This window comes from Sus scrofa, chromosome 12 (assembly GCF_000003025.6).
Source record: "Sus scrofa isolate TJ Tabasco breed Duroc chromosome 12, Sscrofa11.1, whole genome shotgun sequence".
NCBI classification, from domain to species: domain Eukaryota; kingdom Metazoa; phylum Chordata; class Mammalia; order Artiodactyla; family Suidae; genus Sus; species Sus scrofa.
In genome coordinates this window covers 14,615,405-14,743,476 of record NC_010454.4, presented here as the reverse complement: position 1 = coordinate 14,743,476, position 128,072 = coordinate 14,615,405, and the positions used below count along the sequence as shown (strand labels likewise).

Genomic DNA, 128,072 nt, shown 5'->3' with positions numbered 1-128,072 from the left:
GGAAGCAGGGGTGGAGGGGTATGTAACAGAATCTATAAATAAGACCTTGACTTCTAGCTGTCAGATGCACGGGGCTGATTAGGGCTGGTTATCTGTGACCTTGCCAGGGGCCAGGTTTGATCTCGGTCTGTCTGCTAAAGAGCAAGTGTGATGCTGTGGAGAGAGGAAGGAAGAAAACTCCTCCTGGGATGCTAAAAAGATATAATTAAAACCATAATTTACACTTTTCAGGCTTTGGAAGCATCATCCGGCTGCCTGCCACAGGCACGCACAGATAAGGCGGCTTGAGGCATCCTATGACTTATCTCGGGAAAGCAAAAAGGAGCTGGGGGTACTGGGAGGGGAGAAGGCAGGAAGGGAAGAGGATGGGAGCTGAAGTTAAGACAACTTGGGGGCAGGGAGGGTTTGGGAGGATTCACAGCCCGGAGGTCCACGGCGAGAACTAGTTCTGTGGGCTCACGCAGCATCAGGAACTTTCTTAATCAGTTGCCACAGACTGTAAGCTCTGGGAGGGCAGAGGTTTTTGTTTGTTATTCAATGCATCCAGATGGCTGGTGCATGCGTTGAATAAATGAATTTTTTTTTTTTTTTTTTTTTTTTGCTTTTTTCAGGGCTACACCTGCAGCATATGGAAGTTCCCAGGCTAGGGGTCGAACTGGAGCAACGCTGGATCCTTAACCCACTGAACGAGGCCAGGATCGAGCCTGCATCTTCTGGGATGCCGGTCAGGTTTCCCCTGAGCCACAATGGGAATGACTAATAAATGAATTTTATTTTATTTTATTTTATTTTGCTTTTTAAGGCTGCAACCAGAGCATATGGAGGTTCCCAAGCTAGGAGTCCAATCGGAGATGTAGCTGCTGGCCTACGCCACAGCCTCAGCAATGCAGAATCCGAGCCGCGCCTGAGATCTACACCACAGCTAATGGCAATGCTGGTTCCTTAACCCACTGAGCGAGGCCAGGGATTGCATTTTCATCTTCATGGATGCTAGTCAGGTTCGTTTACCACTGAGCCATGATGGGAACTCCGATGAATATTTTTAAATCAGAAGATTTGACTTCCATATCTAACCAAGACAGAATAACAGGGAACAACCTGAAGCAACTTAAAAACTGGACAAGATATATGAAAAAATGATTTCAAGATACGGGACATCTGGAGTTCCCATAGTGGTGCAGGAGAAACGAAACTGACTAGGAACCTGGCCTTGCTCAGTGGGTTAAGGATCTGGTGTTGCCCTGAGCCGTGGTGTAGGTCACAGACACAGCTTGGATCTGGCGTTGCAGTGGCTGTGGCGTAGGCCGGCAGCTGTAGCTCCAATTGGACCCCTAGCCTGGGAACCTCCGTATGCCGCAAGTGTGGCCCTAAAAAGTACGGGAAAAAAAAAAAAAAAGACATTGCACATCAGGCAACAGAGAGTCGTGGTCCTTAAGGAATGAGATTCCAAAGAACGGAGCCCCGCAAAAGTGCCCCAGGTAACTGCCTGGAGAGTTTGCAGGTCATGGCGTGGGCAGGGGATCCAGAGGGAGCTTGAATCTAGGCCCCCTGAACTGAGATGGAGTTGGGCCGCTGGGGCAGCTATTTTTGCAGGGCAGGGACCTGGAAAAGAGGGTTTCAGAATAAAAGAGAATTCCAGAAATCTATACAGGGTCTCACTGAAGTCATCAGCTGAGTATTTTTTTTTATTATTTTATTTTTTAATTTTTTTTTTGCTTTTTGGGGCCCCACCCGTGGCATATGGAGGTTCCCAGGCTAGGGGTCCAATCGGAGGTACAGCTGCCAGCCTATACCACAGCAATGCAGGATCCAAGCTGTGTCTGCAACCTACACCACAGCTCACTGCAACGCTGGATCCTTAGCCCACTGATAGAGGCCAGGGATCGAACCTGCAATCTTGTGGTTCCTAGTTGGATTCGTTTCTGCTGCACCACAACGGGAACTCCTTAAATTGTTGTATTTTTTTTTCCAACTTTTTTTTCCCTTTCTTTTTTTGGCATGACCCCATGGCATATGGATTTCCTGGGCCAGGAATTGAGTACTTTAACCCACCATGCCAGTGGGCGATCAAGCCTGCATCCTAAAGCTGCAGGGCTGCCTGCTGCCAATCCCCTTGTGCCACAGTGGGAACTCCTCGGCTGAGTACCCAACAGCACAGACTTGTGAGGAAACTAACAGAAGCCAGAGAAAGAACCACTTGAAAGGAACAAAAAGAACAGTCCTTGGAGCTCATACAGGAGGACCAGGAACAGTCCTGTATTCCTGTAAGTCAGAGTGGAAAACCTTGTCATTCTTTTTTGGGGTTATTTTTTGTTTGTTTGTTTGTTTTTCCGCACAACAGGCAGGAAGATGAAACACTGTTCCCATCCTGCCTCACAAAGCTTAGTAGCTAGCCTTGAAAGGATCCCACTGTTCCCAAACGACTTGACTGCACCCCAGAAAAAGCGCAAAAACCTCTACGGGGAATACAAAACTGCCCAGCCACGCAGTGAGGTAACATTCATAACGACTGCCTAACATTCAAGGGCGAGAAAGCACATAGTTACTGGGACAGGGTACCTTTAATCCAGAGAATTGCTACTGAGGGAGTTCCCTTCATGGCTCAGTGGTTAACGATCCCGACGAGGATCCATGAGGATGCGGCTTCGATCCCTGGCCTCGCTCAGTCCGTTAAGGATCCGGCGTTGCTGTGGCTGTGGTGTAGGCAGGCAACTCCAGCTCCGATTCGACCCCTAGCCTGGAAACTTCCATATGCTGCTGGGTTGCCTGGGCCAGAGCTGGTCACGTGGTTGCTGGGCAAGAAGGACACTCCTTTGTGGGGTGCAGGTGAGTCAGTGTGTTGGACAGAGAACCATGGGATTGGGGTTGGGACTGGCAAACAGGAACCTCCCAGTGAGGTGCAGTTGGGTTGAAGGTGGAAAACCACTGTGGGGACCTATGAGATTCACTGAGAATTCATACATGAGGGAGCTTCTACAACTTAATGGAAAGCTTTCAATGGGATGCTGCTAAAATTTGATGGGGATGAGTCCTGGATGTGGCCCATGGGCCATGGCAGCCCGGCCGTAAAAGCAAGAAGCCAATGGAAGTACATTGGAATGAGGGAGAAGCCCGGCTACTGCCTGTGTCTCTCTAGCGCCCTCTCCTGACAAAGCTTAACACTGCTCCAGCTACAAAGGAGAAACACTTTAAGGGTCCAGCTCAATTATCTCAGAGCAGGTGATGAAAACAGATTTGGAGCCAAGAGGGAACAAATTGGTAACTGATACAGTCAGTATAGTCCAATCAGAGCTATAGCTGCTGGCCTACACCACAGCCACAGCAATGCCAGATCTGAGCCACATCTTCAACCTACACCACAGCTCATGGCAACAGCGGATCCTTAACCCACTGAGCGAGGCCACGGATCAAACTGGCACCCTCATGGATCCTAGTCAGGTTTTATTACTGCTGAGTCACAAAGGGAACTCCCTATTGATTTTTTTTCTCCTCATTATGGGTCATATTTTTTGCCCCTTTGCATGTTGAAAATTTTTGATTAGATATCAGATCATGACTGTATCAGAAGGGGAGGGGGAAGAAACAAAACCACGGCAGTCATCTCCTTGCCTCCCCGGACTTCCCCAGTGCAGAAGCTGGGGACTTTTTCATAAAGGGACTGAGTGTACCTATTTTAGGCTTGTGGGCCATATGGCTTTTATTACAGCTATTCAACTGCAACCCCAGACACTGTGTAACAAATGGGCAGGTCTGTGTTCCAATGGATCTTTATTTCTAAAAATAGCTAGCCCGTGGTCTATTGTTTGCTGACCCCTCCCCAAGTTGCATCCAGTGAGAGTCCTCACTGCTCATCCAGCACCCCCAAGTCTCAGAAGGGTTGCCAGAGCCTGCCCCAGGGCACCCCATCCCGCCTCTCTCCTTCTAACTTATTCTTCTCCCAGCTCTCATTCCCCAGGGCCTTGGAGGATGGTTGGCAGATAAATGGATTTATTTAGCCATTGGGATGTGCTGAGAAATGTCCCCTCAGAAGATACATACATTCGAATCCCTGAAACCTGTGCTTGGATGTTCCTTCTACGCAAGAAGTATCCTTGTGGATGTGAAGAAGTTAAGGACCTTGACATGGAAGTTTATCCTGGTGGGTCCCCAAGACACTCAGAAGTGTCCTTATAAAATAGAAACAGAGGGAGACTTGACAGGCAGAGGAGAAGACGTTAGGAAGACAAAGCCGCCAGCCCTGGAATGATGCAGCCGAGGGCGAGGGCAAGGGCATGCCGGGGCGTTCGGAGCTCCGAGGTCTGGTCCCATTCTGCCCTCTGTACTGGGTGATCCCAGGCCAGTCCCGGCCTTTGGTTTCCTTGCCAGTAAAATTTCCAAACTGAGGTAGGAGGAAATGCTGCAAATGCCATTAAGCTTCAGGGAAACGCTGATGAGAACATTCAGCACCCATGTGCTATTATTACCTTTGGGGGTGGGGTGAGGGGGCTCACAGGCGCTCTCAGAGTCTACCCCTGGCAGCCACCCAGCTCTGAGTTTTAGGAATAACGAGAATGATAAGAGCAAGAGCTAACCTTTACCGCACGCCTGCGATGTGCCAGATGCTGTGCTAAGCGTTTTATGTGCCTCCTCCAGAGACAGGTAGAAGGTGTGACCTCCAGCAAATGACTTAATCTCCCTAAGCATCAGTATCCTCACCTCCAAAATGGTACTGCCTTGGCCTGTCCCTCTTTACTCCTTTTTTTTTTTGGCCACACCTGTGGCATGCAGAAGTTCCCAGGCCAGGGATCGAACGCGCCATGACAGCGGTGACCCACGCCATAGCAGTGACACTTGCTGGATCCTTAACCCGCTAGGCCACCAGGGAACTCCACCATGTCTTTATAATGAATGGTGGCCTCAGAAGGGGATGTGCTGCTGTCTCCCAGTGTGAAAACAGCCAAGTGCCCCAGGCATCCACGAAACAGGCGGCACTCCCACACCCACCCTTGCCTGTGGAACTGCAGAATCTTTCTTTGGTGACAGCACTTAAACGCCTGCATCCATGGTAATTTTCAGGCGAGAGCTGAGCAACTTGTGTTCCCATCTAAAATTTATTCTTCCTTCTTTTGTTATTATAGGCTGGGGAAAAAGACATAATAAAAACCCTCTGAGTCTGGCAAAGAAACCCAACATGCAACGCGGTTTGAAACCGGGAGTAATCATTGTGTCTACAACTCTAAAATAAATAAATCAAGGAGTAGCTTTAGAGCCAGTTTTAAATCAGCCGGGAGGGTCTGAGTTAAGAAACATTTCGTTGTTTTTCCTCTATAAATTGCTGCTCTGCCTGGACTTCCTGTCCTGGTTAAAATCCCCATCAACTCCCAGACCCGCTGGTCCTAGACCCAGGGGTGCCCTCAAGATTCCTCCCCTTCTCACTCCATCCAGCTCCAGAGATGTCCTGCCTCTTGCAGCCACACGGTGTGTTCATTAATCCCCTGTCTCCAGGCCTGAACTTGGCCAAGCACCTAACAAGCCAAGGGCTCTTCCTTTTTTTTTTTGTCTTTTTGGGGCTGCACCTGTGGCATATGGAGGGTCCCAGGATAGGGGTTGAATCAGAGCTATAGCTGCCGGCCTACACCACAGCCAGATGCCAGCTGCATCCACAACCTATGATCCACGGTTGGCAGCAATGTTGGATCCTTTAACCCACTGATAGAGGCCAGGGATGGAACCCGTGTCCTCATGGATACTAGTTGGGTTCTTAACCCAATGAGCCAAAATGGGAACTCCCTCAAGGGATCTTTCTGAAACGCAGATGTAAAGATTATAAAGGTGACGCTGAATTACTCAGAACCTACTGGGCGTCTCCCATTTGCTGGTGTTTTTTCATTTAACTCCCAAAGCCTACAAGGTGTTTTTGTTTGTTCGTTTGTTTTTTTAAGGGCCACATCCGAGGTATATGGAGGTTCCCAGGCTAGGGGTCTAATTGGAGCTATAGCCACCGGCATACACCACAGCTCACAGCAACACCAGATCCTTAACCCACAGAGCAAGGCCAGGGATCAAACCCACAATCTCATGATTCCTAGTCGAATTCATTTCCACTGTGCCACAATGGGAACGCCAACAATGTGGTTTTTTATTAGTCCTGCTTTACTAATCAGGCAATTTGCTTACGTAACTTGGTTAAGATCCCTGAGCTGGTAAACAGTGGACCTGGGATTTGAGCCCAGGTCTGTGGACTCCTGAGTGTGTGCTCTTTCCATTTCCCTGCTTTCTCTCAACAACTTCCAACTGACCACAGCTGAGTTTCCCCAACTATGCCCAGGGGACATCATTGTGTAAGACAGAATAAGAAGTTATCTTTAGGAGTTCCGGTCGTGGCGCAGCGGAAACGAATCCGATTAGGAACCATGAGGTTGTGGGTTTGATCCCTGGCCTCACTCAGTGGGTTAAGGATCCAGCGTTGCCATAAGCTGTGGTGTAGGTCACAGACGAGGCTTGGATCTGGCGTTGCTGTGGCTCTGGCGTAGGCCGGTAGCTACAGCTCCAATTAGACCCCTAGCCTGGGAACCTCCACATGCCACGGGTGTGGCCCTAAAAGGAGAAAAGACAAAAAAAAAAAAAAGAAATTATCTTTAAAACAACAACAGCAATAAAGTGTGTGTGTAGAGGAGGTGGCAGGTCTTCCTTTGGTTAAGTGAAATTAATTTGGGGCATGCTCCCTCGGCTTCCCAGTCCTGGAGAACCCCTGGCATATTAGTATATTAAAGGCTTTGCATGTGTCCTGCAATGAAAGAAAGAAACCGGCCCATTTTAACAAGTATCTTGCCCTGGAACCCCTCTGCGCTGAGTACCCATCACGGTGTGGAGGAGCCCTGGGGTTCCTTGGCACACAGCCTGGGAACCACTGGCCTTCCCGCTCAGGTCACACAAGCGCCTGGGCTGGGCCTACCTGCCTCTCCAGTTTCACCTCCTCTTAGGCCCTGTGTCAACCTTCTGCTCACATCTCCTCAAACATTCATAGAGTGCCTATGCATCTGTGCCTTTGCATGCGCTGTTCCCTCCTAGGCTTCTAACCAGAGCTGATTATTGCTCTATTGCACCAGCCCTGTACCCAGCACTCACCTCTGGTACGTTTCTCTAATGAACATTTGTTCCTCCGTGGCTGTCTCCCGCAGAAGGCTATGAACATCTCGAAAAGGAGCCTGAGCTTGATTTCAGAATTAACACCAAGCACAAGTCCTGGTACACAAGTGGTGTTTGCCACTGAGCTTCCTATTGTCTTCTCGTCTATTTTCTTAATACGCTTTTCTGGTTACAAAAGTAATTTGTGCCCACTGAGTAAAAAATATATACATTGTATATATGACATATATGTAAAGAAGAAATACCCATAATCCTACGGGGATCAGGCGAGGGATTCTCAGACAGGCATTAGCATAAGAATGACCAGCCTGAGCTTGTTAAAGAGATGCTCAGACTGCTTCAGGGCCACAGGCTTCTGCCCCGGGGTGTGTGTGCACATGCGTGTGTGCATGCGCTGGTGTTTCATAAACTTCCAGTTGAGCCTAAAACCTGTCCCTCATCAAGGGTCGCTGCTCAGGTGATTTCCACTCTTTTTGTGCTATGAACTAGGTGGTGATGAACGTCTTTGTACGTAAATCTTGTCTATGGGTCTGTTTGTTGCTTTAGGATAGATTCCTAACCATTGAATGATTGAGCCAAAGGACAGGAAGGTTTTTAAGGCTTAAAAACCTTCGAGGAGTTCCCGTCGTGGCGCAGTGGTTAACGAATCTGACTAGGAACCATGAGGTTGCGGGTTCGATTCCTGGCCTCGCTCAGTGGGTTGAGGATCTGGCGTTGCTGTGAACTGTGGTGTAGGTCGCAGAAGCGACTCGGATCCCTCGTTGCTGTGGCTCTAGCGTAGGCCGGCATCTACAGCTCCGATTCGACCCCTAGCCTGGGAACCTCCATATGCCACGGGAGTGGCCCTAGAAAAGGCAAAAAGACAAAAAAAAAAAAAAAACCCCAAACCCAAAAAAACCCCCCTTCGATTTCCAGAAAGATCTTGCCGCATCCTTCTCCCACCAACAGCCTGTGAGGGCTCTTGTCTCGCCACACCCCCATAATTACGGCCACTTTGGACAAGAAAGAATACGAGAATAGTTGCTATTAAATGTGAAAGAAAAATTGCCTAGCTGGGTGGTTTTGTAAGAGGGACATTTAGCAAGCTTTTGATGCATAATTACTGTTTAATCAAGCCTGGGAATGCACAGAATCATTATTTTCTTTTTGTGCAGGCTTGGTGATTTTGCCAACGAACGCTGTGTGCACTCATCAATTCATCCGTTTTCTCAGGCTGATGGCGCTTGTGTGTTTTCCTGGAAGAGCTTCAGTCTCTCTCCCTCTCTTTCTCCTTTTGCTGAGATATGTAGACTTTAGTTTCTTCCTTCCCAGAGACTCAGCTAACAGGCAGGTCTCCTTGCCTGCAAAAAAAAAAAAAAAGAAGAAAAATGGAAAAGGCCACAGCTCCCTCCGCTATGCTCAAGGAGCAGAGGGTCTCTGCCATCTACAGTGCAGTAGGAAAGAAAAGTGTCCAGGAGGAGGGAACTGCCCAAGACCAAGTCCAAAGGCGGGCAATAGCCGGGCAATAGCCAGTCAAATGTTAATTGTTTTCTGACTTGGTTCTCCGGCTAGAAAGCTTACCTGGAGGATACTCACACATGTGCCTGAGGCTATTTGCAAGGACTTTCCCAGCTGTTTATCAGGGGGGGGAAAAACCCATTAATGAGCAACTGGTTAAATAAGTGAAGGTCCCTAAATATTATGGGATACCAGGCTGTTGCACCAGGCGATTAAAAATAATGAGGCAAAAAGACAACGAGGCAAACCTGTATAGATAGCAGGAAAATATCTACTGTTAAATGAAAACAGCAGACAGAAGAAAAATAGGTTCAGAATGATTTCATTTATGTGAAAGGAAACAATTTATTCAACCGACATTTAAAAAGGAGCTATTATGTGCCCGGTGCTGTCGATAAACTGGCAAAACCACCCAAACCTTGTCCCTCATGGAATGTGCATAAATAACTAGGGCTCATCACTAAATACAAACAAGCCTGGGAGGAATTGTTCACCCTGCTTATTTCTAGGCAGGTGCACTGAAGCAGGGAAATGGCCTTAAGAAGCGTTTTCATATTTGACTTTCCATCTTTCTATATTGTTAGGATGGATACTGCCACAAATGCACATCGTGTTTGTCATTTAAAGTAATACAGAATGAAGAGGTGAAATAGAGGGGAAATGCAGAAATGGAGCCCATGACTCAGCCAAGGCTGGAGACAAAGGTCTGAACCGATTTTCTACTACTGCTCCTTGGACACCATCCCTTCAGCGTCCCACCCACACCGAGGTTTGGTCTTTAATCTCTCCAGCAAAATCAGCAGGAGAAAGAGAGAGAACCAGAGGAGGGGAAGAGTCAAGGTTCCTCCAGCTGTCACCACTTGATGCACAGGTCCTAGGTCTCCTTAAGTAGTTCCTTGTGACTTCAAATGTCACTGATGATAACTCTTTTTCATTCTGCAAAATTTCGAGCCTTAGAAAAGTTACAAGAAATAGTACAATGAACACTTGTATATTCTTCACCTAGATTCCCTAGCTGTTAATATTTTGCTCACGTGCTTTTTTTCTCTCTCTCTCTATAGTATTAATTTTCATCTTTGATGAATTGTTTGAAATTTAGGTACAGACATCATGACGCTTTATTCCTAATACTAGGAACGAGGACATCCTGCATAATCATGGTATATTATCACACTTGGGAAATTGATCATGGATGCTCTCCTAGTCTGATAGACATTCTACATGCAAATGTCTCCAACTGGCCCAATGTTGTCCATTAATAGCTCCTTCTTTTTTTGCTGCACCCACGGCATGCAGAAATTCCCACGCCAGAGACTGAACCCGTGCCACAGTAGTGACCGAGCCACAGCAGTGACAATGCCATCTCCTTAACCTGCTGAGTCACTAGGGAACTTCAAAACTACAATTACTTTCCATATGATACCTGAATTCTCCGCTGGATCCTTGTCCTAGAGATGTAATTTTCCATATCACCACTAGATGGCACTCTAGACAGTCCTTGTCCTTCAACAGCCCTTGTAAAAGGGCAATTTAAGGATTGTTTCAACAATAGGAGTCTTATTGTAAAGCACATGCTATTTAAAATACCTGTATATTGGGAGGAGGGATAAATCTACTATATAAAAATAGATAACCAACAAGTGTCTACTGTAAGTCACAGGGAACTATGCTTACCTTGTAATAACCTAGATTCTTACATTCTTCTGACATTCTTAATGGAAAGAATCTAAAAAAGAATCTAATATGTATCCGAATCACTTGGCTGTCCACCTGAAATTAACACCACATTGTAAATCAACTATATTTCAATAACAAGTAAAATAAAATAAAATCTCTATATGTTTATAAAAGTGGTGTCCTTTCAGGTGTGTCTTCCCATACATGATTTTTTTTCTTTTAGAGCCACACCTGTGGCATATGGAGGTTCCTAGGCTAGGGGTCGAATTCGAGCTATAGCTGCCAGCCTACAACACAGCCACAGCAATGTTGGATCCTTAACCCAATGTGTGAGGCCAGGGATCGAACCTGCATCCTCATGGATACTGGTCAGATTCGTTTCCGCTGAGCCACGATGGGAACTCCCCATATATAAGTCATAATTACCAGGGGAGGAGTTCCCGTTGTGGCACATCGGAAACAAATCCGACTAGGAACCATGAGGTTGTGGGTTCAATCCCTGGTCTCCCTCAGTGGGTTAAGGATCTGGTGTTGCTGCGGCTCTGGTGTAGGCTGGTGGCTACAGCTCTGATTAGACTCCTAGCCTGGGAAGGTCCATACGCTGCGGGTGTGGCCCTAAAAAGGACAAAAAGACAAAATAATAATAATAATAATAATTACTAGGGGATATTGTTCATGAGGATTCTGATTCAGTGGAACTGAAGGAGGTCCTAAGATTCTGCATCTCTAACAAGCTGCAGGGTGGTGGGTGGTTGGGATGCGGCTGGTTTGGGGGAACAGGAAGGAGCAGGGCTTAGAACAAGCATAGGAAAGAACCTATCTATTTACAATTAGACAACTTTTCTTTTTCTACCAGAATCTGCAATGCAGCTGTTCTCACCTCCTGCTCCCTCCTTCCCTCTCCCAAAGCCCTGTGGCGTCCTTGCTTCTGCAGCACAGGGCCGTTGCTCTAGCTCATCTCTCTGTCTGGAATCTCTTCCCCAGATGTCCTGCTTGGCTAACTTCATGCCTTTCCCCAAATCTCACTTCTGACCGAGACTCGCCCGACCACCCTGTTGAATATGGCCCCTCCCCGCCCTGCTTCCAGTCCTTTCCTCTCAACCCCACTGACTCTTTCCATAGTCCTCGCCACCCTGCACACACCATAGATAGGCTTGTTATATGAATCCCTTATTTCTGTCTCTCCCTGCTCAAATCCAAATTCCATGCGTGGAGGGATCTTTGTCTCTCTTCTTCTCCAATGTGCCCCAAGCACCTAGAACAGTATCTGGCACATAGTAGGTTCACACACACACTCACAATTTGTGCACCTCGGTGGAACTTCAAGGTGATGGAATCCAATCCCTTTATATGGTGGGCGAAGAAATGATACAGAAATGGCCAAGGCCCCCCGGACTATAGGTAGAATATCTTGCTTCGTCTAAATGAATATAACTTAAAAGCAGGACTTGTTTCTATCTGTTAAATTTTAAGCTATCATTTTGATTTTTATAATTTGTGTTAGGCCATTCCCCAAAAGGATCTGAAGCAGCTGACAAGATGAAATGTGATATAACACGGAGCAGCTAGGAATTAAAATGCAAGCGATACCATCTAGAGGAAGAGGGAGCTGACATTAACAGGCCCTTGACAGTAGTTAATTACCCTAATGGGGAATAGAATTTGGCTCGGAACGCTTTGGCAGCCGAGTTAAACGGGAAGCACGTGGGGCTGCAGAATGTTCGTTGTCTGTCCTAAGAAAGCCTGAGCACCGGGCAGGGACGCACTTCCAGGAGGAGTTGAGTACAAACACGGAACTCTGGGTGACATCCATTGAGCCCCCAACTGGCTAATGTTTACAAAAAACCCAAAGTCATTGTTGAAGAATGCGATCCTTTCATCTGGGCAGACTAAACATAACATGAAATCACCTGAGCGCACTATGGTTCAAGGGAATTCTTGTCTGATGCTCTACCTGAAAATACGGATGAGAGCTTAGAAAAATCTAGAAGACAACGTAGATAAACCTGTCAAGGAACGTTGTTTACAAATATCTGCTATCTCAGATCTTAGACAAACACTGAGTCACAGGCAATTCGTGGGTTGCATTTTCATATGTTCCATATTTATCGAGTTTCTAGCTGTAAGTGTAATTCTCTAACAAAACATTAGAAATCAACTACACTCCAATATGAAATGAAAATTAAATGTAATTCTCGTTCCTTTATCCCTAGACAGCCCCCTGCCCCACCCCCCAAGCTCAGCTAGACCGAGGGCAGAAAGAACAGGAGGGGAAGTCATGTCTGTTTCTTTTTTTCTTTTTTCTTTTTTTGCTTTTGAGGGCCACACCCATGGCACATGAAGTTTCCCAGGCTAGGGGTTGAATCCGAGCTACAGCTGCTGGTCTATACCACAGCCACAGCAACATGGAATCCGAGCCTTGTCTGCAAACTACACCACAGCTTGGGGCAAGACCAAATGTTTAACCTGCTGAGCAAGGCCAGGGATAGAACCTGCAACCTCATGGTTCCTAGTCGGATTCGTTTCTGCTGTGCCACCACAGGAACTCCTCGTCTAGTTCTTCAAATTGCCTAAAGTATTTGCTAGGGTGTATTCTGTATCCGAAAGAGAGAGACGGCACATCCAGCAAAGTCACCTCTTCTGGCCACTGGGAATTATCCTTCATGATTAAGCAGGGATTATTGCTGTATTTTCTGCAGATGCTTTTTTAAAAAAACGGTTCTTTTACAAAGTCTCTGAATATCCTGTGACTACTAGCCAATTTATTTTAATAAATGATGATACATTTTTCTTATACACCTCTTTAAAAAAATATGTAAGGATTTCCCAAGGCATTTTATTCTGCCCGATGCAATTAAAATTGCTTAGGAGTTCCCTTGTGGTTTGGTGGGTTAAGGATCTAGCATAGTCGCTGCAGTGGCTCAGATCACTGCTGTGGTGTGGTTTTGACTCCTGGACTGGGAATTTTTATATGCTGCAGGTGCAGCCAAAAAAACTACTTTTTTCATTTTTATTGATGAAATACAACACAGAATTTGTTGGGTATTATTTCATGTGCTTTTTGGTCATTTGCATATCTTTTTTGGAAGTATCTATTCATGTTCTTTGCCAATTTTAGTATTGGGTGATTTTAGGAGTTCTCTATATAGTCTAGATATGAATCCCTTATCAGATATATGATTTTCAAATATTTTAAGATATTTATCAAGGCATTTTTTTCAGTCTAGTTAACTGTGGCCATGTCTTCAAGGGAGCCCCACTGAGTCCTCTTCTGCCCATCACAGACGTATCACACATGGAATGTTCTTTCTCCACCCAGCATTGGTTCTGCCACACCGACAGCCCTTGGCTGTGAGAGGGCCCAGGGCTTGAGCTGGCAGTAGGTCAATGTTGGCCGCCTGGTGCTGGATTCTATTCCAATCAAACCCTGGGCTTTTGCTGGGATGGCCTGGATTCCACTGCTTCAACTACCTGCATCAGCTGTTTCCATCTTGGAAGAAGAGACCAGATTGGGTTTGCCAATGGGCCAGCTGTGTGCAGAGTGTGGTGGGGAGGGCTGCCATCCTTGAGGACTGGGAGGCCTCTAACCAGCTTTTGGTCTGTGCTGGTCATTGGTGGGCTCCTGTTTCTTCAAGGTGGCTGCCTAGAGAGGCATCTTCCACAAGCCATGGAACATGCAGAGTGCTGCACAAACCCACGGCTCATTGTTTGTTGAATAAATGCTGATAAGCAAAGGTGACGTGTTGGGCCGTTTGGAATCATGCTGCCTTGATGTTCACTTTTTGATTTAAACATCACATCCCCATATGCCAACACCTCCCACAAAACAGAGAGAAGCACCTGTGTTGGTCTTGGCACAGATCTGTTCAAGGGCAGGGCCGGGGCATTTTTGTCCTCTGCTGTGCGTTGCACGTGTTTGTGGGTGTGCATGCGTGTGTGGGCGAGCACAGGCATGCGTGTGTGTTCACGCATATGTCTACTTATGTTTGCTCATGCACCAGGGGCTGGACAGTCACATCAACTCAAGACAGTACCTGGGACCCGACAGCAGACCAGTGAGTCCCAACCTGTTCAAGGATAAGGAAGGATTCTTCTTCAACAAAACAAATTGCAAGAGTTCGTGTCATGGTTCAGTGGGTTAAGAACCCGACTAGTATCTATGAGGATGTGGGTTCGGTCCTTTGCCTTGATCAGTGGTTAAGGATCCAGCATTGCCATGAGCTGCAGTGTAGGTCACAGATATGGCTCAGATCTGGCATTGCTATTGCTGTGGTGCAGGTCAGCAGTTGCAGTTCCAATTCAACCTCTAGCCCGAGAACTTTCATATGCTGCAAGTGAGGCCCTGAAAAGCAAAAAAAAAAAAAAAAAAAATTGTAAAGACTCACACATTAACTTAATCGTCTTCTCTGCATGTGTAAGTTGACCAAAAATACATCCCCATGCATCTGAAGACTTTTTGCAAGGATTCCCAAGCTCTCCAGATCTGGGGAGCCCCTTCCCAAGTAGCCCTTTAACACTGGAAAGGGAGAACTCCTGTGAACATCTGACATTCTAGCAACTTTTCTCCCAAACAAGCATGACTGAAAAATGTGAGCAAAGCATCCCAAGCCCCAGAGACCACATCTGCCTGGTTCTCTGATGCATCTTCTGAACCTAGCATAGGATCAACACCTTAACAGGTACTGAAAAAGTACTTCTAGCAAAGATATCCGATGAGATGAGGCCCCTGAGTGGCTGGCGAATCTCTCTGGTCTTGCACACCAGTCAGTTCAAAGCTCTGCGTTGAAGGCCTGACTTATCAACCTCAACCTGGTTGTGCAACACACCTCACGTTTCTTTATTATCATTCAAGGAAATAGAATCTGTTCCTGGGCTCCCATTCTGCCAGCTGTTGAGAAGTTTAATGGTGGCCTCCACGGGCAAATCCCTTCTCTCCCTATTGCTGCTGAAGAAGCTGGAAGGATCCTGTGGTTCCTGGAAAACAGCGGAAGGAAAGGGATTCTGGTCGTGGTCTCTGCTTGAGCTCCCCATAACTCAGGCGCCCAAGGTCCCTAGCAGATAGGTAGCTCCCCAGGCTCCCTGTCACATGAGATGCGAGGGGGTCTCTGCCGAGGCTGCAAGCCCCGGGCCTCGTAGCCAGTCTCCCTGGATGACCTGTGCTGTCAGACATGTCCCTGAGGGCCCAGCCTCCTTGGTGGGAGCAGCTCATTCTTCCCAGTTTGGGGGACCCTCCTTTGCCGGCTGCTCCACGTCCGCCACTCCCCCACCACAAGCTTCCTCAGGTCTCAGGCTGGACCTCCTAGGGTTGTGCAGGGTGGCAGGGGCCCAAGGACCCCACAGGGAACTAAGTACAAACGGCACCTTGGTGACTGGCTGTGCCACAGGGGCTGCTGAAGGACCGCCTGCCTCTTATCTAACTCTTCCGGGTTGTTCCTTTCTTTTTTTTTTTTTTTTTGCTTTTTATGGCTGCACCTTTGGCATATGGTGGTTCCCCAGGATAGGGGTCCGATCTGAGCTACAGCTGCCGGCCTACACCAGAGCCACAGCATCTCAGGATCCGAGCCGAGTCTGCAACCTACACCACAGCTCACGGCAACACCGGATCCTTAACCCGCTGAGCAAGGCCAGGGATTGAACCCTTGATCTCATGGTTCCTAGTCGGATTCGTTAACCACCACACCATGACGGGAACTCCAGGCACATGTACTTTTAATTAAGGGCTGGTAGTGTGACAGCATCTAGAGATGTGTCAGATCCTGGCTCATGGCTTGTCCTTACTTTGGAAGGCACCAAAACCCACTCTTTTTCCTTTTTCTAGAACTCAATCCTAGGCTCCTTCAAAGCCTCAGCGTGGGAAGTCTCCTCGATCTGCAAATTCTGGCCCAAACAACCCAGGCCCTGAGGAGAGGAGTGCTGGTTGTACAAGAAACTAATGGAATAGTTTTTGGCACTAAACCAGACCCTCCTGTGCCAAGAGGTTCCAGGAAAACTAGCTCATCCCAGGACTGGGAGGAAGTAAGGCAGCAACTAGGGACTTTTTTTTCCTAATGAATCCAATAAATCCTTGGAAAAATAATCCACCAAAGGTCAGATATAGATAGAAAACATGTTTGTGGGCTTTGGGAAGCATTTTTTTTTTCCTAAAGAGAGAGAAAAATAGAAAATATTCTATGTATTGGCTCTCAAAATAAAGAATGAGGAATATAAAACATATAAGAAATATATAAACTTCAGTTCTGTATTACGGCCAATTGTGGAGCGGGGAGAAAAGGCAAAGGCAAACCGGAGGAGGAAAAGTAGAGAGAGAGCAAGCAGGGAAAGGATGAGAGAAGCGGGAAGGAGGACTTCGAAATTCAGAGACGAATTCCAGGATGTGTGACATCTCCAAGGTCATGGAGTTAACCAGTAGCCCAACTCCTATTCAACGTGCCTTTTGCTTTTCTTTAAGTTTTTTTTTTTTTTTGTCTTTTTAGGGCTGTGCCTGTGACATATGGAGGTTCCCAGGCTAGGGGTTGAATTGGCACTGTAGCCGCCAGCCTACACCACAGCCACAGCCACGGCTAGATTCCAGTCGTATCTGCACCTACACCATAGCTCATGGCAACGCCAGATTCTTAACCCACTGAGGGAGGCCAAGGATTGAACCTGCATCTTCATGGATGCTAGTCAGATTCGTTTCCACTGAGCCACAACGGGAAAATTCTCCTTTAAGAGTTTTATTTATCTCCAGCATCTTTCACCCTTTCTGAACATGGAGCTAATTTTTCTATGCTATTGTCAAAGCTCACCTTGAAATAAAGATTCATTTCCCGTTGGATTATGAAATGTGTATGAAGGGATGATTCACGCTTTAGAAGGACATTGGACTCTGAAGCCTTTCAAAACACTTATTGCCTCTTCCTTTGGCATAAACAGTCTAATGATTTATTCCTTTTGAGAGATGAGGGTTCTCTTTTTAACACTGATATCGCCATTTATGTCTTTATTCTCAGCAATTTTTTTCAAGGCACACCAGGTCCCACTTGGGACATTGGACTTAAAACTGTCCGTGAAGTATGCTCTTTGATGAGAAATGGGTTGACCACGCTTTCTGGGTTGTCAACTGACATCGGGTCATGTGGAGGACCCATGCCTTTTTAACGATTTCACAGTTCCTAACACTTTCTTGGATCACGTCTCTGAGAAACTGATAAAAGCTAGGGACTCTCCCAGGATATCACGTACTTGCACAGCCACACGCACCCACTCTCGGGGGAGGGGGGTTCACAGACACCGAGCCCGACAGACCCCAGCTATGGAGACTGTCCATAGCTGGGGTCTGTCCATAGCTGAGCAGCCTGCTGGGCATTCGCCTCCCCCCAGGTCGCTGTCCTACGTGAGCCTCATGGTGGTACGTAAGCAAGGGCCGGACTGATCTACAGCAGAGGCTGCCCGTCCAACATGCTAATGACACTGCTGGAGAGGCTCTCTATTTTTTTGGTCCACTTGGGGCCACACCCACGGCATATGGAGGTTCCCAGGGTAGGGGTCGAATCAGAGCTATAGCTGCCGACCTACACCACAGCCACAGCAATGCCAGATCCAAGCCACGTCTGCGACCTACACCAAGCTCACAGCAACGCCAGATCCTTAACCCACCGAGCGAGGCCAGGGATTGAACCCGAAACCTCATGTTTCCTAGTCAGATTTGTTTCCGCTGCGCCACGACGGGAACTCCCCTCCCCTCACCCTTAGGTCATTGGTTAGACTCACCTTCCTCTTGGACATTTCCGCTGATCCCTCAAAATCCGTGCTAGGAGCCCCTTCTCTGGGCCCTCATTTGCTTTGAATGTCTCCATCACCGCCTTTGTCCCACTCTTGGAACTGGCTCTCTGCTCACCTGTGTCTCCACTGGATTGTACCGGAGAGCAGAGGCCATATGACTCACCAGCGTCCTATTCCCAACCTTGCCAGGAACACAGGGCGTGATGGATGGATACAAGCTTGAGCAAATACATGAATAGCTGGCTGGTTCAATGCAGGGCTGCTCACCTTGGCACTGCGGGCATTTGGGACCGGATATTTTGTCATGGGGGCCTGTCCTCTCCATGGTTGGATACTTAGCAGCATCCCTGGCTTCTGGCCCCATCCCCACCCCCACCCAACTGTGACCCCTAAAAATGTCTGCAGACACTGCCCAGTGACCCCTGGAAGGCAAAATCGCCATGATACAAAACCACTGCTTGAATGAATGAATGTTGACCTTGGGGTCACTTTGCCCATCTTGAGTCCAGGTCAGGGAGTGAGCGATCCGTTCATCAGCTCCTGCCGATGGAGCACTCAGTATGTGCTTGTCAAAGGGGCGGCTGAACTATGGCAGATCCTTAGATGAGGGGGAAAACATTCCACTGGGCCTTTTCTAAGTGGTCTGTTCTTTAAGGATCTATGACACTGTGAGGACACATGAGGGAGCTCTAACAAGCTCCATGGCCAAGGTCCTTCCTCTTGGTCAGGGTGACAGGCCGCTCTGGTGACGTGATGAGCTCAGGCTTAGCCCCTCGCTTATGCCATTGGGTTAGGACCGCAGAACCAGGATCCTGGGTCACAGGGATTTTTAGCCATGAAATCTACGGTAACAGATCCTTGTGTCCGTGTGTTCCTCAGACATTCGGACTGAGGGGGAGAGTGTGAAAGGCCCACTCGTACGTCGGTCATAAACAGGGTGACAGGGTCTTCCCAGCTTCCATGGAAACGGCCGTGCTCTGGTGGCAGCAAGGGACTGAGGGACTGACACAGGGGCTCTGGGACTCCCCGAATCATCAGCACATGGACTCTCAGGTTTGGAGGTTGTTAGAGATGGTCTAATCCTTTGTCTCTGCCCTGATTCCATGGCCCTGAAAACGGCGAAGTCGTACAGCGTCTTTGTGATACAACATTGAGTGTGTGCGTCCCTAGCTTCCATCATATTTCGAAAGGAATCGAAATCCTCCAAATGCTAAGAACCTGTCATCTAACCTCCTCATTTCAGAGATGAAGAATCTGCAGCTCAGGGGTTAAGAGGTTCCCTCACGTTTCTGTAGCTGCAAGCTGGCAGAGCCAGGACACACACTCAGATCTCTCTCTGCCTCAGGCCCAACGGGTGGGGCAGTGAGGTCTGGTCTGAGACCACAGGGGAAGGGGTCTTGAGCCTTCAAGGGCTGGAGGGTGCTTTGCCAGTGGGATTCCCAGATAAAATGTAAGATGCCTAGTTAAATTTGAATTTCAGATAAATGAATACTTTTACAGTATAAGTATGTCCCAAACATTTTTTTTTTTTTTTTTTTTTTAGGGCCTCCGGTGCGGCATATGGAGGTTCCCAGCCTAGAGGTCAAATCGGAGCTGCAGCTGCCGGCCTACACCACAGCCACTGCAACACCAGATCTGAGCTGTGCCTGCAGCTTACACCACAGCTCCACAGCAACGCCGGATCCTTAACCCACTGAGCAAGGCCAGGGATTGAACCTGCGTCCTCATGGATACTAGTCAGGCCCGTTTCCACTGAGCCACAATGGGAACTCCCTACATGGGGCATACTTATACTCAAATGTTATTTGTTGTTTATCTGGAATTCAAATTTAAATGGGCATCCCGGGTTTTAGTTTAGTTTTTTTTTTAACTTTTTTTTTCCGCTCAATCTGACAACAGCATAGCAGTCGTCAGCTGGGAAGCAAACACTGAAGCACCTGCCGATGGATATTAATGACTCAGACCACCTGTGACTTGAGGGAAGGCCCCAGAGGCCCTGGCCTGTGTGAGATGAGACCTGCTTGTTTCTGCGACTTCCGATGATCTGAGGGGTCCCTGGGCACTACAGATATTCCATCTGTGTGGGGCTCTCAGAAGATGACATCTCACAGGTCTGTGAAGAGTAAAGATCAAATTTATTTAATACAGCACCCTGCCGGGTCCCTGCGACTGTGTCGCTGAGGAGGACAGGGGAAGTGATTTCGGTTAGGTGTGCTCACTGGGGCGATCCCACTGCAGCCCACCGTCCATCCACTCAAGACACCATCAGAAACGTCGGAAGATCTCGGGAGACCATTCCTTTAGCAAGGAATACATTTTTAAAAATTAGTAAGAAAAATATGCATTTCCTTTTTCTATTAAAAAAAGTATTTGCTGTAGGCTACCATCTTCCCATCCTTCAGCCGTCAGCAGGTAGAGAAAGAGAAAGAAAGGGGAGAGAAAAACAGCTTAAGAACATCTGTGCTTCGTCCAACTTCATTTTCAATTTGGTGCATCGCCCAGAAGGAGCCTTGTCTTCAAGTCGGCATCTCAAAGGGGTTGTGCCCGAGCAGCTCTGTTTTCGCATTTGTGGCAGGCGAGGTCACAGAGGGGACAGGGTGCAGCTGTCAAGTCCATGCCCGGTACTTCCAAGAAACAAGGACTGCCCAGAACCACAGACCTCAGAAGGACCACAGGCAAAGAGAAAAGCTAGCCCCTATGCCAGGCCATTCGCTAGAAGTGATTGACTACAAATCAGATACTGGTTTCCGTGTATCAGGGTACTTGGAAAAGTTCTTTATCTCTGTACAAGACAAAATATTCAAGTTTCAAAGTGTCCCAATGGCCAGTTTACTCTGAACCTCCGGCAGCTGCTCTCCACTCCCAGGGATGCTCCAATGCGGTGGGAGGCGGGCCGGGTGGGAAATTAACCAGCCCCACCGTTCTCTCTTTATACCCAGCATAAATGTAGCTAAGATGGATTGAAGAAGTGGTGACTTGGCCTGAGGAACTGCTACATTCAGTGGGAGCAGGGCAGGTTCATAAATAAGTGCGCAAAACTCTTGGAACACAAGGACTGTCCGCTCTTCTCAGAATGCGGTGTCCTCCCGGAGAGGAGCGTCTGCTCTGCGGTCCTAAGTCCCATCAAGGGAGCCTTCCGTTCTCTGCGGTGACAAGAAACAAGACACACTATGGTCACACCCTTCAGGATGGAAGCCTGGCCCAAGGGGACAGATATGCAAAGAGCAGAGAGCACGTCACAAAGGAACTGCAGAGCCCACACTCATCTCTCTTCTTTCCACATTTGCTGTGTAGCGCCTGCAGCCTCTGTTTCCCACGGACACACTGCACATTGCGCTGGCAACCCATTTCATCAGGCACCCGCTGCGCACTCCAGAGGAAGGCTAGTAACCTTAAGAGGGACCTGGTTCCTTGCTCCAGCTCTGCCTCCAACATGAGGTGAACCCTTTCGAGGTCTGTTTTTAAATTTTAAAAATGAAGGACTGGGGAGTTCCTGTCGTGGCTCAGTGGTTAACGAACCCAGCTAGCGTCCATGAGGATGTGGGTTCAATCCCTGGCCTCGCTCAGTGGGTTAAGGATCCGGCATGACCACAAGCTGCCGTATAGGTTGCAGACGAGGCTCGGATCCCACGTTGCCATGGCTATGGTGTTGCTAGCCGGGCAGTGAGGTGGGTGGATTTTGATGAATGGATGCAGCAAGGAGGCTAGAGTGGAGCATGCTGGGAAATACTGGCGTAGAGGGGCCCTGGGCAAGAGTGAGTCCCAAAGAGCAGGCAGCATCTGAGTCCAGGGCTCTGGGCCCTCTGTGAGCACATGGCACCCCGCTGCACGTGGGACTCTGGGAAGTCAGAGCAGGAGAAGTCGAGGGGATAATCAGGTCTGGGGACCCCATGGCCGGGCTGTCTGTCTCCCTGAGGGCTGGCTGAGATGGAGTCCCTGTATTGATCTGGTCCTGCCGGGTCTGAGAAGCCTCTCGGAAGAGGATGAAAGCCCGTGGGGCGCCAGCTGGAAGGCCAAGGCTCCGTTCCTCGTTTGCCAGGAGAGACCCAGGCCAGCAGGCCAAGAGAGCTGTGTCTGCTCCAGGAGCTGGAGGCCTGCCAGTCCTGGCAGCTACCCTGACTCCATTTCCTCTGCTCTGCAGGCCCCAGACCAAGTCCTTCCCCATTCACCTCCGCTCCCCTCTTCCCGGGAAGGGAGTGCTCGGCAAGTGGCCGCAGGACCAGCTGCCCACATGGGACGGGCTGGGCACGGTCATTGGCGATCCGGGGGTTTTGAAATAAAGGCGAACACGTTCACATCCAAGGCCTGTGCTTAAATCAGAAGCCAGCTGTCGGCCAAGAACGCTCCCCACTTCTGGCCGGAACGTGGTATGGACACTCTCAAAGGTCATTTTGCTTCTAACACTCCTGGGGTCTCTACTTCCTGGCGTCTAGAATGGGCCGCTTCTCAGCACTCCCAGTGAACCAGATCTGTGCTGGGTGCTCACTGAACCCTTACAGCAACCAAGTGAGAGGGTTTTTTCCCCTCCAGTTTGCAGATGAGGAACCCAGGCCCCCGAGAGGTTAGGAAATCTGCCCAAAGTGGCTCGAATAACAAAGAGCCATGAGGGAAAAGTCGGGTTTTAAGGTGGGGCTCTGCTTCCTCAGTCAAAGCTGGCTTGGGGGTGAAGCCTGCGCCTTGGGTCAGCAACACCTACATTCCCCTCACGTGACCAGGGCGTTTCAGGGCCAAGCGAGGTAAATTCCCCATCCACACCCTATGCTGCCAGAGCGTTTGAGGAAAAGAACTTTAGATTAAAGACTAGCTTTTCTACGCTGGTTCGCAGGTGGAAGTATCTCGCACATGTGTGTCTCATTTAACCCTTAAGACGCTCTTTAGTCAGTAGCTCTGACTATTTCTGTTGTCATGGCCACCTCCATTTTGCAGATGGGGACGCTTGGCTGGAGAACTGGAATTCATGCCTCAGTCCCTCAACCCCAGCGCAGGGCCTTTCCCATCACCGTCCAGCTGCCTGCTGGCGCCCCAGAAGGAGGAAGGTGAGTTGTAAGCCGGGACTGCCTTTTTTTTAGTAAGAAGGTAAGCTCTCTCCAAGATCCTGAGAGCCACGCAGGTCCAGGTTCATCCCTTTAAGGACAGCGTGTTCTCGTTCACGTTATCTGTCTGCCTGGGCCACAAACACGATTTATAAACAAGGCAAAAATGGCAGAGGAAAAATGAAGTCAGAAAGTGCCATTGAAGCAAGTCAAACAAAATACTAAATTAGTATTTGGCTAAGTGGCTATCTCATTGTTAAGATATTTCCTCCAATATGTTTTCAGAAGCAATGGCCATTAAACAACTGAGAATGATCGCCAGGTTTGATTTCAGGAAGGAAATCCCCTCCCATTTCCCTGCTGGGCAATTCAATTAATTTTCTCCTGACCCTCACCCGCAGATTATTAGCGAGACTATACCTGCTTCTTTCACAAACAAAATGCATTCACTTAAAGGTTCAAAATTCCTTTCCCAACGGCTGGGAACCCCTGCGCTCCCCTCAAAAGGCTTTATTATGTGGGGGAGCAGGACCCGCCATGGGTGAGCTCTCAGGAACATCCTGGGAGCAATCTCCTGGGGAAAGAGACAGTTCTGTCTGTGCTAGAGCTCAGAGCGTTTGTCCAGAGAGACCGATGGGAGAGGAGACAAAGTCAAGTCGATCCCGTAGGTCCAGCAGACCTGCCTTGGGTGGACCCAGCCCAGCGTGCTGTGGCGGGGGAACATCTCTTTATCTGGGTTCCACAAGGCCCATGGAACAAGGTTCTCAATCGTCACTCTTTCAAGGCCAAAGGCTGGAACAGTAACGTCACTTCTTGGAGGGAGTCTCATGCTGTGGACTGGCCAGGGACATCTGGACACCTAGGTTTCTTCCCTTTTTTTTTTTTTAAGGTCACAGCTGCGGCATATGGAAGTTCCCAGGCTAGGGGTCGAATCAGAGCTACAGCTGCCTGCCTACACCACAGCCATAGCAACTCAGAATCTGAGCTGCTCTGTGACCTACACCCCAGTAACACCAGAGCCTTAACCCACTGAACGGAGCCAGGGTCAAACCTACATCCTCATGGATACTAGTTGGGTGACTGCTGAGCTGCAATGGGAACTCCCAAATCTAGGTTTCTAGTTCTGGCTCTGCTGTTAGCAAGCCGGGTGACCCTGGGCAAGCTGTTCTGCCAATTCAGACCTCAGTTTTCTCACCTATAAATTGGGCCCCCAGTCCTTCCCATGCAATAGCATCTGCCTTCAGGAATCTGGGTGGGCCTAGGCTAGAAAAAGACATTCGCTTCATTCCTCTTTTCCTCAAATTGATAGGCTTCCTCCATAAAAAGAATGTCAGCGGCATCCTGCCTGTCAAAGGCATAATGAGCTCTCTGTTTCACAAGAATTCAGACTTGGGCAAAACAAAGGAAGCCTGGGGGCCCACTGGAAGGGCTACCAGCAATCCTGCTCAAAGCTCTTCCCAGACCTTAAAGAGGTGGTTCCAGAGACAAACTTCTGGTTTCTTAAGATGCTAGCTGCTCAGTTAGTTAACTCCTGCAGGGCTGGGCTGCTCATAAAAAGGTCAGGAGCAGGAAGATGGGGAGGTTGCAAACAAAACTCTTTTTTTTTTTTTCACATTTACATAATTTTATGACAGTGTATTGTTATAATCGTTCTGTTTTGTTATTAGCTACTGCTGTTAATCTCTTAGTATGCTTAATTTTAAAAGTTTTTTTATTATACTGACTTACAATGTTCTGTCAAGTTCTGCTGTACAGCAAAGTAACTTGGCTACGCATAGACGTACATTCTTTTTTTCACATGATCCTCCATCATGTTGCATCACAAGTGACCAGACATACTTCCTTGGGCTCTATATACAGCAGAATGGTCTTTGCAAAACTTGAATCTGGACCTCTGCCCTTCTTTTCCTCATCCCCATCAGCCAAGGGGCAGCTTCCTAAGTCCTCTCCTCCCTACAGAATGAAACCTCATCAGAGGTGATGGAGCCCGTCACAAGCAAGCCCCGATTTCTTTCCCCTGTCACCGTCACCCTTGTCTGCTCCTATTCTGAGCTGCCGGGAACTGCTCCATCCCTCACGCCTCTGCCCTGCTGATCTCTCTACCTGGATGCTGTGCTGCTGTACGGGCTCATTCTAAATGACCCCTCCTTGGCGAAGAGACAGCTAACCAGGCAGAAGGAAGTGCCCCGCTGTTTCCAGGGTCTCGGAGGAGCTGTTATCACTTTGCTTTCTCATCCATGATCGGAAATCTGATTCCCTCACAGGGTCAAAGACCTTGAGCGCCCCCTGCAACAGAGGGTCTTGTGTGCGAGGGTACCTGTCGGATGCTTCACTTCTCCAGGCCTCCCCGGCCCCCCCTCCCCCACCCCCCCATCTGCCTCGCTTTCCAAGGACCTAGACCCTGGAGGAAAGAGGGACTTTGCGAGCCTGGAGCTGAGTACCCTGGACTCCCGATCCAGTGTGGGGTTTCCAGGCTCTCCCTTCACACGCGGGCTGAGCGGTCATGATGGAGACAGTGGGAGAGAATCTCAAGATCGCAACTGGCCTGGACACCTGGCTAACCTGAGGACCAGGCTAGTCAGAGGAGCCGGGGCTCCTGGTCTAAAAGAGATGGTGGAATTGGTGGGGCTGCGGAACCGGGGTGAGTCTGAAAATATTTCACTGTTCGATGGAGTATTTTTTTAAAATAATGCATAGGAAATGTGTACTTACAGAATATCTGTTTTCCACTAAATCTGCAAAACAAAAGAAATCATGGAGGTGAGCAATACCAAGAGCACATGTTAGGCTTCTCTACCCCAACGTCTTGGCAGGGGGTGTGGATCAGTCTGAACAGAAGGGAAGGAGGGAGGGGGTGGTGGTGCAGGAGATGCCAGACCCTCAAGCTCACTGGGTACTCTCCCAGTACGACTCCTTTACCCACAGACAGCTGCCCCGGGGCCCTGTAGCTCCACATGACAAACGTATAAAATCCCTGGCAGTTTGACATTTGACTTTTTTTGTGTGTGTCTTTTTAGGGCCGTGCCTGAGGCACATGTTGGTTCCCAGGCTAGGGGTCCAATCGGAGCTATAGCTGCTGGCCTACGCCACAGCCTCAGCAACACCAGATCTGAGCTGCGTCTTCGACCTACACCACAGCTCACGGCAATACCGGATCCTGAACCCACTCAGTGAGGCCAGGGATCGAACCCGCAACCTCATGGTTCATAGTCGGATTCATTTCCGCTGTGCCACGGGAACTCCGACATTTGACGCTTTAAACCGTTTGTGAAAAGAATGAATAGCGCATGTTATTTTGGGAAAAAAAACAAAAACCAAAAAACAAAACCCTGAGAACTACAGAAACATAGAAAGCAGGTAAATATTAACTCTGGTTCCACTGTTGACTAAAATGTCTTCCAGTCATTTTCCACTAAGTGTAGGGGGCTTCTTGGGGGGGGGTAGTTATAATTATAGTCTGCCATTTTATAGTCTTTCTTTTTCACGTAATGTGAAACATATATATATATGTTTTAGCTGCACCCATGGCACATAGAACTTCCTGGGCCAGGGATTGAACCTCTGCCACAGTGGCAACCCCTAGCTGCTGCAGTGACAACACTGGATCCTTAACCTGCTGAGCCACATGGCAACTCCAGACATAATGTGATTTTATAAACATTTCCTGGTACCTTCTTTGTTTTGGAGTTTTTTTGTTTGTTTTTTTCCTGGTACCTTCTTAAACATAATGTTCTGGTGGCTGTGTAACCATCATTCCAGGGATACGCAGTTATTTACTTAACCAGTTCCTTACTTTTAAAAATTTAGGTTCTTTCCAAGGTTTTGCTATTGTAAATAATGCTGCCAGGATCCTCTTTGGGAATAAAGCTATTTCCATACTTCCTATCGGTTTGTCTCTTCCCAGGAGTTGGGGAGTGGGGTCAGTGGAGAAGGCAGAAACAGGGCCAATGCCCTTGGCACCTGTGGTCCAGGTGCTGCCTGAAGAACGGGCCGCCACATCCCTTTCCCCCGGGGAGCCTCGTCTCAGCTACCCAGAGACCACACTGTCCCCAGGCTGGAGCCCACACTGGGACTGGCCGCCCTGCCAGAAGGCGATGCCAAGCATGCCCGGAAGAGGGTGAGAAAGACCAATGAGAAGAGGGGACACTGCGTTGAAGGTGAGCGACCCACCTGCATTGGTTAGAGATGGTTTTCACTGCAAGAGGCAAGAGGGGGATGATCTGCCCTTTGCACAGGACCCGGCCTCGCTAACTAACGGCAGAGTTTCTGAAGGGGGAGTGGCCTGTGTATCGGGGCTGATTCCCCAAATGGCCCATATGGACAAGGCTCTGAGCACAGAAGCCTGGGGAAGGCCTGGGAGGAGGTGCGGCCATTCTTGAAGGGGAGGGAGAGCACCAGCACCCCCCCTCCCCACAGCCACTCCTCAGTCTTCCTCGAGAGAGGCCACCCAAGGGGCCCCAGTTTCCACGCCCGCCCCCCGTCCAAGCTCTAACCCGGTCCCTTCTGAATCTTGGGCAGTCTCAGGGCCCAACTGTCACAACGGGAGTCACAACCTTCTGTTTCTTTCTCTAACTTAAAAATATCCTGTTTCCACCAGTCCACTTCCCCCTCAAACCCTGTCTTATCACAGCCCCATTGTGCGTCTCCTCCAGAGGGAACAGGGCCAGAAGTTCCTAAGGGGCCCCCTTCTGTCCTGGCTGAGCCAGAGGCAGGCGTCAAAGGCCAAATGGATGAATCAGCCCGACCAAGAAATTGAGCCATTGTGTAAACTTCCACACATTGAGTGAGGCCGTGGGCAGCACCCCACCCCCCAACCCAAATCTGACCTGGGAGGACCCAAAGGATCCCATGCTTCCCGCTCCCCTAAAGTCCCGAGGGGCTCTGGAGTCAGACAAAGAGGACAAGAGCCTCAAGCTGCACTTCCTAAAGCAGCCCAGACACCCAATACGAAAACTGGAGCGCGCTGATAACACTGATTGAGGACCCAGTTCTGCACGCTTGTTGTCCTGTTGCTTCGCGGTACTAGAGTCTGGTGGGTAACACCCCGTTTTTTCCGTGGAGCAGGTTTTATCCGCCTGCACTCTGAGGTTGGAGACGCCCCCTGCGGGCCGGGCCTGCTCTGGGCCTCAGAGGACTGGTTGGGATGGGCCCTCGAGTGCTCCAGAGTGGACATGGCCTGGGGGCCCTCTGTTCTTCAGTCCCTTCTCCATGATTAGCCGCTCTTGGCACACGGCATTTCTGCTCCTTTAAGAAGCATCCTGGAAGTCTGAATTCCAGGCAAAGTGGAAGCAGAAGAGGGAGGCTGAGTGAGGCAGGAGGGTCCTGTCTAGCCGGAAAGACACAGGTTAGTGTCTGCAGCAGGACTCGGCATCTCTTCCCAGAGCCATCAGCCCTCAAGTGGGATGTGCCCAGGACACCTCCAAGGTGGCCGCAGGGCCTCTAGAGAGGAAATCCAGCTTTCGTCTTAGAGGAGTCACAGGAAGTGAGGTCCTCCAAACCAGAGTTTCTTGTTGCTGGTGCCACTGACATTCTGGGCTGGAAAATCCTTTGTCATGGGGCCTGTCCTGTGCATTGTAAGATGTTCAGCAGCATCCCGGGCCCTCCAAATTATGACAATGAAAAATGTCCCCAGATGTTGCCAAATGTCCCTGCGTTGAGAACCACTGCTCTCGGCTGTGAAAATCTTATCCCAGACCTGAGTTCTTTCATGCGGAAGAACTCGACGGCATTGCTCATTAATTATAATATATCGCTTTGCCCTTCTGTCTTAAAAACTGCTGTAAATAGATATGTCCACAAGCTATGCTTTGGATGAACTGCAAAGCATCTTATAAAGTACTTTGAGGATAAGCTGGAGCGCTGCAAAACCGTCAAGGGTGGAATCAGAGTAAAGATCCACATTGCTGGCTAGCCAGGCATTCCAGTTCACACAGGCTGAGAGAACTGAAGACACCACGGGTTACCACGCATTTACGGAGAGGCTCTCTCCCCAGCTACAGTTTATCTCTTTTAGTTCCTGTCACTAGGAGGACAAGGAGGAGGAAAAGAAAATCAAAACTTCCCTTGGCTTAGTCCACACCAGTCAGAGGAGGAAGAGGTGGGGGTGGCTTTTGAACCCCAGGGCGGCTCTTAACCCAGAGCACCAGGCTATGAACAAACCCTGGGAAAATGCCTCCGTCTAAACCAGGAGAACTCAGCTAAGTAACAGATTATCCCGCAGAAGGTCTGAGACCACGGGGATGGGAGTGAACTGATTCTAGTCAGGCGCTGAGAGAAGAGTACCAGGCCGTAAGCTGGACTGCTTTCCTTCCATGCTCCGCTTCTTAGGAGCAGCTACATGACTGATAAATAAGGGACATAAAAACAGACCCATTTTTCCATTTCTGGTCGGCCAAATCATTAACTGGGACTAAAGCTTCTATTGCTGACTGGGGTTTGCAAATCCTAACCTCATGCAAACAACTGAAAAGGGAATAAGAACTTTAAAAAACTTTACGTGTGAGGTTCCCTCTGTGACGCAACAGGACGGGTGCCATGGGTCTCAGCTGGGACTCGGATCTGATCCCTGGCCCAGGAATTCCATCTGCAGCAGGGCAGCCAAAAAAGAAAAACCAAACCAACCCTCAAGTGCTAAACTTGTGGATCTAAAAGATGAGGAAATTATCAGCTTTTTCTCCATTTCCCTAAGAAAGCTGAAACTTAATGAGAGGCCATATCTCATTGTGTACCCATTCTGGCTATGTCCTGGGCCTCAACTCTCTTTTCCTTAGGCCAAGCTCAATTTGGTCTTTCTCTGATCGTCCTTGTAGTTCAGAGAAGCCCTCTTCTTTTCTCCCTAATAAGCAGGGAATATGCAGCAAAAACAAACAAACAAACAAAAGAAAACAGATTATGGCTGGAAAGCAAAAATGCTCCAAGTTGGAAATTTCCCTGCCTTGGACTAAGAGTTAATTGCTGAGACAAGATGATGTTAGCTCAGCTGTGTGTCAGCAAAAGAGTAGGTTCCAAATAGCCCAGCAGACATGCGGGGCGTGGCCAAGACCCCGCTAGAGACAAAGAGTGGGCATGATGCCGCCCTCCTTCGCATTTTACAGAGCCCACCTGCCCACCTCAGCCCTTATCCCCTCAAGGGCCAGGCACACCGCCCAGCAGCACTGAGATGGTGGCCCTGCAGCACCTCCTCAGAAGCCGAGGGCATGTCAACTGAGAATTAATGAGAAACCTCGTGCCCAAGAGAAGTGAGGGGTGGGGCCAAGTCTTATAACCTGATAGGGGTGGTGCTGAGACCAAACCAAACCCCAGTCTCTTACTTAGGATGTGTTCCATTAGGTTTGCAGTACAAAGACCCATCCAGGCTGGCCTCTGACCGACATGAATGCAAAAGAAATGCAGGAAGACGGCCCCCGAGACCCAGGACTTAGTTCAGATTAGAAGGGCAAACTTGGAGTCAAGGGGGGTGGGTAAAGGATTAGGACTGGTTCCCAGCGACCTGGGGAGTGACTCTTAGAAGTGACTGAGGGCATGCCCCCCGCTCCCCCACCAAGATGTTCAGGGCCAGGTCTGGAGTGACCAAGGCAAATGACCATTTCCAAACACCAGGACACTGAGCCTCTCTGAATGTTATGCCTGGAAGGTAACTTAAGATCATTCATTCAACCACCCGACTTGACAGATGAAAAAAGCTGAGTATTCTCAAATTCACAGAAATACAACACAGAGTGGTGCTGGCTGGGGGCTGGGAGGAATGGGGAAGTAACACAATGGGCTCGGAGGATCAGTTGGAAAAGACGAAAAGGTTCTGCAGATGGATGGTGGGATGGTTGTACGGCAATGCGAATGTACTTAGTGTCCCTGCAAGGTACACTTAAAAAGGGTGAAAATGGCAAGTGCTATGCATATTTTACCGTAGTTTAAAAAAAAAAAAAAAGCTAAGCGTAGAGCCTAAAGCCAAAGTTGCAAAGAACTGGTGCCTGCCGTGGCCTGCAAGATCCCCAACACTCTCCAGGGCCCTGGTCCTACCCAGAGCCCCGCCCTGGGGCTGCTTCTTGGAGGCAGGCCTGCCCGATGCCCTTTTGCTTATCTAGACGAGCAGTTTTCCTCTGTATCACTCAGGGGAAAAAGGGGGTCTAAGAGCCAGAACTACGCCCTGTGAGCCATTTCCCAAAATAGCCAGCCCTGAAGTGTGGCTGGTGGGAAGATGGTGGGGAACGGAGACATGATGGTGGGGAAGAATAAAAAACTAAGAAGGAAAGGTCAGATAAGACCCAGCTCTGCACTCAGCCTGTTCACTGATGGGGCCGGAGACCCAGCCCCACAAGGGCCTTTTTTATGGTGGTCACACCCTCCCCTCAACACACACACACACACACACACACACACAGAGCATTCCTGGGCAATCTCTGCCGGCCAACCCGCCAGGATTGCTGGGGAGGAAGACTCTGCCCCTTCAAACAAGAAGCGGAGCAGAACTCAGAGTGGTACAGTCACAAAGCAACCCAGAGCATCTAGAAAGTGGTTCTAAAAGTGTATCCCCTGACCAGCAGCTGCAGCAGCATGCGGGAATCTGTCAGAACTGCAAATTCTCAGCCCACCCCAGATACAGTTACTCCAGAGGGGGTGCCGAATGATCTGGATTTTAACAGTCCTGGAGAACCCTGGTCTAGATTAGAGCCCGTGCCCCTCACTTCACGGAGATGACAGGTCCTGAGAGGCTCCATGACTCGCCCAGACCTTACCAGGCAGTCACCCAACTTCTAAAGTAGACAGAGTTGAACTGGGCTGGTGACAAAGTGGAAACCAATGGCAGCACAGAGAGGAAACATGAGGCTTGTGATGAGCAGCGCTCCGAAGCCGGCTGCCTGCACTCGCTCCCTGCTCCGCCACCACTGGCCTTGGGACCAGGACAAACTATTTCACCTCTGAGCCCCATTGCCCATATGCAAAGCAAGAGTAATGATAGAGCTTCCATCAACCCGATGATGTTTCTGTGGACTAAGTGAGTGTCTGACAGAGGAAAAGAGAAAGGGACGAGGAGTCACCAAGGCTGCAGCCTCCTCCCCTTGGGCAGCAGCGGAGTGGGAAACTCAGGAACAGGAACTCCCTTGGTACCCAGGACGCTGGCTACTGCAGCAGCGATGTGGTTTTGGCTACAAGACCCAGGGCTTGCTCTGCCCACAACACCCGGGCAGGGGCCAGCTGCCAGGTTAGCGACCAGACTGTAGAGAGACCCAAGCACAAGTGACCCCTGATGGCCCAGGAAACGCCGTGGGAGTGTCCCCGTCTGGGAGCCTGGAGGAGCTCTAGGCTTGCCCGGGGCCAGGCTCTGAACTCCAGGGCGCAAGTTCCTCATGGGGGTTTTAGTGAAATGTATGGCTTGCTTGGGGTAACTGGCACCATCTCCCCTGATGCCATCTCACCTTCTCTCAGTCAATCTCATTGCCAGTGAACAGTTAAAGAAATTGAGTCTCAGAGGGGTTAGGCATCTTGGCTAAAGTCACACAGCTGGGAAGAGGCAGCACCTGGAGGAGGCTCAGAGGTTCCCAGCAAGACAGGGCCCTTTGCCACCTCGAATCCCTACTGGGTTGGGTTCTATGTTGCCTACGGTCTGTTCCAGGTGGAGGCCAGAGGGAGCAGTCAGGCTCCAGGAGCCAGGAACTAAGGCTCAGGCATCTAGAAGCAGCTTGGAGACCCTGAGAACTGACTTGAACAGCTGCCCTAAAGCAGAGCAGAAACCCAGAGTGTACCTCTCGAAACATGCCACTTTGGGTTATTTTGAGCTAGAGGCAAATGAGAACCAGTGGGGGCAGGAGGAAGCCTTCTGGGCGCTTCCCTGACCCACTCCACTGAGTGCTCTCACTGCTTTTTTCTGGTTCATCCATCCTTGGTCAGGCGAATTTGCAGGCCCCGAACACCAGTCCTCTGAAATCCACACTGGCTGTGGACATCCCCACCTGCATGGGGCCTCCAGGACTGGCCTCAGGTGACCGCAGACCCCAGGCCTCCTTACGGCCGGGGTCCCCTGTGGCCTCCACACTCACACTCCACCAGTTTCCCTTGTCTCAAACCAAAGGCAGCCCAGTTCACTGATCAGGGCCATGGAATCCAGCTCCCGGGTGGGCCAGTTCTCGGAAGCTAACCCTAACCTGGGGCAAATGCTTTGAAGCTCTCTATGCCTCAGCATTCTCACCTGAAAAATGGGATTTATTGCGGCAGATTGAAAGAGATCACAGAATACAGACCATTTAGCACAAACAGTAAGGGCTTAATAAATGTGAGGTTTTGCCTAACCAAAGCAACTGAAAGAGAGCCACCTCAGGGACATGAGGATAGCAAAGGGGGGCATCTTAATGCAATTGCCTAAGAGGACCAACCTTGAACCCTATCTGAACTTTAGCTTTCTGTTGCACTGAAGGACAGAGAAAGTCTGTTTCCAATTTTGTGTTTTGCTAGCTCTGAATATATTAAGAATCAAAATGAGATACTGAAGCCAAAAACTCCCCAGGAAACGGTTTTCAAAAATCATTCGGTCAGGGTCAAGTCTCCCATGGGGCTGAGTTTCTGCTACTCGCGAAAATGTCACTTTAAAAAAGATTAATTGGAAGTTCCTGTCGTGGATCAGTGGTTAACGAATCCCACTAGGAACCATGAGGTTGTGGGTTCAATCCCTGACCTCGCTCAGTGGGTTAAGGATCTGGTATTGCCATGAGCTGTGGTGTAGGTCGCAGACACGGCTCAGATCCCACATTGCTGTGGCTGTGGTGTAGGCCGGCGGCAACAGCTCCAATTAGATCCCTAGCCTGGGAACCTCCATATGCTGCAGGAGCAACCCTAGAAATGGCAAAAAGACCAAAAAAAACAAAAAACAAAACAAAACAAAAAGATTAATTAATGGAAGGATGATTTCTCTTTCAGATAACAAGTAAAGCAGGCTCCTCGAGTAAGACAGTGCTTCTCAAATATTGAAGCATCTGAAATATGTGGGAACTTGTTGGAGTTCAGATCCTGGAGATTCTGACTGTGGGTCTGGGGTGGGCCTGAGACCCTTGCAGCCCGTCTGTGGACCACCCTTGGGGTAGCCGGGCTTTACGGAAGTTTCCCAGCCTGTTTTAATTCATTCTCTTTCAAAGAGATCCCTTAAATAGGGGTCTGCTGTACAGAGCAAGATAGCTACATAGTGACTGTTTTCCCCAGAGTATTTATGTTTTGGGGGTTGTGACTTATTTTCAGAATTTAAAAGCAGTCTTTGTGTGAAAACAGACTCGTAGATACAAAGAACAAACTGTTGGTGCCAGAAGGGAGAGGTGGGGGATGGGCAAAATAGCTGTAGAGACTCAGGAGGTACAAACATCCAGTTATACGAATGTAAGTCACAGAGGAGTTCTCTTGCGGTTCAGTGGGTTAAGGATCTGGCATTGTCACTGCAGCAGCTTGGGTTGCCGCTGTGGCGTGGGTTCAATCCCTGGCCGGAGACTTTCTACATGCTGGGGGTGTGCCCCCCCCCAAAAGTCATGGGGATGTAATATGCAGCATAAGGAATATGGCCAATAAAAATGTAATAACTTTGTATGGAGACAGATGGCTACTAAGACTTAATGGTTATAATTTCATAATGTATGCAGATATCAAATTGTTTTGCAGTACACCTAAAACTAACATAATATTGTACGTCACCTAGATTTCAATAAAAAATAAATAATTACACAAAAAAATGTGACTGCTGGGAGCTGCCTCAGTCCCTGGGGGAAGCGCTTCATGAGGAAGCAGTGGAGATGCGGCATGAAGTGGGGTCTGGGCAGCAGATCCATACCCACCCCACCCTCAAAGTCGGCATGTTCTCGGAGAGGCTGAAGCTGCTGAAGGTCTTGAGAGCATCTTCAGACCTTCAGGAGCCCCAGTGCAGCAGGGCCCGTGTGGGGAGCAGCCGAGACCCCCTGGCTGGCACCTGGGAACAGGTGGGTCCACGCTGCTCCTCTCAGGGTCATAAGTGCCGGAAGTGCTGCTGAGCATCTTGTGAGCACACAGTGGTACCAGGACACGCTCCAGTCCACCTGGCTGTTGGGTGTGAATGTATGAGGTTCTATTTGCCTGGCATGCAGCTGGCACTCAGTAAGTGTTCACTGACTAAATAAATAGTACATATAACCTGTGGCCACTTTTTAAGGATTGGGGGGTATAGAGTCAGCAACTCTGGTACAACTCTGCCACCCCATTTGGCCACCGTGGCTCCTTCTTTTCCTGGCCCACTCCCAAGACCCCATGGGGGAGGTGCCCTGCCCCAACCCGAGACTGGGGGAGTTAGGGACCCTCACTTACCAGGGTCAGCTTTCCGGATTTCACTGTACACCGTCTCCGTGCCCTTTGTTCCCAGACCTGGAAAGGGACCAAGCACAGGTCAACACCTGTCTCCAGGCATCAGGTCAGTCCACTGCTGAAGCAGGAGAATGTCAGAGGCTCCCAAGGCAAGGCTGCACCTCCCCCGCCCCCTACGAGTGCCCATCTCCAGGAGCCCCTGGAGTCCCTGCCACCACTAAGCCTGGGCCATTTCCCAGCTTTAGAAGATCCTGGTCTAACCAGTGTCACTCTCAGCTTGGAAGTACGAGGCTCACAGGCCAGTGTGGGAACCTTGGACCTAGAGGGCCCAGGTAGAGGTATCCCCAGCACAGACCTGCAGCATCCAGCTCGGTGACCCCATCCCTCTTTCTCTGCATTCTCGGGGCCAGCTGCTCTGCCAGCCCCCCTCTGGAGATGGGGCTACGGCCTCCCAATCACCCCAGGTCTGTTGTTAGAGCCAGGGCATCACATGTGACTCTAAGGATCAGCTGGATTGAGACCCACTGACAAATTTTTTTTTTTTTTTTTTTGGTCTTTTTAGGGCCATACCTGTGGCATATGGAAGTTCCCAGGCTAGGGGTCAAATCAGAGCTGTAGCTGCCAGCCTATACCAAGCCACATCTAAGACCTTTACCATAGCTCATGGCAATGCAGGATCTTTAACCCACTGAGCAAGGCCAGGAATCTAACCCGAGTCCTCATGGATACTAGTCAGATTTGTTGCCACTGAGGAACTCCCCGCTTACAAATCTAGACAGCAGGGCTAGCAGATTTGAAATGCCAACACCAGGGCCTCATGCGGCTGCTAAATGAATTGGTTCAGGGTGGGCCCTGGCGTTGGTGTTTAAGAGCTTCCCAGGGGATCTAATCTGCAGACAGGGTTGTGACCTTCTGGTCTGCTTTCTGAACAGCAGATGAGATAACTTAGTGTGTAGATTACACCCAGAAGACACTCAAGGGTTTGGGAGACAGAGGCCCTGTATAGCTATCTGTGTGAGCTGACGTACGTGTACAGGTTGTGTGTAGACACAGGCACACACACACTCATAGAAAGTCTACATGCATCGTACACACACCCTCACAATGGAACCCATCACTTCCGTCTCGCCCGCACAAAGGATCAGGAAAACATACTGTACAAAGGTGCCTGATGCTGCGTGGCCAGCACTCTCCCTCTACAGATTGGGAAACGGAACTCCAGACTGGGTGATGCTTTCTGCCCCCACGGTCAGTGCCACGTGGACACTGCCTTCCTTGGTGGCAGATGGCCGGGGCATGTTCATGGACTCTGACTGCACCGAGTTACCCTTGATTCACCACAGTCCAGGGAAGCCCCCATCTCTCACACCCTGACCCAGGACGCACTCCTCCGCAGCCTGCACAGTCCTTTGCCTTTGCCCCATTCCTCCTCCTCCTCCAATCCTCAGGACAAGCTTTGCTCTGGCACTTGGGTGCACACACTACACACACCCTCACACGCTCCCCCTTCCCTGTTCTCCAGGCAGTCACGTGGATTCCCATAGCACTCTGGGGACATGTGCCCATGACACATTGACACTATTTGTACCCACGACTGTCTCCCCTGGAGGACCCCAAACTCCTCCAGGGCAGTGCCTTGGTCTTATGCTCCTCTGGATCTCAGACCTCGCACAGCTACCTGGAGGCACCTGTGAAGGTTTGATGGGACAGTGAAGACCAGAGTCAGTGTCCTTGCAGTTGTCTCTGTCTCCGACCTTTGACTTTCGGGGAGGTCTTGTCATGATCAGTCGGATCCCTGAGGTTTTATTTTTTATTTTTTTGTCTTTTTCTGTCTTTTTAGGGCCGCACCCACGGCATATGGAGGTTCCCAGGTTAAGGGTCGAATCGGAGCTATAGCTGCCGGTCTATACCACAGCCATAGCAATGCAGTATCCGAGCCACATCTGCGACCTGTATCACAGTTCAGGGCAACGCCAGACCCTTAACCCACTGAGCGAGGCCAGGGATCAAACCCTCAACTTCATGGTTCCCAGCCGATTCGTTTCCGCTGCGCCATGAGGGGAACTCCTGATCCCTGAGGTTTTAGATCTTAGGATTAAAGTCACAGTCAGGGAGTTCCCGTTGTGGCTCAGCGGTAACGAACCTGACTAGTATCCATAAAATGAAATAATGAAATAAGTAAATCATGGTCATTCATCACACAGTAAACGATGGTGGTTCCTGTGTCATGACCTGAATGCCAGGAGAGGGCTTGAATGGCAGTTTGGATCCTGACAGCTGACCCTGAGGTATCTGAGGTGCCAGGACCTCGCAGTGGGAGTGGCATGGTAGCCACTCCCCAGGGCACCAACTAGGAGTTGGTACCTAGCAGAGTGGCTGAGGTACCAGACCTTTCTATATGAGGACAGCAGAGATACTCACACCACTCTCCACTCTCCCTCAGTGGCACCAGATCTGGGGGTGTGGAGGGAAGTTCCAGTGAGCCCCATCTTTGCTGAGGGATTCGCCACATACACAGGGGACTCTGCTCAATGTCAAGTCACTCATTCAACAAGATCCTAATACCTACTGTGTTCTGGGCCCCATGGAAGAGGAAAAGGTGGGGCAGCCGGTAGGCAAAAAAAGGGGCGTGATAAACGTTCTAGGACACTGGGCACCCTACCAGCTCATCCTCTGATCCAGCCCCACGGCAGGTAAGGAATGGAGCGAGGGCTGGGCAGTCAAGTCTGGGAACCCTGGTAACTCCACCGCCCCCAGGGGTGGCCACTGGACCTCTCTGCTCATCTTGGGTACGCTGTGACACCCACTCAATTCCCTCTCACTTCATAACTGCCTATCAGCCAGGGCAGCAGGGCGGTTTCACTTCTTGGTTGAGCTGCTAATTTTGCCGCAGCGCCGCGGTTCCCCCAGCCCCGCCCCGCCCCGCCCTCTCGGCCCCGCCCCGCCTGGCCCTGGGGCGGGGTTTGCAGCGCCTCGCCCGCTCCCCTCCTCCCGCCGCAGCGGGGCTGCAGCTGCCTGCTAATGACAAAACCAGGCCCAAGGGCTGTTTGTCTCTGCTGTCAGGGATGTTTCCGGATGGGCTTTATTTTGGCTTCTGTTTTTCTCTGTTAACAGAGGAAGAGATGGTTCCAACGTCACGGGGTTTTCCCAGCAATTAGTTTCAGCGCAAACATGCGGCAAACTGCGATTTAACGAGTTCCTTCCCACCCCTCCTCCAACCCCAAGTGACTACTTGGTCAGCTGCCAGCCAGGGTTGGAGCTGGACGCGGTCCTCCATTCCTTCCTCCGTCCCATCTGTAGAGGAGGGAGGCTTTGAGGACAGGGAACTGGGTTGGCCAAGACCAGGTCACGTTTACTCACCACTGGCCTTGAACCCATAGAGTCTTTGCCTCACCTAGCAATGCGCCACTCCCACCCAAGAGAAAGCAAGGGAAGCCTCCTGGGCCAGGCTCCCTTCCCCCTGCTGTCCCTGAGCTGCCAAAGAGGCTAGGCCCAGAAAACAACTTGAGTCCTCTAGAAACTCTTCACTTCCATGCAAATGACTTTCATCCTGGCTCTGCTGAGGCCTCCGCAGCCCACTGGGCACCTTGGTTGGTGCAAAGTGGTGAGAGGTGACCCTGCAGCTGCACAGATTGGCAAGGAAAACATCTCTGCTTCACCCGGACCCAGGGGTTCTCTTTTCCCTTCAACACCTCCCCACCTTCAAGCAAGAAAAAGAAAAACCAGACACTGCTTTGGTGGAAACGTCCCCCAAATAATGGATATGGACGCCTTTCCAAGGACAAAATCCTGCTTTTTTTTTTTTTCATCTTTTTGCCTTTTCTAGGGCTGCTTCTGTGGCATATGGAGGTTCCCAGGCTAGGGGTGGAATCGGACCTGTAGCCACTGGCCTACACCAGAGCCACAGCAATGTGGGATCCGAGCCACGTCTGTGACCTACACCACAGCTCACGGCAACGCCGGATCCTTAACCCACTGAGTAAGGCCAGGGATCAAACCTGCAACCTCATGGTTCCTAGTCGGATTCGTTAACCAACTGGGCCACGATGGGAACTCCAAAACCCTGTTTCTGTGTTCCTGCTTCAGTTTCCTTCAATCCAAAGCCTTCCAGGCTTCATGCACAGCCCTCATTATTCCCCTTGCCTCTGGTCCGGCTGGTGGCAGAGTAAGGGTGGGGCCTGACCCTCTGGGACGGGTATCAGAACCTCCAGGCCAGAGGCCGGGGCGATTGCTGTGGCTTGAGCGCTCAGTGGGGTGTGGAGGACAGCAGGATTTTCCACATACATACAGCCCCGCTCTCTTATTGTGGTTCTCCTTTCCTTCCAAGCCTGAAGCCCCCTTAAGAGGAAGTAAGCTGTTTCCCACAGGTTGGAGCCCACGATGCAGTGACAGAGGGGCTCAGGCTGGACCTGGGAAGGCTGGCATGGAGGCCCCCCAGTCCCCTTGGCCACCCCTCACCCAGACTCGGTTCTGAGCACCAGACCCCTGCGCTGTCTCCTCTTGGATTCAACCCAGTTGAACCCCATGAGCCTGTTTCTCCCAATCACAACACCAGGACCATCTGTGCTGTTCGTTGTTCAGCCAAGAAAGTGTAGTGATTCTGTCTCCCCGATCCTGGCCGTGACTTTTTCATCCAGGGCTGCAGTCTGTCTCTAAAACATATCCAGAACCCACCCACTGTACTTTGGATCCATCCTCATCCCCCTTGCCTGGTTTCCTTTTTTGTTCCTTTCTATCCATCCTCCACATCGCCACAAGGATCGTTTTTAAAGAAGGAAGTTGGAACCAGTCACCTCGCTGTTGAAAGGCTCCCAAAGGCCCCCAGTCTACTGAGAGTAGAAACAGAGAGAACCTCAGTGGCCCCGCAGGCCTTGGCGCTCGCCCCGCCCTCCCCGCCCTCCCAGCTTCATCTGCCTCTGCACCCTCTCGCTCCCTCTGCATCCTTTAAGGATCTGAAAGAGTCATACAAGGATCTTTTAAGGTCTCCTTTCAGATCCTTAAATAAGCTGAGCTCCAGGCCACCTCCCACTGCCCTGAGCTCTTCCTGGGTCCTCGTAGCCCTCCCCTTTCTTGGAGGGGTCCCCTTCCTTTGTGCCCTTTAGGTCCCAGTTCAAATGCCACCCCCTCAGACAGGCCTCCTGGAACCACCATTCCTGCTGACTCATCACACCCAGTCTTCTTGCGAGCTCTGACTCTAATCTGACCCTATCTGCTGTTGGTTTCTTGTTCTCCTAACTCACTCAGAGGCTACACCTCCATGAGTGGGGACCACATTCGTATCTTTGCTGCTTGCACTGGGGCTGGTCCATCATGGGCCCTTAATTTGTTAACCCAACAAGTGAATCACTTTACCGTGAAATAAAAAGGAGAATTTCAGGCCAGCCGTGGCCCCAACCCTCCTTGGTCCAGCCTAGACTTGGAACTGGGACGCCCTGAGTAGTGGTGCAAATTGGGCCATGCTGACTGCAGGGTCTGGGCACCTGACTGTCTTGTGCAGCACCCAGCCCCAGGGATCACAGGGGACGGCCCTGCCTGGAAGGTTCTACACACACACCTGTGGGCATGGTACCTGGAAGGGAAGAAGGAAGGAACCCCAAACTTCCAGATCATGGATCCAGAGGTGACCAGAGAACGCCATCACCATGTGGCTCTGGCTCAGGCTCACAGGCCTGCCAAAGCTGAGGGGAGGCAGGCTGGCCTTAGCCTCATGGGGAAGGGGGATGCATGGCCACAGCACTAACCACTAATGAGCTTCCTAGCAGGGCAGGAAGTCTCTGGTGGCTGCTTCCTTTGTGTGGCCTCTCGGGGAGCGAAGGAGGCTTAGGAGGATAGGCATGGTTTTTGTGGGGCCCAAAGCCACTGCGATTGATATTCGAGGGCCCACTGTGGGCTGGCGCCCCCCCCCCCCCCCCCCCAGTCAGTTTCCCCAGCACAGGACCAGAGCTCACATCTCCAGGTCAGCCTGCCCCTGAGAGACATGCACACATAAAAACAAAACCCGAAGCCTAACAATGGTGCCCCTGTTTACATGGAGAGGCATTTTCTGTTTTCAAAAGCCTTTGGTCTCTTTAAATAGCCAAGCCCTTCCCCGCTTCAAATGTGCATTTCATTTATGCAAACTCAGTCTTCAAGCAACTTTTTAAGAAAGGTGCTTGGATGGGGGCAAGGAGGGTACTTCTGGAAGCTGGAAACACACCCAAACACCCAGGGGTGAGGCTGCCTGCAAAGTCTCTCAACAAACCCATTACTTTTTTTTTTTTCCCTTTTTTAACTTTTTTTTTTTGGCTGCACCTGCCACAGTAAGGATCCTTAACCCACTGAGCCAGGAGGGAACTCGAACAAACCATTTCTTAGCACTCGGTTACTGCTCAATACCACATAATGATGAAATTTTAGACCTCCAAGCCTGGAGGGGGAAGGGTCAATGCTCCTGCCTTAAGGCATGTCCAGCCCATCTGCCTGCCACCACCTCCTTTCTGAGCCACGAGGGTGACCAGACTTGTCCCTGGGCCACAGCACAGCACACCCCAGCATCGACACCCCGGCTGACAATAAAACATGGGGAATCTCGAGTGATGGTTGTTACCTCGGTGAGGCTCAGGGGAGGTCACTTCCACTTCCGTGTACTCCACGTCCAAGGTCAGAGGCTCTGCTCAAAAAAATCATAGCACCCTGCCATTAGACAGAATCTCCTGGGGGGGCCTCAGACCACACTAGCGATTTCCATTCAGGTGATCAAAGTGTTCGGTGTTTTAAGGGGGAAGCCGGACACAGGCTTCACTCCATTCTAAGTGGATGAGAAAACGCCAGCTGCTCTCCCCGGGATGGGGAAGGACCCGCCACAGCTCAGGTCCCGCTGTTTCTGCCGTGGGAGGATGCGTAAAGCTCAGAAGATACAGAAACAGCCAGCATCAGCCACAGGTAACTCTAGAGGCCTTCTCCACGGCCACAGGCATAGAATGCTTTCTCCAAGATGGACAGGATCTCAGGAAGTGGGGAACGGGGTCCCCAGCTTAAAACGGCTTTGAGAGTATGTATAGAAAATCAAGTTACCCCCAAAATGGAACCTGATTCAGAATGGGCCACTGCATAAGGTGGGAGGCCCTTCCTCGCTTGGCTGGTAGAGGCACAGGTGTTTTTAATACAGCATCACTGCAACTCCTCACGTTGTGCATATTAAATGACGCAATGCTGTATGTCAATTATAACTCAATAAAGCCGGCAAAAAAACGGTTAAGGAGGTGGGGAGAAGTACACAGAGTACTTTACAAGTAGCGAAAGTGTGTGGGTGCCCCCACCCCACCCTGCTTTAGGGCTGCACCTGCAGCACATGGGAGGTTCCCAGGCTAGGGGGAATCGGAGCTACAGTTGCCGCCTACACCACAGCTCATAGCAACGCCAACACTTAACTTGCTAAGCAAGGCCAGGGATGGAACCCACATCCTCATGGTTACTAGTCAGGTTTGTTACCGCTGAGCCACAACAGGAACTCTTCTCTTTTTATAAAGGATGATGGGTTAATGAATTGCTACTGTTTATATTTTACATGTAAAATTATTTTGTATCTACCAAATGTTTAACAAAAATGAAAAATACACTCCAAAAAATAAAATAGCTCTGCTGCTTATATTTAAGACAAGTAACAAAGACACTAGAGAGCATCTTTGGAGAAAGCAATAGCCACCTCTGTTTAAGAGAGGTGAGGACTTGGACTGCAGTGCAGCGGAAGTGAATTCGACTAGTATCCACGAGGCTGTGGCCTCGCTCAGTGGGTTGGGGATCCGGGGGGTTTGCTGGGAGCTGTGGTGTAGGCCGGCAGCTGTAGCTCTGATTGGACTCCAAGCCTGGGAACTTCCACATGCCTTGGGTGCGGCCCTAAAAATCAGCCAAAAAAAAAAAGAGGTGAGGAACTATCCACAGGTCTTAAGAGCTCTAGTTCTTCTCCTAGGGGTCTTTTATAGAAAAGTAAAGGTTTCTAATTAAAAAATTAATTAGATAATTACCTTTGTTTTCATTTAATGGTTTCATTGCATGGTTTCCAACATCTTCATTGTAACCTAGTTGAAAAATAAAGAGTGACAATGAAACTCCTAGTTTCCTACATAAATTAAAAAAAATTCGGTGCCACTAACAAAAGGAGCCAAGGCTTATTTCTTCAGTGTAGCTGACAACCAGCAGTGTATCTGGGCTCTGAATTCCCACCTGGTGCCCCTGGGCCACCTCCCACTCACTGCCTGGTCTCTTTTTCTAAAACCAGTGGAATGTCCACCACCACCACACGGGAGGGATATATCTGTTTATGAACTGTCCAAAATTCAGAATTGTTCACCAGAAGCAAGTTCAGAAGAAATTAAGCTTAATTCAAGAAAGGATGAGCCAGTGACCACAAATACGAAGGATACTAATGAACTAACCCTCTCCATCTGGAGAACTGGATCATGAGAACCTGGTTTAAATACTGGAGGATGTCCAGGCTGCTTCCTCAGCGGGCATGGGCAAACATTTTGAAATCTTTTATTTATTTTTAAATCAGGTCGTTCTTCATTTAAAAACATTCTTATGAATGTTAAAAATACTATTCCTGAAGCATACATGGTTTTCCATTCCATTATGTATTTACGAATGACTATGGTGATTGCTAACATATATTTACAAACTGAAATAATCCATGCAGAGAAAATATAATAAGAATTGGAGTGTTTCTTGCATTTTGGAAATGTGGGGAGAAATTCTATTTTAATATGTCTCTATCAGCATTTAATTTAAAGCACTGTATTTCTGTACTTACGTATTACAAATCACTAACAGAACCCACCTTATACCACAAAGAGGTATATTCCCAGAGCACTGGATTACTTTTTGCTAACTATTAACCAGATTTTCTGAATGTAGCCTCTTAAATGATATATTTGCTCTTTCCTCTTTATGGACACATTACTTTTATCATGACAAATGTTTTGTTTCACTTTTTTAAAAGTTGATGTTTCACTACTATAGGAATTGCTCATTTCTCAAGACATTTCCTCAAGAATGCCCTGTAAAAGGCGTATCCTAAAAATTCCTTATTGTGGGGGACCCTGATACAGAATTAGCAAAGAGTATCGGTGTTCGAATCCCTTCCTTATTTTGGGGACCCTGATACAGAATTAGAAAAGATATCGGTGTTCGATTCCCAAACCCTCTGTGGGACAGAACTCTTTGTGTGATGTAATCATGGCCCCCTCTGGGAAACAGCCAGCATCCCTGCTAAAAGGCTTGAACAATTTTCTCACAGACCTAATGGGATTAACAACTACTGGGCATGGCTCCCCACCCTACTCGCTGACTCTCAGGCTTGCGATAAATGTCACAAGCAGGTGTTTCCTTACTGGATGACTCTTCTTTTTTTTTAATGCCTCTACCAACAGTGACATCTTTTGTTGTTGTTGTTGTTGTTGTTGTTGCTATTTCTCAGGCCGCTCCCGCGGCATATGGAGGTTCCCAGGCTAGGGGTCAAATCGGAGCTGTAGCCACCGGCCTACGCCAGAGCCACAGCAACGCGGGATCCGAGCCACGTCTGCAACCTACACCACAGCTCACGGCAACGCCGTGTGGTGTAACCCACTGAGCAAGGGCAGGGACCGAACCCGCAACCTCATGGTTCCTAGTCGGATTCGTTAACCACTGCGCCACGACGGGAACTCCAACAGTGACATCTTTACATTGCTTTCCCATTGTGGCAAGTTGGAAATGAAACTGCCTTGTGTTTGCAATAATTAATTCCATCAGAGGAGATATTTTTCCAGTGCCTTCATGAGACAGTTGGTCTCCCTCACCAATGGAGAATGATTCCCCTTGGGCAGTGTCCAGTGTTTGATGATAACCCACAATGGATGTCCATGGCATTATAATTACTCTCCACCCTTTTTCATTCCTCGGGATATTTAGAAGGGGGTGAAAGCAGGGCACAATGTTCTGACTTTCTTCTTAACTTTTTGTTTTGCTAATGACCTCACCAGCCAACAACTGATAAGATTAAATGCCTTTGCTTGAAGAGTTTCCCTTCCACACTCAGCCCACCACCCACAGATTCTGCGGCTCAGAGGGATAGGAGAGTGTGTAGCAAGTTGGGAAAAATAAATCTTAGCAATTGCACAAAAACCATGACAGTACCATAGTGTCTGTTGGCTTCAGTATTGGGATCTGACAATGTCTTCTCATTGTTGGAGTTCAGAAGTGGTGCTGCTGGCCTTCAATTGAAATTTAAAAAGGAAAAAGAAATAACATTTGTTTTGGCTCCAACTTCAAACCAACCAAATAATCAAGGAAAGAGCGTGAGAAAACCAGGAAGAGTTTTCTGAAGTGAGGAAAATTTTACTCTCTCATTTGGAGCTAATGCTTTTTTCAGGTCTGTGATATTTGACAAAACCCTTTTGCTGTTGAAATACGTGTCAGGGAGAAAGGGTGTACGAACAAGCAGGGTCTTTTATCAGGTGAGTCCCATGTCAAGAAGGAATTCCTCATCTGGGCTACTGTTTCTCTCAGGAACAGAGCGATAGTTTCCATATTTGGGGCTTTGATTTGATTTGATTTTTTTAGGGCTGCACCTGCAGCACATGGAGTTTCCCAGGCTAGGGGTCAAATCAGCGCTACAGCTGCCGGCCTACACCACAGCCACAGCCACACCAGATCTGAGCTGTGTTTATGACCTACACCGCAGCTCACGGCAATGCCAGGATTGCCGACCCACTGAGCAAGGCCAGGGATTGAACCCAAATCCTCATTGGTACTATAGTCGGATTTGTTTCTGCTGCGCCACAATGGGAATTCCACATTTTGGGATTTTAGATTTCAAGAACAGTAAAAGTAGTACAACTCCTTTTTTTTTTTTTTTTTTTTTTTTTTGGCAACTCTATTTTGCCAAGTAAGTAGAAATTTTTTAAATTCCATCTACTACCATTATAATTTCAGAAAGAAAACTGTAGAAAGGACATGACCTCAGAATAAAGCCATTCCTTCCCATGAAGAACAACTGGCAACCTTCCACTGACACACACACACACACACACACACACACACACACACACATACACACACTGCTCAAACCCAAGGGCCTTCTTTTTCAGAGTTTGCCAAGAGCCACTGAAAACTTCCTCATGACAGGAACCTCCCCAAACGAGTCTATGCACGCGCACAGGATGGCTGCCTCTCTTCCAAGCACACTGACCTGCACATCTCCACGGGCATCTGCTTGGCTTTAAGAGACAAAGAGAAGAACCAAAGTCAGTATAAAGAGCCCACATCCGTATCAGACAGGAACGCCCTTCCCAACCATATTGGACTTTTTTGAAGACTGAATACTCATAAAAAGAGAGAACAGAAAGCCAAATATAGTCTCATTAAAAAAAGAAAGAAAGAAAGAAAGAAAGAAAGAAAGAAAACAAAGTAAACAAAGCAGATCTTTCTTGGTAGATTTCACATCATTTACCCTGAAATATGACATTTTGACTGTTTAGCCAGGAGCAATGTTCCTTTGACGAAAACAGACAGTAGAGGAACCAGATTAGCCAGATAAATGTGCAACGACTCTTTGCTTCCAGACCATCCCCCAAAGTAAAGGCTAAATGAATCCCTGTGCTTTTCATTCCAAACTGGCCTGAGACCAAGGGCAGACACAGCCTCAGGACAGGGTTTGACCCTGAGCCTGTTTTCCTAGGCTCCAGGGAAAAACCCCTCCTTATCCTCTCTGCTCCCTCCCAGGCAGTAGCACAAGGGGACCCAATAGGACCCACCTGATCCCACGAAAAATTTTTGCAGACTTTACTGGTGCTGTGCCCTTTTCCTGGAGTCTGGCTTAGCAGACTTGATTCCTGAGGGTCAGTGGGTAGTCCTGGCTTCCCCTCTATGCATGGCTAACCTCAAGCCCAGGGTGGAAATCATGGCACAATCACAGATTCACAGGGAAGCATTCGGCATGTCGGGGGGTCTCCACTCATGCCCACGTCTACCAGCCTAAGACTGTGTGGCCAGGTCCACACAAGGGGCTATGTTTGACCTCATGTAGATGCAACTGCCCCCCAAATTCATCTTTTCCGGGGTGCCCAACCAGGAAAGCAATCACTGTCACTTTAGCCTAGTTCAATCCAGGGGCAGTAAAAGCTCCGCACCCACCAAAGCCAAAATCTTTGGTTGTCAAGGTGACACTCCAGGAGGAAAACAGCTGCCATCAGTCACATCTCTTTGGCTTCCACCAGACCAGAGCACTAGCCCCCCATGAGGCTGAAGCCCCTCACATCCTTGGCTGGTTCCCTGGCAAGGGAGCCTGGCAGAATGGAATGAAAAGACTGTGCTCACCCTTGGATTTCTTGAGAAAATAGAATCTGGCCCCAAGTAACAAGACGGCAATGATCACTGCGATGACAACCACTGCGATGAGTCCTTTCTTCCAGGGGGCAAGATAGACTGGAAATGAAAAAAAAAAAATTTCAAATATGTAGGTTTTTCCTCCACCGCAAGAAATAATGTCCACGTTAAGCAACAAATAAGACTGATCTTTACATCCTTATAACCAGTGTCTTATACTGAGCACCTGCCTCGGAGGGACTCTGATCACAGTTGGTGCCGAAATGGCTGCTTCTGCTACGAAGACAGTCCGTGATGGTCTGGAAGGACTGTAGGACTGAAGCAGATGCTGGCTGGGGTGCTCTGTTTGCCCCTCCTACTTCTCTGTAAGCAACCCCCCACCACATAGATGGGCTCCTCTAACCGCGTCTGTTCTGCATGACCCCATCCTCTTGAGCATAAATGGTCCATGGGTGGACATTGGACCCCGGAAGGGCCACTTGGTGTCTTTCCACTAAGAATTTGTAATTAGGATTGTGAGAAATACTTCTAATTCCTTAGAGTAATCAACTCCTCTCTTTCTCTCTTTCTCTCTTTCTTTCTTTCTTGTCTTTTTGCCTTTTCTAGGGCTGCTCCCACAGCATATGGAGGTTCCCAGGCTAGGGGTCTAATCGGAGCTGTAGCAACAGCCTACACCAGGGCCACAGCAATGGCAATGCTGCGACTTACATCACAGCTCACGGCAATGCCAGATCCTTAACCCACTGAGCAAGGCCAGGGATGGAACCCGCAACCTCATGGTTCCTCCACCAGACCAGAGCAGACTTTACTGGTGCTGTGCCCTTTTCCTGGAGTCTGGCTTAGCAGACTTGATTCCTGAGGGTCAGTGGGTAGTCCTGGCTTCCCCTCTATGCATGGCTAACCTCAAGCCCAGGGTGGAAATCATGGCACAATCACAGATTCACGGGGAAGCATTCGGCATGTGGGGGGGTCTCCACTCATGCCCACGTCTACCAGCGTAAGACGTGGAGCCACGGAGCCACGACGAGAACTCCCAGTGTTCTGTCAATTTTCTACTGTATAGCAAGGGGACCCAGTCACATATCATGTATACATTCTTCCTCTTTTATACTTAATTTGAGTGGGTTTTGTTACCTGCAACCAAAGAGCCTGGAGGATACAGTTTCCTCAGTAAGATGTGCCAAACTCCCACCCACTTCCTCTTACAAACAGTGTGCTTTCTGGCCCTTGGAGCTCACACTACGTTTCACCATTGAGACCGAGACTCACCTCTGACTGCCAGTATATTGCTTTGGAGGAAGTTTTTGGAAGGGGTGGCTCTGTTGGAGGCCAGGCAATAATACTGTCCCTCCTGATCCTTGCTAGCCTTTGGCTTGTGCCAAATGGCCTGGGTGTCATTCAAGGTGACTTGGTGGAAGGGCTTGTTCTCCTTTTCTTTGTAAAACTTGTACGTGATGGGGCCAGATCCTTCTTTCACGGAGCATTGAAGCACAATGGCCTGCCCAGACTCCACCTCCTCGCTCAGGAGAATAGAGAGCTTGACTTCCTCCACTGGGGCTGAAAAGCAGGAAAGGGATTAGCTCTGAGAAAAGAGGTGGGGAAGAGAAGGACCATGACACAGCCACTGGTCAAGGCCAGCCTTCTGTGACTGATCCAGAACTGGACCGTGCCCCTTTTCAAATCACTCCTGGCATCTCACATTCTTTCCAGTTCTTCTCCCGATTAGCCCAGAAGGGCAGCAATGGACACCTCCTGTCCTCACATGTTGATAAGACACGAGATGCTAGGGACGCCTCCCTTCACCTACCACCTCAAGTATTACTGGCCACCTGACTATATGATTAACTTATGTTCTCTTGGGGTCTGTTCTGGGTGAGTTTGGATATGTGAGTGTGTGGGGGTGTGTAAGGGGGAGGGAGGGAGAGAGAGAGAGAGTGTGTGTGATTTCTTTCCCTCTGCTTACAAAGATACATGGCATGTCCAGATCTTACGAGCAAGTAACCTTGATGCCCTGCCTTCTCTCGCTATTGTCCTGTTTTTCTCTTTCTTGTTAGCCTTGAAATCTGACTTCTATCCTTCTGCTTCTGAAGCTGCACTATATCTCTGGTTTTGAAGAAACTCAAAGGTCATCGGACTCCCCAGCTAACTCATCCCTGCAGATAAATCCATGGTGGATGTTCTTCCAGCTTTCGCAGCCTTGGCCTCCCTATCATAATCATTCTCACCTATTACTCAGTCTTTCCCTTTTTTTGGCCATGTCCCTGGCATGTGGAAGTTCCTGGGCCAGGGATCGAACCTCTGCCATAGCAGAGACCTGAGCTGCTGCAGTGACAACGCTGGATCCTTAACCTGCTGAGCCACTAGGGAACTCCACCAGCCTTTTCTTTTGAACTCAGCTTTCTCTGGGCTTCTGTGAAGTCTTACAACTCTGATTCTCTTACCTCCTCACCTGCCACTCCCTCTTTATTCACCAATTTTTCTTCCTTTTGCCCTTTACCTGGGGACTTTCCACAAAATTCGTCCTCAGTTCTCCGTCTCCGCTCTCCCCTTTGGTGATCTCCCCTACATTGGTTAAACAGCTCTAGTCCAGATTACTCCCCTGAATTCCGAGTCTTGAATTTCATTTGGGCATTTCCAGCAAGAAGCCCTGCCAGCCTCTCATTCCCAGCAGAGCCAAGCCGAACTCATCTTCCTCCTATAGCCCCTTTCGCTCCACGTCCAACCACCAAAATTCTGCTTGTAGACTGTCTTCCCAAGGATGTTCCTACTAGTATGAGAGTGAACTGATCAGCAGACTGGCATCTGACTTGTGAGTCACCCTCATGAGTGTAGAGGGGGCCAGACCATGGACTTGCTGACCCAGCGAAAGGGAGCACGGAGCCTGGGATGGGATGATGGGGGTCAACCCCAAGGGCAGCCTCCTGGAGGTGCAGCTGGACCTGACGGCCCCTCTTCTTGTGAAGCACAAGGGGGTGGTGGCAAGCCAGGCTCAGGAGCCAGACTGCCTGGCCTCAATTCCCAGCCCAAATGCCCACCAGCTCTTTATCTTAAGCCCTAGTTGCCTCATCATAAAATAAGGATGATATTAATATGGATCTGATGTGGCTACTGTAAGTATGAATGGGAGTAATTTACTAAAATACTTCACATGGGGGTGGATGGACAGAGCTCAGTAAATATTAGCCATTAATGTTGACCCAGTATAAAACAACAGTTTCACGTGGGCTCCTACACTAGCTTCTTAAGGTCTTGTAAGGCTTGGAGTCTCCACTCCATTTTTTTTTTCTTTTTCACCTTTTTTTAAAAAAATTTTTTTAAGTGAGAATTGCAACTATTTATTTATTATTTATTTGCACTTGTTTGTTTGTTTTGCTTTTTAGGGCCACACCCACAGCATATGGAGGTTCCCAGCATAGGTGTCTAATCGAAGCTACAGCTGCTGGCCTATGCCACAGCCACAGCAACGCCAGATCGAGCTGCATCTGCAACCTACACCACTGCTCATAGCACGCCAGATCCTTAACCCACTGAGCAAGGCCAGGGATGGAACCCGCAACCTCATGGTTCCAGTCGGATTCGCTCCGGCTGTGCCACGACGGGAACTCCCCCCACTCCTTCTAACTGACAGGACTCCCAGGTTAATCTTGCCAAGACCGCATTCTCGGCATATCCTCTTTCCCACTTCTGGCTCTTCACTGCACACAGGACAAAGCCCCGACTCCTGACGGGCAATTGAAGCCCTTCACAGTTAGGCTCAGCCACTCTTCCTGTTTATGGCCGCTGACTCTTCATCCCCAGCCTTTGTGTCCAGCCATTTGATGTAGCCACAGCCTTTTGAACTGCTCCATGGAGCCTTTTGCTCATATATTTGACTAGGCTGGGGACCATCTCTAGCCCTCTCTGCCCAGCCATTGTCGAGCCTTGGCTTTTAGCCAGCTCCTCCCACTCAGCCTAGATGTGGCATCATTCATGCCCTAAATTCCTGTCACCATCACCGTACGGAGGGTTCAGGCGACAATCATGTGTTGCCTAGTAACACTTTTCCTATGTTTCTTTGCACTGTTATTCAAATATATCAAAACGTTCCTTCACTATTTAATCAGGAGATCCTGTGTTTCTCATTATATCATTGAAAACAAAGAATATGTCTTCTTTTTTGGAACGCCCTATAGCATGAGCTGCTTAATATATATTGGTGTTAATTTGAAAAATATTGTTCCTCTTAGACTGTACATTAATAGTAGGAGGAATTGTTATCCACCTCAAGATATCCACATGGGGGAGTTCCCATTGTGGCGCAGCAGAAATGAATCCGACTAGGAACCATGAGGTTGCAGGTTCGATCCCTGGCCTTGCTCAGTGGGTTAAGGATCCGGTGCTGCCATGAGCTGTGGTGTAGGTCGCAGCTGCGGCTTGGATCTGGTGTTGCTGTGGCTGTGGCGGAGGCCGGCAGCTGTAGCTCCAACAGACCCCTAGCCTGGGAACCTCCATATGCTGCAGGTGCGGCCCTAGAAAAGATGAAAAAAAAAAAAGATATCCACACGGCACATATAGATAAGCAGCTATTAAACAAAAAGCGGGGAGAGATGTAAACTGACTCTACTTCAATTTAAAAAAAAGAAAAGAGGAGCGGGAGGAAGAGGAAGCTTTATTTAAGCTCTTTACAACAAGATGCAGAACATCTCAGAGACACAAGTAATGGTACTCGTAAGGTCTTCTGAGAGGCACCAGACAGAGGCTGAGGAAAACTCTCGAACCCAAGGCAATGGTAGCTTTCTCTTGAGGGTGAGAGTCCCAGTGAATATTAGCCTGAGGCTCTGATGGCTGGGGGCTCCACACGTGAACAGAATTTGCCCCGCCAAGGGTTCATGGTAGAGCAGAACTCTGGTCTATAATTCTCAGAGGTGGTTGTCAGTTCTTCTAAAACGAAGCAAATGCTAAGGGAGACTCAAAGCACAACTTTGGTGCTTCCTGAAGTTGGGACACTTTACTCTTACATTTTAGCAGCTCACTTGAAAGGTTCTGAAAATGACGACACTGACCACACCAATAACTGGCCTCATGTACTTGGGCCAGGGTCCTGCGTGGCCACGTGTCATGTTTACGGACTTTGCATAAGTACCACCCGCTTCTCTTGTCCACTCCAAACCTTTGAACATGCGAACTAAAGCCCCAGTCCTACATGAATTCTTCCCACAGGCCAGGGACTTACCTATCACCTTGACCCGCAGAACTTTGCTGGGCATGCCGGCGTGGGAATGGCAATTATCGGCGATGCACTGGTATTCCACGTCTTTGGTTGGGTTATCTTTGAATACCGCGGGCTCGTTTGAGCTCACGTTCTGACTCGCCAGAAGGTCACTTCCTTTTAAAAGTTGGTAGGAAATGGGCGAGGTTCCGTTTATGGATTGACAACTGACTTCTATGGTCTGTCCTTTTATCACCTCAGACCCGGAGTCATGAAAGATACTGGGCTTGGAAAGCATTTCTAGAACGACAGAGAGAGAGAAACAATCTGAGGCAAAACATTCAGCCCAAGGGGTTCCTCCTCCAAACTCCGGGCTTGGCTTCCTCCGTCATTCCTGTAATTTAAAACGTCTGCCTGTCTCATCTACCTTTACAGGTTCTTTAAGATTCTTGAGGAGGGAAAGGGAGAGAGAATAATATGAACGAAAAAGGATGACACAAATTCAAGAAAAACATTACATCCCCCTAATATATGTTTGTATGTTCACATATCTAACACGCGCACGCACACACACACACACATTCATGGAGTCTTTCTGTACTGAGAAAAGACACAAGAAAAACATTTAAAAATATAACATGTACCCAAACAAAATATATTTTAAAACCAACCCTCAGTGCCTCAGCCTCTCCTGATAGTAAATTTCATGCTTCAGAAATAGGAGTTATTGGGAGTTCCCGTCGTGGCTCAGTGGTTAACGAACCCAATTAGGAACCATGAGGTTGCAGGTTCTATCCCTGGCCTTGCTCAGTGGGTTAAGGATCTGGCGTTGCTGTGAGCTGGGGTGTAGGTTGCAGACATGGCTTCGATCCCGAGTTGCTGTGGCTGTGGCGTAGGCCAGCGGCTATAGCTCCAATTTGACCCCTCGCCTGGGAACCTCCATATGCCGAGGGAGCGGCCCAAGAAATGGCAAAAAGACCAAAAAAAAAAAAAAAAAAAAAGAAATAGGAATTATACTATCTTTTTTTTTTTTTTTTCTTTTTGGCTGCCCTTCAGCATATGGAAGTTCCCCAGGCAGGGATCAGATCTGTGCTGCAGCTGGATCCTTTAACCCACTGTGCTGGGCTGGGGATTGAACCTGCATCCTGTCACAGCAGAGACACCGCTGATCCCATTGCATCACTGCAGGAACCCCTGGGTCATCATCTAGAAATCACTCATTTATAGAGCTTATAAAATAAAAAACCTCCTCCCAAGAACTATCACAACAGAAGAATTAAAATGGGAGTTCCCCACTGTGGCTCAGTGGGTTAAGGATCCAGCATTGTCACTGCTGTGGCTTGGGTTCGACCCCTGGCCCAGGAACTTACATATGCCCTGGATGGCAAAAAACCCCAAACCCGACCCAACCAAAACAAAACCAAAAACAAACCCCAGAACTTGGATCTTAAAGTTTAGCGTTGACTAAGCAGGGTTTCCTCCCTGACCCTCTGGGTGGGTGTCTGTCTGAGCTGCCAGAATCCTCCCGATTCAGAGGCCACACCATGTGCCCCATAACAAAGCCATGACATTTGGCTTGTGTTGCCTCTGTCCTGTATTCCAAGCGGAGACACCCACTTGCTGCTGTTCAGTCTCTTGTTTTCACTTTTCTTTTTCTCCTGAGTTCTTACCCTGTCTCAGTCCAAACTGCCTTTGGACTGGAGAGGGTGGCGGCTGGCGACACATTCCCTTTCTCCCACTCAATCCCGAGACTCTCCGAGCCAGAGGGGAGGCACTCACCACACACAGCTATCTGGACCTCATTGCTTCTCTTGACCACCTTGCCGATGCCTGCAACACAGGTGTATGTCCCGCTGTCCCGCTCTGAGGCTACCTTGGTGAGATTTTGATCCTGCAACATCATCATGCCTCCCTTCTGGATGGTGAAGTTGGCTTCTGGAGGTGCTCCTGGGATGGAGCACCACAGTCTCAGGCTTTCACCCTGGTCCAGGCGTGTGGCGGAAGATTTCAGCTTTGGCCTGGAAAATAGCTCTGAAGAAAAAAAAGAAAAGTGAGGGGGAATGGGGTGAGAGGTTTCTGGGTTCTGGGCCCCAAAGCCCCTTTACGGAGAGGCCTTTGGCCTAGCTGCTCATGGCAGAACCAGTTCCCAACTTCCTGCAAAAAGCTTTCCTTTGCTTCTCATGTACCTAACAATTGAAGAGCCAGGGTTCGTTCTCTGCCTGGGATTCCCATGGCAGGTTTGCCTCCCTCGTTAATCCAATTTCTTCACAGATATGGATTAGAAAAATTTCGCCAACTTGTAATGCAAGCAAGTAATGATTCAGGCATTCACTCATTTAGTCATCCACTCACTCCTTTCATTCCAGAAGTATTTGCTTCAGTCTATCTCTGTGCTTAGCAGAGGAGGGAGACAGCAGTGGAAAAGAAACAGTCTTTAATTACCCTCTAGAAGGGTTTAAGTCTAGAGGGGATTCAGGTAGTGTTTGCAGTAGAGCCCATAGAGGTAACCTTGAACCCAGGCTCGAAGAATCAGGAAAGAAGCCTTGGAGGTCGTTATTCAGGCAATGAGGGAAAGTGGCACAGGGCGGGGGCAGCCTACGGAAGGCCTGGCAGGAGGTTCAAGCACCTGAACGTTCAGGGGTTCCTTTCGTGGTGCAGCGGAAATGAATCTGACTAGGAACCACAAGGTTGAGGGTTTGATCCCTGGCCTTGCTCAGTGGGTTGAGGATCCGGTGTTGCTGTGCACTGTGGTGTAGGTCGCAGACACAGCTGGGATCCCACGTTGCTGTGGCTATGGTCTAGGCCAGCAGCTGTAGCTCCGATTTGACCCCTAGCCTGGGAACCTCCATGTGCCACGTGTGCGGCTCTAAAAAGGAAAAAAAATTAAAAAACAAACAACAACAACAAAAAAACTAAATTGCTAGCAGGATCCGACCTGGTGTAGACCAGCTGGATCCATCACATGCCAGTCACCCAGCTGGGTCATTGGCAGCCTACCTATGACACTGGGGATTGTCCCTGTGACCATATACTCAATGCTTAACACGGGGGAGGCTTTCAGTAAACGAGTGAATCCATGATGAATGAATGAACACTTTCATTGGGGAACCAAAAGTGCTGATTCTCTCTGTCCTCTGAAACACCGTCGTCCAATGCTCATCCATCCACCCAGGAAATATGTACTGAATTCCTACTAAGTGCAGACACCTGTGCTCCAGGTGTTAAGGATATAGCCCTGGATAAAAGAGATAATGCCCCTGCCCTTATCGGCTTACTTTTTTTTGTGTGTGGTTCTATTTCTGGATTTTTTTTTTTTTATTTCCCCACTGTACAGCAAGAGGGTCAGGTTATCCTTACATGTATACATTACAATCACATTTTTTCCCCCACCCTTTGTTCTGTTATCGGCTTACTTTTGAGGGCCGCATACAGACAATACACAGGAGGAGGTAGAGTACGTTTTTTTGTGATAAGTGCTGTGTTGAAAAGTAAAGCCAGGTAAAGGAGGAAGGCGTTCAAGGGAACTTGCAAGTACGAGGGCTTGGAAATCTAACAGGCTCTGGGGGTGACTCTTGCTCTGCCACTTGGTAACCCTGCAATTGTTGGGTTCTTCTCAGCTTCAGTTTCCACATCCCTAAAACCAGATTCATAATACCTACGTTCTTACAGAGTTGAGTTTGAAATGAAAATGTATGTAAACCAGGCATATAGTGTTCCACAAAGAGGATCTATTACTATGATTTTTGAGTTTAGTAATGCTTTCTTTCTTTCTTTCTTTTTTTTTTTTTTTTTGTCTTGTCTTTTTAGGGCCGCATCTGTGGCATATGGATGTTCCCAGGCTAGGGGTCCAATTGGAACTGTAGCCGCTGGCCTCCACCAGAGCCACAGCGACTTGGGATCCACACCGCGTCTGTGACCTACACCACAGCTCACGGCAACGCTGGATCCTTAACCCACTGAGTGAGGCCAGGGGTGGAACCTGCATCCTCATGGATCCTAGGCGGGTTCACTAACCACTGAGCCACGATGGGAACTCCTAGTAATGCTTTCTCACTCCTGACCCTGCCATGGGGCCCGAAATGGGATGGAGGGATCCGGACAGTACTTGGCACAGAGGAAAGAGAACTGTGACATAATAACAGAAACATCAGATAACCATCACTGAGGGCTTACTCTGTATGAGGCTCTTTGTGGCACAGTGATGCCATTCAGCCCCTGTGACAGTCCTACAGTGGTGTCATTACCCCCATCTCAGAGTTGTGACAAGGAGAGGGTCAGTAACTCACCCAAGGTCACTGAGTGGCCAGGCTGGCCACTGAGGCCACAGCCTGCACCTGCTACCACCACAGCTAACTGCTTACTTGCTCTGCACTGACTTTTCCCCACGAGCGCCCCAGCCCGGCCCAGGCACATCCCTTCAGGCCAACAGGAGCAGAAGTATCTCTCAGCTCTCACTGCCCACCCGGGATTGCAGCACAGCGGCTTCTGCAGCCCGCCGTAGGCCGACACCCTCCAGCGGCAGCCTCACCTGTTATGTTGACCATGATGCTGCTGACTTTGGAAATGCGGCTGGCTTCCACTTTGCACGTGTAGTTGCTGTTGTGCTCCACCGTGGCCATCACTGAGTACACGGCCTCGCTGCCGTTCCTGCTGTGCGCCACGATCTCCTTGTCCTTCTGGATTATGATTTCCGGGAATGACTGGGCCTGGTGTGTCACTTGAATGGTGCACTTGATGAGGAGCTGATCCCCTTCTATGATCACTCCCTTGGGGCTGATGTGGAACTTGGGATTAGAGAAGGATTCTACGGGAAGAGGACAAGCTGGTTGGACTCAGGTTCAGACCTGCGGGAGGGAAAAAGCACGTCCTCCCGCTTTCTCTTCTTTTGGATGTCAACCAGTTTTTCCTTATTAATTAAAAAGACTCAACCTTCCCTCTCAAAAACCTTCATGGGCGGCTCCAAGGCTCCCCCCTCTTCTTGCTCACTCTTGCATCCTCGGCCTTCTTTTTAACTTCAATGCTCTCTTTCTTGAGCTTCCCAAAGACCAAACCATCTTCCCTAGACCTTCTTCAAATGACCTCAGAAATAATCACAGCAGTCGAAACAGACTCTTTCCCTGCCACACATCAAGGATTTTCTAGGTAATTCTCACACCGTTCCATGGACTCTCTGGCATTTCAGCCTAGATATTCTATAGCTTTCCAGAGTGCAGCTTCATGGAAATGCATATTTAAATGATCACATGCCTCCCAAAGTGATTTCTAGTCTATTCTATCTCTTTTTAAAAAATACTGGTTATGGGAGTTCCTGTTGTGGCTCACCAGGTTAAGAATCTGACTAGTATCTGTGAGGACACAGGTTCGATCCCTGGTCTTGCTCAGTGGGTTAAGGATCCGGCGTTGCTGTGACCTGTGCTGTAGGCCGGCAGCCACAGCTCTGATTTGACCCCTAGCCTGGGAACGTCCATAGGCTGTGGGTGCTTTAAAAAGCAAACAAAACAAAACGAAATAACTGGTTATAATTGACTAAACTGATTTCATGATTCACGTGGTTTGAAAAACCGTTTTAATAAAATATGGGCCAGATATCAGGGTGTGGATCTTCAGCGGATGTGAGGGAAGTAGGGCTAGGCCTTTGTGCTTGCCAAAAAAACAGCAGAGCGTATGAGAGTATATACACAAATTACAATCATGTAAAATACAGATAAGGACATTAAAAAATGTCAAAGTGAATATAGAGTGATACAATATTTAATATTCTTTTTAAACTGTAAATCACTTAAATTCACAATAAAAAATTATCATTTTTTTAAAAAGTCTGTTTTCCTGCGTAAAGGTCATAAAAAAGAAAGGGCATCTTTTAGGATACTCTGGGGTACCTTAATAACTAAAGGTTTTTTTTCTTTTTTTTCAGATTTTTAAAAAGATTTTTATCATGAAAGTTTTTTCTGACACCCCAACTTACTTCAGATGCACCAGAGCTCTAATGTAGGAAAAAAAATTAACCCATGGTAAGAGAAAACACAGGTGAATTTTTCCTTTAATAATCTTGGAGAGGAGTTCCCATTGTGGCACAGCAAAAATGAATCCAGCTGGGAACCATGAGGTTGCGGGTTCGATCCCTAGCCTGGTTCAGTGGGTTAAGAATCTGGCATTGCCGTGAGCTGTGGTGTAGGTCGCAGACATGGCTTGGATCCAGAGTAGCTGTGGCTGTGGCCAGCATCTGTAGCTCCGATTAGACCCTTAGCCTGGGAACCTCCATGTGCTGCAGGTGCAGCCCTAAAAAGCAAAAATAAATAATAATAATAATAGCAATCTTGGAGTGTGGAGGAACTTTAAATGCGAATCACAAAACTGGATACCATAAGGGAAAAGATGCGTAAATTTGATTAAAGCTTAAAAGCTTCTCTCTTTTTTTGTCTTTTGTGGCCTACACCACAGCTACAGCAATGCCAGAGCCGCCTCTGCGATCTACACCACAACTCACGGTGACGCCAGATCCTTAACCCACTGAGCGAGGCCAGGGGCCCAACCTGCGTCCTCACGGTTACTGGTCAGATTCGTTTTTGCTCATCCATGACGGGAACTCCCTAAAAGCTTCTTCATGGAAATAAAAAAATAAAGACAAATGACAAACTGGGTAAAAATATTTGCAGAGTACCTGACAGAGCTAATTCCTTTAATTTATAAAGGGCTCAAATAAATCAACCAGAGTGGTAAATATGGAAAGGTGTATATATGGACAGGCAGTTCATACGGGGGGAACTGTAATAGACTGATAATCATAAAAAGCATATTCAACCTCACTAAAGGCCAAAGAAATACAAATCACAACAATATGTATTGTGCCTCAATTGGACTGTCAAAAATAACAAAACACGGATACTATTCTGGGTTGGTAAGGATGTGGGAAAAGAACACTTTTTTGATGGACATGTTCATCCATTTGTTTTGTTTTTGTTTTTTGTCTTTTTGCCATTGCTTGGGCCGTTCCCGCGGCATATGGAGGTTCCCAGGCTAGGGGTTGAATCAGAGCTATAGCTGCCAGCCTACACCACAGCTACAGCAACGCAGGATCCGAGCTGCGTCTGTGACCTACACCACAGCTCACGGCAACACCGGATCCTTAGCCCACTGAGCAAGGCCAAGGACCGAACCTCAACCTCGTGGCTAGTCGGATTCGTTAACCACTGAGCCACAACGGGAACTCCATGTTCATCCATTTGGAAGAGCACTTTAGCAATATCTATCAATACTGAAAATGCACAGAACATTTGAATCAATAATTTGATCCCATAAATAATAATAAAATACTTGCCAAAGTACACAAGTTATAAGTACAAGTATGTTTGTTGTGAGATTGTCTTAACTGAAAATATTGTGGAAATACCTGGATGTCCATTAATGGAAAAGGAAGCAAATATGTTACAGCACATCCTTATAACAGGATTCCGCTAAAATGCTACAGATCTCTATTTCTCGATATGGACAAAAGTCCAAATATGTTATGGTTGTTAAGAAAAAGGTAGAATGTCTGACAGGTCCTATTTTTTTTTTTTTTTTGTAAAAAACGAGGAAAATCAAGCAAAAATTATGTGTGTACTCGATGAGTTAGCAAAACAAGTCTAGAAGACCACACAGGGTTTTCTCTGAGTAGCAGTGCTAGGAAGGATTATCACCTTACATAGAATCATATTTTCGGAAAATTTAACACACACCATGTATTATAGGAAGAAAAATACTGGAGTTTCCGTTGTGATTCAGTGGGTTAAGAACTGGAGTAGTATCCATGAGGATGTGGGTTTGATCCCTGGCCCTGCTCAGTGGGTTAAGGATTCATCATTGCTGTGGCTGTGGTGCAGGCTGGCAGCTGTAGCTCCTATTCAACCCCTAGTCTGGAAACTTCCATATGCAACAACTGTGGCCCTAAAAAAGAAGAAGAAAAGTATCATATACACATAAAAACACTATGTAGTAAATATATTACATACACATAATACATAGTATTATATATACACAATGGGCAGAGGTAAAGTAACTGGGTCATTTATGACAAGGTTTAAGGCTCCTGTCCGGAACACAGTTCAGGCTCTCTGCATTAGAGTGCCCCTTTCCCCTGACTCTGCCTGAGTGCTTCCCCCTCAGGTCACTGGGAGCTGCTGGCTGGCGGTCCTGGAGCTCTGAGCTCTCTTTGTCCTGGACACTCACAGCCAGGCTCCCCTCAGCTACTGCCTCTCTCCTGACAGCACTTCTCAGGTCATCTCATTTGTTTCCTATTTGTCCAATGTCTTAGTGATGGGGGGTGGGTAGAAGAGGGGAGTCCCTCATCAAATGTGGGAGACAGAGGCTGAGGACCTGGCCCCCCTTCCCTCTGGATCCTCCAGATCCTACTTCCTGGTGTCTGATCTGCAGAGGCTTTTTTTTTTTTTTTTTTTTTTTTTTTTTTTTAGGGGCTGCACTCGTGGCATATGGAAGTTCCCAGGCTAGTGCTGAAACAGAGATGCAGCTGCCATCCTACACCACGACTCAGAGCAACACAGGATCCTTAACCCACTGAGTCCGGCCAGGTATCAAACCCGAGACCTCATGGATAGCAGTCGGGGTCTTAACCAGCTGAGCCACAATGGGAACTCCCCCAACAGGCTTAAAGCCCTGGTTTCCAAACTGCAGACCACACAGGCATCATTTCAATGAGTCGAGGCCAGTGTTTTCAAAAACTAAAATAGAGTTCCCTTGTGGCTCAGTGGGTTAAGGTTCTGATTGTCACTGCTGTGGCTCTGGGTTACAGCCGTGGTGCAAGTCCCATCCCTAGCCCCAGGACCTTCCACATGCCACAAGCTCAGCCAAACAAACTGAAATAGAACAGAAAGGAAAAGAGCTGTGTCACAGTCAAAACGTCTGAAAAACATAAAGTGATTAAGAATGGTCTTGAGACAGCAGCCCAGCCAGAAGGCCCCAGACCCTTTCCAATTCTAGGCTCTTTCTCCCCAAACCAAACCAACAAACCAGAAAGAATGATTAAAAAGGAGAATAGGACTCTGACCCCTCACGGTGACCAGGTCACTCCTGACGGAATCAGAGATCTCCACGCGGGTCCCAAATATGACATTAGCTTGACAGGAGAATAATATAACACGGTCTTGTTCCTCGACTGTGAACTCCAGCGTCACAGAATTCTGGTTGTTAGCAGTTTTTTCTCTTCTTTGCTTGACGTCTCTTACATTTAGTTCGAATTTTTCAATTATGAAATGTACTGGAGGTTTTTCCTCTGGGACAGAACAAGTGACCTTCACGACTCCACCTTCGATCACCTCCTTCTTGTCCAGTGTCACCCTGGGATTGGACACTCCTTTGGGGAAGAAACAGTCCATTAGTATGTTTGTTCTATGGCATGAGCCTCCCTCGGGTGAGTCACGGCGGTTGCCCCAAACGAGGCTCCTTTGATTTATTCCTGGAACTTCGGTGCTACCACCGGGTAATTATCGAGCATGTATGTGCCCAGCACTGAGGCAGGTACTTTGGAAAACATCAAATAGGTTTAAGATGCAGTTGGTGCTTTCAACGTTTAATTCGATAAATTAAAACAAAACAGCTGGTATTTATTGGTATTACTGTGATTGTTGTTACAATTATTGAATGCCAACCACAAGCTAAGATGGACTTTATTTTTTATTTATATATATATATTTTTTTGGTAGTTTCCATGGAATGGGGAAGTTCTGGGCTGCCACAGCAGTGGCCTGAGCCACAGCAGTGACAACAACAGATCCTTAACTGCTAGGCCGCCAGGGAACTCCAGGATTGACTTTTTTTCTTTTTTTTTAATTTTTGCTTTTTAGCGCTGCACCTGCTGCATGTGCAAGTTCCCAGGCTAGGGGTCGAATCAGATCTGCAGCTGCTGGCCTACGCCACAGCCACAGCAACACCAGATCTGAGCCTCATCTGCAACCTACACCACAGCTCATAGCAACACCAGATACTTAACCCACGGAGCGAGGCCAGGGATCAACCTGTGTCCTCATGGATACTCGTTGGGTTCTTAACCTGCTGAGCCACAACAGGAACTCCCAGGATTGACTTTATATCCATGAACCCATTTTGTAATTCTCATAACAAGCCTCTTGGGTGGGCATGAAAGAGAAATTTATGTCCATTTTACAGATGAAGAAGGTGAGAGGTTCGAGGCTCATCCAAAAGCTCATAGCTGTCAAGCCCCAGAGCTGAGATTCAACTCCAGGTCTGTCTGACTTTGGCGCTAGAAGGTATGGGGTTGTGGGAAAGGAGGGATGCGTGGCCTCCCCGTTCAAAAAAGGAAGCTGAAAATAACCTAGCATTTAGGTGTGTCACAGAGACAGTGAGTGACAGAGCAGTCAGGAAAGGAGGAGGCCTTCTTTGCCTGGGGATCAGAGAACGTTCTGGAAAGGAACAGGGCCTGGGAGGAATCTTGGAAGAGAGCCGTTATTCGGGCAGATGAAGTGGGATGCGGGCCAAGGACAGGCATTTCACCCTAAACCTTCCTCTTCCTGGATGTGTCACCTTACCCAGTCACTTATGACACATCAATGTCTTTTTTCTCTTTTTTTGACCCACCCAGGTCAGAGGCAGAGGGCTTCCTCTTGGGAAGCTGTATTCTCACCACCACCATTACTTCTGGTGGCAGCTCTTAGTGAAGGCATGCCCCTGCTTCACACCAGCTCCCCAAGGGAAGGGATCCTGTCTTACTCATGGCTGGGTCCTCCGCCTGGCTCAGAGTGGGGACTTGATTAACGAAGGAAGGAGCTGCCTTTTGTCCATCTCAAAGACCTGGCATAATAATCCAGAGTTAGAGAGGGCAGCTTTGCAGTCAGGAGACCGTAGTTCTAACCCGGGCGTTGACTTTGATGTGTCCGTGCCACTCAACCTGGCTGAGCCTCAGCGTCCACACCCGTAAATGGGAGGAAGCATGTTTATTTCCCAGTGCTATTGCTGGTCTAAAATGAAATACACAAAGCACTTAGAACCGTTTGTCTCACGAGGACCTGGTAGGTGGTAGCTCTTATTACTGGAAGTAACACAGTAGGAATCACTGTACTGATCACTAGAGTGAGCTCAAAAAAATGCAGAAATGGAGTTCCCGCTGTGGCACAATGGGATTGGTGGAGTCTTGGGTGCGCTGGGATGAGGAGGGAAGGATTGATCCTTGGCCCCGCACGGTGTGTCAGGGATCTGGTGTTGCCGCAACCAGGTCATGACGGCGGCTGAGTTCTGATCCCTGGCCTGAGAACTCCAAATGCCCAAAAAAATGAAAAAAAAAAGCAAAAATGTCAGTTATGGCAACAGCTGTCAAGGAAGCACAGAGCTGAATTCACTACCTGGATCCATTAAATCATTCGAATCTGCCAGCACATTTCAACATACATTTCCCAAACCCTTAGCCTGCCAATCTTTCCTCATCACTAATGTAAGTGCTCTGATCTGTAGGCTCCTCCCCTGTCCTCAGTGGCGATGGAGAAGGGCTGGTCAGCATCCCTGTGGCTGTTGCCCATGGCGACACAAAGGATGTGCACAGGACACCCAGGGAGGAACTGGCCTGGAAGATGATGCTGTTATGGTCTCCTGTGCGAGCCTCAAAGTCCAATGGGAAGGTGGTCAGAGCTTGTATACTTCTGAAAGGGAAATGCCCCCAAACACTTGCCCACTGTCTCTTCCTGCTGGTTTGTGGAAAGGATTAATGTTTTCTAAGGACAGCCTGGCTGAGCACCTCACATATGACAGGCCATTCATTTATCCAATATTCGGTCACTAAGAAGGTGTCATCGTCTACCCATTTAATCCTCCAAACAAGCAACCTTCAAGGGTATGCAATTATCTTTAGAGACAGGAATGAAACCCTGTCTTTAAAGGTCGGGAATTTGACCAAGAGGTCCTCCGCTGGGATAGCAACCTCTTTCTCAGCCTCTGCTCTCTCTCTTATGCTACACCCCTTTTCTAGGCCCTGTGCTCCACATCGATATCAAGCAAACCCCCACACGACCTTCTATACCTGGACCCAGTGTCACTTCTCCCAGGAAGCCATCCCTAACTTCTCTAGGCAGGATTGTTTCTTCCCACCGCTGGGCTCCCAGGGCACGTGGATCACGTGACTACTGGACCACAATAATTTGTTTAAAGGTCTCTCCTCCCCACAGGACTGTGACTGCCTCCAGAGCTAGGACATGCCTGATGCATTCGTGTCTAGGACCTACTTTTTTCCTGACTTGCAGCCTTGGGACATGCTTCTTGAGGGAGTAAATCAATGAATGGATGGATGGATGGATGGATGGATGAATGGACGGATGGACAGAACTCCACGACCCAAATTTCCCTCAATGACATTTCTGTTTCTCCATCCTTCTATTTCAACTTGTTTTTCCAACTGTTTAGTTTATTCTGCAGTTATTTTTTGAGTGCCTATGAGCCACATTATTTTGTTTGAGATACAAAAACAGACAAAACACCATCTCTTTCCTCAGGACCTCAGGGTCCAGAAGCGCAGACCAATGTGTGAGAAAGTTGAAGTAGGGAGTGAGACAGTAACTGCCACTTATTTTAAACTTGTTATGTGCTGGAAATAACCCCAGGCTCTTTACCAACACAGTATCTTTTAATACTCTCTGTAACTCCCTGAGCTGGGGATTATTATTATTTTCATTTCATGATGAGCATTTTACTTTATTTCCTTTTTATTATTATTTTTTCTTTTTCAGCCACACCTACAGCATATAGAAGTTCCCAGGCCGGGGATCAAATCTGAGCTGCAGCTGCAATCTACGCCATGGCTGTGGCAATGCCAGACCCTTAACCCACTGCACCAGAGTGGGAACTCCTCGATGAGCATTTTAAAGTTTAAGAGAGGTTAAGGGCTTTGTCCAGATTGGAATCTTGGCAGAGTGACTATAGAATCTAATGTCAACACTCAGCCCCATGGCCTTTCTATCAATACTGGGGAGAGCAGAGGATGAATAAGAGGTGTAAGGACCCAGACCCTGGGGGAGATCAATTTTGTTTGGGAAAGTGTCTGAAAAGAGATCACGGGGTTGAGTGCGGAAGGAGAAGACGGTTCATGGGGAGATGAGGTGAAGCACGGAATTCCAGGGAGAGGGAACAGCATGTGCAAAGGCACGAAAGTGAGGAATAGCCGGGCATACTGGGAGCATGTCTAATGCCGCATTTTCAGGTTAGGAAAGTGTCAGGCAGGTGAGTGAGAAGGTGGGTCCAAGGCTCCTACTGTTGCCACTGCAGGGGTCAGTGCTCCATCTGCTGGAGCAGGTTCAATCCCAGGGTCTCACCTTCCACGACCACCTTGTACTCCGCAGTCGTCTTCTCCTTGTTGTTCAGAATCACAGTGCATTTGTATCTCCCTGAGTTATAGACCCGGGCTTCGGAAATGAAATAACTTTCTGTGTTCTTCGTGGAGGAGACGTTGTGAAACAGCACGTCATCCTTATAGAACAGCACCTGGTGCTGAGGCTTGACACTCGAGGTGGTGCTGACATCCACGATGCACTGCAGCGTGAGGTTCTCCCCATTATGCACCTCCTGCCCGGGCAGCATCTCCATGTGGATGCTGTTAATGGTGAAAGCTAGATGCCAAGAGAAGGAGAGCAGACACACGGATTATCTCAGAGACCCCATCACCAAGTCAGACTGGTATTGCCACACCCTATGCAAGACAGTGTCCCTCGGTCCCAGGTGAGCCACGACCGTGCATGGTGGGTCAAGCCTGAGGCAGTTGGTGCTAAGCTGCTCATTTTCCCACCATGACATGGAGGTAGCCTTTGGAGTGTTAACATGTGGCTTGCATCCCATGTTGCTGTGGCTGTGGCGTAGGCCGGCAGCTTACAGCTCTGATTCGACCCCTAGCCTGGAAACCTCCAGATGCTGTGGGTGCAGCCCTAAAAAGACAAAACAAATAAATAAAAGAAAGAAAGAAAGAAAGAAAATGGGGTTGTTTCAAGATTTACAGAAGAGGAGCAGGATAGCACCCAGTGCACACAGAAATTGCTTAATAAACAACAGCTACCACTGTTCTCAAATTGAAAGGTGGTGCCTAGGAAATTTCGTCCTCCACTGCCCCCCTCAACCAAATTAGCACAGTCTCAGCTGATGTTTTCTATGTGATGAACTGAAAAGCCTCACCAGATGGGTGAGAACTTGAAACCACTTTTTCTTTTTTAGGGCCACACCCACAGCACATGGAGGTTCCCAGGCTAGGGGTCGAATCAGATCTGCAGCTGCTGGCCTACGCCACAGCCACAGCAACACCAGATCTGAGCCTCATCTGCAACCTACACCACAGCTCATGGCAATGCCGGATCCTTAACCCACTGAGCGAGGCCAGGGATTGAACCTGCCTCCTAGTTGGATTCGTTTCCACTGTGTCATGAAGGGAACTCCTGCTTTGTTTTGTTTTTTTTAATTAACCTCCTCTTGCCCTTTTTTTTTTTTTTTTGGCTTTGCCCATGGTATGTGGAAGTTCCTGGGCCAGGAACTTGGGCCACAGCAGCAATCCAAGTTGCCAAGTTGCTGCAGCAACAATGCCAGATCCTTAACCTGCTCTGCCACAAGATAATTCCTTGCTTCCCTTTTTGCTTTGACTTTGAAGAAGTATAAACCCTAAATTTCACCTCTAGCAACCTTTGGGATGTATTTTTTGGTGTGCTAAAAGAACCCCGGTTTTGTCTGCCTTTATTTTCCACTCACTCTTATTTCCTCTGGTATTTTGTCCTATTGAATAATAATACATAATTTTTATAACTGGTCCCAAATCACTTTACAAACAAATGCAGCTACTGGCAAAAAAATCTTTCCCAGTTTTTTCATAAATCAAATCTTTTTGCGATAACTTGGATTGAACTTGTCCATAACACATCTCAGGCTTTAAAATGAATACAACAGTCCATCCCTGTGGCTTTTTTTCTGAGCAATTAGTTCAACAACAAAATAAAAACGCATCTGATTAGTCATGAGAAGAAACAAGGTGAGTATATAAATTGAAGTTATTTCTTGCAGTATTATTCTTCAGAACTTCCTTTTATGTCTTTCTCTATTCCTTATTTTCTCCTGGTTTGAGGGACCTGCTGGGTGAGCTCTCAGAACAGAAGTTTCTCTGAACCATGTTTAATTTCCCATCAGTTAATACGTTCCCTTCCCAGGTAGGAACAGGCAGGTCTCCCTGCCCCTTTACTACTTCCTCCTTCATTTTAAGCCATGCTGTTTAGGAGAGTGATTCTTTTTTTTTTTTTCCCCCAGGGCCACAGGTGCCACATATGGAGGTTCCCAGGCTAGGGGTGGAATCGGCATAACAGCTGTCGGCCTACGCCACAGCCACAGCAATGCCAGATCTGAGCTGAGTCTGAGAGCTACGCCACAGCTCACGACAACACCAGATCCTTAACCCACGGAGCGAGGCCAGGGATAGAACCCATGTCCTCATGAATACTAGTTGGGTTTGTTAACACTGAGCCACGACGGAACTCCTAGTACAGTGATTCTATCAGGAGATCGTAGAGAGCAGAAGGTAGGTGCAGAGCCAGACTCACACTGCCCACAGTCCCATCTCTGCTCACAAACTGTGTGGCTTTTGGTAAGTTACTGAGCTTCTCTGAGCCTCAGTTTCTTTATCCATACAATGGACATAATGATAGCAAGCGCAAATGAGAATCTGAGTTTTAGTCCCTGAAGCATGAATTAATTCCTGCACAGATGGGAGTTTCCGTGGTAGAGCAGCAGAAACAGTATCCATGAGGATGCAGGTTTGATCCCTGGCCTTGCTCAGTGGGTTAAGGATCTGGCATTACCATGATCTGTGGTGTAGGCCACAGACTCGGCTTGGATCTGGTGTTGCTGTGGCTGTGTCTGTGGCTGGGGGCTACAGTTCTGATTGGACCCTTAGCCTAGAAACCTCCACATGCCGTGGGTGTGGCCCTAAAAAAACAAAAAAAGAAAAGAAATCCCTGCACAGATGAAGTGTTTGCAGAATGTTAGCTAGATTCTGTCAGTCACAAGTATAAAACCAACTCTTGAGTCTCGAGGTCTCTAAAGCTTTTTGTGGGGGGAGGGGGAACACCCATGGCATGAAGAAGTTCTCAGGCCAGGGATCAAACCTGCACCACAGCAGTGACAACGCCAGATCTGTAACTCGCTAAGCCATCAAGGAACTCATCTAAAGCTCTTCCCCCCACCCGTCTTTTTCGTCTTTTCTAGGGCCACACCCTTGGCATATGGAGGTTCCCAGGCTAGGGGTCGAATCGGAGCTGTAGCCACGGGCCTATGCCAGAGCCACAGCAACACGGGATACAAGCTGCATCTTACACCACAGCTCATGGCAACGCCGGATCCTTAACCCACTGAGCAAGGCCAGGGATCGAACCTGCAGCCTCATGGTTCCTAGTCAGATTCGTTAACCACTGCGCCACTTGGGAACTCCCTAAAGCTCTTTTTTGAATCCATTTTTCTAGTGATTTTTTTCAGAAGAAAATTTCTCTCTCTTTTTTTTTTTCAATTTTTCAGGTGAATTATAACAACTTCTCTAGGCCCCTGGTGTTGGTCATCCCACCGTATCAGACTGCTTTAACTGTCATCATCCTGAATGAAACGCACACCTGGGACTGGTACTTAACCCCTCCAGGTACCACTTCTCCCCCGATAAAGTAGAAACGCTAATACTTGCCTTCCCTAGTATTTCAGCCTTGAGTGACGACTGAAGCAAGGTGCCCGAGAGCATGAAGGGAGACAGTCTGAATCGCCCAGTGCCTGGGTCCTGACTGACATCCCCTTCCCCCGTCCTTAGCCCCATTTGTTCGGTAGACATTTAAGGGGGCTTCTCCGTGCCAGGCACTGCACCCCATACCGGGGATGCAGAGAAGGAGGGACTGGCAGAGTTTCGGCCTACCTGGAGCCCACGGCCTGCATTTCCCAATTCCTCCCTTATCCAGGCCTTCCAGCGTCAGCGCCAGCCCTGCCTGGGGCTCCTACTGGCCAGTCCTACTTCATTTCCTTTTGGTAGGAGCTCGACCACTATTTAACAATTTTAAAGCAAACGTGGCTGAAGTTCTGGGTTGCGGTTTTGTAGAGAGGATGCTATTCACTAACACAAGGCCCTTCTGCTACCTTGTTTTTCTAAGCAACCCTAACACACATCTGCTTAATAAATTAACCTAACTGTCTCACTGATGGGAACCTCCTACTTCCACTGCAGGAGACATGGAAGAATAAAGGCAGGCAGGACAGAAGGGGGAAAAGCATTTTAAGGTGCAGATCCCAACTCTTCAACTTAACCTCACTGACTTGATGCAACAGAAGAGCAGCATAGATGTTATCGCCAAGACCATCACCTCCACCACAACCCTTACAGTATCCAGCCTTCGAGGTGGCCCCCATGAGCCTCGTCTTCTGATATCATGGCCACATGTGGTTGCCTCCCACAGCAGGCCGGGGTTTGGCTAATGAGCAACAGTACTGCAGAAGGGCTAGTAGGTCACTTTTGAAACTAGTCTATAAAAGACACTGGAACTTTCATCTTGGCCATTCTTTCCTCTTCTGGGATCACTCACTCTGGATAAAGCCAGCTGCCGTGTCATGAGCTTCCCCTTGGGGAGGGCCACATGGCGAGGAAGAGCCTCCAGTGTGGGCTTACAAGCAGATCCCCCTTGGAGTTCCCTTGTGGCACAGTGGGTTAAGGATCTGGAGTTGTCACTGCAGCAGCTCAGGTTGCTGCTAGGGCATGGGTTCGATGCCTATTCAGGGAACTTCCACATGCTGCAGGCATGCCCAATAAAGGGAAAAACAGAAAAGAGAGAGCAGGTCCCCCAGATAACTGTAACCTGACCAACACTTTTTCTGCGGTCTCCTGACAAAACCTGAGTCAGAGCCATTCAACTAAGCCATCCCAGGTTCCTGACCCTCAGAACTTGTGTGAGATAATACATTGTTACCCTAAGCCACTAAATTTTGGGATAATTTGTTAAGCAGCAATAGATAACAAATACACCACCCCACCAATCTTCAAAAATCTCTACCTGATTAATAAACTTTCCAGGGACAGCCAACCTGGATTATTGCGGGTAGGTCTCACAATAGAGTGAGTATTATAGTCTGGCCTCCTGGAGGTTCACAGATGGGTGTTAGGGGGCCCATGAAGCACTTCTCTTTTTTTTTATTTTTTATTTTTTGCTTTTTAGGGCTGCACCTGCACCACTTCTGATTATATGCAAATGTGCACTTTCTGGAAAGAGGACCCAAAAAGTTCAGAACTATAATGGAAGGACAGAGTCGTAGAACGGCCTAAAGAAGTCAGATATTTTCAACCTGGAGATGAAGGCTGATGGAGAAGAATCAAAGTAACAAGGTCTCCATAGCACAGATTAGGCACCCAGGGACCACAGCGCCACATCCCCAAACCCTAAAACAAAGGGAGAGACTTCCCTCTACTTCAGGCCACCAGCCAGCGGATGCTGATGCTCCAGGGAAGATGAGGCAGCATGAATCAGCCAGTGCCTCAACCTGGAAATGACTCAGAAGGGGGTCAGGGGTGGATAGAGAAGGAGAAGCCGCCCCGCATTGTCAGGAAAGTACAAGGAGCCGCAAAGTGTGAAGTCCCTGATGAACTTTGGTGGTGCTTGGCATGGAGTGTGAGGACCCAGCTCCTTTGAATCTCAAGCACCTTCAAATTCGGTTCAAGTCTCCATCAATAAGACATGTCTCAAGCACCTGTGCCACGTGCTGGGCTTACAAGGTGAATGGGAAATCACTCCTGCTGTCTTAGACGGAGAAGGCTGGCGGGGGCCCAGAGCGCTGAGTACAATGATGTGAGCACCGGGAGGAAGGGTTGCTCAGCAGAGGCCAAGGAATGTCTGAGGAAGTAACCCCTGAAATGAGCGTTGGACCAGGACAGGAAGGGGTGGTGGGGTGCTCAGGGCGGGAGAACAGCATGTACCAGGGCACAAGGGCATAAGAAATCAAGGCATCCTGAGCCCAGGCAGTTAGAAGGTCCAGAGTGTGGGGTTGGAGGGGCCAGGGGGCCAGGTAGGAGGGGCCAGAACGGAGACTGGGCCCTGTCCTGTTGGTCTTGGGGGCTGGCAACAGGATGGCCCTGGAGCGTTAGAAAGATCAGTGTGGGCTGGAGGGAGAGACAGGAGGCCTCTAACAACCCGGGTGATGGTTCGGGTGAAAGCTGACAGCGCCTGTGCTGGGGCAGATGCAGGGGGACTGAGGGGGAAGGGGGCGGATCTGAGAAGCATTTCGGAGTGCAAAAGGACTTATTTCTTGGGGTGAAGAAAATGTTCTGGAATTAGACAGTGGTGATGTTTGCACAATATTATGAATGTACCAAATGTCACTAAAAATAAAATTCCAATTCGTTATATGTATTTTACTTGTTTGATTGGATATAGGGATTGAGGCAAAGAGTGGAAGACAAGGGTCCTGGATTAGGAACCCAGGGCCATGTGGGTGCAGGGGACTCAAGGAGAGAATGTCAGAGAAAGATAAGGGTGGAGACAGTGCAGCTGTCTCGGTGCAGCTGGTTGGAGGGGCCTGGGGGACAACTAGGAGGAGGTGTCAACCATGGCCCGGCTGGTAGGAAGCCTGCTGGTCGGGTCGGGGGAGCAGCCAGGGGTCAAATGGACTGGAGGATGGGCATGCAGAGGTGGAGAGAAGGGGACGGAGCTCCAGAGGATCAGACCCTGGGTAAAGTCCAAGTCTCCCTGGTGGAAAAAAGGAGGGTTTGTCAGAAAGATGGGAGAACACCAGGGAAGAGGGTCCAGAGTAGGCCAAAGAAAGAGGCTTTGTGCAAAGGCACGACAGGGTCTGGAAAGCGAAAGGCTGGAAGCGCTCATGGCACTTGGCATCACCCCTTAGTGAGAGGATCCCAACGGCAGGGCGGTGTGGGGGCCAAGGCCAGACCTGCCACGGAGGGGAGACTGAGGAAGCAGAGGAGGTGATTATAAAGCAGGCCTCAGGGGAGTCCGACTGAGGAAGGGAGTGGAGAGATGGGGGACACATGATAAATGGAGGAGGATAGGTTGTCTGTGATTTTTCTTTTTCCTAAAACAACAAACAAGAGCTATCAATCATGTTTCCTGAAGGGAAGAGCCAGAAAGGGAGGGGTAGAGAGACTAACAAGGGGGTGGGGAGGAATAAATGACAGCGTGAGATCCTGGGGAGCGAGGCCAGGTATGGGCTCAGAGCCCGGGGGAGCAGGCTGGCCCTGCCCAGCCACGGGGCAGACCTGGCCTCGGAGGCCAGGAGGGAAGCCAGGAGGACGGGTGGGGAGGCAGATAAGCCTGAAGCAGGCAAGGCGGGAAGTGGAGGGAGTTGCTCAGACAACACTGTGTTCTAGGTGAGCAGGGAGCTGAGGTCATCTCCTGAGACCGGCGGCCGGGGTCGGGTGGGGGCCAGAGGGAAAGGGCCGGGAAGGGCCAGGGCTGACCAAGCACTTCCACGGGGAGCAGGCTGGCAGGTCAGGCCTGCCCAAAGGGGTCTTGTGTGGCCTAAGGGATGGGAGACCTGGGTGCCAGTCCCAGGTTGACCTGGGGCAAGTACCTTAAGTAAAGCAGGGTGGAGGCCTGAGGAAGCAGTAGGAGCCTCCCTACTCTGGGTCCTGCCTGCAGGTCTGAGCTCTTCCCCAAATGGACAAAGACCTTTCTCTAGGAAACCTGGGCAGGGAGCCACCGACTTCCCCCTGAGTGGGGATGAGATGGAGATTGGAGCAAGAGATGCAGAAGCCCAGAGGCAGCATGTTGGCAGGGTGTGGTCTGGACGACCGCAGGGGTATAGGGCTGGAATGGACAGAAACGGGGTGGTGTGGAAGCTATGAGGGAGGGGAGCCAGGACCTCGGTAAACCATTATGCAGGCGAGTCACCATTTTTATCTAATCTCATCTCTTACTGAATCTTATCACACTCATTTTACTGATTGGGAAAAAGACAAAGGCACAGAGTAACAATGGCTTTGCAAATTTGAGTCAGGCCTATGGCTCTAGGCTCCCGACAATCAATTAGCTTTTGGGGAGAGGTGGTCTGGCATCGATTGGCTTTTGGGGAAAGGTGGTTCTGGCACCAATGCCGTGATAACTGGCTCTTTTTGGATATATCGGTTGGTTGTTTCTTCTGAGGGGCAGAGACATTGTTAATCTGTTAGGATGATTATGACGATAACAGACAACCTTCCTCCTGGGGTTGCCATGGGGATCAAACATCCATGGAAGCACAGGGACACATGAGCAAGACACCCGGAGCAGAAGACCCATCAGGTGGCTTTGCTAAGTAGCCACACTGGCCCTCCTGTCCAGGAGCTACTGGTCCAAGCTTTGGTTCAACAAACCAGCATCATCCACATGCATCATCTCAAATAGCTCTGCAATTGTCTGCAACCCGTTCACCCTGATTCTTCACAAATGAGGCATCCTCTGACAAGGGGATCCTGTTCTGTGGGCTCCCCCTCCATTCAGCCCCCAGACACAGCCCTGTCCCCTCTTCACGTGGTCCCAGGTAAAGCAGAACGAAACCCACTTATCTTTTATTATTATTATTATTATTTGGTCTTTTTGCCTTTTCTTGAGCCACTCCCGCAGCATATGGAGGTTCCCAGGCTAGGGGTCTAAATCGGAGCTATAGCCACCAGCCTACACCAGAGCCACAGCAACACAGGATCCGAGCCATGTCTGTGACCCACACTACAGCTCACGGCAACGCCGGATCGTTAACCCACTGAGCAAGGGCAGGGACCGAACCCGCAACCTCATGGTTCCTAGTCGGATTCATGAACCACTGCGCCATGACAGGAACTCCCAAAACCCACTTATCTTAAAGATTCAAAATTAGCTCTAAAGTGGATGACAAGCCGATGGCAAAGACAAGTAGAAGCCCTCCTTCCCGCGCACAAGCACAACACACTACATTTGTCATCGTAGCCTCATGGGTCAATGGGAAATGATACCTCATCTGTGTTAGATCATTTAGAGGAAAAAAGTCATAACAACAATTTAAACTATGTTCTGACTTCATGGATCTAACCAACTGGCTGTATCTCATTTGTGAATAAAAACAATTAGGGGTAGGTCAGCATATGAAAATAAGAAATTATGGTACAACAAAAAATAAACGATGGAATCACTCGCTTTATCACGTTACCCCCAATCCCAACAAAGAGATGTTCACCCGGATCTAGAAAATGTATGCTACTTCTAGAAGATGTTGATTAAACCTTGGTTTTGTTGTAAAACCTTCTAAAAAACACAGGAGGGAACAGACTTCAGTTCTTAATTGGCGTATGTGTCTGAGTGGTTATAAACTTTAAACCCAAGCAATTTGATGTGAAGTTTAAGAGTCAGAGAAAGATGACATGGAGCTAGATAGGAATTTCACAACTTACAGTTTTCTTGACCCTCAAGGCTTGAACCTGGAAAAGACAGGAGAAAGACGTTGATTTCATGAGCGTCCCTTCTCACGCAGTTTAGGTGAGGTGGGAAGAGGGTGAAAACTCACAGAGCTGAAGTGTCAGCAGGACTCCCAGCCACATGTTGCCCCCTTGGGTCCACCTCAGCTGCATCCTCACAGCGAAGGCTCCAGGCACTTAGTTCTGCTTTCGGCCCATGCCCCGGGGGCGAGGGCCACTTCCCACGAGATGCAGATGAGAGAGCTGCCCTGTGAAGAGCGGAGACCCCTGCGGCGGCACGACGGCGGCGGGCGCTGCAGAGGGAGCGGCCGGGGCGCTGGTCAGGTAATGGCGGCCATGCTGGAAACCAGGAACAATGCCTGGGCTGGTCTAATATCTCCTCAGGAAATGACTGGCCTTCCTGAGGGGCCACTGAGCGCAGCTGCTTTGTTTAGTTGTTTTAGGCAAAAAAAAGGCACAAGTGACATTTTGCCTCAGCGCTCCTGACCCTCCTCCTCTCTCGCCTGGGTTGGGCAGGGTGAGAGGGTTCCTCCCTCTCCTCCAACTTCCCCCAAATTGCTTCTCTCCTTGGACACTCGGCAAAGCTGCCAGTCCTCTGGCCCCTCCAAGGGCTGGACCTCCTGCCTTTCCTGACAAGGGCATGGGGAGGGCTGACTTGTCCAGAAAATTCCAAGTTTTACAGGAGACCTTGTAACGGCTCCTCATTGACCTGCAGAGAATGCCAGTTTTGAACCCTTCAAAATCCAGCCCTGGCTTACCCTCTCCAGCCTGGTCTCTCGCGGCTTCCTTGCCTCTGCATTCGGGCTGCTAGAATTCATAGTTTCCAGGACCCATGTCTGTGCCTTTGCCAATGCATTCCCCTGCCTGGAGTATACCCTCCTCTCTTCTTTTCTGGCGAATTCCTACCCATTTATCATAACTCAGTTTAGGCATCAGTGCCCCCCCCGCCCCCGCCCCGTCTTCCCCACACTGAGCTGCCCTTCTTCTGGGCCCCTTCACCTCCCCAGTCTTCCTTTATCAAACATTTTCTTTTGGGAGTTGCTGTCGTGGCTCAGCCGTGGTAACAAACCCAACTAGGATCCATGAGGATGCGAGTTCGATCCTTGGCACCACTCAGTGGGTTAAGGATCTGGCGTGGCTGTGGCTGTGGTGGAGGCTGGCAGCTGTAGCTCTGATTATACCCCTAGCCTGGGAACCTCCATATGCTGTGGGTGTGCCCCCCACCAAAAAAAAAAAAAAAAAACACCAAACGAAAAAACCATTTTCTTTTCTTTCTCTTTTTTGGGGGGGAGAGGGGGCAGACCCACAGCATGTGGAAGTTCCCAGGCCAGGGATCGAACCCACACTGTAGTTGTGACCTGTACCACAGCTGCGACGGCGCCGGACAGCTGCGACGGCGCCGGATTCTTAACCCATTGTGCCACAGGGCAACTTCCCCCTTTCCCCTTTGTCAACACTTCTACCACCTGCCATAATGGCCAGTCGCCCCCCCCACCCCGCCCCCGGCAAGTGGACTGCTAGCTCCACAATGGCAGAGCGAGTGCCTGGTACCTGGTAAATGATCAAAAAACATTTGTAAAAAGGATTCTTGGGTGAAAGAGGACAAGTTAACTATACTGTTTGAATTAGATTATCATTGCCTTGGGGTCACAGAGTCGCCTTTTTTTTTTTTTTTTTTTTTTTTTTGCTTTTTAGGGCCATACTCATAGCATATGAAGATTTCCAGGCTAGGGGTTGAATCTGAATCGGGAGCTGCAGCTGCTGGCCTACACCACAGCCACAGCAACACGGGATCCAAGCAGTGTCTTTGACCTACACCGCAGCTCACGGCAACGCCAGACCCTTAACCCACTAAGCAAGGCCAGGGATCAAACCCGCAACCTCATGGTTCCTAGGACTGGTTCCCGCTGCGCCTAATGGAAACTCCACATGGCATCACTTTCTGAAATCCTAATACTGTCACACAGTAAAGCTAAGTCAGATGTGAACTGGGGCCTGAGAAACCAAAGACTTCTCTGCCTCAGGGTAAGTACCAAGAAGTGATAGCTACCAGCTAGGGAACAATTTCTCTTTCTGGATCTGTGGTTCAACAGAAGTTTTGATAAGAGCTGTTACGGAGCAGTGCATGCATAGAGGAATTTTTTCTATTGTGTTTTTCACTTCTGTTGTAAACTAACTTCTTTGGCAACCCCACCCAGCTACCAAATTTTGATTTGTCAGGGGAAAAAAGGGAAACACCATGAGTAATAAAATAAATGTTAGCTTCAAAGGTAATTTTTACATACTATACGTAGAGTAAGCAACTTTTGCTTCTCAAAGGGACAGTCAAGCAATAGTGATTTATAAATGCCCCACCCCAAGCCCCTAAATTCCAAAGTAAACTTCTCAAAATTAGGCATTGTTTCATACACAAAGCTAGTACTTTGAGAACACCAGAGAAAATAAAGCTTTATTTCAAAAATAAGTGTTAATGGAGTTCCCATCATGGTGCAGCGGAAACGAATCCAACTAGGAACCGTGAGGTTGCGGGTTCGATCCCTGGCCTCGCTCAGTTGGTTAAGGATCTGGTATTGCCGTGAGCTGTGGTGTAGGTCGCAGACACAGCTCAGATCTGGCGAGGCTGTGGCTGTGGCACAGCCCAGCAGCTATAGCTCTGATTAGACCCCTAGCCTGGGAGCCTCCATATGCCATGGGTGCGGCCCTAAAAATACAAAAACAAACAAACAAACAAACAAAAAAGTGTTAGTGTTTTAAAAGAAAAGCAGAAAAACTGTTAGGGAACCATTGACCGAACCTGCCCTCCTTGGCCAGGCACAATAATAACTGCCAGCCTGAGGTGTCTCACACGGGAGGCCCTGATAAGGAACCGGGTGCTGCCTTGAAAACTAACCAGGAGAATTTGGGAGGAGCCAAAAAGAGAATTTGGGACATGACGAACCTCCCAGAATCCTTGCTGAGAGGCGCGGGTGCCACCAGGAAGGACCCTGAATCAGACCATGTAAGGGCCAAGCAAGACGACAGGCCAGAGACAACCCAGAAACTGACCCCAGTCCCAGAAATCCTGAGAGCCACGTAGCAGAGCAGTTTTCCTGGGTCCCCTTACCCTGCTGCTCTCTGCCCTGGCACCCCTTCCCAATAAAGTCTTTGGCTTTGTCAGCATGTAGGGCTCCTTCGACGATTCATTTCTAAGTTTTAGACAAGAGCCCAGGCTCAGGCCTTGAAAGGGGTCCCCTTTCCTACAACAAAACTACATCCCACAACTTACACTACACACCAGAATAAATTTCAAGTGGACGAACATTCTAAAGATACAAATGAAACCATAAACGTTGTAGAAGAAAACCTCACAAGCCTGGTTTAACTATGATTTAAAATCCAGAAGTCATGGGAGTTCCCATTGTGGCTCAGTGATAAGGAAGCCGACTAGTATCCGGAAGGATATGGGTTTGATCCCTGGCCTTGCTCAGTGGATTAAGGATCCGGCGTTGCCCTGAGCTGTGGTGTAGATCACAGACCTGGCTTGGATCCTGTGCTGCTGTGACTATGGCATAGGCCAGCAGCTGGGGCTCCAATTCGACCCCTGGCCGGGGAACTTTCATATGCCGCAGGTGCAGCCCTTAAAAAAAAGCAAATAAATATTATGTAAATTAAAATCCAGAAGTCATAATATGAAAGATAAAATATACTCCATGAATAAAAGTTCTGCTTTGTCTCCCTACCAAAAAAATTTTCAGTCAAGAGAAAACCTATAAACTGGAAAAAATATTTTGCAACTCACATCATAGACAAAGAGCTATGTAGTATATAAAAAGCTCTCAGAATCAAGAAAAAGATTAACAATACAAAAGGAACATGGACAGAAGTTCCCATTGTGGTGCAGCTGAAAAGAATCCGACTATGAACCATGGGGTTGTGGGTTCGATCCCTGTCCCTGCTCAGTGGGTTAAGGATCCAGCATTGCCGTGAGCTATGGTGTAGGTCGCAGATGTGGCTCGGATCTGGCGTTGCTGTGGCTGTGGTGTAGGCCAGTGGCTACAGCTCCGATGGACCCCTAGCCTGGGAACCTCCATATGCCGCGGGTGTGGCCCTAAAAAAAAAAAAAAAAAAGAGGAACATGTACAAAAAAAAATGAACAAATAGATAAGAAAAAGTATCTAAAATTTGGAAATAGGCAAAAAGAATACACATTACTATATATAAAATAGATAAATGATAAGGTCCTTCTATACAGCATATGGAACTATATTTGGTATATTTTTTTTTTTTCTTTCTAGGGCCGTACTGTGGCATATGAAGTTCCCAGGCTAGGGATCAAGTAGGAGCTGCAGGTGCAGTCTACACCACAGCCACAGCAATGTGGGATCCAAGCCACATCTGTGACCCATGCCACAGTGTGCAGCAATGCTGGATACTTAATCCACTGAGGCCAGGGATTGAACCTTCATCCTCATGGATATTAGCTGGGTTCTTAACCCACTGAGCCACAGTGGGAACTCCTATATTTGATAACTTGCAGTAACCTATTATGGAAAAGAATCTGAAAAAGAGTATATATGAATGTGTGTATATACATGTGTGTGGTGTGTGTGTGTGTGTGTGCATAACTGAATCACTTTGCTGTACACCAGAAACTAACACAACACTGTATGTTTGTTTGCGGGTGTTGTTGTTTTTTTTTAATTTGGCTGCACTCAAGTTGTGCAGCTCCCAGACCAGGAATTGAACCCATGCCACAGCGGTGACAACGCCAGATCCTTAACCCACTGTGCCACAAGAGAACTCCATAATATTGTAAATCAACTATAATTTAAAAAAGAAAAGAAAAGCAGAAAGAAATGGGCAAAAAGGATCACAGTGTGTTCTTTTAGTACTGGGCATTGACTAGTAGGCTTTCCTGCAGATTAAATGACTCTCTAAGGGTATGTAAATCTTTGTTTAAATTGCTACTTACTATTGACTAGGATATTTTACAGCCAGTAAAGGCAAGCATTCACATACAGAAAGTCTACAATATCTTTTTTTTTTTTTGTCTTTTTGCCATTTCTTGGGCCACTCTCACTGCATATGGAGGTTCCCAGACTAGGGGTCTAATTGGAGCTATTGCTGCCTGCCTACGCCAGAGCCACAGCAACGCAGGATCCGAGCCTCGTCTGCAACCTACACCACAGCTCACAGCAACGCCAGATCCTTAACCCATTGAGCAAGGCCAGGGATCAAACCCACAACCTCATGGTTCCTAGTCAGATTCGTTAACCACTGAGTCACAACAGGAACTCCTCCCAGAAAGTCCACAGTATCTTGAGCCTTGCTATCTATCGTGGAGGTGGATGGATGGGTGGTGGAAATTGGGCAGCTAGGAATTTTTCTTTGTTAACCTTTTTGTATTTTTCAGTTAAGTTACGACTGGTTTTCATCTCCCTTTTTCTGTATTACCTTTAAAAGTTTTAAGAAATTGAAAATTTTAACAGCTTTATCAAGATATAAAGCTGCACATATTTAAAAGTTACATTTAGAAGTTTTGACATATGTGCACGCCTGGACTTGACCACCACAATTAAGAAAGTGAATGTATACATCACCCTCAAACGTTTCCCTGCATCCCTTTGCAATCCTGTCCTCCGTGCCACACCCATCCCCCATCACACAAACACTGACCTGCTTTCTGTCACTAAGGGTTACTTTGCATTTCTAGAAGTTCATATAAATAGACTCATACAGTATGTACTTTTGGTGTTGGTGTTTGCTCTATCTTCTTTCAATCAGTGCAATCAATACTTCATCCTTTTTATTGCTGGGTGACAGTCCATGGCATGAAAATACTAGTTTGCTTATGCAGCTATTAATGGGCATTTGGGTTTTTTCCAATTTCAAGCCAATACAGAGAAGAGTTGCTATGAACAAGCCTTTGTCTGGACCCATTCATTTCCCCTGGGGAAATACCTAGGCATGGACTGCCTGGGCTATATGGTAGCTCTGTGTTTAGCATTTTAAGAAACTGCTAAACTGTTGACCGAAGTGATTACGTCATTTCACATTCCCACGGGCAGGGTGTGAGAGTTCCAGTTGCTCCACATTCTCCTCGACACTGAGCAGGTCAATCTTTTCAATTTTAGCCACTCTGGTGGGAGAATAGTGCTTTGTTATTACGGTTTTAATTTGCATTTTCCTAATGACTAATGATACTGAGCATATTTTTATGTGCTTGTTTGCCATCTAATGGGTCTATTAAAATCTTTTCTTTGAAGTTCCCGTCGTGGCGCAGTGGTTAACGAATCCGACTAGGAACCATGAGGTTGCAGGTTCTATCCCTGCCCTTGCTTAGTGGGTTAACGATCCGGCGTTGCCATGAGCTGTGGTGTAGGTTGCAGACGCGGCTCGGATCCCACGTTGCTGTGGCTCTGGTGTAGCCTGGTGGCTACAGCTCCGATTAGACCCCTAGCCTGGGAACCTCCATATGCTGTGGGAGCGGCCCAAGAAATGGCCAAAAAAAGACCAATAAATAAATAAATAAATAAATAAAGTATCTCTAAAAAAAAAAAAATCTTTTCTTCAACTATTAGGTTGTTTTTTCCTTTCTTTTTAAATTTTTTTAACTTTTGTTGAAGTATAGTTAATTTACAAGGCTGTGATAATTTCTGTTTGTTTTCTTAATATTATGTTTTTAGAGTTCTTTATATATTCTGGATACGAGTCCTTTATCAAGTGTGTGATCTGCAAATATTTCCTCCTTGTTTGTGGCATGTCTTTTTATCCTCTTAATGATGTCTTTTGATAAATAGAAGTTTAAAATTTTTTTTTTTTTGGCTTGCCCACAGCATGTGGAAGTTCCCAGGGCAGGGATTGAACCTGCACCCCAGCAGCAATCCAAGCCACAGCGGTGACATCACCAGATCCTTAACCCACTGCACTACAAGAGAACTCCTAGAAGTTTTAAATTTTAAAGAATAAAGTCCAATTTATCAAGTTTTCCTTTTATGAATTATTCTTTCGTGTCATGTTTAAGAAATCTTTGCCTACTAAGGTTTCAAAAAATTTCTCCCATGTTTTGACATTTTGATCAATTATCTGAGTTAATTTTTGTATATGATGCAAGGTATGGATCAAAGTGCCTTCTCTTTTTTTTTTTTTTTTTTCTTTTTCTTATTTTGGCTGTGCTTGTGGCATGCATAAGTTCTGGGGCCAGGGATCAAACTGCACCACAGCAGTGACCCAAGCCATAGCAGTAATAATGCCAGATCCTTAACCCACAGAGCCACCAGGAAACTTCTTTTTTTTTTTTTTTGCATATGGATACCCAATTATACTAGCAAAATTTATTGAAAAGACTGCTTTTCTCCAGTGAACTCTCCTTGCACCTTTGTTGAAAACCAGCTGTCCCTATACGTGGACATATATATTTCTGGAGTCTCTTTTCTGTTCCACTGATCTATTTATTTATGCAGTGCCACAAAGTTTTGATTTATGTAGCTTTATAATACATCTTGAAGTCAGGTAGTGTTAGTCCTCAAATATTTTTCTTCTTTCTTAAAATTACTTGGACTATTCTAAACCCTTTGTTCTTCCTTATGATTTTAAAATCAGCTTCTCAGAGTTCCCATCGTAGCTCAGTGGAAACACACCTGACTAGTATCCATGAGGGTGCGGGTTCAATCCCTGGCCTTGCTCAGTGGGTCGGGGAACTGGCGTTGCTGTGAGCTGTGGTGTAGGTTGTAGACAAGGCTTGGATCCTGTGCAGCTATGGCTGTGGTGTAGGCCAGCAGCTGTGCTCCGATTCAACCTCTAGCCTAGGAACTTTTTTTTTGTCTTTTTAGGGCCGCACTGGCAGCACATGGAGATTCCCAGGCTAAGGGTCGAATTGGAGCCTTAGCCGTTGGCCTACACCACAGCCACAAGCAACCCAAGATCCGAGGTGTGTCTGCGAGCTACACCACAGCTCACAGCAACACTGGATCCTTAATCCACTGAGCAAGGCCAGGGATCGAACCCGCATCCTCATGGATGCTAGTAAGGTCCGTTAGCCACCGAGCCACGACAGGAACTCCAACCCCTAGCCTGGGAACTTTCATATGCCACAGGTAGAGCCCTAAAAAGACAAAATAAAAAAATTAAAAAGGAGATCAAATGGCTTTTTATGTGTGTGTGGCCCCCACATATCTTCCCCTTCCTTCCTCTGGTTCTCAGTGGATTCCTTGCTCAGAAAAAACAAAGACAAAAAGAAAGATTTCACATAACTATTTTAGTTCCTTGGTACCCAATCAAGAAACTGCCTCCCACACTGCCAAGGATGGAGACCCCAGGAGTGCTCACCCGGCGGGATAAGTTCACCCAGGGCCCTATTTCTCCCACAGCACTGCTCTCTTCTTCCTCTTCCAGCTAAAGGGAAGGGAAGAAGGACAGAGTGGTTTCTTTCTTTCTTTTCTTTTCTTTTTAGCCACATACACAGAATGTAGAAGTTCCCAGGCCAGGGATCAAAGGTGCCATAGCAGTGACCTGAACTGCTGCAGTGACAACCCCGATCCTCAACCTGCTGAGCCACAAGAGAGCTCCCAGAGTGGTTTCTACATGCCACGCTGCTGCCTTCAAAAACCAGGGATGTCACAAATCCACATCAGCAATCCATTACCTGCCTGAAAAAGCTGCCTGGTGGAATAAACCTCAGGAAGCAGCAGTAAACCCTTGCTGAGAAGCTGGGGTGGGTGGGGGAGGAAGGGGGAGCGAGGCGGGCAGCGGTCGCGTCAGAGGGCTGTAGGCACCGGGAAGAACCGACCTCCCATCTATTTCGGAGATAGGAAATAAGATTGCAGCCACTTCCCCTGGTTGTGACCTGTGACCAGCCTGTGATGGGAGGTCTGATTAATTACCCTTGGCAAGTTTACGAGTGGGACTAATCCCCCACTGGTCGGATTTGATACCTAACAGAAGTATGTACACAAATCAGAAGCCTGGGTCTCCGGTCCCTTCTCTGCCCCTTAACAGCATCCGTGTTTGGAGGTTCACCTTCCACAGCTATAAAATGGAAATAATATGCCTGCTGTACTCATTTCAGAGGCCTGTTATGAAAAGCAAACGAGAACTGGCATTTGAAAGCACATTTAGCCAGTAGAGCACAATAAGCGCATAGCAACAATAAAAACAAGAGTCATTCCCAGGTGGCGCAGAGGGTTAAGGATCTGGCATTGTCACTGCTGTGGCTTGGGTCACTGCTGTGACAAGGGATTGATCTCTGATCCTGGAACTTCCACATGCTGAGGGCGAGGACAAAGAAAAAAAAAAAAAAGAAGAAGAATGACAATAAGTATAGGTCTGCTTTGGGCCCCGGCTGGCCCCATCTGAATTGCTGCTCTGGGAAATCAGCTATCTTGGTTTTGGTTTTTGTTTTTTTAAGGCCACACCCACAGCATATATGGATGTTCCCAGGCTAGGGGTCGAATCAGAGCTACAAGCTGCTGGCCTACACCTCAGCCACAGCAATGCAGGATCCAAGTCGCATCTGAGACCTGCACCACGGCTCACGGCGACGCCAGATCCTTAACCCACTGAGTGAGGCCAGGGAACCAACCCGCAATCTCATGGTTCCTGGTCGGATTCGTTTCTGCTGAGCCACGATGGGAACTCCAAATCGGCTGTCTTCACGCACTCAAGGGGAGGGGCTCAAAGTCCCTAATTCAATGCCCACCGAGGTGCTGTCCTCAGAGCCCCAGTCAGGCCCCTCGAAAAGGTGGGCACTGGGCAAAAGGGAGGCAGGCTGGGACACTGTGGAGGGGGGTTAGTTCTGTTCCATTCCCCACTGGAGTCCCCCCCCCCCTTTTCATTGACAGGAGACAGGGTTATATCATGATTTATGGCTGTGGGCATTTTTTTGGGCTCCTCCCTCTGTTAAAAAAAAAAAATCATATTTTGGAGTTCCTGTTGTGACTCAGCAGGTTAAGAATCCAACTAGTTTCCATGAGGATGAGGGTTCAATCTCCGGCCTTGCTCAGTGAGTTAAGGATCCGGCATGGCCACGATTTGAATCTGGTGTGGTGATGGCTTTGGTAGGCTGGCAGCTGCAGTTCTGATTCGACCCCTAGCCTGGGAACTTCCATACTGCACAGGTGCAGCCTTAATAAGAAAAAAAAAATCATATTTTACAACTGCCTTGGTAGAACGCAGTGACTGATCCCTAGGAAGCATCTCCCCATTAGACTCTCAGGTCCATGAGGACAGACAAGGGTGTGTTGGGCTCACCCCAGTGTGCAAGCAGTCAACACCACATCTGTGATATAGTGGGCCCTGCATTCACATTTGCTAACTGAGTGAAAGAGCCGGAAGCCCAGGCGATGAAAACCATCATCATGAATGGTGGCCACGCACAGACCATGCTATCAAATCTGCTCCAGATGGCTGGCCTCAGCACTGAGCTGGGCTCCGTACGGGCAGATAGGCTCAATGTCAGTCCTGGCACCAGGAAGCACGTTTAGCCCTGAAGGGAGGGCAGGTCAGAGACTGGAGAACATGAGTAGGACCTGAGGAGCCCACAGAAGTGAAGGAGGAGGGAGTTCCCATCGTGGCCTAGCAGAAACGAATCTGACTGATATCCATGAGGACACAAGTTGGATCCCTGGCCTTGCTCAGTAGGTTAAGGATCCGGTGTTGCTATGAGCTGTGGTGTAGGTGGCAGACTCGGCTTGGCTCTGGTGTGGCTATAGCTCTGATTCAACCCCTAGCCTGGGAACTTTCATGTGCCTTGGGTGTGGCCCTGAAAAAAAGCCCCCACCCCCACCCCACACACAAAGGCCACACACAAAAAAGAAGTGAAGGAGGAAGTGTGTGTGGTGGTTTGGGAGGCCAAGGTGGGTAGCAGCCTCAGCGCACACATGTTCTCCCTTAAGTGAGAGGTGGTTCGGCCTGGTGATAGGCCAGGTCGGGCCTCCCAAGGAGCGCCTGGTAATCAATTTCGATGGCCTTGGGTGAGCTCAGGGTAGGGCCTCCAGAATCAGTTAATAATAACCTGATATTCAGTTATATTTGAATTTCACAGAAGCAACAAAACATTTTTCGATATGTCTCACATCTTGCCAGGGACAGGCCAAAACTGTTGTTTATCAGAAGCTCCAGTGTGACTGGGCATCCTGTATTTCAATGGACAGCCCTCACTCAGGACCCCTTCTGGAAACAGCCTGATTCAGGAATGCTAAGGAGATGGGGTATTCAGTCAAGGGACTGGAATGGGGGCCTGGCACCCAATAGGCAGGTACAGATCAGAGCAGAAGTCTTACAAGTGTTGGCAGAGGGCATTTTCAGCTACCAAGGAGGAAGTGGAAATGACCAGAAACCAGCAAGGACCTTCTAAAAATAAGTCAGAACAAGTTAACCTGGTTTCTTTTGTTGTCAAAGTTATTAGATTGTTGAATAGGTCAACTACTGCAGGTACAGGGGTTTCTGGATTTCAGCAAGATACCTGACCAGGTGTGTTCCGGGAGCCTCATGGAGAAAGAAGTGTGTGCTGTCTGCCATTCATGGGACAATTAGAACCAAAGAATTTTGATCAAGGCCAATTCAAAAGACATCTGGAGGGGAGTGGAGTGTCCACGGCTCTGTCTTCTCTCTCCTGGCTCATAGGCTGAACTGAGAAATGACGCAACACAAGGAGGGATAGATAAGAAGCCAAATGACAGAATCAGCAGTCAAAAGGAGGTCCCCAGGAGGGAGCAATGGGCCAAATGATAACACAAAATAGAAAGTTAACGTTAAGTTCCTGGTCTTAGTTCTCAAATCTGACCTTGCAAATACAGGATGACGGGTGAGAGTCATGTTGCTTAAGAGCAGAAGGCTTGGGGGGAAAGACGATGCTTTAGAAAGGGGTATGGCCACTGCTGTCGTTGGCAGTATTAATGAAAGAAAAACGTCAGAAGAGGGGAGACGAGCGCCCCATTGCACTGTCATCCATGCTCAGTTCAGGGGGCAACACCCCAGAGCATATGGAGGGTGATGAAAATGCTGAGACCAAGGGGCTGCAAGGCTCGTCATAACAGGAGTACTCGATGGAAGTAGAAACGGTAAGACAAGGACGTGGAAGAGTGGGAGAGTATCTGACAATTATCTTTAACTGCTTTGTTTTTATGTGAAAGAGGAGTTGAATTTCTTCCTTTTTTTTGTCTTTTTAGTTCTCAGGCTAGAGGTCGAATTGGAGCTGCAGCTGCCGGCCACACCAGCCTCAGCAACGCTGGATCCAAGTCTCATCTGCAACTGCACCACAGCTCATGGCAACGCCAGATCCTTAACCCACTGAGCAAGGCCAGGGATTGAACCCCTGTCCTCATGGATACTAGTTTGGTTCATTACCACTAAGCCGCGATGGGAATTCCTTTTTTTTTTAAACTTTGGGGAGGCTATTTTAGTTAGAGCTTTGTGACACAGCAGGTGAGGGGACGTTTTGGAAAGGTTTTTAAAGACAGCTGAGGAGTCCCCTTGTGGCTCAGAGGTAATGAACCTGACTAGCATCCATGAGGATGTGGGTTCAATCCTTAGCCTCGATTGTTGGGTTAAGGATCTGGCGTTGCTGTGAGCTGTGGTACAGGTCCAAGATACGGCTTGGATTTGGTGTGGTTGTGGCTGTGGTATAGGCCAGCAGCTGAAGCTCTGATTCAACCCTGAAAACTTCCATATGCGGCAGGTATGGCCCTAAAAACAAAAACAAAAACAAAACCACTGAGAGAGGGAGAGATGTTTCCAGAAACTTCTGGAGTCTCCTCTGGGCCGAACTCCAGCAGCCACACAGGCCACTCCTGCTCTGTCCAGAAGAAAACTGTGGCTACTGAACGCTTTTTACCTTATTGATAAAGCTACTAGGGGACAAAGGTTTGTCGAAGCCAAGGCCAGGAGTCAGAGGTGTTCTGCTGATTGCAGGGGTTGAAGACGAAGTGGAATGAAGACAGTGGGCTGGGCTGGGATCACAGTTCCAGCCTGCTGCTAAGGAGAGCCATGAAGCTGTGTGTGGAGTTGGTTATAACCCACCAGACTGTGTGAAAAGGCATCTGTGTCCCTGTTGTGGAAACCCGAGTGCATCCGAATGACCAACTGAACCACAAGCATGACCGGAACCAAAAAACAAGAAGGAAAGCAAAACACAGCCCAAGGGCTTACGGTCTTCATCTTTGGGGATTGTGGTGCCAGCTGGGGGTCCCGGGCAAAACACGGACAATTCCAGGCAGCCCTGAAGAAGAAAGGGGCCCATGTGGGAGCCAGGGTAACAGAGAGAGGCTGACTGGGTGATTCGAGACGGGTAGTGAGGACTTGACTTTGAGGGAGAAACCGGGAACAGAAGACTTCCAGCCAGTTTTGCTCTGGGAAGTGTGGTAGAATTCTTTCTTTTTTTTTTTTTTTTTTTTTTTTGTCTTTTTGTCTTTTGTTGTTGTTGTTGTTGCTGCTATTTCTTGGGCCGCTCCCGCGGCATATGGAGGTTCCCAGGCTAGGGGTTGAATCGGAGCTGTAGCCACCGGCCTATGCCAGAGCCACAGCAACGCGGGATCCGAGCCGCGTCTGCAACCTACACCACAGCTCACAGCAACGCCAGATCGTTAACCCACTGAGCAAGGGCAGGGACCGAACCCGCAACCTCATGGTTCCTAGTCGGATTCGTTAACCACTGCGCCACGACGGGAACTCCTAGAATTCTTTCTCATTGCCCCCTACAAACAACCTTCAGTGAAGGGTTTCGAAGCATTATTCTCCAGAGATTTAGAGAGGGGTTTCTGTGAAAATGTACTGAGCACTTAGTACTCCTCATGGATTGTCTCATTTAATCCTATGGGTCAGATGCTGGAATTATCTTCATGGTACGAGAATGACAAGAATCTCAGAGAGGTTAGTACATTTGCTCACAATCCCACAACCATTTTTGGTTTGGGTGTTGTTTTTTTTTTTTTTTTTTTTTTTTTCTTTTTAGAGCCACACCTGCGGCAGAAGGAAGATCCCAGCCTAGGGGTCAGATCAGAGCTGCAGCTGCTGGCATACACCACAGCCACAGCAAGGCAGGATCCAAGCTGCATCTTCAACCTACACCAAAGCTCACAGCAACACTGGATCCTTAACTCACTGAGCACAGCCAGGGATCAAACCTGCATCCTCATGGATGCTAGCTGTGTTCATAACCCACTGAACCATAACGCAACTCCCCCCACAGCCAGTTTGAGTGGTAAAATCCATTGGAATGCTGGCTGCCCAGCTCCAGGCCTGAGCCCTTAACTCTTGAACGGTGCCTCTGGAAGAAAATATTTCAAGGCTTCTTGAAATGCCCCAGCAATAGGAAAATCTTTGGCTTAGAACAAACACTGAAGGGGTCAATTTAAAAAAAAAAAAATTTGAAATACACATAATCTGAAATATTTATTCACCAAGGTTATTTTAAGATGTAATCCTTCAGTTTGTTCTATACAACTGTCTTAATGTTTCCTGTTTCTTTACAGCTTCATTACCTGATTAAACAAAATTAAATGGATACATCCAAATAAAAAAGGCAGCCAAGTTAGAGTACGAGAATAAGCACAGGAAACTGCTTCTAGACTGACACGAGATTCATGTGATTTAGGACCAAGCCAGGAGCCTGTATAAACACTGCTAATTCTGAGAATGTGAGAACACAAATGGGTCTCAATTGGACCCATCACTGACCTCAAGGCTCTTCCTTAATTAGAGCTGTTTAAAAAAATGAAATAGTTGCCTGGAGAAATAAAAAAGTATCTTCACAAAAAAGAGGTCTCCACATGAATGGTCACAACAGCTTTGTCATTTCAGCTTTCCCTAAAAACTGGAGTCAGTCCAGACGTCCTTCCAAACAATAAATGGCAGAATATGCACACCATGGAATATTCCTTAGCAACGAAAGTGAACAAACTATTGATACATGCAACCACTTGGGTGAATCTTCAGGGCAATAGGCTGAGCGGAAAAAAGCCAATCCCCCCCCCCAAACATGAGCCTATCTAGGCAACATTTTTGAAATAACAAAAGCTTAGAAATAGGGGACAGATTAGCAGTTTCCAGAGGCTGGAGATGGGGACAGAAGTGGGTGTGGCTGAGGGCTGCTGGTGGTGCAGGAACTGTGTGCTTACTGTGGTGATGGACACATGAACCACCCAGGTGCTAAAGCTGTTTAGAACTTTACATACACAGAGACACAAATGAGTACCAGTAAAACCGGGGAGATTAGATGCTGTGGGTGTGTTGTATTAGTGACCATGTGACACTACGCTGCAACATTGAAATGTTACCATGCAGAAACCTGGGTAAAGTGTGCAAGGAATCTATTATTCATTACAAATGCAGGTGAATCTATGATCTCAATAAAAATCACTATTAAAAAAACAGACCGGTTCTCTGTCCCTGCAGGATTCCAGTGCTGGTCGGACACTCCTGATACAGGTGTTGCTGGGGGATTTCTGCATCAGGCAGCCCCTCCAATTCTTTTGAGGTCTTACAGGGAGCGAGACCCTTAGGTGGTCAGGAGGAAGCTGAGCACTGCACGGAAGTCCTCCATTTCTGATGGTCCCATGGGTGCGCAGAGAGAATCAGAGAGAAAGACAGTGTCCACCTCAAAGAGGCTCATTCTTTCATACCAAGAGGAAGAGGTGAGCTGAGCTGCTCCGAAGGTATTTGGCAAGATTATGTCTGTTGCCATCTGCCTTTCCCTGAAGGGCAGGGCCCTGTGGGGTCCAGGGGTGCAAGCAGCTCCGATGACAAAAATAAAACCTGAATTTTCACACTGCTGCTTAGAATCTGGAAGAAACTTGGAAATCCTCTTCCAAATAAAAGAACATTCCAGATGGAAAGAGAACGGGAGTATTTTGAGAACTAGGAAAAAGTTGGATGCTCAGGGAGGTAAAGGGGATTATTGAACACTGGAACGCGCCAGCCCGTCCTACACCAAGTGTTGCCCTCCTGGATAATTTTGAGACCTGTTCATCTGGACAATTATTCTTTTTGTTTGTTTATTTATTTATTTTTGCTATTTTAGGGCTGCACCCACAGCATATGGAGGGTTCCCAGGCTAGGGGTCGAATTGGAGCTGTAGCCATCAGTCTTATGCCACAGCCACAGCAACGCGATATTATAGCTGCATCTGTGACCTACACCACAGCTCATGGCAAAACTGGATCCTTAACCCACTGAGCAAGGCCAGGGATTGAACTTGCATCCTCGTGGATCCTAGTCGGGTTCGTTAACTGCTGAGCCACGAAGGGAACTCCTGGCCAATTATTCTTGATGGACCTCTTGAAGAGTGAAATGGATAAATATGACGTGTCTTTAGCTCCATCTTCCCTAACAGGATGAGGCTAGGTCAATGTACAGAGAAGGTCCCTGAGGTGGGTCATGACCTGCCCATGCAGCCAAAGTGGACCTGGTGTTGCCTCAGGACTTTCTGGCCAGGGAGCTTCTTTCACTGTCTCTGGGATCCCCATTCACCATTTGCCCTGTGTCCTTGTACCCAGGACCTGGCCCAGTAAGTGTCATGTCGGGCCCAGTGTGCTCCATCCCAGACACTGACCTGTAAGGAGTAGCCTACGTGCTGGACTGATCCCAGCAGAACCAGTTCTCACCAGGCCTCCAGCTGACAACACCTGAAACTCATGTGAACATGGAAGTACCGAGGATGACACAGGTGTGCGGTCTCCTCTGCAAACCCATCTCGCCTGCATCCGCATCTCCCTTCCCCTGAATCCACATCTGCCCTCCATGTGCAAGCCTTTCCCTGTGAGAACAGATCTCTCTCGGGGCCTCCACGAGTGAGGAGGTACAGGCAGTGGAAGGGGGCTCTGCCTTGCCTGTAATCACACCTGCCCCGCCCTCAAAGAAGGCTCGGCCCACACAGAGGAACTTTTGAATTTATGTTTTCTGCCGCCTAACACAATGCAGACTACCTGTGGGTGCCTGGAAATCCATGTTTAAAATGCGACTAGGAAGACTGAGGGAAGGGGAAAAGCAGGGCCCCAGGTCAGCCCCGGAGGCTGCATTGTTCTCACACCGGCATTGTTCTCAGGCCCCCACAGCCCCTGGGGAATCAAATGAGATTGTTTTTCCCAAGACTGAGCCTTCAGGTGTGAGCTGCAGTTCTTGGACAACGGTGGGGACTGTGGCATTTCTGCAACAGGAAAGAGGAAGGAACTTGTGATCTGTACGGCAAGGGCACCAACAATGTGCGCCCCCAGCCAGCCGGCAGCAAAGAGGAAAAGACCTCCGTCTCCATAGTGATAAATCACTGGGAAGCCAGAGAGGGAGAGTCAGGGAGAGGATTTTTCCTTTCCTCCAGTGCCCTGCGAACACAGCCCCAGCTCCAGAGTCTGGGGAGATGCCTGGCGCCTCTCCAGGCTGAGCCTCCAGAACCACAGGTAGAGGAAGAAGGTCAGTGCTAGGTGGAAGTGAGCACTGGAGACCCTCTGCTGCCCAGAGCCCGGGCCAAGGGGGTGGGCTCCTCCTAGAGGTGTACTTTGGGCACGGGTGCCGGGGTGACCCAGGGCACCCAGCACTCCGTGACACCTGGGTGGCCACGTGCTGCCCACATCACTCCACTTCATTATCCTACAAGAAGCCCCATGGCATTCTGTGCTCTGTTATGTGAGCCACAAAGACACACAGGAATTAATTATTAGCCTTTTTACAATGAAATAACAGGACCCGTGAGGGAGAGGTCGGCCGGAGGCAACTCATCAAGTTAAGACAGCTGCTGCGAGTTGCTCCTAAGGGTCTTTGGGGTTCTCATCTGAGACTCTTTCCCTTACTAAAAGGAGACTATTTTTCCCAAGAAAAATTCCAGTTTTTTTTTTTTTTTTTTTTAATGCTTTGAAATATTTGTGCCAAGCCTAGGTGGTCACTCTTGCTCAGGAGGGTGGAGTGCCGCGTTCCCTTGCCTGTACCTTTGCATATGCCATGCCCTCTGCCTGGAAGGCTGTTCCTTGATTCTTTGATCAGCTAACTCCTCCAGGAGATGCCTGGAAAGCAAACATCTTGCCTTCTGGGCGCCCAGAGAATTTACCACATCATTATGTGAGGCAGCACAGAGAAGTAATACGAAAAGACTCTTCCAGGCCCAGATTAGCTGTGTGATCTTGGGGGTCTTAACCTCTCAGAGTCTCACCTCTTCAGAGGCAGGATGGAGAGAATGATAGTATCTGCCCTTCAGCGTTTGTGAGGATTAGAAGTTAATGCACACAAAGCACTTAGAAAAGGCTGGCACACAGCTAGTGCTCAGTAAACACTGGCTGCTAAAAGATTAACTGTCTTTTTTTTTTCCTTTTTCTTTTTCAAGGCTACACCTGCAGCATAAGAAAGTTCCCAGGCCAGGGATAGAATCAGAGCTGCAGCTGCCGGGCTACACCACAGCCACAGCAATGCCAGATCCGAGCCATATCTATGATCTATGCCACAGCTTGCAGCAACGTTGGATCCTTAACCCACTGAGTGAGGCCAGGGATCTAACCTATGTACTCGTGTGGACACTATGTCAGGTTCCCAACCCAACTGAGCCTCAACGGGAACTCTAGGATTAGCGGTCTTAAAGCAGGGGCCGTCTTTCATGCAGACCCTCAGATGGAGACTAGCCCTCAGGGGGTGTCCAGCAATGCATGTCAAATGAACTCTGAACTCCTAGAAGGCTGTTTGCAGTTACTGTGTATGCACCGGCACGGGGTTTGGCACCTTGCCATAATATTTCTTTTCATTACTAAGTCACTCCAAGCCTGGGCCCAGGTAGCCAAGGACTAGCATTTGGCCAGCGTAGCCTGCAGTGCCCTTGAACAGCCCCCTCTGATTGCCTGAGAACCCCTCCCGTCCTGTCCTGCCCTGACTGAGCCTGGAAAGCCTCCCCCACTTCACTGCCAAGCCAGCGGGCTCTCAGCCTTCACCCCAGCCAGGTTACCCAAGTGGTCTATAAACACCGAGAGAGTCAAATCATTCATATAACCGCACCCCGAAGGCCTGCTTTCTGGGTAACATAGAACTTACCACACTGTACAGCGAGGTGAGTGGCAAAAGACAAACCAAACCCCATGTAGGGCAGCCAGTCTTCTCTCTGATTTTACTAGAAAAGAAAAAAAAAAAAAAATGAAACCAAACTTCATGCAAATATTTAAGTGTTGTGTAATAACTGAAGTTGTGAAACAGCTGAGGTCTCTAGAGCCACCCTGGAATCCTCTGCAAGCCTTGGAGCAAATGGAAGCAATAAAGATTTCTGAAGCAGAAAAAAAAAAAAAAAAAAAAAAAAAAAAAAGGCCACAAAAACCAACCCCTCCCAATCCCTCCCCAGCCTTTCTCAAATCTATAAAGACAGAATCCGGACCAGTAGTTGCCTGGGATTTGGGAGGGATTAGAGATTGATGGTCAATGGGCAAAAGGGAACTTTGCAGGTGATGGAAATATTTTAAAACCAGACTGTGGTGATGGTTGCACAACGCTATCCATTTATGAAATATAGAGTTCTGACATTTAGCAAATAAAGGATGTTCAGTTAAATCTGAATTTCAAATAAGCCACAAATAATCTTTTTAGTGTAAGTATATTCCAAATATCGCATGGGGACATACTTATACTAAAAGAAAGTGTTGGAGGATTTCCCCTTGTGACACAGCAGAAACAAATCTGACTAGGAACCATGAGGTTGCCTGTAGGTCACAGACGCAGCTGGGATGCTGCGTTGCTGTGGATGTGGTGTAGGCCAGAGGCTACAGCTCCGATTCAACCCCTAGCCTGGGAACCTCCATATGCCGCAGGTATGGCCCCAAAAAGCAAAAAAAAAAAAAAAAAGGTGTTGTTGGAGTTCCCTGGTGGCCTAGCGGTTAAAGATCCGAGGTTGTCAATGCTGTGACTTGGGTCACTGCTGTGGGGTGGGTTTGAGCCTTGGCTTAGGAACTTCTGCATGCCACAGGCGAGGCCATAAAAAAGGTGTTTGTTGTTTATCTGAAATTCAAACTTAATGGGTACCCTTTTAATTAGGATCGCTAGATCACTAGATCCTGACTCAAAACATTGAAGTGTGTACTTACAATGGGTGAATGTGACGGCATGTAAACTATACTCAGCTGTTACACTTAGCACAGTGCCCAGAGGAGCACCGGCGCTTAAAGACAAGGACAGTTTCCCTTCTAGTCACCCTCTCCATTCCCTCCCTACTCGCACCCCTGGAAAAATACAACCCCACTAGTCCAGGAACTCATAGAAGTCACCAGTGTAGAAAATCTAGAGTCACTATAGCTTTGTTTTCCTGGGGCTTGGGGCCGGGGGCAAGACCCCAGGTGAGAAACACCAAACGGGAAGCCAGGGACCCTGGAGCAGGCCTCTGCCAGCTGGGTGCTCCAGAGGCTAAACCCCCACCTAAAGTCACTCCTCACTAACTGCTGCTCAGCAATTCAACTCTCCTCAGCTGGGTGGGTACTGAAAGCCCTGCACAGGCTGGGTTGGGGGTTGGGGTGGTGGGCTACAAAAATGAGGCCGACACTTCCCTGCTCTTCAGGAGGTCACCTTCTAAAGAGCTTGGTATGCACCTGCCTGCCAACACACACCACACTCACACTAAATCCATTAAAAGCAAGGAGAGGAGTTCTCTTGTGGCTCAGCCGGTAAGGATCCAGCATTGTCACTGCCATTGCTTGACTCACTACTGTGGCGAGGGGTCCAATCCCTCCCTGGCCTGGGAACTTCCACATGCCCTGGGTGCAGCCAAAAAAAATAAATAAAAAAGCAAAGAGAGAGGAAAAATTCCTCTTCTCTCCCTCCTATGGGAGAGAGTTTTGTTCACCTCCTCTGATAAAATCAACTTTCCTCTCTCTGTGGAATTTCCCTATAGAACTGCATTTTGCCATGCGTCGGAGCATGCATCCATGGCATATGGAAATTCCCAGGCTAGGGGTCCAATGAGAGCTGCAGCTGTGGGCCTACACCACAGCCACAGCAATGCAGGATCCTAACGGCATCTGCAACGTACACGCAGCTTGCAGCAATGCCGGATCCTTAACCCACTGAGCAAGGCCAGGGATTGAACCTGCATCCTCATAGATGCTAGCCATGTTCTTGACCAGCCGAGCCACAACGGGAACTCCGCATGTTCCCTTTTTAGAATTGGCATAGCTGTACCCATCTCAAGTGCAGATGAAGCCATCTGCTAGTAGGCCTGGCTCTAAGTAATTTGGGTACCAAATTCTGACCAACTGTCAAAATTATAGTTTGTTCTTTTAGATTCACCCCATCTGAGAACTGCAAACCAACGTTTCTGTTGATTTTTTCTTTTTAGGGCCGCACCTGCGGCATATGGAAGTTCCCAGCCTAGGGTCAAGTTGGAGCTCTAGCTGCTGGCCTGCATCACAGCCACAGCAATGTGGGATCCAAGCTGCATGTGAGACCTGTGTTGAAGCTTGCGGCAATGCCGGATCCTTAACCCAATGAGTAAGGCCAGGGATCGAACCCCACATCCGCTTGGATGACAGTCCGGTTCTTAACCCACTGAGCCATAACGGGAGCTCTATACCAACTATTTTCTGAATGAAAAGGACTCATCGACCTTCCACTCTGTGCTCTTTACTTTCATGGTACCATTTGAGTACCAGAGGATTTTACAAAAACTGGCCCCCAAAAGTGGATGCTTCAGTGATGGCCTGTAAACCCGTAAAACTGAAGATCCCCTTTCTTAGCTCATCAACAATATAAACAGGGTGATTCGGGCATCTCAAGCAGGGAAGAGAAGCACTTGTGAGCATCATCAGGGTCAGCCCAGAGGTAAACCCAGACCAACAGTGCCCAATCTGAGAGCTCCAGGGGGAGTGAGGGGTAGGTTAGTGAAAGAGAATCCAAATAAGATGGCACGAGCTGAATAAAATGCTGATAACAGTAACTGGTGTTTATTATAGTGCGATGTGATTTATGCACACTGTGGTTCAGTCCTGTGAGGTCAGTGCAGCTACAGTAACTCACCCACAGAGCCGTGGCTGATCAGGAGCTGACCACAGGGCCCTTGCTCTTACCACTCAGTTCTAGCTCCTCCAGCTTTTGGATGGAATTTTATCAACCCAGGAAGTTCTCCCTTTGTCTATTAGGAACTTCAATTAATCAAATACATACATACATACTTATGAAATGTAAAAACCTTTAACTCTTAGCAAATGCTTTTTTTTTTTTTTTTTTTTTGTCTTTTTAGGGCCTCACCTGCAGCATATGGAGGTTCCCAGACTAGGTGTCCAATCAGAGCTGTAGCTGCCGGCCTACACCACAGCCACAGCAATGCTGGATCCTTAACCCACTAAGTGAGGCCAGAGATCGAACCCACATCCTCGTGGATGCTAGTCAAGTTTGTTACCTGCTGAGCCACTATGGGAACTCCAAATGCTATTTTGGATAAAATCTTCCCAATAATGAGATTTAGGAAAGAGGAATAATGGAGGAGTTGCTGATGAAGAAAAGGCAGGACTCTCAGCCTGTTTGGGATTATGGAAAATTCCAAAGTGGTAGACAGCGTTTTGCACTTCTGGTAATCAGGGTATCAGTGGTGACTTTTGACAGGACTAGAGAAAATAACTTGTCCCTAAGTGCCATTTTATATGCATTTGATAGTATTTTTTTATCTAATGACTAAATTCCTTTAATACTTTATCACACTCATCCCCATTAGCTTGAAATAATAGGCTATTACTGAAGGGGGCTTTAACTTTCTTTCTTCAAGTGAGTTAAAGGAAAAGCAAACAAAAATACTAGTAAGTCTTCACAGGCAGAAAGAGCCAATGGGTGTGTCTGTTCCTCTTGCGGCCCATCTGAAATTACAGAAATTCTACAATGGCGCCATCTAATGGAATATCAGGTTAGATACACAAAAACCATTTACCTTCAAATTTGTACCAGCCACTTTTAACACTTCTTTATTAGCTTTGGATATCCCTGTTGCTTATTTCACTACTGGTTATTATTTTTAGTAGAAATGCAGCATCGATGTAAAAATATTGTATTAAATATATAGCATAAAAATGTTATATAAAAATACTTAAAAGGAGTTCCCGTTGTGGCTCAGTGGTTAACGAATCCGACTAAGAACGATGAGGTTGTAAGTTCGATCCCTGGCCTTGCTCAGTGGGTTAAGGATCCGGCGTTGCTGTGAGCTGTGGTGTAGGTTGCAGATGCGCTCAGATCCTGTGTTGCTGTGGCTCTGGCGTAGGCTGGTGGCTACAGCGCCGATTCAACCCCTAGCCTGGGAACCTCCATATGCCGCAGGAGCGGCCCAAGAAATGGCAAAAAGACAAAAAATAAAAAAATAAATTAAAAAATAAAAATACTTAAAAGAAATCTTCCCATTCCTCAAAAAGAATAAAATACCTAGGAATAAACCTACCTAAAGAGACAAAAGACCTATACTCTGAAAACTATAAGATGCTGATGAAAGAAATAAAAGATGACACAAACAGATGGAAAGACATGCCATGCTCTTGGATTGGAAGAATCAATATGGTCAAAATGACTATACTACCGAAGGCAATCTATAGATTCAGTGAAATCCCTATCAAATTACCAAGGACATTCTTCATGAAACTAAAAGAGAATATTTTAAAATTCATATTGAACACAAGAGACCCCGAATAGCCAAAGCAATATTGAAAAAAGAAAAACAAAAATGGAGGAATCCAGCTTCCTGACTTCAGACAATACTACAAAGCTACAGTTTTCAAACAATATGGTGCTGGCACAAAAACAGAAATTTAGATCAATGGAACAGGATAGAAAGCCCAAAAATAAACCCAAGCACCTATGGTCAACTAATCAATGACAAAGGAGACAAGAAAAACAGTGGAAGAAAGATACTCTCTTCAATAATGGTGCTGGGAAAACTGGAAACCTACATGTAAAAGAATGAAAATAGAACACTATCTAACACCATACGCAAAAATAAAATCCAAATGGGTGAAAGACCTAAATATGAGGCCAGATACCTAGAAAACCCCTAGAGGAAAACACAGGCAGAACACTCTTTGACTTAAATCACAGCAACATCTTGATTGCCTCCTAGAATAGTGACAATAAAGACACAAATAATGGGACCTAATTAAACTCAAAATCTTTTGCACAGCAAAGGAAACCATTAAAAAAAAGAAAAGACAACCACAAAATGGGAGAAAGTCTGCAAACGATGCAATGTGCCTGGAGCATTTGGCAGAGGTAGCACAGAGCATGTGCATTCCCAGGGAAGTGAGAGCAACAACAGGTGATGCTCAGTTGCAGTGCCCTTCTGTTGTGCCAACCTCTGAGGTAACTGGGGCTGCCGGGCCCATGGATCCCTAGTGGTACTCTAGCAGGCCACGACCACTTCTGGTGTCGGAGATGACTGCCATGGTTTGCCCCTGCTGTCTGTAGACCACGCAAGAGGTACCACGTTGTACTTAGCCCCCTGCTGCCCTTAACCTGTGCAACAGGTGCCTGGCCACCTGGAGCCCACACAAGAGGTGTCCTGTCACCCGTAGCCACCATGCAAGTGGTGCCTTGCCACCCGTAGCCTGCGCCAGAAATGCCCCACCCTCTGAGAGTCCACTAGTGCACAGGGAAAGATACTCTTATGGCAGTTTGCCCCTTATGCTCTCACCCACCCCAACAATGGTTCCTTGCTTCTCCTGTGGGCCCAGACCTCCTCCCAGGTTTCCTTGGCTGTGGCGCTCGGCTCCCCAGCCCCTCAGGCTGTCTCCATACAGCCAAGCCTAGTCCTCGCCCCAGAACTGACCTCTGGAGCCTGAGTCTCAGTGCCCAGCCCCCACCTGAGCATCTCAGGCTGTGGTGTCCAGAGGCGGTGGTACCCAATGGTCTTTGTGACTCTCACTCTGCTTTGCCCTCCTCAGTCCAACTGCTACTCTTTCCTCCAAAACTTTGAGGTCCCTGCATCTCGGCTGATCTTCCCGTTAGTAGGTGGCTTCCCAGGATGTGCGTTCCTTTCCTCTTTCACAGCTCCCTCTCAGGAGTGCTTGTCCAATCCTGATTCCTTCTCTCTCTCTCTTTTCTTTTTGTTCTACTCAGTTATGTGGAGGGTTTCTTGCACCTTTTGGAGGTGTAAGGTCTTCTGCCAGCATTCAGCACATGTGCTGTGTGAATCGTTCCACATGCAGATGGTTTTTATGGGCGAAGGTGAGTGCCACGTCTTATTCCTCTGCTGTCTTTATCCCTCTCCAAACATGTATTTTAAAATAACTTAAAATGTAAAATTCAAGTCTTGGAAGGTAGTTTATTGGGTTTTGTTCATCTCTTAAAGGGGAAGGAACACGTGAAATAGTATATCCAGATTTTACTGCCAGTGTTTGAGAAATACGGTTTCAAGGATGTTTCATGAAAACCTTATTGGATTTTGTACAGGGTAGCAGTACTACAGCAGGGTGGAGAAAATCTGGGAAATCTGGAGTTTAAGCCAAGACTGTATTTATTTATTTATTTATTTATTTAGTCTTTTCAGGGCCGCGCCTGCAGCATATAGAAGTTCACAGGCTAGGGGTTGAATCAGAGCTGCAACCACTAGTTCGCCACAGCCACAGCAACACCCAGATCCTTAACCCACTGAGCGTGCCCAGGGATTGAACCCACGTCCTCATGGATACTAGTTGGGTTGATTATTGCTGAGCCATGACAACAATTCCCTCAGCCAAGATTTTAGAAACTGTTTCCCAGAGTTCCCATCATGGCTCAGTGGTTAACGACTCCAACTAGGAACCATGAGGTTGCGGGTTCGATCCCCGGCTTCACTCAGTGGGTTAAGGATCAGGCATTGCCATGAGCTGTGGTGTAGGTCGCAGACTCGGCTCAGATCCCGCATTGCTGTGGCTCTGGTGTAGGTCGCGGGCTACAGCTCCAATTAGACCCCTAGCCTGGGAATCTCCATATGCTGCCGAGTATGGCCCTAGAAAAAGAAAAAAAAAAAAAAAAAAAGAAAGATTTTAGAAACTGTTTCTAGACCCTTTAGTTTGGTGGTGGGTGAGTGCTGTTGGGCAGGCCCAGCTCTCCTCCTCCGGAATGGCCAGAGTGGCTCATCCTCTCTGGAGGACAGCTTGTCCAGAGGCACCTGGTGATTCTAGGCACATCTCCCTCAGGCCCATGACCATGACTGAACAATGAGTGGGAGGTGTAAACCCCAACCCATCCATGTTGTTGCATATGACAAGATTTCTCTTTTTTATGATTAATAGTCCATTGGGTATAATATACTACATCTTCTTTATCTGTTCATCTATCGATGGACACTTGGGTTGCTTTCACAGCTTGGCTGTTGTAAATAACACTACAGAAATAAGAATGCACATTTCTTTTCAAATTAGAGTTTTTTTTTTTTTTTAATAATTTTGCTTTTTTTTTTTTTTTTTGTCTTTTTAGCTATTTCTTGGGCTGCTCCCGCAGCATATGGAGGTTCCCAGGCTAGGGGTCGAATTGGAGCTGTAGCCACCAGTCTACGCCAGAGCCACAGCAACGTAGTTCACGGCAACGCCGGATCGTTAACCCACTGAGCAAGGGCAGGGACCGAACCCGCAACCTCATGGTTCTTAGTCGGATTTGTTAACCACTGCGCCACGACGGGAACTCCTTTTTTTTTTTTTTTTTTTTTTTTTTTTTTAGAGTTTTGTTTTCTTCAGAAAAATACCCAGAAGTGGAATTGCTAGATCATATTTTTAATTTTTTGAGGAATCTCCATACTGTTTTCCATAGTGGCTGCAGCAATTTACATTGTTTTTTTTTTGTTTGTTTGTTTGTTTTGTTTTATTTTTTTGGCTGCATTTGCAGTACGTGGAAGTTCCTGGGCCAGGCTGCACCACAGTAGTGACCTGAGCTGCTGAAGTGACAATGCTGGTTTCTTAACCTGCTGTGCCACAAGAGAACTCCAGTTGTTGTCTTTTTGACAGTAGCCATTCTGACTGGTGGGAGGTGATATCTCATTGAGGTTTAGGTTTGCACTTCTCTCATGATTAGTGGCATTGAACATCCTTTCATGTGGAGATTTTTTTTTTTTGCCACACCCATGGCATGTGGAAACTCCTGGGCCAGGGATTGAACCCAAGCTGCAGCAATGACAACACCAAGTCCTTAGCCACTAGGCTGCCAGGGAATTCCTCATGTGGAGATTTTTAATACTTTTAGATTTATAAGATTAATTTGATAAATGAAAGAGAAGTGGAGAATATAATAAAAATGAATAAGGAGTTCCCTGGTGGTCTAGTGATTAGGATTAGGCTCTTTTATGGCTGCAGCCTGGGTTCAATCCCACATTAAGCCGCTATACCCAACAGCCAAAAAAAGAAAAAAAAATAAGAAGAAAATGGTAGGACTGGAGTTCCCGTCATGGCACAGTGGTTAACAAATCCAACTAGGAACCATGAGGTTGCAGGTTCAATCCCTGGCCTTGCTCAGTGGGTTAAGGATCTGGAATTGCTGTGAGCTGCAGTGTAGGTCGAAGATGCGGCTCAGATCTTACATTGCTGTGGCTGCGGAGTAGGCCGGCAGCTGGAGCTCTGATTAGACCCCCAGCCTGGGAACCTCCACATGCCACTAGTGTAGCCCTAAAAAGCAAAAAAAAAAAAAAAAAAAAAAAAAAAAAAAAAGAAAGAAAGAAAGAAAGAAAATGGTAGGACTTCTTATAACAAAATGAAAGAAAAAAAGAAAATGGTAGGACTTACTATAACAAAACGAAATAAAGTTTCAATTTGAAGAGAAAAATATAATATTTTATTATTTACTTATTTATTTTGGCCACATCCAGGAATATGGAAGTTCCCAGGCCATGGATCAAATCCAAGCCACTGCTGCAATCTACACTACGGCTGTAGCAACACCAGATCCTTTAACCCACTGTGCTTGCCATGGATCAAACCCACACCTCAGCAGTGCCCAAGTCACTCTGATTGGATTCTTAACCCAATGTGCCATGGCAGGAACTCCCCAGGATAATACATATATATATTTTTTGTCTTTTTTGACTTTTCTAGGCCGCTCCCTCGGCATATTTACATTCCCAGGCTAGGGATCTAATCAGAGCTGTAGCCACTGGCCTACACCAGAGCCACAGCAACGTGGGATCCGAGCCTCATCTGCAACCTACACCACAGCTCATGGCAATGCTGGATCCTCAACCCACCAAGCAAGGCCAGGGATCGAACCCGCAACCTCATGGTTTCTAGTTGGATTCGTTAACCACTGCGCCATGATGGGAACTCCGCCCAGGATAATATTTTAAAATAAATTATTATAAAAAATATATTGTTGTTTGCGGGCAAAAGTGAAAATAAATGAATTCTAAAATCATTTAAGTTTATAGAATCCTGAGACTTTACCAAATGGTATTTGTAAAGTTCTTTGAAAGGATATGATTTAGAAACATATAATAGATAATAGAATGGGAGTTCCCGGGCTAGGGGTCGAATCAGAGCTATAGCTGCCGGCCTACACCACAGCAACGTGGGATCTGAGCCGCATCTTCAATCTACACCACAGCTCACAGCAATGCTGATCCCTAACACAGTGATGTCGAGGCCAGGGATTGAACCTGCGTTCTCACGGATTCTAGTCAGGATTGTTAACCACTGAACCACGAAGGAACTCCCATGGCTGGAACATTTAAAAATTTTATCATTGTTATTGTTCATCGGAGTTGAGGATTTAACACCAGGAACAACTGAAGTGAAGAGAAATACACAATTTATTGAGATTACACATTACCCAATGGCCACCAGTTTGAAGGAATTCGTTGGAAAAGTTCAAGGCGGTCGGCATGTCAAATCATCCCCAAAAGTGGACAGGGCTCACTTTTGGGGATAATGTTGCAACCATTTCTGAACATCAACAAAATTTTAGAAATTATGATAATAATTTTATCAGTGATTTGCTCAAAAATTTATATCACCTGAATAGTTTTATAATATAGCTTAGTTTATTTAGAGATAAAGCAGGAGTGGTGAAATATATTTTAAAATATTGGATCCGTGGAGTTCCCATTGTGGCGCAGTGATTAACGAATCCACTAGGAACCATGAGGTTGCGGGTTAGATCCCTGCCCTTGCTCAGTGGGCTAAGGATCCGGCGTGGCTGTGAGCTGTGGTGTAGGTTGCAGACACGGCTCGGATCCTGTGTTGCTGTGGCTCTGGGTAGGCTGGCAGCTATAGCTCTGGTTAGACCCCTAGCCTGGGAACCTCCATATGCCGAGGGAGCGGCCCAGAAATGGCATAAAGACAAAAAATAATAATAATAAAAAAATAAAATATTGGATCCGTGTGTTGTGTATTTCTCTCCTGGTTGTAAAATATTTTTAATAATACCTCTGCACACCTCATAGAGGTTCTGTAAGGAGTGTGAAGCTCTTAGACAACAGAAAGCCTAACTTTACTGTTTGACTATTTAGTGTTATCAAGTTTATCAATATGGCAAATTGCTGTGGACCATGACAAGGTGCATCTGTCTTGATCTGGGCCCCAAGGAACGTGCCTGGTCCGTGGATGAACTTTTTCTTTTTCCATTTGATTTGTTGTGTAGCCTCTGACATATCACGATCCTTTTCCCAGGGCCTCACTAAGGCAATGCTAGCAACGTTTACAGCAGCTCTAAGCAGCACTTCCCCTGGTTTCCTTTGTTGTCTTTGTGTCCAAGCTGCGGTTTGCAAGCTTCCTGCCCCAGCTGAAAGTTCTACTCACAGCAATGCCCCAGACGTGTCAGCGTTTCTGGAGAACCCAGATCTCTCCCATGCTCAGGCCAGGATGGATGGACAATGGAGGGAAAAGTCAAGAAGGAAACCTCTGATTCCCTTTAGCAGAAATTCTGGCATTGTGGGTCATCCTATCAGAGAGTAAATCTGTGGGGTTCTTTCTCTCCCTCTTCTTTAGTGAAAGAAACCGCCACCAATATCACAGTATCAAAGCATCGAGTGCCGTCTTTGTTAGAAGGCTGGGTGCTTGAGAAGTGACTTTTATTTATTTATTTATTTATTATTTATTTATTTTGCCTTTTTAGGGCCACAAATGAGGCATATGGAGGTTTCCAGGCTAGGGGTCTAATCGGAGCTGTAGCCGCCGGCCTAAGCCAGAACCACAGCAAGCCCAGACCGAGCTGCGTCTGCGACCTACATACACCACAGCTCACGGCAACACAGGATTCTTAACCCACTGAGTGAGGCCAGGAATCAAAGCTGCAACCTCATGGATTCGTTAACCACTGAGCCACAACGGGAACTCCCAGAAGTGACTTTTCAGGTCAGAAGGAAATAAAAGCCTTTTATGAACTGAAAGCTAAATAAGATGAATTGCTTCCAGACAGTGAAGGCCAGACAAAGAGGAAATGGGGGTGACGGCAGCAGGCCCGGGCTCTGCTCAGACCCCCAGGGGTGGCCAGATGTGGGACCGGAAATGACTGACCACCACAGGAGGGACCTGGGGAGCCCGAGCAAGAAGCACCTGGAGTGAGTTCTTATGGAGGTTGGATGATGTCCTAGAGGAACTTGTACCTGGGCAGGGAGGGCCCTGTCTTCCCCACAGAGAGGGCGCCTGTCCATGGGAATGTGTGAGACCTACAGGACCAACCCTGGGTGGCAACAAGAATCAGTAACACAAGTGGCCCAGCTCAGTTACACCTCCTGCCACTTGGGAACCTCTCACCACTTCCCACTTCAGGCTGGCAACAGCAAAGTGTGTGGCTTTGTTACTGCATGCACTTTGCAGAGTCAGGAGAATTCTGGATTGGGTAGTGGTGAATCACAAGTCACTGTGGGTTGTAATTTAGAGACTCTGAGACCACTGGGGCCCTTGTGAAAATTCAGAGTCCCAGGTTTCACCCCCAGTAAGCTTGGAGCAGGGCCTAGGAACCAGCAATGAACACAATCAGGCATTTCTGCTGCCACGTTTCTTTCTTTCTTTCTTTCTTTTTGGTCTTTTTAGGGCTGCACCCACGGCCTATGGAGGTTCCCAGGCTAGGAGTCAAATAAGACCTGTAGCCACAGGCTTATGCCACAGCCATGTTTCCATGTGTCTCTGTAGAGTCAATATTGCTTCCCAAGACTAAACCGCACTTCTGCTAATTCCTTTAGACATAGGCTGAATCCAGAAAGAGATGAGCAGGTGGGTTTACATAAAGACAACACTTTTTCTTTTCCCACTGTCCAACTTCCCAGCCAGCCTGAACTACAGGCAACCTGCCATATCTCTGCTTACAAGAACTCTCAGGGTCACACCAACCAGTCTTCTGTGTCAGGCTTTGTTCATGCAACTCTGACTTCTCTAACTTGGTCAAAAAGGAGGAAGTTCTCTAAGTGATTTACCACCCGGGTTCCACCAAGCCTCCCTCGTCCTCCTCTTGATTTCATTCAGGAGAATGTGGAGCCATCTGAACAAACTATTCTTTGGGGGCATTTTGCCTTCTGTCGCATTTAAGGCGTCCTTACCATTCTGAAGCTTGAACCTCCAAATCGAAACACCATGTGGAAAAAGAGTCTTCTCATGTTCCTTTTCTCTCTTCCAGTTCAAAAGGCTGCACTGGATTGTGAGAGGATGAGAAAAACAAATGGTAAGTTTCACTTACTTTACTCTTCTACTAAAGCTGTCTTCACCGAAGCAATGAGATGGTCAGCTTTAAGCATGACCATTCATGAATGGGTTTTTCTATGCTTTTTGATGAACAACCAAAGAGGTAAGTCTTTTCCATTACCTACTGCTCAAAACGAGGTGATTTTAGGGAGGGAGTTGAAGGATCTTTCCTGAGACTCAGAGACAAAATATTGAGACTGCTTTTTACAATGAAATGGTTCCTTCTCTGCTGTTTTCTTTTTTTCCTTTTTCTTTTTGCGTCTTTTTTGGGCCGCTCCCGCGGCACATGGAGGTTCCCAGGCTGGGGGTCCAATCGGAGCTATAGCTGCTGGCCTATGCACAGAAATGTCAGATCCCAGCCGTGTCTGTGACCTACACCACAGCTCAGGGCAACGCCGGGTCTGTAGCCCACCTAGCAAGGCCAGGGATCAAACCTGCGTCCTCTTGGATGCTAGGCAGATTTGTTTCTGCTGAGCCACGACAGGAACTCCTATGCTGTTTTCGTAATTAGAAAATAAAAAAACAATCATTGTAAAATAATTCAATCAACACTAACAATATATACTGGGAGGCATATTATCTCATAGAGTTAGCCTGTTGTGGTCCTAACCCTGGTTCTACCGTTTTCCAGCTGGCAGCCTGGGCACGTAAGGAAACCACTTTAAGCTTAATTTCTTTTTTTCAAAAATAAATTTTGGAGTTCCTGTCGTGGCGCAGCAGAAACAAATCCGACTAGGAACCATGAGGTTGTGGGTTCGATCCCCGGCCTCACTCAGTGGGTTAAGGATCTGGCGTTGCCCTGAGCTGTGGTGTAGGTCACAGATGCGGCTCAGATCTGGTGTTGGCTGTGGCTGTGGCCGGCGGGTACAGCTCCGATTGGACCCCTAGCCTGGGAACCTCCATGTGCCGGGGTGCAGCCCTAAAAAGACAAAAAAAAAGAAATTTTTACTGGAGTATAGTTGACTTAGAAAGTTGTGTTAGTTTCGGGTGTACACGAACTTAATTTCTATCTTCTGTGAAGTGGGGAAAATAAAAGCACCTCTCAGGGAGGGGTGTTGTGAGGACTGAGACAAGCCATGCCCCTCAGCACAGAGCCTGGTGTATGGGGAACCATTCATAAAAGCGAGCCCAGGTCGTTGCTGTTACTATACTATAAAATGTGCAAGCTCTGTGACATCCCCTCGGACCCCTCTCCCCTTTCAGAAGCAACTACCATTAACAGTCCTTTTCATTTCAATATCATAGTAAACAGACTATGTCCTGCCCGTGACCCGTCCCTTTTAAAATTAATAATAAATCCCAGACATTTTTTCTAAAAGGGAGATGCAGAGAGAGCTCCTTTTTTTTCAACAGCTGCGTGGCATTTCATAATAGAACTCAGCCGTAATTCATTGAACCGTCATCACCTTATTGGTTGTCCCATTTTTTCCTTTTCAATAGAAACAGTACTACATAAACATCCTTGTACAAACACATTTTGTGGACACGCTGAGTGTGTGAGAGTATCTCTGCAGAATAAAATCCTAGAAGTGACACTGCTGGGTCCAAGGGCATGTCTATTTGACTTTTTACAGATGCCGCTAAGATGCCCTCCCAAGACGCCGAACAGGTGCATGGTCACTAAGAATGACCTTGAACATGGGTGTGAGTTTCTCACCCTCTCCCCGACCGTGCATAAAATCAGAACTCCGTGGACTGAGAAAACATTAATTGTCCAGATCAAAAATTACGAGAGAGGTTGTTGGCATTTTGAGGGTCTAAATACCTCTTCCACCCAAGCCATCCCCTAGCCCCAGCACTGTTTCTTTTGGGAATTGCCTATTCATGTTCTTTGCCCATTAATTTGATTGTGTGTCTTCTTCTTACTAACTTGCTGTTGGTTTATGTACATAAAAAAATCCTATGCTTTCATTTATGCTTTAAATATTTTTTTTCTAGGCTGTCATTTGTCTTGATTTTTCCATAGAGGAGCTTAAAGTTTCAGGATAGGAGCTTCTGTTGTGGGCTCAGCAGAAACGAATCTGACTAGTATCCACGAGGATGCAGGTTTGATCCCTGGCCTCGCTCAGTGGGTTGGGGATCAGGTGTTGCCATGAGCTGTGGTGTAGGTCACAGACACAGCTCCGATCCTGTGTTGCTGTGGCTGTGGTGTAGGCCAGCAGCTTTAGCTCTGATTCGACCCCTAGCCTGGGAACTTCCGTATGCCATGGGTGTGACTCTAAAAAGAAAAATAAATAAAATAAAATAAAGTTTTAGGATAGTCACTTTTTTCAGTCTTTTCTTTATGGCTCCTATTTTGTGTCTTACTTGGAAGACCTTTTCCAAGGAGGTATTATAAAAACATTCCCCTATATGCCTCTTAATTATTTTATAACCTTTTTTTTTTTACATTAGATTTTCTGATGAGGGTTATTTCTTCCCTTGGCATTTTAAAATAATAAAACACAGACACATGAGACTACTGGGATGGTGGCCAAAAAAAAAAAAAAAAAAAAAAAACCAACAAAAAAACAGGAGCCAGTTTGCTCCCTATAGCTAAAAAAATATGAGACAATATAAGAATAAAATGATTGCAGCGGGTTGAAACACACCGAATATGTTTAAATCTATGAGTTCATAATGACTCTCAAACAAAAATAACAACAATAAAAGAAAACTATCTCACTGTTATAAGATACTAAGAAGCCAATTTCTTATTTTCAAAATTGGTCAATAATGGAAGAAAACCAAGCATTTATCCTGCCTTTTTATGCAAACTGTACCTCAGTATAACCAAAGAGTTGACAAGGATGTTTCTCTTCAGATAATTTTGGATAATAAATGAAGAAGGAATAACAGAATTGCATATCACCATTTTGCAGCCTCTAATGAAATAATGCTTCTGGGTGATTATTGTCAAAGCCTGCTAACAAACAACAAGAGAGATAATCAGACTTCATATGCCTTCTAGTGGAAGTACACACTTCCTCCTAGGTGGCATTCTTGCTAAATAAAAGCTAGCTCGAGGAGTTCCCATCATGGCGCAGTGGTTAACAAATCCCACTAGGAACCATGAGGTTCGGTCCCTGGCCTTGCTCAGGGGCTTAAGGATCCGGCATTGCCGTGAGCTGTGGTATAGGCTGCAGACACGGCTCAGATCCCGCATTGCTGTGGCTCTGGTGTAGGCTGGTGGCTACAGCTCTGATTCGACCCCTAGCCTGGGAACCTCCACATGCCGCGGGAGCGGCCCTAGAAAAGGCAAAAAGACAAAAGTAAAATAAAATAAAATAAAATAAAAAAATAAAAGCTAGCTTGACTTTCATCAAGCCTCCAGACAGGGGTCAGAGGAACATGGTGAAGGACACACTTACTGGAATGTGATCAACAAAATCCGGACCATGGGAAACACTACGGAACAAAAACGTGCTATGTTCAACAGGTTCATTGCCGGGGGAGCAAAAGGGATGGAAAGGTTTTCAGATGGAAAAAAGGCATAAGAAACATATCAACTAACTACAATGGACCATTATGGATCCTAAAAGAAAAGTCAGACAACGAGGGAAATCTGAACACTAACTAGATGTCTGATGATATTTTTTAAATATTGTTAATTTTTAGGTACTATTCTCTTTACTGAAGAGTCCTTATCTTCTGTTAATGTTCTCCAGCCAAAGATCCCCAGGAGCATATGTGTTTTTTTTTTTTTTTTTTTTTTTTTTGCTTTTTAGGGCTGCACCTGCAGCATATGGAGGTTCCCATACTAGGGTCAAGCTACAGCTGCCGACCTACACCACAGTCACAGCAACGCCAGATCTGAGCTACGTCTGCAACCTACACCACAGTTCACGGCCATGCTGGATCCTTAACCCACTGAGTGAGGCCGGGAATCGAACCCACAACCTCATGGTTCCTAGTCGGATTCGCTTCCGCTGCACCACGACGGGAACTCCCATATGTGTTGTTGAAAAAAGTTGGGTTTTGAGGAAAATGCATACCCCTGGGAACGAGCAAGAGGGTGTCAGAAAGGTCTTCTGATGAGATTTGGACTTGCATTGGCTGACTTGGAGGAAGATTCAAGCAGCAGGCTTTACTCTGGATTCTTTTAGGAAGTGGAAATAATGATATGGTTCGATATCTTAATAACACATCTAGAAATTATAACAGCAGTACGAGGTAAAAGCTGTGATGGATAAAGAAGCAGCAGTCAGAGTTCCCATTGTGGCTCAGTGGCTAACAAATCCGACTGGGAACCATGAGGTTTCGGGTTCCACCCCTGCCCTGACTCAGTGGGTTGGGGTTCTGGCATTGCCATGAGCTGTGGTGTAGGTTGCAGATGCGGCTCGGATCCCGCGTTGCTGTGGCTCTGGCGTAGGCTGGTGGCTACAGCTCTGATTAGACCCCTAGCCTGGGAACCTCCATATGCCGAGGGAGTGGCCCTAGAAAAGACAAAATGACAATAAGACAAAAAAAAAAAAAAAAAAAAAAAAAAAAAAAAAAAGCAGCAGCAGTCCATCAGTGTAGCCAGTTTAGAGGGATATTTGGCCATTTTTGGCTTGGACAATGTTCATGTCTTCATCTGCGTTCAGGCATGACTATGGAGTCATCTTGTTTTCGCCTTGACCCAACATGGTCCTAGAGTGGCTTTTTCTGATACTGGTGTTCTAGCTCTGAGTGATTGGTCAGTTCCTAGCCAGCACGAGAGCTTGGTAAGGCACGCATCTCTCACTGGGAGGGGCCTCTGTTCAGTCTGGCCGTGCAGGCAAGGGACATCCCCCACCTTCACAAAGTTTATCAGGAACAGGGGTTCTCCACCACCTTGATGCACAGAATGTGGCTAGACCACCACTGAGTAATATTATCAATATACATTAACAAGGACTTTCTCTTGTGTTATTTTGTTTTCCAGAATTCTCTTCTCCAAACCTGGAATCAAAAACGCATGAAGTCATGAGGGGTCAAAATGTATCTCTATTTTGTTCCCATAAGAACAATTCGCTAGAAATCACATATAATTTGTTTCTGGGTGGGAAAAATCTGGGATGCCATGATAGAAAAGGTGAACCTGCAACTTTTAACCTAACGATCTCAGAAGCCCGTGATTTGGGCCCCTACAAATGCAAAGCCCAAGTTTCTAACTGTTCAAAATATAGTTATGAGTTCAACTTCACATTTGTGGGTAAGTAAAGCACTTGTTACCTTGGGGGCCCTGTGATTTGGGGGATTCTGTCCTATTCTAGGTTGGGCTCTGTGTTCCGCTTGCTAACACTCATTTCAAGAGCCTGGAAAGTATGTCACTGAGATTTTTTTTTTCCCCTGCACTCATGGCAGGTGGAAATTCCCAGGCCAGGGACTGAACCTGCGCCACAGCACTGACTTAAGCCACTGCAGTGACAACATCGGATCCTTAACCTACTAAGCCACATAGGAAGTCCTGAGATCTTTTTTCTTAATAATTCCATTTTACTTTCTCACCCAAAGATGTTTGGCTATTTCAGATAATAGGCTAATAACCTAAGACAAAAAAGGCTCATGTCAACAATTTGGAAAACTGTTGATACTTTTTCTAGTTCTTTACTCTAGGATTCTCATTATGTAGGTAAAAATGGCTTTTCATCTGAATATTCAAGTAAGAAGTCTTAGAATCAACGTTGAACCCTGTGGCAAGGGTCTTCAGAGCCCTAGGCTTCTCCCACCTTCTTCCCTTTGCAATGACCATGAGCTAGCACTCTTCCTGACCAATCATATTTATTACTTCTATCTTTTTCTCTCCCATCTTCCCACTCCAAGCCTCTCACAACCTAGCATTAACGGCCTCATCCATGAAGGTGACCTTGATAATGGACTCCTGGGAGAGCGAGAGAGGGTTTCCAGGTACTATGTGTACCTGGAGTCTTTTACACAGTGGAGCTCTGACTTACTGATCAAATCTTTGAGTGATTCTCTGGGTCTGTGCTGTCCAGTATGGTAGCATTAGCTAGCCACATGTCTTTTTTTTTTTTTTTTTTGTCTTTTTAGGGCTGCACCCATGTCATATGGAGGTTCCCAGGCTAGGGGTCAAATCAGAGCTATAGCTGCTGGCCCACACCACAGCCACAGCAACGTGGGATCTAAGCCATGTCTTCGACCTACACCACACCTCACAGCAACACCGGATCCTTAACCCACTGAGTGAGGCCAGGGATCGAACCTGTGTCCTCATGGATACTAGTCAGATTCGTTACTGCTAAGCCACAATGGGAACTCCTACACGTCACTATTTAAATTTAAATTCAAGTTAATAAAAATTGGATTAAATAAAAAATACAGCTCTTCAGTCTCATTAGTTACATTTCAAGTGCTTAAGAGCCACAGGTGTGTGGTGGCTGCTGTATTAGACAATACAGACCCAGAACAGTTCATTACCATACAAAATTCTACCGGATGCCTCTGCTCTAGGTCAATGGTTCTTACCTTTTAAGGCTACTACCATGTTAACAATCTAGTGATAGTGATGTATACCTTCCCTGAGAAGTGATCTTTATGAGACTATCTGCATAAGATTTAAGGGAGGAGTTCCCATTGTGGCTCTGCAGAAATGAACCCAACTAGTATCCATGAGGATGTGGGTTCAATCCCTGGCCTCGCTCCGTGGGTTAAGGATCTGGTGTTGCCATGAGCTGTGGTGTAGGTCACATATACAGCTCAGATCTGGCGTTGCTGCGGCTGTGGTGTAGGCCAGCAGCTGCAGCTCTGATTCAACCCCTGGCCTGGGAACTTCCATATGCCACATGTGCGGCCCTAAAAGCAAAAAAAAAAAAAAAAAAAAAAAAAAAGAAAAGGAAAGAAAAGAAGAAGAATCTCCCTTGAATTTTTTTTTTTTTTTTTTAGGGTTACTTCCTGCTTTGGGGAGGAAGTGAAAGATAACTGTACAGCTGAATTCTGTAAATAGCAATATAGTTAGAAAAGATTTTTATATTTTTTTGTTAAAAAAACCCCACTGTAATCTCATAAGGATTGGGAATAAAAGCACTTAACTACATACTTGGAGCTGGATCTTTGACAAAATCATATTCACTATCAACCACAAACAAATTGTGAATTCCGATAATGGGCAAGTCTGCCTCTGGCTCCTCAAAGCAGAGAGGCACCGTCTACCCTCTGGCTTCCTCAGAACCTGATTCATGCCACAGGGCATGGGGTTGGCCGCGTACCCACTGATCTTCCCCAGTGCAGCTTCTTGTAAGCTTCCTGACTGCCTAAGAGGGGTGCCGTTCAACTTTGGGTCAAGATCCGGGACTAGAGTAGGGCTTCCATCCATGTTTGTGGACTAAGTGAGTGATCCTAGCCTGCTTCTCTGTTAAACGTGCCTTTTCATTTTTCTAGACCCAGTGGCTGCACCAGTGCTCAACATTAGCGTCATTCAAACAAAAACAGACCAATATATAATGCTACACTGCATCTCATTCAACGGCTCTCTGCCCATCAATTATACTTTCTTTGAAGAAAACATCACCATATCACCAACTATTTCCAAGGATGTAAGAGAACCTGCTGAATTTAACTTAACCAAGAGTAACACTGGAGAAGGGAAAGAATATAGGTGTGAAGCTAAAAACAGATTGCCAAACCATGCAAAATACAGTCAATTTGTCACCATACCCTTAATAGGTAAGGTCCAGGTAAGGGCTACCTGAACTCTTTCAACAGGGTCAGGATTTGCTCCTAGAAACTGTAGCTACTCCTTTGCCTGCCCACTTCCCATGTTGCCCACCTGCTTCCAAATGCTTTTGTTCTGCGGGGTCCCCAAGCTCCGATGGGTTTGCTTTCTGCCATAAAAGAACCACAGTAAAGCCTAGAAGCGGGAGCAGGAAGGGACTTTGTATTAAGACTTCCCGACTGGACCCTGCTTCCTGCTTTGACTTTGCACTGCTCAGGTGCTAAGCAATCACATTAGAATTTGCATCTCTCTTGAAGCTTCTGGGTCTTTTAATTTTCTTTTGCTTTCTAAAATTATTTTTGTTACTTTTTTTTTTTGGTCTTTTTAGGGCCACACCTCACCTGCAGCTTATGGAGGTTCCCAGGCTAGGGGTCGAATTGGAGCTACAGCTGCTGGCCTACACCACAGCCACAGCAACGATGGATCTGAGCCATGTCTTCGACCTACACCACACCTCACAGCAACGCCAGATCCTTAACCCATGGAGTGAGGCCAGGGATTGAACCTGCGTCCTCATGGATACTAGTCAGATTTGTTTCCACTGAGCCACAACAGGAACTCCTATTTTTGTTACTTCTAACACCTGCACCCATCCACTTGGCTGTTTATTGCCCCAGTGTTAATGCTTGGTGAGTCTAGACTTCCAGTGCCACTCTTAGCTTGGGACAAGGCCTCTGTCCTAGCCTTGTGTTTTGGAGGACACTGATTTTGCACTTCTTAACCAAGTGCCTTCCCATAAGCTTCTCATAAGTCACGGGGATGTGTCCACTGGCCCCTATATTCCTACTTTTCTATACTTCACTCTAGGAACACGAACCCAAGTTCCTAACCTAATCGGATCAGAACCCACCTTCCAGGACTGAACAAGTCTTTTCCCCAGGATGTGAGCATTCCTGGACCAAGCCAAGAGCTCTTTGTGGGGGCTGAGGGACAGCATTTGGCCATGCAGGTTGGGCACGTCCATGTGTATGTGAAGTTCCTCAGGGGTCAGAGCCTGGGTGGGAAGAGGGCCAGGCCAGGGCTGGGGCTGGCTCTCCCCATACTGCCATGTTCCAGCACAGAGCTCCAGGAGTCTAAGGATTCTAGATTTAAACCTTGGCCTTATAAAGGGACATTGGTCAAGGTAGGAGAAGGCTAGAAGAAAAATTGGGTCCAAAAGGGTAACAGACACACTTGGGCACTGAACAACTCACCTGGCCTCCTCCTCAGAAAAAGAGAGCCCACACCTGGGTGTTCAATAAATTCCAACAAGTGAGGTAGCCTGTGGGAGTCAGGCCCCAGAGTCAGGCTTTTGCCTTCGTTTCACGGCCCTTCCATTCACTAGCTGTATGACCTTAGGAAAGTCACTTAACCTCTCTGAGTCTTACTCTACTTAACTATAAAAGGGAGTGGTACCAATGAGATAAATATGGCAATGCATGCAAAGTGCTTAACATAATGTCGGTATATGGTTAATACTCAGTAAGTGGTAGCTGTTTGGGTGACATAAATCATGCCAACATGACTAAAGGTTTTGCCCAATGAATGGCCAGGCCAGCAATCGTCTGTTAAATGCTGTGCTGCTTTTCTCTTTCTTGTATATGACCACTTGTAGAAGACAGACTTTGTCTGACTTTAAGAACTTCCCTGACGAAAAAGGTAACTCTCAAGAGCAGCAGGTATCTGTGGCAGGAGGGACCTGGGGTACATGGTACACTGGCTCACGTGGGAGATAGTTGTGATTGCCTTTTCCAGAACATTCCACAGTTCAATATCCTTGGAAAAGAAGGCTGTGCAGTAACCAGGGAATGCCATCTTCTTCCAGGTGGAGACAGCTGTCCTTTCTGCCTGCAGCTCCTGCTTCCGGGGTTATTATTACTGGTCCTAATAGTAATAATTCTAGTTCTGGCATTTTGGATGCTACCAAAGTACAAAGCAAGTAAGTTCCTTAGGAGCATTTCCATTGTCTTCTCTGGGTTTTGGATACAGAGAGCAGGGCAGAGGGCAAGGAAGAAGGGAAAGGGGAGTCAGAAATGAGACATGAGAAGTTTCGGCTGTGGTGCATCTCTGGAACATCGGCACACAGGTTGGATCCCCAGCCAGGCACAGTGGATTAAAGATCCACTGTGACATAGGTCACAGCTGTGGCTCAGATCTGATCCCTGGCCTGGGAACTCTGTATGCCACAGGGCGGCCAAAAAAAGAAAAAAAATGTGATGTGAAGAAAATGAAAAAAAGAAGGAAAAGGAAAAGATACAAAAGAAGAAGGTAACGCAGGACTTCCTGAACTGTGCACATGCAATGTAGTTCTCTTTTCTCTGGTAAAGCCTTCCCTATTTAGATTGCTCGTGAGCATGCAGTAACTGTGCAGGGCCCCGTGCTATGGTTTAATGCTCCGCTGTCACTGTTTTGAAATTTGTAAATACACATTTTTTTTTTTTGTCTTTTTGGGGCCACATCCCATCCAATTCTCTCTCTTCCCAGGCCCTGGCAACTACCGTTCTACGCTGTGTCTATGAATTTGACTACTTTAGAAATTTCATATAAATGGAATCATACAGAATTTGTCCTTCCCTAACTGGCTTATTTCACTTAGCACAATGTCCTCCTCAAGGTTCATCCACATGTGTATGTGTCAGAATTTCCTTCTTTTTTTTTTCTTTTTAGGGCCGCACCTGTGCCATATGGAAATTCCCAGGCCAGGGGTGGAATTGGAGCTGTAGCCACTGGCTACAAGCAGTTGTTTTTGTTGTTGCTCTGGCTACAACCAGAGCCACAGCAACACGGGATCCCAGCCATGTCTGCGACCTACACCACAGCTCACGGCAACACTGGATCCCTAACCCACTGAGCAAGGCCAGGGATCAAACCTGCAACCTCATGGTTCCTAGTTGGATTCGTTAACTACTGAGCCACAACGGGAACTCCATCCTTCATTTTTAAAGCTGAATAATATTCCATATATACACACACACTTTGTTTATCCATTCATCTGTCAATGAAATCTTGGGTTGGTTCTACCTCTTGGCTACTTCGAGTTGTGCTGCTTTGAACATGGGTCTACAAGTCTCAGCAATTTTTAAACAGGAGACCCTTCATTTTCACTTTACGTGAAGCCGGCGAATGATGTAATGGGTCTTATCGCTAGAGCTTTGCTTTGTATTTTTTAGCTTACTCAGTGGGTTCACATCTAGGAGGAAGCTCAGTACATGAGGACAAACAGAGCCTCCTTCCTCTCTGCCCCACCTTAAGTGCTGCATTAAGCCTCATTTACTCCTTTTCACAATTCACGTCTTAGGGCCTCCAGTTAAGATTTCAAAGTGGCCTTTGTATTTGGCACACAAGTATGGAAGCATACGGAAATCTGTGCAAAGACAATGTGTGTCTCAGTACCTGCCAACCAGCCAAGAGGTATTGAATCAGCTCCTTTGCCTGCGTGAGCCTCAGGCTTCTGATGTGTAGAATGCGGCCGCAGGAGATACCGCCAGAACTGGGGAGAGAACTACGTGATATGTTAGGTTTTTGGCCTTCTCCCACCTTCACAGAGTCCTAATTCAGTCAAGTCAGGGACTTAGTTGACAGGAAACTTGAAAATAGGTGTTGGAGTTCCTGGCGCAGCAGAAACGGAAACGAATCCGACTAGGAACCATGAGGTTGCAGGTTCGATCCCAGGCCTTGCTCAGTGGGTTAAGGATTCGGTGCTGCCGTGAGCTGTGGTGTAGGTTGCAGACACAGCTTGGATCTGGCTTCCTGTGGCTGTGGCGTAGGCCGCTGCTGTAGCTCCCCTAGCCTGGGAACCTTCATATGCTGCGGGTGTGGCACTAAAAAGAAAAAAAAAAAAGAAAATAGGTGTCAAAATATATACATCTCATACACTAAAAATGTATTCTTGTTTTTGTAACATAAAGCATTTTAAAAATGTTAAAACACAATGTTACAACATCGTGCTTCAAACTTCTATACATTGCGAAACGACCACTGTGAGATCTCTAGTTACCATCTGTCACCATACCAAGGAATTACACTATTACTATGTTTCCCACGCTCTACATCTCATCCCAGTATAACCTACATACGCATGTGTGTGTCTGTGTGTGTAAAACCAGCCTTAACTTTACATATATAGTTTGAAATCAAGGGGCATGATACCTTTGACTTTCTTCTTTCTCAGGATTATTTTAACTATTTGAGGTCTTTTGTGTTTCCATACAAATCTTTAGAATTATTTGTCCTAATTCTGTGAAAAATTCCCTTGGAAATTTGACAGGGATTGCACTGAACGCAGACTGGCTTGGGGAGTACAATCATTTGCTATGTTAATTCTTCCAATCCACGAGCATGAGCATGGTATAGTTTTCCAGTTGCTGGGGTGGAAACATCAGTGTCTTATGGTTTTCCAAGGGTAGGTCTTTTACCTCCTCGGTTAGATTTATTCCTGGTATTCTATTCTTTTTGGTGCAATTACAAATAGAGTTGTTTTCTTACTTTCTCTTTTGGATAGTTCACTGGTGGTGTATAGAAATGCAACTGATTTCTCTATATTAATTTTGTATCCTGTATCTTTACTGAATTCATGTATTAACTCTAATAGTTCTTCAATGGCATCTTTAGGATTCTCTCTCTCTTGGCTGTGCCCACAGCAAACAGCAGTTCCTGGGGTAGGGATCTAACCTACACCAAAGTAGTGACCCAGGGCTCTACAGTGACACACCGGACACTTAAAACCCCACTGTGCTACAGGGAACTCCCAGGATTTTCTATATATAGTATCCTGTTACCCAAGACAGTGACAGCTTTATGTCTGTCTTTCCGATTTGGATTCCTTTTTTTCCTTCTTCTTATGTGATTACTGCAGCTAGGACTCCCAATGCTATGTTGAATAAAAGTGGCAAGAGTGAGCATCATTGCCTGGTTCCTGATCTTAAAGGAAATGCTCTCAGCTTTTCACACTGAATATAATGTTAACTGTGGAAGTATGGTTTTTATTATGTTGAGGTATGTCCCCCCTGTACCCACTTTGTTGAAAGCTTTTACTATATCTGGACGTTGAATTCTGTCAAAAAAGCTTTTTCTGCATCTATTGAGATTACCGTATGATTTTATTCATTTGGTAATGTGGTGTATCACATTGTTTGAGTTGCAGATATTGAACTATCCTTCTATCCCTGGGGTAAATTTCACTTGATGATGGTATATGATCTTTTTCATGCATTGTTGAATTTGGTTAGCTAATATTCTGTTCAGTGTTTTTCATTTATTTGCTTTTTAGGGCTGCAGGTGTGGCATATGTAAGTTCCTAAGCTAGGGGTCAAATCAGAGCTCCAACTGCCAACCTATGCCATGGCCACAGCAACGTGGGATCTGAGCCACATCAGCAACCTACACCACAGCTCACGGCAAAGCCAGATCTTTAAACCACTGAGTGAGGCCAGGCATTGAACCCGCATCCTCCAGGATACCGGTTGGGTCCGTTACTGCTGAGCCACGACGGGAACTCCTTGCATTTATGTTCACCCGTGACATGGGCCTGTAATTTTCCTTTTTTTGTGGTGTCTTTGTCAAGTTTTGATATCAGGGTGGTATTGGATTCATAGAATGAGTCTGGAAGAGTTCCTTCCTCTTCAGTGTTTTGTAGAATTTACCTGTGAAGCCATCTGGTCCTGGACTTGTTTACTGGGAGTTTTTCGATTATGATTGAATTTCATATTGAATGGTAATTGGTCTGTTCACATTTTCTCTTTCATCCTGATTCAATCTTGGGAAATTGTACACTTTTAGGAATTAATCCATTCCTTCTAGGTTGTCTATTTTATTGGCATATACTTGCTTGTAGTAATCTCTTATGATCCTTTGTATTTCTGTGGTGTCAGCTGTAACTTCTCTTTCATTTCTAATTTTACTTATTTGAGCCCTCTTTTTTCTTTTTTTAATTATAGTTGATTTAAAATGTGTCAATTTCTGCTGTACAGCAAAATGACTCAGTCATATAAATAGATACATTATTATTATAATGATTATTTGCTTTTTAGGGTTGAACCCAAGGCATATGGAGGTTCCCAGGCTAGGAGTTGAATTGGAGCTGCAGCTGCCAGCCTACACCACAGCCATACGGGAATCGAACCGTGTCTTCGACCTACACCACAGTTCACAGGAACGCTGGATCCTTAACTCACTAAGGGAGGCCAGGGATTCAACATGCATCCTCATGGATACTACTAGTCCAGATTCATTACCACCGAACCACTCCAGGAATTCCTCTAATATTTATTATTTCTTTCCTTCTACTAATATTAGATTTTGCTTCTTCTTTTTCTATTTCCTTTAGGTGTCATGTTAAGTTGTTTATGATTTTTCTTGTTTCCTGAGGTAGGCTTGCATTATAAAACTTCCTTCTTAGAACTGCTTTTGCTGAGTGCCTTAGATTTTGGATCATGTGTGCTTCCATCTTCATTTGCCTCCAGGTTTATTTGTTGTTGTTGTTGTTTTATCTTTTTAGGGCCACACCCATGGCATATGGAAGTTCCCAGGCTAGGGGCTGAATCAGAATGGCAGTCACTGGCCTACACCACAGCCACAGCAATGCCAGATCTGAGTTGTGTCTGAAACCCACACCACAGCTCACGGGAACACCAGACCCTCTAAGCCATTCAGTGAGGCCAGGGATCCTAGTCGGGTTTTCTGCTGGTGAGCCACAACAGGAACTCCTCCAGGTATTGTTTGATTTTCTCTTTAATTTGTTCAGTGACTCACTGGTTGTTTAGTAGTATATTGTTTAACTTTCATGTGTTTGTGTTTTTCGCAGTTTTTTTCTTATCATTAATTTCTAGTCTCATCTTGCTGTGGTCAGAAAAGATGGGTGATATGATTTCAATCTTTTTTTTTTTTAATTTTCCCACTGTACAGCAAGGGGGTCAGGTTATCCTTACATGTATACATTACAATTACAGTTTTTCCCCCTCAATCTTCTTAAACTGACTGTATCTCATACATTTTAAAAACCTATCTCCTCTTCCTATAAAAAGTCTGTTCTTACAAAAGTGGAATTAATATTCTTGAGTACTGGCCAGGGCTAATTAGAACTCAGCTGGATAACTTACTTTTTCTTACAGATATTACAAAGCTTTTTACAGACTATTCTTTTCAGTGAAGGAAAGAAAAGTTGTCTCTGGCCATCTTGAGTATAATCTGACAGGCAGAGCCAGGAAAATAAATCAGAAGGGCTCCTGGCTTAGAGATTAGATACTATGGACTCCTTACTGAGTCTGTGGTTTTCCTTCAATAGACAGACAACAGTTTTAGGCCACTGGAGCAGGTCATTCTTTCAGAATATTGGGGAATTCTGCTTTTTGACAGAGGAGAAGAGAAAAAATGCGGCTGAATTTAATGATTTAATTTAATGATTCTGCACCAATTTAATTTAATGATTCTGCACCAATTTATTTAGGAAAAGCTATGAAAGAAAATAAATCCAGAGTCTATGAAAATACGTCCATGGAAGCTGGAATATATGCAAATATCTGTAGTAAGCAAGAAGGTAAGAGAACTTTGTTGGATATTTTGGTTGGTTTTAGGTTTTCGTCTTTTTGATTTTTTTCAGGTCGTATAGATAATGGGTAAAAAATTGAAGAAGCAGAGTATAGTGGCTCCCTTCCACCCTGACAATCTCACTTTCCAGGGGGGCAACAACCAGTCGTTAAAAATCCTTCCAGGAGTTCCCGTCATGGCGCAGCAGAAACAAATCTGACTAGGAACCATGAGGTTGTGGGTTGGATCCCTGGCCTCGCTCAGTGGGTTAAGGATCCGCGTTGCTGTGGCTGTGGTATAGGCTGGCAGCTATAGCTCCCATTAGACCCCTAGCCTGGGAACCTCCATATGCCAAGGGCGTGGCCCTAAAAAGAAAAAAAATTAAATAAAAATAAAAATCCTTCCATGTATACATATCTGTATACACACATGCCGTGCCCATGGCATGCTTGGACATTCCTGGGCCAGGGATCAAACCCATGCCACAGCAGTGACAACACTGGATCCTTAACCCGCTGTGCCACCAAGAAATTCCCCTTGCACAGATATTTTATGTGTATGTTAGCATCTAATATAAATGTAGTATGTCACAGATGCCATTCTACACCTTGATTTTTTTTTTCACTTACAAACGTATCTTAGAGATTTCTTCCTATCAGTTCAGAATGATCCATATTGTGTTCAAATTTCTTTTATGACCACTTCTTAAAGCTGGCATCATTTGTTGCTTTACAGGCCCCAGTCAACAGTGAGAACAATGCTAGCCAATGTTAACTGAGGGCTGGCCATGTTCCTGGCACAGTGTTAAGCAACTTACCTGCCCTGTCTGGTGCAAACACCACTAACTCCCAATTTATATCATTCTTATTTACAGATGAGGAATCAGTGCCTGACTTAGAATCAAGACAATGTGTTCCCATAGCCCAAGACGGTAAGTATTCTCTACAAAGTTTTGAGGTGACATGCCAAGTTGCAGGTAGCTGGCTAAGCCCCTGCCCTCCAGTAATCAGAGGTTTGAATTTTAGGCCCAATCCCTCTGTTTCTTGTCTTTTACCCAGAGACTGAAGGCTCCCAGGAGATACATTATGCCACCCCCGCGTTTCAGGCTGTGGCACCAAGAGATTGGGGTGAGTAATGGTTTGGGCTAAGAGATGCTGCTGAAACAGGACAGTGGTCTCTGTGAGACCATCATCCTCCTAGGCTTCAGGAACCCGAGGATTGGGTGGATGTGGGCAATATGCACATCCGAGGAAACCAATAGCAACGAGTACCACAGCTCCTAACAAATTCCATCGGGATGGGTGGCTGGGGAGGAGGGAAGGAGGTGGTGGGGGAGACTATCACATGAAAAATCCAGAGAGGACGATGGAAGGGCACCTCTAAAACATTGTCAAGAATAAAGTATTTAATACAGTCTGGGGTGGGGGGGAAACCAGTTAATACTTGGTTCTGTCAGGCCACCCACCTAAGGGAGAATTTTTTAAGAGCTTCTGTGGATAGATATCCTAAGTTTACCGAATTATTTTCTCTTTCATATTTCAGAAGCCTCTAATGATTATAAAACTGACTATGTCTATACTGAACTCAACTTCTGAGATTTAAAGATACAGTCTACATCTCATGGTAAGATGCTTTGTATAAAGCTGATTTACACTAAAAAAAAAAAAAAAAAAAAAAAAAAAAAGCACACGACTGACACTTAAAAATGTTTCCCATTACCTAAAGTGAATCCCTGTTTTTCATTTTTCAACACTATTCCTTTGGCCTGTTCAGGTACATCCACTCCTGTCATCAGACAGCAGTCCTGTCAGGTGGGGTCCCGACCGGTGACAAGTTGTAAATGCTTTTACTCTTTTTAGGCATCGATCATTTCCCTCACTTCCACTTCATTTAATAAAGAGTAATCGTTAGACCGTAAGTGCATCCTGGAAGCAGGACAATGATCATCTTTTGGTTTCTCCACCCCCATGCCCACTGAAGGTTCAGAAGGAAACCACACAGCAAAAATCACATCTAAATTCTAAAGCAAAAATTGGTGACCTTCGAAAGGTGTCCGAAGAAAACGGCACCTGCGGTCACCATTGGAGGAAGGCAAGATTACTCAACAAGTACACATTTATTCCCCACTGCCAGTAAAATCTGCTCTCAGCTTTCAGCAGCCTGCAGAAATATTTACTCTGATGTCCACAGACTTTCTCAGTCCTTAAGATTTAGCTCATGTCAAAGGCATGCCCTCATGTGCTTCATTTCCCATCAGCCTCTGTGGAGAGAGAGTTGAGCTAGGAGAGGAGAGAATGGATTTGTTTCCCAGGACTATTGTAACAAATGACCACAAACTAGTGGCTTAAAATAACAGAAATGTATCTTCTAATAGTTCCAGAGGCCAAAAAATCCAAATCAAGGTGTCGGTAGGGCTATGCTCCTCCAAAGGCCTTAGGAGGGAATCCTTCCTTGCCCCTGCCTCTAGTTCCTGGTGGCTCCTGATGGCTCTTGGCTCGTGGCAGTATCTCCAGTCTCTCCCTCTGCCTTTCTCTTATAAAGACACTGGTCAGCAGATGTAGGGCCACACAGATAATCCAGGAGGACCTCCTCTCAAGAGCCTTAACTTAGTCACACCTGCAAATAGCCTTTTCCCAAATAAGGTGATATTCACAGTGCTAGGAATTAAGACATATCTTTTTGGGGAGCCACCATTCGGCCCCCTTCAGGGGACAAAATGGTTTTGGCTTTGAATCATCCTAGAAATCATAAATAAAGTCCAATAAAGCCAAGAGGCATTTCTAGAGTTCTAGACAAACAGAATAACCTTCCCAAAATATTTCTGCTCTGCTCTTCTTCTGGGGTGGGGGGTGGGCGGCGCTGTCTGAACCTCAGCCTAACCGTTCCCAACAATGGGCCTCTGACTAGAAAAATCCCAACTATCAGCGGTTAGACACTAACTCTGTGTGACATCCTACAGAGCCAATATTATTCATTTGCTCTTACAGATAAGGAAACTTAGGCTCAGATGGGCTAAATAATTTTACAAGGTCGTCCCAACTTGGTAAGTGGTTGAACTGGGAGTTAAATCCTAGCAAAGAGCAGCAGAAACACTAGCTGTGGGAATGCATCTTCAGAGCAGGATGGGGAGTTCCCATCATGGCTCAGTGGTTAACAATCTGACTAGCATCCATCAGGACTCAGGTTCCATCCCTGGCCTTGCTCAGTAGGTTAAGGATCTGGAGTTGCCATAAGCTGTGGTGTAGGTTGCAGACTTGGCTTGGATCCCAAGTGGCTGTGGCTCTGGTGTAGGCCAGTGGCTACAACTCCGATTGGACCCCTAGCCTGGGAACCTCCATGTGCCGAGGGTGCAGCCCTAAAAAGACCAAAAAAAAAAAAAAAAAAAAAAAATCCGTCATAGTGGGATGGAACACTGTACACACAAGTCCAGATAAATTTGATTTTTTTGCCATTAAATAGCATTTCATGAGCATAATTTCCCCCCTTTCTCTATTGATATTTTTATTTGAAGGGAATAGTTATTGGAAGGGAATAGCTAAGAGTGTGGGGTTTCTGGAGCTGGATTTGGCTGAGTCATGTGCTGTGTAAGGGTCATAAACTCTCTGGGCTTCAGTTCCTCCCTTGAGGTGGTAGGGAAAGGAGGAGAGAGAGAGAGAAATAATACATACATCATGGACCTGCTGTGAGAATTAATTCGGGTAATGGATGTAAAAGGGCCAGGCACAAAGTAAGAACTAAAAAAAAGTGAGCTATTCATAGTACGATGATGCTTACCCTGAGTCATACTAATTGGCTGCTTCCCTGAGAAATCTTTAAGTCTTTGAGGTCATAAACTTGGCCACTATTAGCTTCTTCATGTCTTCATGCCTCCTTAAAGCAGAGCCTGAGGCAAGGACTTAGTGCAGGTCATTTATATAAGAGGCCATCACTGGGAGCAGGGGGGCCCAAGGAGAGTGAAAGAAAGAAGAAGCCAACACTAGGAGTGGGGAGGGGCTAGCAAATGGCTGAGAAACCAATAACTGGATTTGATCCCATTAAGACCTTCTGAAGTCTTGGAGTCCAGAGTGCCCTGGGTTTCACAGCATGCCCTGAATCCACAGCCTCTCATTTTCTCTTTGCAAACCTTCCAAAGCAGTTGGTAGAAGCCAATCACCTCCACGATCCATATAATTACCATTGCCTCTTGCCTTTCAAGTACGAGAACTATTGCATAACCTAGTGCTTCATTATCTACCTCTGCCCCTTCCCCACTGTGGAGGCAAGTCTCAATAATTGTGAAGCTAAGGCATGTAAGGATTATCTCCACTCCCCTTCCCACCAGCACAGTCCTTGTTGCCATTCACCCTGTGAGTAATTCTGTTTCCCAGGGCCACTTTCTATGGCCTTCTGATACTTAGTTCTATCCTGACCTAGCCTTGAAGGCAGAGCCTGAGAAGAGGCCTCCTGTGGAACAGAGGGACACCAGGGAACAGGCATGAACAGCTGGAGGAAAAGCCAGAACAAGGGCGAAAGGTTGACTTGGGCATCACTGTGAGCCACTGGGTTCTGATCCCACTGGAATGTCTGAGGCGTGAAAATGTCTCAGAATTGTCCGCTTGATGATGGACAGCGAGAAGCATTTATCCATCGGTTGCCATGCCCCACTGGTTGAGGGTTGCCCCAGGAGGGGATGCTTCCCCCACTTCTAGGCTGGGCATGCTAAGTGGGGCGTCCACTGGCCTCTCACCCAGGGCACTGGAAAGCCCCAAGGCAGAAATGAGTGGTATATGTTGTACACAGGAAGCAAGTCACTGTCAACACAAACTGAGGGAGGCTTCAGATGCAGCTGGAATCAGAGGTGAGACCCAGAAGATGTGACTGGGGGCTGTTTGTCATCTCTCAACAGTTCCTTTAGGACAACTAGAACACTAACAGCAATAATAACTGCCAAGGGTTGCACACATACCCAGTTGCAGGCGATCAGTGTTTTGTGACTTATTTTCACATTGTCCTCACAACACCCTCCTCACTCAACTCTGACTCTACGTGGAGTTGAGTGAGTTGTCTGCCTGCACCTACTCCTTGCACAGACATGGAAGCTCCCCCCATGCCTTCTAAACTGAATTGTTTAGGAGGGGAAGAAGAGGAAGAGGATCTGTTGAGTTTTCATTTCAGCACTTATACTTTTTTCATGTCTTGAAGTTTCACCTTGGCTCTTTTTCAAATTTACATATTCTTTAAATTTTTGTTGTTGTAAAAGAGAGCACATATGATATGAAAATGCATAAAATATATATCTACAGTTTAGTAAATTATACCAAGTAAATACTACTGGTAGAATGTTGCCAGCACCCCAGAAGCCCTCTGCATGATTTACCCCAATTACAACCCCACCTCCCCAACTTTACTCTTTTTTTCATTTTGGCTGCACCCACGGCATTCATATGTTCATAGGTTCCCAGGCTGAGGATCAAACCCAAGCCGCAGCTGTGACCTACATTACATCTGTGGCAACGCCTGATCCTTAACCCACTCTGCTGGGCCGGGGATCAAACCCATGCCAACAGAGAGAAAACACCAGATCCTTAACCCACTGAGCCACAGTGGGAACTCCTAACTTAACTGCTGTTTTCTGGGAATTACATCTTTACTTTTTTTTAACTTTTTATTACTCAAATGAATTTATCACATCTGTAGTTGTATAATGATCATAACAATCTGATTTCACAGGATTTCCAACATCTTTACTTTTCTTTATAGTTTTATCACCTAAGTATGTATTCACAGGTATCGTTGTTAGTTTTGGCTGGGTTTCCCCACACACACACCTGCGGCATGTGGAAGTTCTAGAGCTAGGGATCGAATTGGCGCCACAGCAGTGACCAAGATGCTGCAGTGACAACACTGGATCCTTAACCTGCTGCGCACAAGCGAACTCCAGTATTGCCTGCTTTTAAATTTAATATAAATGGAATCATACAGTATTTATCCGTGTCTGGCTCTTTTTGGTCAACATTATATTCGGAGA

The 128,072-nt window shown here is 47.4% G+C and overlaps 2 protein-coding genes and 2 long non-coding RNA genes across 10 annotated transcripts in view; 2 read left to right on the top strand and 2 right to left on the bottom strand.

The window, feature by feature from the left end:
• On the bottom strand, positions 8,138-18,418 carry LOC106505408. Its single transcript, XR_001299823.2, has 2 exons — positions 18,055-18,418; positions 8,138-8,468 (listed from the first exon to the last, which is right to left on the bottom strand). It is a non-coding gene; the product is annotated as an uncharacterized LOC106505408 (long non-coding RNA).
• Positions 20,181-75,834, bottom strand: PECAM1 (platelet and endothelial cell adhesion molecule 1). Of its 4 annotated transcripts, NM_213907.1 has the most exon segments (16): positions 20,923-21,209; positions 25,812-25,834; positions 35,412-35,468; positions 41,995-42,057; positions 43,412-43,465; positions 45,561-45,637; positions 46,615-46,642; positions 47,742-47,849; positions 49,020-49,307; positions 52,963-53,238; positions 54,718-54,969; positions 57,467-57,742; positions 61,982-62,287; positions 66,246-66,539; positions 75,332-75,358; positions 75,445-75,615. In NM_213907.1, coding segments are annotated over 16 exon segments (2,223 nt in total). In that variant the 5' UTR covers positions 75,509-75,615; the 3' UTR covers positions 20,923-21,179.
• Positions 21,216-25,267, top strand: LOC110255989. Its single transcript, XR_002337063.1, has 3 exons — positions 21,216-22,433; positions 22,993-23,102; positions 25,059-25,267. It is a non-coding gene; the product is annotated as an uncharacterized LOC110255989 (long non-coding RNA).
• The window catches only part of MILR1 (mast cell immunoglobulin like receptor 1), a 25,770-nt gene continuing 3,228 nt past the window's right edge, over positions 105,531-128,072 (top strand). Inside the window, exons 1-9 of one of the 4 annotated variants that reach the window (XM_021066765.1) lie at positions 105,540-106,867; positions 111,773-112,042; positions 114,229-114,513; positions 116,367-116,480; positions 121,986-122,075; positions 122,940-122,996; positions 123,124-123,192; positions 123,608-123,688; positions 126,479-128,049. In XM_021066765.1, coding sequence (XP_020922424.1) covers positions 106,780-106,867; positions 111,773-112,042; positions 114,229-114,513; positions 116,367-116,480; positions 121,986-122,075; positions 122,940-122,996; positions 123,124-123,192; positions 123,608-123,660 — 1,026 coding nt within the window. In that variant the 5' untranslated portion in view covers positions 105,540-106,779 and the 3' untranslated portion in view covers positions 123,661-123,688; positions 126,479-128,049. Of the gene's footprint in view, positions 106,868-111,772; positions 112,043-114,228; positions 114,514-116,366; positions 116,481-121,985; positions 122,076-122,939; positions 122,997-123,123; positions 123,193-123,607; positions 123,689-123,838; positions 124,881-126,478; positions 128,050-128,072 lie in introns of those variants that run through there. The other 3 variants (XM_021066764.1, XM_021066766.1, XR_002337062.1) reach the window with 3 other exon arrangements.

Coding starts and splice junctions, on each gene's coding strand:
- PECAM1 (XM_013980836.2), bottom strand. CDS start 75,508: ATGCAGCTGAGGTGGACCCAAGGGGGCAACATGTGGCTGGGAGTCCTG. Junction 49,308..52,962: donor TCTGCGGGTCAAGGTGATAG/GTAAGTCCCTGG, acceptor CCTGCTTTTCAG/CCCCAGTGGAGGAAGTCAAG. Junction 43,466..45,560: donor TGAAGCCAACAGACACTATG/GTACTGTCATGG, acceptor TTTTTCAACTAG/GTTACAATGAAGATGTTGGA.